This window comes from Telopea speciosissima, chromosome 10 (assembly GCF_018873765.1).
Source record: "Telopea speciosissima isolate NSW1024214 ecotype Mountain lineage chromosome 10, Tspe_v1, whole genome shotgun sequence".
Classification (NCBI taxonomy): domain Eukaryota; kingdom Viridiplantae; phylum Streptophyta; class Magnoliopsida; order Proteales; family Proteaceae; genus Telopea; species Telopea speciosissima.
The window spans coordinates 2,563,818-2,705,569 of NC_057925.1; the positions used below are offsets into that span (position 1 = coordinate 2,563,818).

The window sequence follows — 141,752 nt, forward strand, 5'->3', positions numbered from 1 at the left end:
GGGCAGTTTTGTAGCCATTTGGGAAACAAAGATTTATGGATCTTTGAGGGCAAAGGAAGGACTCTTATAGAACTACTTGAGTGATTCTGAAGGAACAATAAAGAAAGAGAACAGTGGAGCAATAATAACAGTATGGGTTGCTCTGTAAAGGACTAAAGGAAGGGTATCTAATTGATGGGTCCGCATTCTCTGTGAGTGTGAGTGAGCGTGGCCCTTGCGTAAGGACAAGCCAATGAGAGCTTGTGTTGGTATCATGAGAGTGGAATTTCTACTATTCATGGGGGGTGGGGCAGGTTCAGGACCTTACTCCTCTCATGTTCGCTGCCATGTCAAGTTCGTAGGTTCCTCTTATAGGGGGCCGGAAATGATGACCTCACGTCCTGCCCGAACACACTGTCCGAGTGGGATGAGATCATCATTTGCGCCTTCCCTATGAGAAAAATTCGTTCATTTCATCCCCTCTGTATCTGAGCGCACAGGACACGAGTTGGGATCACATTCTCGTCTGTGAACATACGACAATTGGAGTTAACCACACAAATGGCATCCACCTTGAGTAGGTCCCACATGGTGGATGTTATCTGTGCGGCTCACTCCCATTCCCATTCACTCACGTACGAGAATGGGATCCCGCCTCTACAATATGCATATTCCCCCCACAGGCCTAGTGTTTTGATCCCAAAATTATTTATGCATAGGTAGTTACCAAAGTGTTGATCATTCTATATACCCTATTATGTCTAATGGTTACCAAACAATTTTCATTTTTAGATGAAAATGAATTTTATTAATGACTTATTTTAAATAGTTTAAAAACAAACAGAAATAAAAATGATACTAAAAAGACCATTAAATTACATTTTTTTTTTTTTTTTTTTTTTGGGTATGTCTGTCTGTAACCAAGAAGGTTAATAAAATCTACTATATCAACCCTCCCATCATACACAATGTCGATGTTTCTTCTCCCTTCCTTTTTATGTTTGGATTTATAGGAAGAAATGGGAAGAACTTTGTAAGAGTATGCGGGAGAATGATCTTGGATTTAGGGATTTGAAATCCTTAAACCAAGCTCTTTTAGCTAGGCAGTCCTAGCGAGTCCTCCAAAACAATGGTGCTCTCTAGGTAAGGGTTCTAAAAAGGAAATATTTTGCCCAAGTCATCATTTATCGAGGCTCCCATCAAGCATAATTGTTCTTGGGATTGAAGAAGTCTACTGAAAGGTAGAGATCTTCTTTTAAAGGGGCTGCGAAGGAGGATTGGAGATGGTCGTTCCATTGCTACATTTTAAGATCATTGGATCCCCACCCGCCTCCGTGAAGGTTGTATTATTAGCCTAAGATCTCATCCTCAAGTCTCTTTAGTTTCCAATTTTATTACCCAACCTTTTAGGCAGTGGAATAAACCACTCCTTTCTTCTTCTGTTTTTCGCCCTAAAGTGGTTGCTATTGAATAGATCACTTTACGAATTATCCCTAAGGAAGACAGCTGGAGTTGGGGTTTCACAAAGAGATGGGAGGTTTTTTGTGCAATCTGCTTATTATGTTTCTTTATCTACTCTCCATCCTTCCTTTTCTTTGTTGACTGGATTGCTGATTGTATCGTTGATGATATTCTATCTCTATGTTCTGATTTTTCAATTGTTATGTTTTAGTCATATTTCACGAGATTCTAATAGGAAGACTCATTACTCAGCAAAAATTGCTTCTGGTTTTGGTATTTCTACGGTTTGGTGGTTGCATCCATCTCGTGGTCTCGTAAACTCTGCGTTTTTTACGAGTGAGTTTCTCCTTGTGTGACTTTTGTTAATAAAATTTTCACAATCTCTAATAAAAACAAAAGTTACAAACAGAAATTGTAACCAGACATTTTTATCCTTTATATAATGATATGGCATTAGGATATAATGTCTAATATTGTAATTTTACAACTTGGCCCTCTCCCTCTCCTTGCGAGTTCGGTTCCTCTGCATGTACCAACAGGTGAAGGTACATATGAGAGCCAACCATCTATCCTATTTTTATCATTTACAAGGGGACGAGGGGTCTTTATGGAAACAAAATTAAAATGTGATTGGCTCCGAGATGTACGTTCACCTGTTGGTACATGCAGATGATCCATTCTCCTCCTCGCCAGCCCTTAGTTAGTAAATATGCGTATTATACGCATATCCGAATTTTTAAACGTATAATACTCCCGTCTCCATATTTTCCTATATTTTTATTAAAAAAACATGTTTTTTAACCGATTAAGTATTATACTCATATAATACGCGTATTATATGTTTTTTTTTATTAAAAAAAATACCCAAAAGATTAGAATTTAGGGAAACGATTTCACTTTCCCTTTCGTCCCTTTCGATTTGCATTGAACATCCAGCTGTAGCAGGCAACAGTAGCCGTCCTCCATCTCCAATCATCCTCTCCATCTCTGTTCAACAAAGCGGCACTTAAGTCTTGTACTCTCCTCTTGTTTCTCTGGTCTTTGAACTTTGATGGTAGTAGTGAAGCAAATGAATCTGGTGTGATATTGGTGAGAACGGTTCATTCTCTATTCTATTTTATTCTTGTTTTTCTGTCTCTTGTAGCTAATGTGTACAGTGGAGATCCATATCTGGAACTCTCCTTCTTGTCTTGTGTTGGTTAATTAGTGGGAACTCATCCCCCTTCACAAGAACACATCTGGTTAAAAATATATGGCTATCTCATTGTAGATAGAAAGAAATGTAATGTTGGAAGAATGATTTAATGATAAGCTAATCAACTTGCTCATCTCATTTTCAGATAATCTACATTCATTTCTTGTAGATTATTGATATTTTGGTATGTTAAATGATAATCTTAGAGATGTTATATAACATATTATATTATTATGTTTATTTTAGTTCATAAAATCATGATATTATTTTATTTATTAGGTGGTGAATGCATGTTATATAATAAATATATGTCCGTTTTTTTAAAAATATTATTGCCGTCTATGCCGTATTAAACACGTACCATATTATTATCGTATGCGTTTTATGAAACCAAATTTTTGAAAAATATTATTACCGTCTAATCCGTTTAATTGCCGTACGTTTCCATTTTCGTTCAATTGTCATTCCCAAACTTACTAACTAAACGCCAGCCCCGACTCCGTCTCCGTCTCCCCTTCCCTCCCGTCCTCCCCGCAACTCCCCCAAATATTATGACTTCTTTTTCAAGGGTTTAACATTCTCCTTAAGAGGTAATTATCGAATTCATTTCCTGTTTGCTGATTGGAGGCGAGAAACTCTGTTTTTGGATCCAAATTAATTCTGAAGATCTTCCATGGCGCAAATACACAGATCCCTGAAACAAGGCTTGTCTGTTAGTGAGATTTGGGTTCGCGAAGAGGGCAGTGGAACTTAATTGATCTAGTGTAATCGCAGCCCGGTTACAATAAATAACAGAGAGTAGGTATGCGGCTCCCCTCTACAGAACACCAAGCTACCATTCTTCCCTACTTGCATCTTCTTCACATTCGCCTCCATTTTTTTCTATTTCTTACTGACACCAGACGCCAGGGAGTTGTAGGGGGGAGGGCGGAGGTCCAGGAGCAGTGAATTGCAAGGAAGAGAGAGGAGAGGCGGGAGGGCAGAGTGGCAGCAGGGAGCTGCTGGAATGGATGGATGAGGGAGATGATGGGGCAGGGTTGGGGCAGCGGGCCGTAGAGGTAGGACTGAGGAGAAAGGAAAGGAGGGGAAGAAAGACCTAGCCGGAGCCAGCGAGGGAGGCGAGAGAGTAGTCGGAGATAGAGAAGAAGGGGAGAGGAAGAAAAATTGGGGGTTGGTTACAAACAGCTTTAACCTTTATTTTTATTTTTTTATAAACTGAATCAACATGAGTTCTTATCAACAAAAAAGAAAGAAGAAAAGATCGAAATTCCCTGAAAGGAGATCGAAATTAAGCATCATGGATCAGTAATGGATGACATAAACATTATACTCCACCACAGCATCCTCAGATTTAGGATCGAACCAGTGAGTCTTGGCAAGAGCATAGCCTCGAGCGAACCGGAAAAGTCCACTCCCTCCGACCACCGGCATCTCTCTTACCTCCGACAACACTGTGTTTCTCCCAACTATGCTGAGTGTGCTCCCGTTATACTTCCCTTCAGTGAAAGCATAATTAAGTGTCATTAAGAGACCCAATTCACTCTGTGATGCAAATCCATAGATCCCTTGAGCTCTTCCCACGATTTTCGATGTATTCTCTGGACTCTCCGTTAATGGATCGTCGATCATCCTCATCCTACCGAACGTTGTTGGTGATGTCTTTGAGGATTCTGCTTGAGCAACCGTTATGGCAGTTGGGTTACGGCCACTAACAGTATCATGGAAGTAGAAGTGAAGGTGACTTACCTTCTCACGCTTAAGCTTCATGGATCCCGGTGGTAGAGTCTTAGAAAAGCTGTGAGATTCGCCGTCGACGGCAACCGTCGAGAAGGTGATGAAGATGGCTAAGAAAACGATGAGTTTAGGGAGAATTTTGGCCATTGGAGGCTTGATGGATTGTGAAGTCATCTTAGTGGTGTCTTGTGTTGATTGGGAAAGAGTGAATAAATTATTGGGTTGGGCTTGTGTTTGGATTTTATAAAGAAAAGGTGAGAAAGCAGAAAGGAGAAAGGAGACAGATTGATTTGATTCCAAAGAGAGAGACATGGAAAAGAAAGAAAACGTAGCTGTTGTTGTGAATTGTGATGGTCTAAGGTGGTGGAGTGGAGGTTAGGGTTCACATGACCCACAGGTCTCTAATGGGATTGAAAGGTTGTCTAGGCTCCAAGAACGGGTCAGACTCAACCTTAAGTAGTAGTTTATCTGTATTTGAGTTGTTGTTTAGCTCTATAGTAAAATTATCTCATCTTCTTGTATGTAAGAAGACTTAGAGAGAATTTGGGGATCAAGACCAATCGCAAGGCATGAGACGACCCAAAAAGCACTTGAACATGATCAACTTTGGAAGCCTACTTGGGTATTGAGTAATTACCTGTACGAATGAGCAATTCAGATCTTCTACGGTGCGCTGTCTTGTCCTGTCTGTGTTGTGCAGACACAGGATCACGCACAATGATCATCTTACCCCTGCTTGGACGGGGGTAAGGCAGTCAATGTGCATCATCTTGTGACTACATAGCACCGTAGGACGGGCAGCTTGTGCCATAGAAAATCTGGATCCACAAATGAGAAAATCTGGATCCACAAATGAGTGTAGAGGCATATTTCGACCTCGTTTAATCGACTTCATACGCCTCATTTGAAAGGTGTCACTTCTTTGCTAGGGAAATGGAGGTTTCTATCACAACTTTTGTCCCTTTCTGGGCAAGAAGATGGACTCTTCATACTTTTGTGTTTATACTATAATGCCCCCCCCCCCCCTCTCTCTCTCTCTCTCTCTCTCTCTCTCCAACTAGTAATTCTTTGATAATATCATTGATACAACAAATTGTACATTCTTTCTTTGGCAGGTAATGATTGAAGAACTGAACCACTAGGCGTGGCAATTGAATAAAAGACATCGCTCACCTCTATCTCACATTGGAATAAGTCCTAACATGGCCTAGTGCCTCTTAAGGCCCGTCGAAATCAACCCGGCCATTTATACAAGTGAGTGACGGAATACAAGACATCAATCATTCCCCAACATGTATAAAGCAAGCTTACCATTTTACAATGACACCCTTGGCCCCTTCCCGTTGAATATTGGGGTAAAAGTTAGTTGGTGTGGGTGGCAGGGTCTAGGGAATGAATTCTATCTCCAAGTCTAATACTAATAGTCCATACTTACCCTCTCTCATTGTTACAGAGAGACTAATCCGATTGCGGATTATTTATCAAATCTGCAACAAAAAGTGGTGTGATTCTTTTGTTTTACAATATTTTCCTCCTTCTATTGTCGGTGAGATGGAGGCTGATGCTTCGAGAAGATCCTGTTTTCGGATTAGTTTTTAGTTTTTATTATCCGGAATGTCATTATCTTTTTGTTGATTGTCATGCCATTGGTGAGAATCTCAACCTTATGTCTTGCAGCAGTTTTTGGTTCCCTAGTTATTTTTCCAGGGTTTATATTCTTTATTTTAATACAAAAGATCTTTTAGCCAAAAAAGTCATGTTGTTAGGTTGATCAACTTTATGAAGGTTTTGTCAAGACTCATATGATCATGTTGAATTTTGAAGGAAACAGTAGTGTGTGATGAATGGTCATAATTCTCCAAGCATGTTAGAATAGGAAGTCAAATTCTACAGATCCCTCCACAGTTTTGAATGAATTTTCCACAACAGAAGAAAATTGATGATATGGAAATAACTCAGCTCTTTCTAGGAAATAATCCATCCCGTGTAACTTGGGTTGGTTGATCATATGTCATGGTTTGTTTTTTGGAAAAGCTTGAGCTTCTATTGTGTGACCTCTGTCTACTATATGGATGGCTGATTTTATAATTGTTATTTTTGGCCAAATAGCTAAATTGGCGAATCGAGTTATTAGAATTTATTTATTCTAAATAGGAAATTTATTTTTTTTTTTTCTTATTCATTTTAAGAGATTACTATTCTCAACTATGTTTCAAAATTAAACTCTATTCTTCCAAGTGGTCAGGTTTAATTGGATTAGAAAGGAAAGCCCTGTCACTCTGTCAGTAGCGTGTAAAACATTATGTTCAAATTTCATTCCATGGTTGGTGGAGCCTTTGTTATTGGTGAAGCCTAATTTTGGTTTAGAAAGTGCATTCGGTATTCTCGGAGGGTTGTTTCGGCCTCGAAATGACCTCGGATTTTCACACATCACTGCCAAGGGCGGTGTGTTGCGTCGGGCTCGTCGAGATCTTCGAAACAATATATTTTGGGATATATGTTATATTTTGGTCTGACCCTGTCTAGTTTGGCATTTTTAGGTCTCGAGGCAATTCTGTACTTTCTCGGGTTAGGGCTTCTCTATTTAATATTCTTATCTTTGGGAGGGCTGTATGAGAGGTTTTGTAACATTTCCAAAGGATAGTGAAATCTGTTCTATTGCTCGGCCATGGATGTAGCTTCCCATCTTAGGGGTGAATCACGTAAATTTCTGGTATTGTGTGTCTTCTCTGTTTTTCGTTTTTCTTCTGCAAATCGTCATTCTGGATGTTGTTTTCTTAATAGCCTTCTAGCTCAACAACTCTGCATTCTTCACATACCCCCCCCCCCCCCCCAAAAAAAAAAGGTTAATTGGATTGAAAATTGACGAAAATGAAGTTTCCTCTATCACCTTGGAAGAAAAAGTCCACTTTTCCCGGTGTCCTTGGTGCGATTCAAAATAATATCACTAGGGTAAAAATGGTTTATGTATGTCAATTGTAGACTTTATGGTCTCAATTAGTACTGTATCAAAATTTGAAACCTAATGGAAGAACATACTGTTTCGTGCATTTGCATGCATCCCTATGTATATGCAAGTGAATTTTTATCCTAAGTAGTACTGCACCGTGCGGTGGCTGCAGAGGCCATGTGCAACATGTGGGGCCCGCTGTGCCACATGGCTTCTGTTGTGCCGCACGATGCAGTACTACACCGTGCAGTTACAGGAGAAGATAACGATTCATATGCAAGTATGCTTTCAGTATTTCAACCATTATTGTGCATTCTTTCGCAGTCTTGGATTTTCAAAGCTCTGTAAATGTAATTTACAAAAATTTGACTTATATAATTTACCACATGACAGTTGTTAGCACCTAAAGTCGTTGTGTACGTAATACCCCATTTATAGTTAGGCTGGTTTTAGGCAGACTAAAGTAGCAGGTTGGGCTAGGAATTGCCACCCTCGTTAGAAAACCCCAGGAAACACCACCAGAGGGACTATAATTTCCTAGTTCTTGTGTACCCATGGTGAAGGTCAAAGTCAAATGCAACAAGTGCTCGTTAACCAACCACGGTTACCACCAATTTGGATCCTCTACTACCGAGAGGCCCGGCAGAATTGTGCTGCCAAGACACGGTGAGGTGCATAATGATCGCCATACCCTTGCCCAAGCACCTTACTCAAGTGGAGGTAAGGTAGTCATTACGCGCCTCACGGTCCTGCCATGCAGTTCGACAATAGAGGATCTTGATCCAGCTACCACTCACAATAGAACCACAACCACACCACCCCAATGGACTCGACTGAAAATACTTCAACATTGCCAACTTTTCCACATAAAGCCAATAGGAGGGAGGCACTCCTCCAACTTTTAAGAAACCCCACCTCGGGCTCTTCTACGGCGTAGGGAGCGCCACAAATCTTGTGGTGTGGCACCTACTTCCACCTGCCCGGTACTGCCATGTGTGCCCCACACACAAGCAAGGCAGAAAATACCGCCTTACCCCTGTCCAAGCGCCTTACCTAAGTGGGGGTAAAATGGTAATTTCTGCCTTGCTTGTGTGTGGGGTGCACTGTAATACCGGACAGGTGGAAGTAGAGGATCAGGACTCCTTTTGGACGACCTAGATCAAGTTGAAAATCCAGATTTCAAAATCCAAAAATCCTCTTGTACATAGCATGTGCACAATGCTCAGCTTTCCTAGTTGATCCAAGCCGTCCAAAGGGGAGCTCGTCCACGTGGCGAGCTGCGGTACCGTGCCACAAGATGTGCAACGCACTCGTGCGCCGTAAAGGAATAATAGTAAGTAACACTACAAAAAAGTTTGAGATGGGAACTTAAATAACACTCTGTTTTAAAAAAAAAACTGAATCAACATTAGTTCTAATCAATCAAAAACAAAGAAGAAAAGATCGAAATTTCCAACAATTCAAAGGAGATCGAAATTAAGCAGCAGGGATCAGTAATGGATGACATAAACATTATACTCCACAACAGCATCACCAGTATTAGGATCGAACCAGTGAGTCTTGGCATGAGCATAGCCTCGAGCAAACCTGAAAAGCCCACTCCCTCCGACCACCGGCAGTTCTCTCACCTCCGACATCACTGTATTTCTTCCAAGTATGCTTAATGTGCTCCCGTTATACTTCCCTTCAATGAAAGCATAATTAAGTGTCATTAACAGACCCACTTCACTCTGTGAAGCAGATGCATAGATCCCTTGAGCTCTTCCAACGATTTTCGATGTATTCTCTGGACTCTCCGTTAATGGATCGTCTATCATCACCATCATACCAAACCCTGTTGGTGATGTCTTTGAGGATTCTGCTTCAGCAACCTTAATGGCAGTTGGGTTACGACCACTAACAATATCATGGAAGTAGAAGTGAAGGTGGCTTACCTTCTCACGCTTAAGCTTCATGGACCCCGGTGGTAGAGTCCTAGAGAAGCTGTGAGACTCGCCGCCGACGGCGATAGTCGAGAAGGTGATGAAAATGGCTAAGAAAACCATGAGTTTAGAGAGAATTCCAGCCATCGGAAGCTTGATGGGTTGTGAAGTCATCTTAGAGTTTGGCTTTTATAAAGAAAAGGTTAAAGGGAGAAAATTTGATTCCAAAGAGAAAGAGTAGCTCTTATTGAGATGGTCAAGGCGTGGAAGTGGGGTTAGGGTTCACATGACCCACAGGACTAGACTAGAAGGGTCTGATTGACCCAAATAAAGTAGGTCTATGACATTATGGAGTGTGCCACAGGAGACATTGTTAGCAATTAGTGGTGAACCTTTTTGTCCTAATTGGAGGTTTTAATTGGCCCACTTGACAAAGGAGTACTATAGCTTGGAAGTGGCAATGTGTCATGGTCATTCAATTCCAAACATTTTAGAATCTAAACTAAAAGTTTAAATTATTAGCTGGTTGATGGAATTGGCATATGAAGACACTTAAAGGTTCCAAACTTAATCGATGTGTGATTATTTGAACTTCATAAGTTATAATGTTAATTTTTAGGGTAAATTACACGTCACCTCCTAGTTTTCAAACGAAACTCAGATCGTTCCTTGGTTTTTGAAAAAACTCAAATCACCTCTTCTACAGTAACGGTGTTAGTATGTTATTAGTTATTGGTGTGAAAGGACTGTTTTACCCTTGTACTAAAACATTAGAATTAAATTTATAATACTACCCTTCCTTCATCTTCAACATTGGTCAAGGGTAGTTTAGGGATTAAATTTATTTAACTGGCCGACATCATCACTTAATAGCATAAAATTAATGGTAGGGACTAATTTATCATATTGGGGTCTAAACCAGGGGGTGATTTAAGTTTTTTCAAAAATCAGGGGGTGATCTGAGTTTCGTTTGAAAATCAGGGGTGATGTGTAATTTACCCTAATTTTTATGGTCATGGATCTTTTCGGGGGTATGATGTTTTATATTCGATTGTTTGGATTTGTGGGTTGATTTTAAAAGACCATTAAGAAGCCATAAGTTTCGAGGTCCGAAGGACTATATGAGTATTTCGATAAAATTCTTGTATAACTCTGTAATTCTATCTTAAGCTATATAATGTGTACTTCCATCTCTACCAACCAATAAAAAAAAACCCGGCCCCTACTGTCTAAAAAACTTTACCATATAAGTCACATGCTTTTCATTTTTATTTGGGAAAGTGGCAAACTTTAGGCTGAAACTTAATACATGAATATCCTACTCCCTACCTCCATCAAAAAAATAAAATAAAATAATTTGTGTACATGAATCAAAGAATGATGGGCAAGTTTCAAGATTGCAGTGAGGTGCACCAGTACCTCTACCGGCCTATTATTTTAGTATAAGACATTAGTCCTACCTCTTAATATGTATTTATTTATAAACATAAAAGTTGATAATATATATCTACATGCCCACTATTTCCCAATATGCTTTCCACACCATCCGATATCATTAAAAAAATATGGACAAGATATCGCTCTCTAGTCGGTAGCACCATGCATGAGATTTTTTTTTTGTTTTTCTCATGAGGGTGGGAATGTAATTTCACATGCTCCTTGTTGGGATACAATGTCTTGTATTCCATCGTTTGCATAATTGGTCTGATTTCAAAGGATCGTTAAAAAGTTGTAAGACTAGAAGAATCAACCCACCTTGTGTGTTTTCTTCGTTATTAACAGGGCCAGCTCGACAAACTGGCGGGTCCATACAGGGGTCTAAGGTTAGCAGTCCTTGGGAAAAAAACTTTGTCCTATGGGTATTTTAGTAAATTACCTGTACAGGTTTTTACTATAAATTTGCAGTAAAGGTTCTTTCTAACTCTGTAACACACACACAGCCGAAGGACTGGTTTGAGTCGTTTGGATAACTCAAAGGGTTTTGTTAAGGTCGTGAAAACTTTATTGATACCATAAACACGATTGGAAGTATGTCTATCAAATCCATAGATAAAGTGTTTATCTTTGCTTAAGTTGCATGATTATAATGGGGCGAATGTTGTCTACAAGTTTTAACCTAAAAGTTATTCACAATTAGGGGGACAGAATTAGGCGGTCTATTCATATAATTGTCATATTGTGCTATCAAGATTTGAGATTTTGAGACACAAGTGTGAACGTACATATTGTTTGTATATTAAACCTCGTTTCCCATGTTTAATTCAGATCGACAAATATGTGCCTCATATCAAAAAGACATAGATTCACAACAATCATTTTGAGTTCCAGTAATTTATCTGTTGTTATCAGAGACTTAACTTGGGCATTGGAGAATCCCCGCCAAAACAAACTGGTTCTCCCTTACTCACCTGATTCTTTTTGTAGGTTTCATCGAGGAAGGATCTATCAACGATTTTTTGACACAACATTTACAAATTTAAAAGAATTCAGTTTTAATCCCATCCAATAATAATCCTTTTAGAAAACTTGGCACCATGGTTTTAGGTATCAATATCATATCAATCGATACATATCAATATCTCCGTTATGGATCAGAAATATCAGCAAATTTACATACGATACCACTCGTTAAGAGCAAGGTTCTAAAACTCGGGTTTCGACCAACCAGAAAATGAGTTCGTCTCGGTTTCGACCATATCTTGGTCGAAACCTAGGACTTTCTCTAGGCTAACTCGAACCTTGGTTTCGATGCCCAAAAATTGTTCTTTTGCCCTGATTCTTATTTAGTTGCCTATTCTTGACATTTTAAACTCAATCCATGATTAGTTTCACATAGAGAACACTAAAAATATTACTTGTGATTTTGATCCAAGTTTGATACTGTATATTGTTCTTGGACATGGTATCCAATAAGGTTTGACTGGAACATAACTCCTTCAATACAAATGAGATTTAAGCAATCCTGGATTTGTTAGAAAGCTTTGTTTTGATAGCTTTCCAACAAGTCCAAGATTGCTTAAATCTGATTTATATTAAAGGAGTTATGTATCGGTCAAACTTAATTTGGTGTGCATGAATGCTATCAAAATCACTCTGAATGAAAATATTTTTTTAGACATCGAAACAAATGAATATTTTGTCATACTTTTGATTTTTAGCAATGTTTTACCATATTAAAATTTATGGAATTTTTAGATTTGAGAAAAACCCCAGCACTAGAAAGTTGAAAATTGCATCTACCATCGAGAATTCAGTTTTTGTTCTTGAACTGGAGGATTGACTTTTTTTTCCTTTTGGAACTAGAGGTTATTTTCTTATTTATGAATAATATCTTAAGTAAATGAAAATATTTACTTAAATGATATTAGGTATAAATAAGTGTCTGTCCTGATTTCTGGCCTGGTAACTGGCATATTTAAGTATCTGTACTGGTTTCGAGCCAGGTTTCCCCAAGTTTCGATGGGCACAAGTGTCGAAGCTTGCAAAATTACCAACATCTTGGTCGAAACTAGTCGAAACCATTGAACTTCGATCGAAACCCTAGATTTTTTAAAATCACCCTTCAACTCGTCTCGAAAACCTGCGAAACCGAGTTAACTCGGTGGTTTCAACAGGTTTCGATCGAATTCTTCTTCCATGGTTAAGAGTCAAGACTCAAGACTCAATATTCAACACCCAACCAATCCATATTGTATCGGTATCAATGTCGGCGGTGACCAGTACAGGCACCAACACCTAAAACCTTGCTTGGTACAGCCATGGCTCGTGCCTAGAATTCTAAAAAAGTAATTATGGTCTTCAAGCTTCAACCATATATTTAACTCTAAAGTCAAGTCGTCACCTTGCACTTTCGAAGTCTAGTGGGTATCCCCACCGGATGCAGATCCTCTATGGCGTAGCTGCCCGTTCTGCCTGTGCTATGCAGATACAAGATCGTACACAAAGACTATCTTACCCCCACTCGGACAAAACGCTTGGATAGAGGTAAGGTGATCTTTGCATGTAGCTCTGTGTCGATATAACACAGGCAAGACGAGCAGCCGCACAGTAGAAGATCCAAATCCATCTCCACCTTTCTTTCCTTCTTTTTTTTTCCCATGAACCCACTTTCGTTAAGATTGAGGAGGAAGATTTAAAGGTCAAAGTTGAGGTAGGTAACCAACCCACTTACTGACTTTAATTTCAGTCTCTTATGTATTAGAATGAAAAAGCCTTAAGATATGGATCTCAGTTTATGGGTTCATTGGATGCCTAATGGCAGACGTGAAAATCTATGAGATTCGAAGAGAGTCGGTGTAGTGGAATTTTAATAAAGGAGACTTACTTTGGCTTTTATATATGTATAGAGTTGGGTCTATGGTCCATGGTCTATGGCCCATTGGACCGGCCTTCTTGAATCAGAAAGATCTGTCTCTCTGCCTCTCTTTTTCTTCTGTCTATTTCTTTTCTTACTTTCTCTGTGATTTCGTACACCATGGACCCTTTTATGTAAGTGGAAGAAGATGGGGTAATTTGCCCATTCCCAATACTTTGTGGAAAAATTGGTATATAATGCTGGGTGTTCTAGAAGTTGGGATAGAAGGACAATGCCAATATGCCATGAGGCCCATGACTCCATGACCTCGTCACTGTGACTTAGGCCTCAAATGATATATGGGTGCTCTGGTCGGTCATCTCAATGGGACAAAGATCTAACCCAAAAGGTCTTGATTCGTGTTTGAAAAGGTGTAAGCGACAGAAGAATTGGCTAACACTCAACATTTGGGAGATGAGGGTGAGGGTAGGTGTCCTTTATGGAACACTTGACTTGTCCCCCAACCATAGAATAATTATCAGCGTAGGCAGCTTCAATTCCTCTAATAGGGGCAGTGGATCCTACCTTGGATAGTTGTTATGGGCAGGAGGTAGGGTGGTTATTTTCACTCCATGTGAGGAATTGGAAGGGACAACGTCTCCTCACCATATGGTGCTCTCATAAGCTCTAAGCATGGTTCGTAATCTCGCATTGGATTGGTATCAGTTGAGGCTGATCTCGATATTAGATCGATCCTTTCTAAGTCACATGGAGCAGCTACATGATCGAAAAATACGATTGGATCAGGCAATATGATCCAATTCGATCCGGTTTGACTGAAGTGTTTTTTTGGATTTTTTTCAAAGCTTTTAAGTTTTTTTAATATTTTATATTATTTTGATTGATGCTAACCGATCCGATCCAATATCACAATACCTATCGATCTTGGCCGATATATGACCTGATCCATAAAAAAACAACTTTTGGGGTTTTTTGACCAATCCAAGGATTCTGATCCTCTACGACCGGGCAGCCTAGCGGCCAGCATGCGTCCTCACATAAGTAAGGCGAAATGACCGCCCTACCCACTGCCCGAGCACCCTATCCGGATGGGATCCACTCCCTGCTTGTGTGAGGCTGCATGCCAGCCGCTCGGTTGCTCTGCCGTAGAGGATCCAAATTGCCGATCCAGACCAATTTCTATCGATCCGGATCAGTATCACCCATGACCGATCCCTGGATTTTGAACCTTGGGTATCTAAGACAATGATCTAACCAAAAAAACTGTAATAAGGGAGCAATGCTTCTAAAATGGGGAAATGCTTCAAAAAAAGAAGATAAAATTGTCCAAATGTTACAAAAAAATTTCTAATAGTTTGAAATGAGATTCTTGTAATTTTAGAAAAATTTAAACATGGTTTTTTTGGCAAAAGGTCAATGTCAAGTTGCAAGGTCTATGTACAAGTGCGAGGACCAATGAAAGTACGTGCATGGGCATCAATAGGGGTGGGATCTTTTCAATTTAGGGGTTTAGGGAAACGGGTCATTTTGTGTGATCCTGTATCTGGGCTGAGGCTGCCCGCAACTTGGCATGAATCTTTTTATCATATTTGTTTCTGGGTAAATAAGTGTAAAATCTTCTTTTCAATTTTGATTAAATTCTTTATGGCACAAAAGAGATATGTTGGGACTCTCCAAAGATTGGCTATTATCCTTTTGGAGGAGATTAATCCCTCTTGGTGTAATTCGATTCTTCCCTTTTATCCTAATAAACGATACTTTATTGGTTTAAAACAAAAAAAAGCTTCGATGTATAATAGGATGAAATCATATACAGATTAAATCAAGACTTAAAATCACTTTTCATTTACCCCCCAAAACAAAAACAAAAAATCACTTTTCGGTTTTTTCATAAAAAATTTAGAGGAGAAATAGAAATGGAGGTTGGGAAGGGCTTTCAGTTACATCCTTTTGTGCCATTCACATGACATGATTTTTAAACCAGTAAGGCCTTGATTAGGCCTGATCAGCCCAGCCCACTATAGGCTGGAATGGATTATGGACCAGTCCAGTCCAATGGCAAGGCCCAACCCATACGCAAACTCCATATCTAAAACTGGCCTGGTATATTATGTAAAATGTACCTAATGACCTTCTTTTATTAGTCATATATTTATTTGTAAAATTTTATTTTTAAGACGAAGTTCCCTAGGTATAATTTTTTTATGTTTTTTGGTAAGAAGTATAACTTTTTGTTGATGATATTGTTATGGTGGATGAGACAAAGACAAAGATTAATGTCAAGCTAAAATTATAGATATCTACCTTGGAATCAAAAGGTCTTAAGGTAAGCAGAACAAAGATGGAGATAGTGAATATTGCTGAGAAGGAAATCTCACAAAATTATTATTTTAGATATTTGGGTTCAATCGTACATAAAGAATGTGATATAAATGATGATGTTGTCTAGATGATTAAAATAGGGTGGATGAAGTGGCGAGATGCGTTTAGAGTGCTATATAATCGACATATTCTTAAAGAAAAATTTTATAGGATTGTCATATGATCGGCTATGATGTATGGTGCAGAATGTTGGGCAGTTAAGATACATCACATAGATAAACTAAGTGTTGTGGAATTGCAGATGTTTTGATGAATGTGTGGCAAAATTAAGAAGGATAATAAGAAATGATTGTAATAGAGCTTATTTGAGAGTTGCCCAGATTCAAGATAAGCTTTGAGAGTGTTGTATGAGGTGGTATGGTCATGTTCAACAGAGGCTTTCAGATGCTATAGTTTAGAGAAGTGACTTGATTCAGGTTGAAGGCACTAAAAGAGTTAGGAATAGACCTAAAATGACCCTGGGAAAAGACATGCTTAGCTTAAGTCTTATCTCAACTCTAAAGTATGATCTCAAATCGAATTGATTGGAGGGCAAGGATCCATGTAGCTAATCACATTTAGTTAGATTTATGGTGAGTTGTGTAATTATTGTGGTTATGTTCTTTTCTTTTTTCACTTTTATCAATCTTTTGTCATTGCAAGGTTCCATGTGACCAACTCTATTTAGTTGGGATAATGTTGAGTTGTTGTAATAATTAGATTAAGAGTTATTGAGTGTATTGCCCACAAACAGACACATAAAGGGGTGAAATGAACCCCAACCCCCCCCCCCTCCTCCTATGATGCCAACACATGTGCTCTCATTGGTCCCCTAAAACATGCAGAGGCCATGCTCCCGTAGAGAACACAGTATAAGGGGTATACAGTGGATACACCCGGTCAGAGAGGAAAGAGTGTACAATCAGAAGGATACCCTCATGGCGGTTCAACCTTTTAAAACGTCCCGCAGACCAGGTGGTCCCATGGACCGGTTCAAAATAATCAGATTAACTCCAAAAGGCAAAACCCAGTTAAACCCTCCGGCGCCGGGTGCCACTATCCTCCGCCCTCTTGTTGCTCTGTGCTATGATTTCTGCAACGCAACCATCACTCCTGCCGGAAAATGAGAATCTACAGAGCTTTCAATTTCCGAACTCTCAAACAGCGCAGACTCACGAACCTCGGTTCCACAAACCAAGGTCAGATTTCTGCTCATATTTGTTCAATCTCTCACCTAGAGGCTTCGTCACAAACCCTAGATCAGCTCTCAATCCCTCCTCCAGCCGTTGATAGGAACGTCGAAGAATACTTAGAAAAAGCAATCTTAGATTCTGAGTGGCATTCAATCGAACGGCTCTCTCCAAATCTCACTCCGTCTGTGATCTCTAATGCCCTTTCTAAGCTCCGCGGATCGCCTGACACTGTTCTAGCGTTAATTGAGAAATTAGGTTTTGAATCCCTTGATGTCAGATGCCTTTGCCTCGCAGTGGGTGTAGTCTCTCGCCTTCCATCGCCACAACCCGCTTTACAGCTCTTGAAGAGAGCATTGGAAGGCGGTGTTGCAACGAACCAGGAACTTTTCGACGAGTTAGTGCGTGTTCGCGAGAACTTGAGCTTGTCCAGTTCAATTGTTCTGGATTTGCTGATTCGGGCGTGTTGTGGATTGAGGAGAGCAGAGCAAGCTCTCGAATGTTTCTACTTGATGAAGGATCAGGGGATTCTTCCCAAGATTGAAACTTGTAATGAGTTATTGAGTTTGCTTTTGAAACTGAATAAGACCGTCACGGCTTGGGCTCTGTATGCTGAAATGTTCAGGTTGAGGATCCCTTCCACAGTCATCACGTTCAACATTATGATTAATGTATTGTGTAAGGAAGGAAAACTGAAGAAGGCTAAGGCTTTCATTGGACACATGAAAGGTCTGGGATTTAAACCAACTGTTGTCACTTACAACACGATAATTCATGGGTACTGTTCGAGAGGCAAACTCGAAAGCGCTCAAGAGATGTTTGATTCTATGAGAAATATGGGTATACAACCAGACTCTTACACTTATGGTTCTCTCATCAGTGGGTTGTGCAAGGAGAGAAAACTTGAAGAAGCAACAGCTCTTTTTGGCAAAATGGTGTATGAAAGGCTACTACCTACTGCTGTGACATACAACACATTAATTGATGGATACTGCAACAAGGGGAACTTGGCAATGGCCTTTAAGTACAGGGATGAAATGGTTACTAAAGGAATAAAGCCAACTGTCTCCACATACAATTTGCTGGTTCATGCCCTGTTTATGGAAGGTAGGGCAGCCGAAGCAGATGGCTTGATCAAGGAAATGGCTGAAAGGGGCTTGGCTCCTGATGCAATCACATATAACATCTTAATAAATGGGCACTGCAAGGAAGGGAATGCAAAGAAAGCCTTTGACCTGCAAGTGGAAATGTTAAGTAGAGGGATTCATCCTTCTACAGTGACGTACACACCCCTAATCTATGTTTTGAGCAAGCAGAAAAGAATGCAAGAGGCTGATAACTTATTCAAGCAGATTGTCTGTAAAGGAATTTGCCCTGATGTCATAATGTTCAATGCGCTGATTGATGGCCATTGCATCAATGGGAACATGGAGCGGGCTTTTATGCTCTTGAAGGAGATGGATACTAAGAAGGTTGCTCCTGATGAGGTGACCTACAATACACTAATGCAAGGGCTCTGTAGGGAGGGGAAAATTGAGGAAGCTCGTGGACTTCTCAATGAAATGAAGATTAGGGGCATCAAACCTGATCACATCAGTTACAACACGCTCATTAGTGGGTATAGTAGGAAAGGTGAAATGAAAGATGCCTTTAAAGTTCACGATGAGATGTTGAGCAAAGGTTTCAATCCCACTCTTCTCACTTACAATGCTCTTATCCAAGGGCTATGCAGAAACAAGGAAGGAGATCATGCTGAAAAACTCTTCAAAGAGATGGTAAGCAAAGGTATTACTCCTGATGACAGCACCTACTTCTCATTGATTGAGGGGCTTGGGGAAAATGAAGGCTTGTTAGAGAACACTGGGATGTAATCCATTGTTGACCAGCAGACTTTCAAATTTCTTGTGATGCCTTAAAAAAGAAACCAATGCTTGTTTATCGGGCATGAATTCTTCCTACATGTTTTCGTTTGCCAGTGACAGCATCTATGCACCACTGCTCACTCTCATATTTTGCCACCAGAGTTCAGCATTGTCAATAAATGCTGTCAATAATTTGTGAATATATCCTAAGCATGAAAAGGGACAAGGAAGAACTTTCAGGTACTCATACTTGCATTTCTTCAATTTTATTCAGAGAATGATTTCATTGTTTTTCTTCAATTGAGCTAGTTCTATTATTGTTTGCAATTTAATTTGTCCTGAATTATATTAGCCTCTATGTGACCACACCAAGTCCAGCTCTCCTTGGAAAATTAAATAAAAAATAATGCAGCTTAAATTCTTACGCTTATGATAAGGCCGGTTTCAAGGCGTTAGGAGTATTCATGTTATTTGAAAAGAGGACCACAGGATGATCACAGTCACAAAATCAGTATCACCTTAAAAATCTATCCCAACTTTATGAAATCTGCAATATATTGAAATATTTACTTGAACCTGCCATAAAAGATCTGCCTTGGAGTATAGTCATAAAAAAAATGCAGGTATCTGGTTAGCCTTGCAATGACAGAAGAATCCTAATTGAAGGGGAGTAGTGATAAATGGTTGTTTGGTAGATATGAGGTAGAGCAGTCCTTGGTATTTGTCCCTTAGCATTGGATGTGTCTTTTGTTGGAATTTCTTTAACTTAGTGGAGGCACATATCAGTAAATATTATGACTCATAATTAAATGAGTGATGGACCTAATTTCTTCACCACTTTTCCTATGGTTATCTTAGGCCTGCCTCTAGCTCTCGTGGTTCCCTCAATCTGAATGAGGTCACTCCTTGTATGACTTCAAATAGAGCTGATTGGAGAGCAAAGATCCATGTGGCCGATCCCATTTAGTTGGGCTTTGATTGTTGTGACGCTGTTGTTGTAATACACTCCATTCTTGAGGTCTGGGGCTCGTTGTTGAGCAGTTCAGATACGGTTCGTAGCTAAGTTGGGTCGATGCCCTAGAGTTTGTGTCACTGTTGTGTGCTCTTTCCCTTTACTTTTATATTATTAATATTATGTTTCTTCTGGGATCCATGTAGCCATCCCCATTTATTTGGGATAAGGCTGAGTTGTTGTTGTGGACCTAGTTTTGTCTGGTAGGTCCAAGCTTCTATTAGTAGCATACTTCTGTTTTTGTCTAGGTTTTAGGAATTGGGATTCGGGTACTAGTCAACCCTGTCCGATTCCGATTCAAATCGGGGTTAAGTGCAGGTATTGGGTCAACTGTCATGCATCCCCTTGTATATCTATGAACGCCTACAGTACTTCACCACTATTATGCACTGTCCGGCAACCCAGATTTTCGAATCTCAGCCACGTGGCAAACTCCGTTATGATTGAAAATTGACATGTGACTAGAGTACCTAGTGTTCTACCACTCTAGATGTCTGCAAAATTTGATTTACTATCTGATCTATCACGTGCAGTTGTGCATGTTGGAAAGGTTCCTACCACGGGCATGTAGAAACCAGGTTCCCAAAGATTTACAATGGAACCTCATATTTTATGCCCAAAAATCATTAAAAAAAAAAAAAAATGGATAGATCAAAATTTACGCTTACGTAAATCTTCTAGGCATTTTACGTCAAAATAGAGTTTCTATGGTAAAAAGTGAATCAAGTATGCGCACTGGGATGGGAAATCAAACAGGTTAATTGCTTCAGGCTAGTGCTCTTTCTTCTTGTACCCAGTACTCACATTCGTAAAGTGTGATGCAGAGTTAAGCAGTGGAAGAAGTGTACAGACTATAGACTACAGAGTTCCCAAACTGAATGTGGAGTTGGGTCTCATCTAAGTACTAAAAAACTGACTGTTGTGTCCGGAACTCCATTCAGGCCATGTTAACCCAGATAAAAATCATCTATTAGTTGGACCGGTTTCAGTCGGACTAGGAATTGCTTGGCACTGTAGATACTAAAGCCTGTGAACCAGCACCCAAGAGACTTTCTAGTTCTTGTCTACCCATAGTGAAGGTCAAAGTCAAAGAAAACCATTGCTCGTTAACCAACCACAGCTACCAGTCATAGCAGAACCACACGCACAGGCACACAGTTAGAATACTTCAACACTTCCATCTGTTTTTTTTCTTTTTTTTTTATGGTACACTTCCATCTTTTTTCACATAAAGCCAATAGGAGGGAGGCCCTTCAACTTTTAAGAAGCAACAAAGCAAACCAAAGTACCACAAACTAGATGGTTTCGACAAATTTTGAATTTTAAGATAGGAAATTATTGAGACTTTGTTCAATGGAATTAACATGAGTTGTAATGAATCAAAAGAAAGGCGGAGCAAAACTCCAAACAATTGAAAGGAGAAGATTCATGGATCAGTAATGGATGACATAGACATTATATTCAGAGCATCCCCGGTTGTAAGGTTGATTGATTGAGTCTTTGCCTAAGCGTAGCCACGAGCCAACTGGAAAATCCTGGTCCCTCCCATCACCTGAATCTCGCTCATGGTTGATCGAATCTGATTCCTCCCCAATAAGCTAAGGGTGCTCCCGTTGTACTTCCCTGCTGTAAAAACAAAGGTGAAGGTCATCAACAAGACTAACTCATTTTGTGACGCCATTGTGTATATCCCCTGAGCTCTTCCGACAATCATAGAATTCATCTCCAGTGTTTCCGTCAGCTGGTCATCCATCACGGCCATTGTACCAAAAAAAGTTGGTGAATTTCTTGTGCTGCTTGCTTGAGCAACCCTAACTGCAGTTGGGTTACTACCACTAACAATGTCATGGAAGAACAAGTGAAGGTATGTCATCTTCTCACGCTTAAACCACAAAGACTCCAGCAATAGACTGTCGGACTTGCCATTCACTGCAATATTGGAGAACATGAACAGGATGGTTAAGCAAATAACAGATGAAGAAAAGAAACTGAGGTGAATTCCGGCCATGGGGGCGAGCCGTTGAAAGATATAATAATTAAAAGGGTAAAGGTTCTATGAGCCATTGGGGCAGGGTACACTAGCACCTTTCTGTCTATCTCTCTCCTCACATGAAATCACCTCACTTTCCTCCAATGTACATACTGTTTTGTCGCACCTCAGTGGTGCATTCCTCTGTGCTGCCCTAATTAAAAAGATAAGTGTGGAGCATACAATTCATTCTCATTGTTGTAATAACAACCAATGAACAAAAACATATTTTTTTACAAAAAAAAAAAAGAACAAAAATCCTACATCGCCTAGGGATGTGTCATGGAATGCGTATATATGTTATGACCTTTCTTACTTGATATGACGCATTTTAGTCAAAGCAAACAGTATGGTGCCATCGATGGAGCTGGTTTTGTGACACTTTATTTTAGATCCAGAATCTATTACAAGATTGCATACCAAACACAGCCTATTTAGAGCAAGTGTTTGCCTAAAAATGGTTCTGGGATATGGGTTCCGAGCATTTGTGGGCCTGACCAAAGGTCCAACCCGGAAAAAAAAAAGAATTTGTTCCCAATCTTTAACCATATCGAAACATATGAGCCTTTAGTTTGGTTCCATGCCTCCCTCATCCCAGATTGAACCTGCAAGTAGGCTGGGAAATGGCCAGCCTGTGCCCATCCAAACCCAATTTATTCTTTTTTTCAACACTAAACCTTGCTAATATATGTGGGGAAGATAAATGAAATTAAAAGAAACCAAACACCTCCCTTGAGCTGTGCCTTGCATGCATGAACAAGAAAGCAATTGATGTCCAAGACTTCCCACCTTCTTCTATATATACAAGAACCAGAAAATAACAGGTTCAGAAAAGAACAAGAAAGTAACTAGGATCCACACAATGATCTCTAATGAACGGCTATAATTTATCATTGTTCCACTAAATTACGGCTCTATTATTGATCGATAAGAACATTTTGAATTGACAAACTGAAATGATTATCAAGTATAATAATATACTTAATCTTTTATTTAATTTTTAAATGGTTTAAGAATTCCACTAACTTCACTTTGCCTTGTTTTCTCTTTTTTTTTTTCCATTGGGAAAAAGAACTTTGCCCTACGCCAGCACTCTCATGAGTCCATCTCTCTCCTCCCATATGAAAAGATACTTCTGCCCCCTTGTTCTGATTTTTTAGGAGGAGAGAGATAGACACATGGGAGTGCTGGTGTAGGAGATACCTCTGCCCCCTTGTTTTAATTTTTGAAGAGGAGAGAGATAGACACATGAAAGTGATGGCGTAGGAGATACCTCTGCCCCTTTGTTTTGATTTTTGATGAGGAGAGAGATAGACACATGGGAGTGCTGACGTAGGGGATACCTTTGCCCCCTTGTTTTGATTTTTGAGGAGAGAGATAAACACATGGGAGTGCTGGCGTAGGAGATATCTTTGCCCCCTTGTTTTGACTTTTGATGATGAGAGAGATAGACGCATGGGAGTGTTGGCGTAGGCCACACTTCCGTATAGAAAACTACTTCCCTTTTTCTTTTTAACTACACTTTTGACAAAAAGGTAAGACATTAGATAGGAAAATGAATGCAAGTCAACATCTAAGTCTGCTTTATTTATGCATGACTACTAACATGAATACTTGCTAACTTATAATTATTTTTAGAATTGAGGGTTTAAATTATTTTTTTTTAGTGATTAAAAAACTAATTTAATTGGAAATTTTTAAAGGATACACAGTTACACACATGTATCTGTTTTCTTATACATGTATTTTCTATTCTTATTCTAAAACTTGCCTTCTCACAAAACTAGTAACTGGTAAACTCAACATTTTTGTTATCAAGATTTGTTTTAAATGATGATAAATAAAAGGGCATAGTTTTCCAATGAGAGGCTTCTCTACTACTTGTGGCTTTCTTGAGCCATTTGGAGAGTCTTTTAGGCAAACCAATTGTTTGATGAAAATGTCCCCCTTTTGACTTAACCACATCCACATGTGAAGTTTTGGGGTCCCATCTCTACAGTATGGGTCACTATGTTAAGACTTTTATGTGGTTTGCATCATTATTATAAGTTTGGAAAATCTCAATCTAATCTAATCTAATCTTTTCATATGGAGATGTGGAAGTTTAAAAATTGATTGATAATTCATCTTTAGTTTTTGGGAAGTAGTTTTTTGTCCGGGAGAGTGGCCTATGACAGCGCTCCCATGTGTCTGTCTCTCTCCTTCTCAAAACAAGGGGTAGAGGTGTATTTTCAAATGGGGAGGAGAGAGAGACTCATGGGAGTGCAAGCATAGGCCACACTCCCGGACAGAGAACTTTCTCCCTTAGTTTTTTTAGAGCAATTTCAAATTTGGTTTTACTTTAGCTCGTTAATGGTGTTAGTAAAAATCCCATTGTGATCAAAATGTTGTTACTCATAAAGTAGCAACATCAACGCACCCTTTCCCTTTCTCTTCTTCCTCCTGTAAACCCACCTGCTCCCACCCCTCTGCAACTCTATCCACGAAGGCCGCAACCCCTCAGCAAACCTCTCAACTCAATGAAAATTGCAACTGATGTGGATATAAACTGTGTAAACTTTTCTTTTTTGTTCATCTTCTTCCTTTTCTGTTTGATTATATGATAGTTGATGAAGGGCGAGTCTGTTTACCTCCGGAGAATCTAGTGGAGATGGCAAAGAGGTTCGTCGAGTCGTCCCGAGTTCGAAAACAAGAAAACTATGAAAACCCATTTGAGGTTCCAATACCAAAAACTAGATCTCTCTATCGGAAACTCAAAAACCCTATTACGATGCTCGCTAATTGTAGAGGGGTTGCGGCCTGCGTGGATGGGGTTGCAGAGGGGTGGTAGCATATGGATTTGCAGGAAGAAGAAGAAGAAGAAAGGGAAAGGGTGTAAGGGCAATAAGGTAAATTTTTAAAGAGAAAATAGGTATAATTGTTAGGTTTCTTAGGTTTTTCAAATTTATCCATTAACTAGGAGAGGTCTGAGTAATTGTCAGAAACGCAAGAAAGTTTCCTAAATTGTCAGAAAGGTCAGGGGGAGGTCTAAGTAATTTATTCTTTGTTTTAATATTTTGGGTTTTTGACAAATGCCTCTCTGAAAATGCCCATTTGTCCAAATGCCCCCTATAACTTTTCTAATGGCAAATTCCCCCTTACTTTCAAAACTTTGTAGCACTTTGGTCCTTGTCGTTAATTTGGAACGTTAAATGTTAGTTTTGGGGTATCTAATGATCAAAATGCCCTTCTGATAAAAACCCACCAGAATTTAAAAATAAAATGTCCAAAATGCCCTCATCTTCTGCAAATGGTTTAGGGTTTGAAACTGAAAATCAAACCCTAAACCATTTGGGGAAGATGAACCCTAAAATCAAACCTTCAAAACTGAAAATCAAACCTCCAAAACTGAAGTTGTAGTGAAGAAATTTGTGGTTTAGGGCGTATTGATCGACATGGTCCTTTCAGACTTCCACTCTTCTCTGTTCCTTTAGGGGCTTCTTTGGTTCCATTTCGTAACTTTTCAGTACCATGAACCATTTTTAATTTAACCATCTCGAAGTATGGCAACTATGTATGAAGCAGGAAAACAATTATCTTTCTGAAATAAGTTCTCATACATGTGTGGTTCTGCCAATTTGCCCTTTCATCGTTGACACCTATCATCGTCTGAACATTGAGGGGATGAAATTGTTTCCTTCAGTTGTTGTTTGAGCTGTTGTTGCTATTAATCCAAATGTAATGAGTCATTCAGACTCTACCTTCTCAGTTTGTTCGGGGCAACATTTAATGAGTTTTTGTTCTTTACCTCTGTAACTTTGAGCATTGCTCTTGCACTTAGGAAAAGTATGCATTGATCCTGAAATTAACACGATATGGTGCCACATAATGAATTTTTTTTTTTTTTTTTTTTGGTAAATCACATAATGAATTTTAGATCTTAAATATGTTACATTGGCTTTGTATGGTTTCATGAAATGAATTTTTAAACATTTTTTTATTTTAGTTTTTCATCATGTTTTCCATCTAAATAATTGGAAACTATAAACCCCGATATAAATCTCGATATATAGCTGTCAAAATTGGAGTGTTCTTCAACTAATGATAGTGTAAGCAACCGAAACCTTTTTGCTTCAAATTTGTGATCGCCGTCAGTCACTTTTTGTTGAAAACAAAGAGAGAGAGAGAGAGAGAGAGTGGAGGTCTGAAAGGACCATGTCGATCAATACGCCCTAATCCACAAAATCCTTCACTGCAACTTCAATTTTGGAGGTTTGAGTTTAGGGTTCATCTTCTCCAAATGATTTAGGGTTTGATTTTCAGTTTCAAACCCTAAACTATTTGGAGAAGATGAGGGTATTTTGATCATTTTATTTTTAAATTTTAGTGGATTTTTATCAGAAGGGCATTTTGATCATTAGATACTCTGAAACTAACATCTAACGTTCCAAATTAACGGCATGAACCAAAGTGCTACAAAGTTTTGAAAGTAAAGAGAAATTTACAATTAAAAAAATTGTAAGGGGCATTTGAACAAATGAGCATTTTTAGAAGAGCATTTGTCAAGAACCCTAATAGTTGTACGCGAGTTGACGAAAGCACATGAGACATGTGATTCCCAATATGAGAAGTTGCCGAGCAGGAAAAGCAGACCTTCCTTCAGAGCATACTGAAGTCAGCAAAAACTCCATGACGCATCCAATCGTTGTCCACGTGGCACCGTGGGCCGTGGAGTTAGTAAAAAGAAGGGACGTGTAAATAACCTTTTCGCTCTTAAACGGATAAAGAATGGAACCTGGAAAAGACATGGTTGGTTGACTTGAATTACTTCGCTTGCTTACGTTTGATTTTGAACTTTGGAACGCCATCAGCCTCCAGACTCAAGGCGTGGAAAACACGCCTTCTTATGGAAAAATGTACTTTTCTTACTTATCAAAATTACGAAAGTACTCTTTCATTGCTGAAAAACTGAAAAATCAAGAATAATGGTTTTTTTTTTTATTTCGTTGTGCCTACCTATCAAACATGCTTCAAATTTTAACTATAATCATAGGAAGTAAAGAATGGAAACTAGATCTGATTAAATAAAAAGAAAAAATAAATGGATACTAGACCGATACGAATGTGTTAAGTATCAATATCGTTGGAAACTTGTATGGACTCCAATACCTCTATCGAGAACCTCGTAGTGAAAGTAGGGGAAGGAGGGATGCCTTAAGTCATGAAGTGAAGATGTGAGAGTTGAACATTTTAACCATGACCTCTTGGGAGCTTTCATTCTACTATCAAGACATCAACCAATGGTATCAGTACTCAAACAAAGGGATTGACATAAATATTCCAAAAAATAAAGTTCAATTTTTCCCTAACAATCCTCTCCTCTGACATATGGGAATGGTGGAGCATAAAAAATCACCTCATGGGTTAGCCATGACAATTTGCTGTTACATCTCTACTAAATGCTTGTCATATTCTAAGCTTTCAAGTATATATGGGATTTTACTCAAAAAAAATATATATATGAGATTGAGTTATCTGTCCAATTGTGTAGCATACACTAGCATCTCTTTATGTCTATCTCTCTCCTACCTCCTATGAAATGATGTATTTGCTTCCTATTGAAGGAGTGAGACAAATATAGAGAGGCGCAAGCGTATGTTATGCAGCCTGACACTGTTCTTTCACCAACCATTTTCAAAGGCTTATATTTTTATATGAAAAATGGGTTGAGATCAAAATTGAATGGTCGTGTAGATAATACATCCATAAGAAACTTCTTTTACTAAGGCTATATGAAAGATATTGAGCCACAACTCACAAGGTAAGCAAACTCATCCATAAGGAACATAATGGGACTCTATGTTCCTACTATTCATCATTTTCACTCATGTGCCAAGCTTGGTCATAATAAACCGACCATTGAATGGTAATACACTCCTTGGATAGGGAACACTTTTAGTTGAAGGTCTTATCTTAACCGTATAGTCTATCATATTTTAGAAAATAAGCATTATTTTTTTTTTTTTTCCCTCATGGGTAAACTTCATTTGGTATTTTACCAAAAACAAAAAGCTTCATTTGATGCATGTGTGTACCTTAGAATCTGTTGGGTAATGATTACCAATATTTTAAGTCACAACTCACAAGTCAAGCAAACTCATCCATGTGTACGGTCGAATCTGTTACGTAATGACATGACTACCAAGATTTTAACTAAGTCACAATTCACAAGGCAAGCAAACTCATCCATAAGGACTATAAAGGTACCTTTTGTACCCAGTATCCATCATTTTAACTGATGTGCCAAGCTTCGTCACAATACCGAAAATCGGATGGTAATATAACCCCTTGAATATGGAACATTTCCAGTAGAGATTGTTATCTTAACTTTATGGTCTATCATCTTTTGAAAAAAAATCGTTATTTTTTTTTTATTATTAGTAAACCATTTGGTGCAAGTTTGTGTGCATGTTACAATCATATTAGATAATGATTACAAAAAACATTAGCTAATTGTTCACATGAACACAATTTGGTGGACTATACACGTAGAAATGGCAAATGTCAGGCTCACAAGAATCCAGATCCTTTTCAACGACATTTAATCATCTGAGTCGATCTCACACCATCCATGGGATGTGGGCACTATACACGTAGAAATGGCAAGCGGTAGGCTCACGGGAATCCAAATCCTCTCCAATGACATTTAACCATCTGGGCTTGGCTCACGGAAATATCATACTATCAATTATCCAAATTAACACGATTAGGCTGTTCAAAATTGGTGACTGGATACCATACACATGGGTTGTAATGGGCAATTGGGCAACCTGAACTGGTCTCAAACAGATGTCAAGGATGGGCATACTTGGCCCAATAACCCAGCCGTATTAATGTACTGGTTGGGGTCAGAGGTTCTCATTTTGGTTAAACCTTTGAGAGAAAAAAAGGGAAAAGAATGCTAACTAGTCGCGTGGTTCATGCACCCACACACAGGACCGTGTGAAACTATCATTCAATACTCAATGAAAATCCCATTCAGGCAGATTCCCCTGCACATCCGCTCATTGGCCCCCATGCTTGTGTAGACGCTACACGACCATTCATAATTTCAATTAGGTGCTGGGTCATGTGGTACAGGTCCATAAATTCCTTTTGTGGAAGGATAATTGGCTGACAGTAATTAGCCCAAAAGGCACAACTACAGAACAAGGGCCCAAGAAGTTAATCACACCACCCACAGATATTTGTAATTGTGAATGGGATAATAAAAGGAAATGAACAGAAGGGTATTTCAGTAATTTCAAATAAAGTAGGTCCTCATATTCAATACGTCCTCTTATTTCTAGAAAACCCAGTATCACAGCATTTCTGTTTCTCAGGGCTTCTGTTAATGGTCAACCTTAGCTAATCTTATAATCTCCAAGCCACCAACTGACCAAGGATCCAACCTCACAGTTGGCTTTGACACTTACAAACTTCAAATTTGAAATGCCTCATCGAAGCATCTGGAGTGTTAAGAATCCTATGAATTTCCACACCTCAATCCCTTCATAAGACCCCTCAGCCTCCTCCTTTCCTTCCCCATCCTTGTCTTCTCTCTCTCTCTCTCTCTGCCCTTTGCTCTGTTCTGGTCTTTTCACAAAACAAACCCAAATGGGTACCTTGGTAGGCCATGTAGCTCCAGGTTTTGGGTTCCTTCTGATCGGGCTATGGCATCTCTTCAATCACACAAAGCTCTATGCCCTCAACCCAAACTCATACTCTGCTTCTCCATGGTTCCCATCCTCAAAAATAAGGTACTTGGAGCTCTACTTGATCATGGTGGGCAGTTGGGCATCCATAGCCATGGAGCTTGTCATAGGCCCTCAGAAACACCAACCATTTGATGATGATGGCACCATACCATCAAACCATCTCCACAACTTCGAGCATGCTACCATCTCCTTGTCCTTCTTCATCTACTCAGCCTTTGCAATCTTGCTCGATCGAATTAAACCAAAAGCCCATTACGAGTTCCTGCAATTGCTTGGAGCTTATGCCTTCACCCAACAGTTCCTCCTCTTCCACCTCCACTCGGCAGATCACATAGGTATAGAGGGTCAGTACCATTTGCTTCTGCAAGTCATCATTTTGGTGTCTCTGTTTACAACCCTTATGGGTATCACCCACCCCAAGAGCTTTTTAGTGAGTTTCATCAGGTCTCTCAGTATTTGCTTCCAAGGTGTTTGGTTTGTGTTCATGGGGTTCATGCTCTGGACTCCTGGGTTAATCCCAAAAGGGTGTTTCTTGAATTTGGAAGAAGGTCACTTGGTGGTGAGATGCAAGACTGATGAGTCCCTCCATAGAGCTAAATCACTTGTGAATCTTCAGTTCAGCTGGTTCTTTGCCATGTTTGTGGTGTTTGCCATGGTTTTCTACTTGGGTCTGCTTAGAAATTATCCAGAGAAAGTGGAGTATTGGCCTCTGGAGAAGGTAGATGAAGATGGGTCAGAGGACTTGGAGTCTCAGAAGAGGAACAACAGTAACTTTGAGGAGTCCAAGAGTTTCTTCCCTATGGGAAAGGACAGGACTGCTTTGGAAATGGAAAGGTAGAAGAAGAAGAAGAAGATGACTGGTTCAGCTGCTTAGGAAAAGGGGTGATTTGATTAGGTATGTGTCACTTTAATTAATCTTGTTTAATTAAAAACATGATAAGTGATGGGTACAGACCTATGGGAGAAAGATGCACATAGTAAAGGGAAGAAGGTTTGAATTTTTTTTCTTTTTTCTGGTTTGTTGGTGGTGTTGTTGGATGTACATATAAAACGTGAGGAGGGGTGGGGCAGGTTTTGAAGAGCCAGTTACAATCTGATTCAGTGTGTTTAAAATACATGCGATTCTGGGGAGTTATTTTGATTACAAATGTATTAAAGCCACCAAATTGTAAAGTTATCTACTTGATTTGCTTTTTAATTAAACTTGTAACCAGGTTTAAGGGTGTCCAGCTCACTTCTCTAGGCACTGCTTTGGAGCTTGATTCTTGATTTTTGAATAAAGAGAGTTTTAGGGGTGCAATTGGGCCAATATGATAAGAATGTTTTTTTTTTTAATGAAAGTGTAATCACACAAACCACACACCAATTCCAAAAGGTTAATCGACTTTTAGGACCGTAGAATGGCGGATATACACAACGCCCAATATGATAAGAAGGTTTTTTTTTATTTTATGAAAGTGTAATCACACAAACCACACACCAATCCCAAAAGGTTAATCGACTTTTAGGACCGTAGAATGGCGGATATACACAACGCACACCCGATATGGGACTAAACCCGCACACCCTTTCTTCTTTTTTTTTATGAAAATATAATCACACAAACCATACACCAATCCCAAAAGGTTAATCGACTTTTCTGGTGAGGAATGAGGGTTGTAGGAAGAAAACCCCTAACCCATGTTTTCAAAAAAATTTGGTTTATTAAAAAAGAGTCTGTCATCTAGATTAGAATTTAAGACCCATAAAAATATAGTCGATTCTATTTGAGCAAGAGATCGATACCTAGTCACGTAGCTCCTACACCAGTGCGGAGACCAATGAAAACGCATAAAGGTATCAACATGGACGAGATTTTTTATTTCACTTGGGACGAGATTTTTTATTTCACTTGGGATCGGATGGTAATTTTGCATGTTCTTGTGTCAAGATGTGGGAACCACACTATTAGACAGCGTTTTTTTTTTTTCAAATAAAATATTAAAGAAAATTAAGATAAGTATACTATAGCAAACCAAAGAAAGGAAGAAAAAAGGATCAGAATCAAGGCTTTTTTTTAGGTAATTATCAGAATCAAGGCCAGAGACGAATATGACACAACAATTCTAATCTGTCAATGAAAAATGATCTTTGAAAGCAAAAGCGAATATAAACCTAACAAATCCGACGTAAGACAACAGTAACCTAGTCAAATCAGAAGCAAAGACATCGAAACTCCAAATTTTAACAAGTGAAACAAAATTACCAAAATACCATTATATTGATGGTCCTAAAATGCAAAAAATATCTATTTTGGGCTAATGATCTCTGCGCTACAGCACAGCCTGCGCTCCCAGACACATGGATTTGCCATTCAAGGGGGAAGAGTGGTCATTTTGCCCACCCTCATGTGTCTGGGCGCAGCCTGTGCCCCAGGTACAAAGAACATTGGCCATCTATTTTATGCAAATTCCACGAAATGTTAACCTTACCAAACCATAAGCCACAAAACATTAAAATACAGCATTAAATATGTATGAAAATCAGTGTTCAAAAGCATTTAAATTGAAACCGTGAAACCATTTAATAACCGGTTCAAGGTTTTAAAATTGAAACCGTTTAATTAAATGGTTGAAATCGAATTGGACCATTGAACGTTCTTAGATGTACATAAATGTGCCAAAATCAGGCAATAATTGTTTATCAAAATCGAAACGAACCGTTTAATAAATGGTTTGGTTATAGTTTCAAAATTGAGACATTTTAATAAAATGGTTTAACAAAAATCAAACCGTTTAACACCCTTATATACACATATGAAACTCTAAATGTATGTGAAACTAAGTAAACATCACCTTAACAATAACAACAACTCAGCCTTATCCCAATTAAATGGGGTCACCCACATGTAGACATCACCTAGTTAGTCCTAACAATAAAATATTAAAGAAAGTTATTTTAAAAATGCTCAAGAAACTCATACATAAATCTTGAAATTTCTTTTAAAAATTTAATCTGCAAACTTTTATTCTACTCTTACATGTCAAATTTAATCTTAAATGCAAAATATGCATGCAAAAGTAATTTGGGAAAATTACATGATTAGCTAATTTTGGGTTTTCATTTACAAAACTGTCCACCCTATGTTTGAGTTAACAAAAATAGACAAAAACAAGTTTAGTTTTACAAAACTAGACAAAACAGTGACTCTCCTTCCTTCCTCGGTAGTTCCCCTCTGAAAAAAAGATTTTTTTTTTCTCTGTTACTTGGGGTAGCAGAGAATGGCAGTGGCTGGGACAAGGGTAGGGTTGCAGGGAACGGAGAATGCCTAGGCGAGAAGGCAATGATAGGGGTTAAAATGTCTAAAAAAGTAAGTGTGGGAGGGAGAGACACTATTTTGTCCAGTTTTGTAAACCTTAACTTGTTTTTGTCTATTTTTATTAATTCAAACATAGGGTGGACAGTTTTGTAAATGAAAACCCAAAAGTGGCTAATCATGTAATTTTCCTAAGTAATTTTATGCAAAATAACTCCAAATCAGCATGATGTCATGATTTAGAATTAAATAAGCAAACAAACAAACAACTTGGCCTTATCGAACTGAATGGGATAGGCTACATGGATCCTTACCCTCCAATTAGTTCAATTCGAGGTCATACTTGATAGCTATGCATGTCTTTCCTCAATATGTCTCCTAAGATCATTTTAGGTCTACGTTTGGCTCTTTTTGTTCTTTCGATATAAATCAAATCATTCATGCATGTTAGGGCATCTGATCATGTCATTTCAAATGATTTTCTCGTAACTTATCATGTATCCAGATCCTTTTCAATGAAGGCATCGCCCAATGAGCATCCAATGGTTGGACTGCCTTGGCACGTTGATTGGGCACACACCAAGATGTGTTCCAAGCAACCCAGCCGTTAGATGTCTCATTCTCATTGGACACTCATTGGAGAAGATCCCAATTCCCTTCGGGAAGCTTGTCCGGATTCAACCCGATTTGTTCCCCATATCACCCATGACAACCCGGTTCATTATAGTGTGTGATTACGTCATTAGAGTTCATGTAATACGACGATAGCGTACGGTTGTTGCTTGGCGGTTGGCCCATGTAGTATATAAGTTTTTCCCTGCTTTCTTGTTTCATTTTTGTTTGCTTTCCAACGCTCTTTCTCCAGAACTCACTTCCACTTCCAGATGGCATAAGCTTTTGGGGAAGCACGGAGCTCGTCACAGCGATGGCTTTGGAGATCAAGCAACTAGACAACTGTAAATTTAGCATGGCAGGGTTCTTCTTCTGCCTCGGAAAATTAGGGTTCTTCGGACCTTCAAGTTTCCACCTTTAATGGGTGGCATTTGCGTTTGTTTTGGAGGCTTTTAATGGAGAATCCCGAGGCCGATGAGCCTGATAAAAAGAAGCGTCATCTTAACTCTGTGTCTTCCGCCATGGCCAGGAACACACCTTCTTCGCCCGAGAACAGGACTGTAAGCTCTCACCCTTTCTTCTTAACTCTTTGATTAGAACTTCTTTTTGGCAATTATCTATTGGCTATCATATCTGCTAATTATTTGATTATTCTGGCCAGTTTAATTTTTGATTCTCTGTATACATGATTGATCTTCTCGATTCTGTTCCATTCCTCGGTTAATATGGTATTGGATTTGGGTATAAGTCAGTAAACAATGATACTGAACTCATAGGATATGTTCATAAACAATGGAAGAAATGAGGAAACTTAGTTATGGAAGAAGTATTACTGATTTGGAAACCCTAATCCCCGACACATATTGTAAGAGGCCACTGCATTTATCTCAGACTTAATTGTCAAAAGTGGTGAATTTCATTTTCTGTCCTTAAATTTCCAATTAAACGTGACAAATTTCGAATTAGATGTTAGTATAAGAGATAGGTCCTTATATTCCTGATAGGGTTCAAAAGTTACCTTGAAGATGTTTTATTGGGCTTCTCCCACAGGAAACCCTTGTTAGCAGTTATTTTTGTCAGATTAATAGTGCATATGCTTTACCCTTTTGAAGAACCATAGCATTCTGTTGGTGAGGAATGACATGCACAAAATAAAGAAGTGTCAGTTTATCTTCCATATTGAAGAAAGCAAATTGAAAATTTGGAGGGAATATTATAACATTTGCAACTTTTGAATAGCTGTGCTTCTGTCTAGTCCACTCCCTATTGTTTTTTTAGAAGTTAGAAACATCCAAACTAACAAAAGGATATTAGTGATTCCCCTAAATTTTCCTGTTTATACACACCCTTCACTGCCAAATTTGATCAGTGGAATTGCTGTGGGCATGCTGCAGGCATCATGAAAAAAAAAAAAAAGAACCCTTGCTATTGTGGAAAAAACTACTCTGTTGACAAGCCCTCTGGGCATATCTGGTCCTCTCTCTTATGTGGATGAGAGCCACTGACACCCAAACTAATAGGGGGTATTGGTTATAGTTGTTCACATTACTCCCTTCCCTGCAAACTTGGATCATTGAAGTTATGTACAGTTGTACACACAGTGCAGGCACAATGGTCATCATCAACGTTAGAGCCTTATGCGAGTTATTCCACCACTGTGGTCCATCTAGGGCTGCATGTTTTTACTTGTAATAGCAAATGTTCCAAGATCGGGATGTGATGGGTTGTTAGACGGGTCCTTCAGGGAACTGTACTCCTCAACTGGTTGTCTGGTTGACTTGATTGTTGGCCTCCATTAATCCAAACTCCTGGTTGAACTAGGATCTAGATGGTTAACATGCAAACTGCCTGACTTGGATGAATAGATTGAAGCTATTGCCATAGCTGGGAGGTCTCTGTAATGCTCTTGACTTTTCTCTTGGTAACATATTGCATAATACCATCAAATAAGAAATAAAAATTCAATCTTTCATCTGCATTTGTAGGTTGATGCAGCAGTTCTCCAGTATCAGAATCAAAAGCTTGTTCAGCAGCTGGATGCCCAGAAACATGAATTTCATGTTCTGGAAGGAAGTTTCAAAGAATTGAAAGACAAGCAGACTTCTTATGATGACACTTTAATTACAGTGAACAGACTCTGGGATCAGGTAAACTCAATTCTACTCAACTAAGCCTTTTTCCCAGCAAACTATGGAATCAAGTTCAACCAAGAAATAAAAAAAAGGTCAATTTTGGAAGTATTGTTGATACATGCACCCACCGTAGTTCTCCTCTTTTTGTCCCCCCCCCTCCCTTTCCTTATTAGATCTTTATTAATTAATTTCCTTCCCCAATTGTAGTTGGTTGACGATTTGATTCTGCTTGGAGTACGAGCTGGGGGTGATGGTAATGGCTTGCAAGTTCTGGATCAAGCTGATCGCTCTCAAGGTTTTTTCCCCCTCTCTAAACTGTTGTTGATCTGTTGATAAAATGTGTGGAAGTCAGCTCATAGTTCTTTCGAAGCATAGATATTAACTTATTTTCTCAATTTCTTTTGCTCTAGGTTCAATCCCCTCCTGTCCCTGGGAGGAGATGTTTCTCTGTAGACTTCTAGAAGCTGATCCTGTCGATAGGAATGGAGCTAAGGAAGCTACCAACTATGTTGAAGAAGCTCTTGCTGCTCGCCATTCCTCTACTTTGAATTTGATGAAATACTTAGAGGATACTATTGATGCTCAAAGAGATAAAACAGATAGAATTGCATCAAATTTTCATGGAAAGCTCTCTGCTGAAGGTCAGAAAGGATCTTGGTGCGGGGATCTACCGGTTGATAATTTGTTGTTTTTATTTACTACCCTAATTTTATTGGCAGAGTTGTGATTTTAAAATTGTACCAGGAATTTTTTTGGTGATAAATTATCTTCTCATGTTTGGATCTTTCAGATGCTATCATCCAACAGCATAAGATTGATGAATTAATGAGTGAGGAAGCTGACAATCTACGAAAGGTGATTGATATTCTTCACTCGAAGCATAGAGAATATGCGCTTGAGATCCAAACTTACGTGCACAACCTTTCTATGGATCAATCTGAGATAAAACGCCTTGCAGGTCTTGAGAAACAATTCCACTTATTCATCTTTGGATTGTATATTCATGTATTTGTTGTATAGATGTATTCAATTATGCAGCAATATTTAGTTTTAATTCTTTTGGAAAATAGAGACATGTTAACTTGCACAGTTGGGATAGCACACTGGCTGATAGGTAATCACAGTATGCTCACTAAGGGCATATTACATCTTTGTTGTCTATTTGAGCTGGTCTGCCTTTCCTTTATGTTGACAGGTGAGCTGGAGGAAAGCATGACAGAACTAGAGGAGAGTAGGAGAAAATTAGTTAATCTGAAAATGCAGAAGGGTGGCACATCTGTAGTGCATGTTCCGGTTCAGAATGCCGTAAATGGGAGGATGTCACCTGAAAAGCCCATGGACAGGACCATGCGGTTGCGTGAGATGAAGGATTCCATTGAGGAAGCTAAGGTATTCTGCTCCTGCTAGGGGCCTGTCTAGTAGGAAACCGTCTTGAGAACTGCCGTGTGGAACTTGTCCTTCTTGTGCAAAGCTTTATTCCCCCTCCCCCAGCACTTGGTCCCCCTCTGTTTTTTTGTTTTTTTTCTTTAATAAAAGATGGGAAACTTACTTCTGATTGATTGGCATTGTTGCACCAATCACACAGATACTAGCAGCAAGCCGTCTGTCTGAGCTTCAGGAGGCACAAGAAGATAATCTAAACTTGTCCAAGCAAATGCAAGCTATTCAGGTTGGCTTCAAGCTCAATTTGTTGATTCAACTCGCTTACTATGGTAGTCTTGATCTGAATTGTGACATGTTGACTGCTTACATATTGTAGGATGAGCTGAAGGATGACAAATTTGTAATCTCATCTAGACCTTACTCTATACTGAGTGATTGTCTCCAACATTGGAACACTGAACTGGAGCGGTACAAAGGGTTAACAGATTCGCTGCAGGTATATTTTCTGCACACATTTGCATGTGCTTAGACTGCTGTGTTGGTTTGTGATTGCTTCTTTTAAAAGTTTAACTTCAGGTTGACAGGACTAATGTTCTGCGAAAGGAAAAGGAACTGAACGCAAAGGCAGAGTCAGCAGAGACTGCAACAAGTGCTATTGGCACAGGTGGGGTTTGCGTTGAAGAGTTAGAACTTCAGCTGCAAAAGTGTGTGATTGAAAGAAACGACCTTGAAATTAAATTGGAAGAAGCTGAGCAGGATTCAGGTGAAAGCCAGATTCTTTTTTGAAATTTAATACTAGGCTTGTGCCATATCACTCTTGTGATTATCGGTTGTCTAAGCCTGCTAACTGCTTCAGGTAGAAAGGACATTAAAGCAGAGTTCCATGTAATGGCTTCCGCTTTATCTAAGGAAATGGGGATGATGGAAGCACAGTTGAATCGATGCAAGGAGACAGCTTGCGAAGCCATCTCTTTACGTGAAGAAGCCCATTCTCTCAAAGCTTTATTAAGTAGAAAGGTTTTGCCTGATCTCTATGCCTTTATGGTCTTTGGCAGCCCCTTTGGTTGAATTTCTTTTTGTCATTATATTTTGATCTTGAAAGTAAAATGCAGTATGATGATTATTCATCTAAAGAAAAAATTGTTACATGAGTTAAACTTGGTGATAAAGATATCGATTGGTGTGCAGTGTTGTGTCAAATGTCAAACAGACACTCATATGCATACCCAGAGTAATGATGCATTGCATCTGTAATGACATCCTAACAATCAAATTGGATCCATTTCTGTTAGTCAAATTCTTCATGTGCTTCATTTTAATTAATGATAGTGCATTTTCTGTCATTTATGTTTCTGAAATAGTTTTTGCTATGTTTATTCAAATTGCTAGATCATTATTTGTTTAACTAGTCATTATCCCCCTCTTCACCCTTATGAGTTTGATTTTTCTCTTATTGGTCTCTGATCTATAGTGACTTGAGTTACATATTCCTAGCATAATAGTTCATCATTCAACTTGAAAGAAAGAAATTTCTTAATAGGGAGGGGAAAACGAAGCTTAATGTGTGTGTGTGTGTGTGCACTTTGTTGGGAGAGAATGTTTTCATGTAAGTATTAACAATGATAATTAATCCAAGGAGCAATTTTTTCAACACAATCTGGATGCTTGGACATGTTATGTGGGATGTAAAGGTGTTAATGCTTGTGATGAATTGATGGTCTTGAATACATCTATTATGTTATCGTTGTTTTCTATTGCACTTCTCTTATCTGGATGTAATATAGCCTCTTTTTTTCAGATGAATGAAATGAAGAGCCTAGCAGATAGATGCACTGAACAAGCTGCAAAGATAAAATCCCTTAAAGTATTGGTATGTTCATTGTTATCTCTCATCTAAGTTGTGTATCTATTTTTTTGACTTGTGATAACCTGACCCTTATGGGGTAAAGCAACAGATGGCAGGGGATATGAAAAACAACCATGCAGCTTTTTCAAACTAGTTGTTTCATTTTTCGAATTATGATTGCCATCATTTCTTCCTACCTTGGTTATAGCTTATCTTTTGTTTTCTTTTTTTAACCATGAATTGTATACATTTGCCTTAGAACAGGATTGAAATTCAGCCTTTTTTGATAAAATTTCAGAGATCACTATAATATAAAGCTAGATAGGAACTATCGAACCCCAGTTAGGATCACAAATAACATAGGTACTGGTTTCAGATTTGAAACAATGATTCAATCTGGAACTCAGGTCTGAAACAGTAGAATAAATAGGTTTCCTAACCCTCAACAATAGCCCACAATATGGCCTTATATTCCAAACACGATAGGTAAAAAACCAGCAGTCTATTCAGCACTGCCACAGGTCTGTATAGACGATAACAATCAGAAAATCGACTCAACCAGAAATAGCAGCTAGAAAACTCAAATGGGACTTATATTCATATTGAGATTAGGCCTCCATAGGGTGAATAAACACTGAAAATTTCAGGTCCAAATTATGAGGATTGGCTGAGATAACACAGGGTCTCAGAATTAGAAATTAGAATATGAAAATAGAAGCTTAGTGAATATAGACCAAACCAGCCAGCGAAAGAGGACCAAATTAGGATCGAAGGTAGCTCTTATGGTGCAAGGATAACCCTCAAATCTGGGCTGTCCAAGCAGCAGTTGTTGAGATATGGCTCCTTCAAGTTGCAGCAGCAGTAACCTTCAGAACAGACCAGCCGATAGCACAGATCAAAGGGATACTGTAGCTTGCTGATCTGAAGTCAAACCTGGCTCAAACTCAGATTGAGTGGACCTCTTTGAAGGGTGGTATGATCCCCAGAATTGCAGCAGCAGGGTCTCCTTATTTGCAGAGAAAACCCAGGAAATTAGAAACTAACTCAACCGCAAGGTGTGATTGGTGCCCACAGATCAGTGATCAAACTCCAGTAGGCGTGCAGCTATGTGGTGATTTCCAGAAGAGACTAACAGCTTCAGTAATGGGTCAGTTACTTAGTTGCAGACGAAGGAAACAAAATAGAGACAAGGAGGAGAAGGGAGATTGGGTAGGGAAGGAAGATAGGGAATAGGGATAGGAGGGGTTGGCTATCTCAGCCTGGGTATCTCATCGGCAATGCATTGCAAAACAGCAACATAACTTCATTCATTATATTGTGTGGAAGGCTTCTAAGGGCCATGTCATTATATAGACTCAAAGGTTGAGCCCAAAATAGAAACAATAAAAATAGAAAGTCTCTAGAAGAGCTGAGACTTGAGTTACAAGTAATTGAACTTTGTTAAGAAACAAAATTAGAAGGTAACTATAATAGAAATGCTAACTCAGCTAAGCAACTAAAATAGAAACTCAAATTTAGCTAAGACTAATAAGGACTGAAATAACAAAAAAGGAAACAAATTCTTCTAGAAGCTGTCCCATCGATCCTTGAGTGTCTTGCTGTCCAAGGCTTCTAGAATATTGAAAAATAGAAGCACACAAAATCTAAGCTGGGCCCATAACACTGTTCACATGAACGGTAACTCAGGTACTGTTCATTTGAACAGTAACTTCTTGTGACTTCTATTTTGGTCCTTCTCTTCTTCATGCTTCGATCTACATCAAACTACCTTGAAATAAGCTTATATTTACTTCCTTGCAGATTGAGAAATTGCAGAAGGAAAAAGGGGAACTGGAAATCTTCTTGAAAATGCACGGACAGGAGTGTTTTGACAACAGGTACTTTGCTAACTAAACATATTCTAGGCACACTAATGCAGTGGTAATCCCGAACCAGGGAATTCCAGTGGAAGATTTGCTTGCGACTGGAACATCGATCAAAACAAATTTGATATGCATAAAATTCTGACAGATTGCTCTAATCAGTCAGTATAACAGGTTTGCAAAAGATTATCTAAATTTGATGGACAGATTCGAAGATATGGGGTTATCTAATTGAGAGTTGGAAAATTGGAAAGCTGCAGAGTTTGATGGACAGATTAGGGATCTAAAACAAAATTCAGTTAAAGTTGTTAAGCAGCTATTCAGTCAAGAAATCAGAACCAGAAATCACAAACAGAAAACAGATTAAAGAAAAAATCTTAGATTTGAAGACGTTTAGTTGCAATTGGATTTCAGAATTCGATTGGAAATATTAGGTTTGAATCAGAACTCGAATTAGATATCAAGAGAGAAGAAGAGAGAGAAAAGACCACACCTGTTCTTAGAGGAGAAAAAAAACTAGGAGGATGGAGATCAGAGCTGGGAGACTGGGACTCCCATCTTGTTTGCACAGTTCAACAGCACCAAACTCTTGAAAAAAAGCTTAAATTTCTTTGCTCAAAACATCTCCGATTGATGGGGTTATATATATATATATCCTTCTAAAATTCCTAAACTAACTCATAAAAGGACTCTTAATTACTCTCATATACTGACTTGAAGTAAAAATACTCAAAACAGAACACTCAAAAGCTATTAAGTATCCCAATCTAACTCAAACACTTAGCTTTAGACACTAATTCCGTGTATTGTGTCTTTTTTGTGTTGTCCTCATTTTTTTTTGAAATGTGGTAGTGATGCTTTCATGGCTGAAGCACTTTATCCATGTCGTAAACTAAATATGTGCCATCAATGAATGAGCCTTTCATTTAAAAAGAAATAGTTCTCTTTGTTGGACCATCAATATATCTGGAGAAGATATCTGAAACATAATTGTCAAGGTGTCGCCTAGGCAAAAGTTAGGCATCTATTCGCCTTGGTCTCCTAGGTGGGCACCTATGCACCTTGTAAGTGTCGCCTTGTGCCCAGGACCCCTCCAATGTCTTGGGTCGCCCAGATGCCATGAAAATTATGATTTGAAACCATATAGAAAGCCCGTACATCTAGATAGAGGTGGCCTTTTCAAATCCATTGATTTATTTTTGATTTGGGCTACTGTGTACAGCAAAGCATACTGGTTGACTATTGTGGGTTTCTCTGCACAAGGGTATCTCTTTTTATATTTATAATTGACTCCCTATTGTGATCCAGAGATGTGATGGAAATCAAAGAATCAGAACGTAGAGCTCATGTACAGGCTGAAGTCTTGCGAAATGCTCTGGAAGAGCATAGTCTAGAATTACGAGTTAAAGCTGCCAATGAAGCTGAGGCAGCTTGCCAACAAAGACTTGCTGCTGCTGAAGCTGAAATAACTGATTTGAGGGGCAAATTAGATGCTTCTGAGAGGTGAGAGATTTTATCCTTTTCATTTGAATGGTTTTTGTTGTTTCTTCTCCTGCTAATTAGAATTTAAAAAACAAAGAAATTGTGAATTGGAAACTACATGGACGTGTGAGCATATCTGATTATTGTTTCTCTCATGTTTGTTATTATATTGAACCTTTTAAATGACCTTCTATCTATACGTGTGTATTCCTTAAATCAGGGAGATCATATTCCTATTAGCAATCTGCTGGATTGCTGTAAATTGCTGTAAATCTGTAACGTTGGACAATTGTGAGTACCTATGTAATCCTGCAGGTTATGGGACAAGGATGTAACCCTTTTGAATTTAAGGTTTGCAAGAATGCTTTAATATTCAAGAATCAGTACCAAGAAAGTATTCAGCTGCTTAAAGTAACACAAAGCAGCACAAAAATCTTGACTGTAGCCAAAAACCTTCTGCTAAAAACAAATAATTTTTCTTCTATAATCAGAAACCCTGAATTACAATGGCTCCCACAGCATATACTTACAGACTCCTGAGTCCTTACTATTCCTACTTTGATAATTCTGAGTTTCTTAGTTCCTAATAAAACGAGGACTCAGGACTCCTAACATGATTTTAATTACAATTTTGCAACTCTCATAAGTGCTGACCCCTCCCAAAGTAATAAAAATATCAATTAAGAAACAGCCTCGGAATAAAATTGCTAACCAAATTAAACTTTCTAAAGTAGCAATGCTATTAAAGACTGACACCCTATCCATAAATTGGTAATTACTTTCTTGGTACAGATATGTCTTACAAGATGTTTTTCTTGTTCACAATGTAACTAATAAGCTTTAAACCTGCAGAAAATCACTCTAATTAGATTATTTTTTTACCTCAAAATCCGCTTTTCTTTTTAAGACAGCAAGGGGGCAATTGACTTTTTAAGGCTATTCACTGCCTTGTGTCCTTTCTCTCCACATTTAAATTCTGCTTTATTTAAGGCCTCATAAAGCACTTTCCAGGAGTCCTTTTCTCCATTCAATTAAATTGACTGAAATTCCGAAGTGAAAGGTGGAAGAGCCACACCCGAATAATCTAGGCTTTTGCTCACTCAAAACATTTCCGAAGAAAGTTACAGAAATAATCCATTTAATGCCTCAAAATTCAACAAAAATTGTGCATGTTGTTTGAACCAGTGCTCAATTAGTAGGGATTGGATGTGTATTCGTGTGAAGTCCTGTGAGTATCTCCGAACAGATTCAGGCAACACAAGACAACATCAGATCTGTTTTTGCTTTTTTTTTTGTATCTGGTTTGTGGTATTGATAAGTTCTTTACTGCACTGGCATTCATTTTGGTTCTCCAATTTGCAGGGATGTTTTGGAGCTTTCAGAGGCAGTAAAAATCAAGGATGGAGAAGCTGAGGCTTATATTTCTGAAATTGAGGTGTCCTGTTTGATTCTTTTCCCATACTGTTCCTGTCATTAATCATTATGCAACACTTTTGACTGCCCAGCATTCTTAAAATTTCATTTGGTATTGTTTTCTTTCTCTTTTCTTCAGACCATTGGTCAAGCATATGAAGATATGCAGACACAGAACCAACATTTGTTGCAACAGGTTACTGACAGAGACGATTACAATATCAAGGTCTGCATTGTAGCTAGCTGCTTTGCTAGCTCAATCCTGTTTATTCATCAGCTTCAAGCTTCATGTTTGTTTTTGTAATGCTTGTTTGCTCTGATGCACTGATGTGTAGTTGATCTTTTCTGATTATATTGGATTATGGACTGCAGCTAGTATCTGAGAGTGTGAAAACAAAGCAGGCACAGAGCTTTCTGCTTTCTGAGAAGCAGATGTTAGCAAAGCAGCTCCAGCAAGTTAATGCAGCATTAGAATCCTTAAAACTAAAGATTTCCAACAGTGAAGAACAGGTAGGTTTTTCTTACTCTAAAATCATGCCCCTCCAACTCCCCGAAGGTTTTAAAACCCGGATTGGTCCCGGTTGATTTTGATTCAGGTTGGATCAGAATCGGCCTGATTTTAAATCACTGCTCCCCCCTCCCCAAAAAAAAAAAAAAAGTTCACCTCTCTGTCCAACCATAATTTGTTCTTGCAGATAAAAGCATATCTGACTGAAGCAGGAACAGCTTCTCTGGAAAACAGACACCTTACCATCAACATCGAGAGTGCAAAATGGGAATTGGCAGATGCTGAGAAAGAGTTGAAATGGTTGAAGGCTGCTGTTTCTTCTTCGGAAAAGGAATTTGAGCATAACCAGCGAAAGGCGGTGGAAATCCAATTAGAATTGGAGAGTGAAAGGTTAGTTTTTTTTTTTTTTTTTTTTGGTTTCATGTATCCCATCTAGAAGATTGCATGTAGACCAGGTGGACCTGTAATGGCACTAAGTTAGCATTGATGATGTTAAAGGTGGTCCACTTCTCGAATGGTTGTGTGGGACAGGACAGGTGCCTCAGTTTGCATTAGCCTGGTTGTCAATGTTTAGCTCAAGTGTATTTCTAAAATTTGAATGAGTGCTTTCTGATCCAGAGCCGAGAAGACGAGACTTGAAGAAGAGCTCAAGGAGCTGAACAACAAGGTGGTGGAGATGAGTTCTGAAAGTGGGGAGGCTGCAATACAGAAACTCCATGATGAGATCAAGGAGTGCAAGGCAATACTGAAGTGTGGTGTATGTTTTGACCGGCCTAAAGAGGTAAGATGTGTAGCTTTTCTTGTCAGAACAACTGCATGAAACCTTCTGATTTCTGAGCACCATTAAGATTAACCGTCGCACTACTTAAAACCAAAGAGAATACTTTAGTTCATGCTTGTATGGATACCATGAATGCATGGATATAAGTAAAGTGAGTGGTTTTATACTCGTACCCTGGATGAATGTTGGTGATGGACTTGGTTTGTTGACTTGCAGGTTGTAATTACAAAGTGCTACCACCTGTTCTGCAATCCATGCATCCAACGGAATCTAGGGATCCGCCATAGGAAGTGCCCTGGGTGTGGAACTGCATTTGGGCAGAACGATGTTCGATTTGTGAATATCTGAGTTAGCTGTCATTTTTTTTCTTAGGTAAATAGCTGTGTATATTTCCAATCTGAACTTTTTCTTAAGTTCGAAGCAATAGTTTTCTTTCCGATCTTCAATCACATAATTTGTTGCAGTTGTAAGGACATATATATTATTTGATTCTTAATGATTCTTGCTTCTGAATGTTTTTGTTAATGCAAATTTACAAAACCATATGAGAGGGTGTGGGTTACACTGCCAAGCCTTTACCTTTTTCATAATACTCCTGAACCTCAAATGTACAATGGTCAAGAGTCTCAGTGAGGTTTTGTTGGTAGTTGTTAGTTGGTGAAGATGTGTTTTGAATCAGGGTTACTTGATAAGAAGTGCCTCAAACACACAAAATTTAGTCAAGTTGGCATTTTTGAAAACTTCCTGTATTCTTGTGCTATTTCATTTTGCCCCAAGGGGTTGGTATAATCATTGGTTAACCGGACATCAACAATGCTCGAATAGGAATCGGCTGATTCGACTCAGAATCGATCAGGTTTTATTCCAATAAGCCTTATTTTACTCCTTCGAATTTGGCCGAGTTTTGCTGATTACAGGCTGAAAAGAATCAGAATAGATGGAGACCGTTCCTGTTCTTGATTCCTCATTTCTAAAACCTTGCCAACAAGAGAGCGAACTCAGTAGCCTAGTGCCGAAGTTAGAGAAAGTAGTTAGGTACATAACCTTACCTCTGTTTTAAAGGAGAGATTGTTTCCCGACTCGAACTTGCAATCACAAGATCACAATAGAACACCTTAGCATTACACCGAAGGTCGTCCTCTAGTGTACTTGAAATTGAAAACTCCATCCATAGTATGAATAGATGTCTCTTTATATCTAAATTCAACTTAAAATTAGAATTTAGAATTCAAAGTAAGCTATAAAGAAAATAGATTAAAAAAATGCGGCCAAAACCTTCGAAATTGAAAATCGAAAAGAGAAGGCAAACATTTCCAAAATTTTTTTTTAATGGAAATTCCAAAATTGATTAAAACAACCAAACCCTTGGAAATCGGAATGAAAAATAAATAAGGCATTCAATAATCCAGAACATAATCTATCATATTCGAATAGATATCAATCTAATAATTAAAATTAAGTAGCTAATGATCTAGAGGATTTTTGAAGATTCGTCGGGTGCTAGAGAATGAGGGAAAGAGCTAAGACGACTGTGAGACATGAGCTAAGAGTGAATTGTAGCTGCTGAGAGAGGAAGGTTTGGTTTCACATGTCAAGATGTAAACGGATAATCGAAAATCTAGATTTGATTCACATCCGTTTAAGGGTATCTGTATCTGATCAAGAAACGATTCATATTCCATCTGTTACATCCCTACTACCAAACTTCTTTGCCTTCAAAAATGCAATCTAGTGTATCGTATCCGGTCAGGAGTTGAATCGGATTGGACACTGAATGGTGATTTTCGATTTGTTTCAATTCAAGGTTTTAGTAATAATCAATATCGGTATCGGACTGGATCGGACATATTTACCTCTACATTCTTCAAAAAAAATTTAGACTTTCTACATTCTTACCCTTGTTCAATACCGATTGACTTATACGAATCGATCAAGCATCGATATCGATCTCCACCGATTCAATACCGATTCCTCAAACCATTTCTCAATCTCGGCTGCTCTGGCTGAAACTCGTGCCGACGCTCAAGGTGGTCTACTCCTGCCAATATCATTGATCTTACGTGTGATGCATCATCACAAGCGTGTGAGAACGGCCAACTGGACCGGGCATCCCAAAACCAAAATCAAGCAAGCCCGGTCTAAGTATAGGCGGTCAACCCTAATCCCGTGACTGATTGTGATCGTACCATTGAACGGTGGATCTCACTCATAAGCGTAACTTTAACAACCATCACCGAGGAAATCAACTATAAAGAAAGGAAAGGATTCTAGGGTTTGCTATTAGAAGAGAAACCTAGAGAAGTTTTCTTCTCTGATTTCCAGTTGTGCCTGCTGAGAAGTGAAGTGAGAAGGACAACATGCCGGCCGGCCATGGTGTTAGATCACGAACGAGAGATCTGTTCGCTCGTCCGTTTAGGAAGAAGGGTTACATTCCATTGACGACTTACCTGAGGACATTCCGAGTCGGAGACTTCGTTGATATCAAGGTTAACGGAGCCATTCACAAGGGTATGCCGCACAAGTTTTATCATGGCCGTACCGGTAAGGTTTGGAATGTCACCAAACGAGCCATCGGTGTCGAAGTCAACAAGCAGGTATCTCTCCTCTTCTACCTTATCGTCTTCTCCCATCGTGTATTTCTCTGTTTCTGTATTGTAGAAAATGGATTCTTATGATGTTTGAATCTGAATCTGTTTTTGATTCGTAATTTTCACATTTGTTGTTGAAGAAATAGCTGTTTAGGTTCAGTTTAATGGAATCACTGTTGCATTTTGATTTATAAAGGAATAATTTTCTACTACTTGCTATGCTGTAGGATCTATAGAAAGCGATTTCACAAAGAAAGAATAAACATTGATTAGTATCCTTTAATATTGTTTAGAACTTTTATGATGACAAGCAGTTTATAGACGCAGTATTCAATAGCTACAAATACAAAGGAAATGATAATTTTTATAATGAGAGGAATAATCTTCAACGCATGGCCTTCCAAGATTAATTAGTACAACTACCTATGCTGCACTTGAAAGTATAGTCATTGCATTATGGGTTGTGTGGAATCTTTTTATTAGGTCTAGTAACCTTGTTGTTTAATTCGGTGCAGAGTCATTTTGGTTTACTGAGCGTTTCAATTTGGTTTGTGGTATTTGATTCTTCATTGGGAAAATTCTATGTGGTTGTTAAGCTCATTATTCCGTGATGGGTCGTCCATATTACACGCTAATGTGGTGTTTTGGACACAATGAGTTCTCTCCCCCCCCCCCCCCTTGTATTTTAGTGTACAATACGCTGGAAGTATTTTTCTCTTACTGAAGTGTCCTCTGATCTGCATTTACTTTGTCACTGCATGATGTACTGGTATATTCGTTGACAGATTTTTAATTTATCTGTTTTATATTCAATGTCCTTTTTGAGGTAGTAATATTCTGCCATTAGGAATAGGATCTGACCGAAAATCAGTGCACCTAGTGCAATGGTAAGTGACGGTTGTTACAAAGATGGTTTCAAATTCCATTAGTTTCACAAGTCAGTCCCAATCTAATCACTTCTTAATGGTCCTTTACATAAATGGTTGCCAATGGATTTATCTTTTTTGGATGATTTGGCTGGCTGTATCCTGTGTCATCCTCTACAGTACAGACACTTTGCTCACAACGGATAATGGAGAGGAAGTTGTATGTAATACTTGTTAAATTTTATTTTTGGATGCATTCTGGTTTTTAATTTATATGAAGCTGAAGAAAGGTTCTCATTTATGACACCATGCACAATTTAACAACTCTTTTGCATCTTCAATTCCTAATTACCCTTGTAAAGGAGTTCCAGACTTTATCTAATTCGAATTTTTGGAGTTTGACGTTATAAGAGATCAGTCCTTTGCCTATTATTAAATATGGTTTATGTATTGGTTTTGTGTTACAGTGATTAGAATTGATGTCTTTTCATATTTTTTCTTATTTTTGGGGAAAGGAAGGTTCTAAGTTATATATAGTTTACCTTTCTTGGCAAATATTTTGACATTAATGTTAATGGTTCAGGTGCGAAACAAAATACTCAAGAAACGAATTCATGTGCGTGTGGAGCATGTCCTGCCTTCGAGGTGCAATGAGGAAATTCGACAACGCAAGATAAAGAACGACCAACTGAAGGCAGAGGCTAAAGCCCGAGGTGAGGTGATTAGTACCAAGAGACAGCCAGAAGGCCCTAAACCAGGTTTCATGGTGGAAGGTGCCACTTTGGAGACTGTGACCCCTATCCCCTATGATGTTGTTAATGACCTCAAAGGTGGATACTAGGTTAGCAGTTCCTTCTTGGTGTTCAGTTTTTGTCTGGTCATTATGGACGGTTGATGGGATTTAGAATCTTGAGATATTTATTTTCTTGAGATTTCTTTTTGTTTGTTATGAGTCTAAAAGAACATCTAGTTTGTTTAACTATCAATTTTAGATACAAGTGAAGTTATTTTGTCAGAGATCTTGAATGGTGTTTAATATTATAGGTGGATTTCTATTATGATTTTTCTGTTGAATGTTTATCAGCAACTCAGTTTGGTCTACCTGAATCTCCTTCTCCCTGTGTGCTCCTGTGTGTGTGTGAGAGAGGAGTGTTCTAGTTTTTGGGGTAATATTTGGCATAAACCTTCAGGCTAATATTTACTGGCAATGGTTGTCTATTGGTTGTTGGCCACCCTCTTGTAGCTTGTGGAGCCAAGTGGAGCATGGGGAGGTGAATTACAATTCCTCCCTATGCTTGCTTCTTTTATCTGCAACAACTTTCTAATTAATTTTATGATATTTTTGGATGTTATGACTTTCTCCCTTATATATATGTTTTATTGTTATTTGGTCGCACATAGTTCTTCTTGGAAAACAATTGGTGATTTCCAGGATTTTATCTGTGCGTAAATCAAATCAGTGGCAAAGCATTCTCTTGTTGAGGCTTCACCTAATGGGGATGTGCTCCAATGCTAATGGCTGACATTTTATGTGCTCTATTGTTTACATAAAGGCTAGTTTTTCTAGACCGGTTTATAATGTTTTTCCTAGTGACAACTAGTCTTGCCATGTTTGTGGAAATTGATGGGGGGCAATGTTAACCTTGTGGATGTCTGTGAAGTGGTTTAGATTTGGTAAAAAATGTTGAGATTCAAATCAATCATATGCCCTTACCACACCCTTGTATTTTCAGCATTCCATTTTTTCTTTTTAGAGAAACTTGGAAGTTTTCACTGCATTTTTAACCTTATTTTTGCAGTAGAAGAAATCTGTTTTAGTTAAAACCTCTCATATTTGTTTGGTTTTACCCAAAAAAAAAAACATATTTGCAAAGAACATAGGGTGTATCATGTGTCCTAACTTCTAATCCATCCACTATTTTTAAAACTCTAACAAATAAATATTGGTGCCATAAATGAGAAGCCCCCAAATTCTGAATATTTTAATAGATTTCCATTAGTGTATTTCTGAAACCCTAAATATAATCAATCAAGAGTTAGAGAACTTCTCTGTTATCACTGTAGCACACCCATTGTCCCATTTTGTCTTTCCGTCTAATGACAGTATCAAAACCCTTACTTAGTAGAAGACTGTGAGAATAACATTAGAGCACATCCAAAGTCTCATTGTTCTCTATAATGAATGTGAGGCATAACACATCGATTGTAACTGGTCTCCAGGGAGCCTAGCACGCCCAGGGTGCATCTAGCTGGTGGGTTGTGCTGCACACTTCCCTATGTGTGTGCCGAGATGTGTGTAGCACAGCTCAACTGCTGGATCTTGATCCAGGCAAACTCTTAATTCACCGGGAGCCCATCTTATTGAAGTGTAATTTGTTGCCCACGTGCCATCTATTGGACATAGATGGTTTCTTGTGCCTTATGAATCTTGAGCTCATCTCATTGGTCAATGGTTTGCTTCTTTGCAAGCATGGAAGTGATTCAATAATTCAAGCCTCACTGTTAGGCTTTTATAAGAGGCATTTAGGAGAATGAAATACAATAATTGACAGAATGAGGTCCTAGGCATCGATAGTGAAAGGGGTTGTCTCCCCATCTATTCCCATTGGTAATATATATTAGGGAGGGATAATAACCCAAAAGTTTAATCAAATATGATCTAATGATCCTATCATCCAGAAGGGATTTTTCTACTTTAATGGTTAGGATGGCCACCGTAATCGTCTGAAATAGCTATCCTATATGCAGCTTCATTGATTGGTGTCCCATGAAACATTACTTTTATATAACTACAAGGCATGTGAAGGTATGGAGGGCAAAACATGGATTGGTTTGGTATTGGACCAATAATTGGGGCTGATTGTGAACCTATGAATAGATTCATCCGGAGCCATACAAGTTAGGCATGGCTTCAATGACCTATGATGAATGTGAACCTGGGCACACTGTAAGCCTGGACTTCATGATGATATAGTGAGTAGCATTGTCTTCAAAATTGGACAAGGCTGGATGGTCAGATTGGTCAACTCATCATTTGAGTATGTTTTGAAGTTGATCCTCATATTGACCAAGTCTATTTGGGAGCTAGACTGAACCACAATTGAATTATTCAACCCGGATGATTAGCAAAGAGAACTGAGAGGAAGATAAATTAATTTAAGGGAAAAAGAAAGCTAATCAGTCTCGTGGTTAGCATGGTTCCTACACCTACACATAAATCAATGCTTTTGTGCACGAGAAGACCATTCATCCCCTAGTGAAATCGAATATCGCATCCAAGCCAATGCCTCATAGGGGGAGGGGGGGTAGAGAGGTTATTTCATAGATGGGAGGAGAGAGACAGAGGGGTTGCTAACTTCAGGCTAATATTTTTTTGCTAGACCAGATAAAAAATATTCTCTTAATTTAAAAATGAATATAGAAACTTTTGTAATCATGATTACGCGATTGAGATAAGATCTTAGCAAATATTGTAACTAAATTCTTCAAATGGAATTTTTATACACCAAATCCAAAAATCAGAACAAGAAGTAAAATAACCTTTAATTACGTTAGAAAGTTATTAAGTTGTTATGCAACCAGTCACGGATTGAGGAGTACTGGAATTTAGAGATAAGTACACCCTGATGTTTCCAATTCACGTGTCAAGTTTCAATCGACATGTGTTAATCAAGTGACAAAATAAAGCTTTGAAAATCCATTGAAAATTTAAACCCTTAAGTAAGAAATATATGAAGAAAAAAAATACAAGAAAATCCGTTAATGCATAGTAGGATTATGTATGAATCTGAGTATAAAACTTGTCATGCCATCAATCTAAACCATTTTCCCACCCAAAAAAAAAAAAAAATTCTAAACCATTTTCTGGATATCCATATCCTTTACATGTGACAAAACTTTGTCTTGAATTAGAGATACCCCTAGTTTTGCTAGACTAGACTGTCTTTTTCCAAATTTTAATTTTGTTTCTCTTCCCTTCATCACCCTTCTATATCAAGTAGAGCTAAAAAGACAAGTAAAATGCTTAAAACTTAATCTCGAATTAGAGATACCCCATAGTTTTGCTAGACTAGGTTGTCTTTTGCCATATTTTAATTTTGTTTCCCTTACCTTCATCTCCCTTGCTACCAAATAGAGCTAAAAAGGTGAAATACTTTTGACTACTTGACTGGTGGCTATTATACTCTATTAGTCGATGCCTTGGATGATGGTATTAGTTAGCTTCTTTTCTTGTATTAGTTGTTTCTTCCATAGAGGAAATATAGCTAATTAGATCCCTTGATTTTTTTTTTAATCTCCAATTTCAATGGAAAAATATATCTAACTTCTATTGATTTGATATTAATTTTAGCTTATTTTTAGAATTAATTTATTCTCTTAAGGAAATATAGTCAATTAAATCCCTTAATCCTCTTTTTTTGGAATCTTCTATTATTAGAAAAATACTCGACTTATTTATTAAATGGTGGGTATAAATTAACTTATTTTGGCACTACTTAACTCCTTATTGGTAGAGAAATTTAAAAAAATAAATAAATTAAATACTCTCATGTTTTTTGGTAAGTTTATTATTTTCTAATATGATGAAGTGTATTTTAAAAAATAAAAAAATATTGGGACAGTTAAAAATGCATTTGATGATAAATAATTGGTAAGTAGGTTGTGTTTTCAATAGAGATAAGATATTCCTCAAATGGTTTCTTAACTAACATGAAGTACACTTCTTGTTGTTGCTTTTTACCTCATTTGAAACATTGTAAACTCTCTTTTTCCTTCTTTCAATTAAACTCCCTTTGCTTTCATTTATTTCAATGGAAAAAAATATTTCATAGGAATTGCTTATAAGGAAAAAATTTGTACTCATTTAAAAGGCTAGAAATCATTTTGTTGATATACAATACAATCTTCTAGAAGAATGAGTTCCATGTTGAATTTCTAAATATGTTTTGTAGAAAAAAGTGGATGTGTCTTGGTTAATGATAATTATTACCCAGTGAGAATACTAGCATTATCATATAGCTAAATTATTTTCCTCACTCTGTCATTCTCTAATATGCTTCTTTATTATGTGTAGTCAAACAAATGATAAATATCAAACAAATACAAAAAAATATTTACAACCAAAGTACTACAATTCTTTTCTTACAATTTGGACAAACAATGCCATAGACTCCGTTGGTTTAAGGGGAAATAAACTCTTGTTTATAAAAATTATTTTGAATTTTATTTACTATTTATCAATCTTCTAATTGTACATAACAATGAAGAATATCTATGTTGTTAAGGAATATGATGATAGTGGTACCCTTCATAGGTGGCAATTGTAACATAACACAAGACGTCCCTACTTTTTTTTGCACGGGGTGTGTGTGAAGGGAGTAAAGAGCATTTGAAATGAAATTCCTCGTTTTTAAAACAAATTCAAAAAAAAACTTAAAATATCTAGAGCCGCAGTTTTTCATATATAGAAATCTACAGATGGATTCTGGATACAAAATGATGGTTACGTAAGTGGTGAAGAGAGGCAGCCAGTAAATGTGATGGTCAATATTCCTTAGAAGGATTCAGAAGCTTTCGCGGGACGTCCTTGTTCGATATCCAAATCTCAACTATTGGCAAATGGCAATTAAAAGCTTGATTGAGTCCTGCAAAAATACCAGCTATCTCCACATCCGCCTTGTTCCTCAAAATATAAAAATCTGTAGCTATCAACATAATTTTTCCTTGAAACAAAATGCAAAAAGTCTAGGCCGAGAATACTAAAGCTTGGTTAGCAACTCCTGCGCAGACTAATATGCAATAGTCATAAGAGGATAAAATGAGATTAATACAGATTGAGAGAAACTAAAATCCAGAGTATCAGACGAGAGATGGTGAATGTTCAAATTACACAACCAAAGAAAGACTTGCAAGGTGGGGATCAGGTTTTACTAATTCTCGAGAGACCTTGTTCCGAGTATCCCAAATAAAATAGCAATTTAGTACAACCACCGAAAAGAACCAAATCAACATAAGTTTAGAAAAGGAACCATTAGACATAAAAGAGACACAAAAGTAAGAATGACTTTCAAAACACAACTGATAGGAGAAAAATGATTCATGCAGCCAACCCTATTTATTTAGGAAAAGACTGAATTAAGTTGGGTTGTGTTGAGTATATGAGTGAATTTTAACTATAGTACTTACAAATGCATTCGATAGCATCTAAGGTTTAAAGACAGATTAGATACCACCAAAGAACCAACAAAATGAGTTTTTTGCACTACTATAAGTTATCCAAACATTTATAGTGTTTGCAAAAAAAAAAAAAGGTTACTTTTGTTTTGTTGTTTTTCAAAATTTAACAGTTTTTTTATTTTATATATGGGGTCAAACTTTTCATATATTTTGAGTTGTCACTAAGTATTTGGTTACCTATATTGGTTTTATTATTAAATTGCAATATTTTAACATGTTACTCTTATATTTACTTTATGGTATTAGCTACTTAGTTGTATTATTTGTGTGAATATAGACTTCTCTTTATATTTCATTGTTATATTTCCTTCTCCATTCTTTTATTTGGTATGTATTTTACTTAGATTTAACCTTTTTTACAAATTTGTAGTATAAAAGGTTTATAATTTACCATTAACTGCTATTCATAGATCTCATGCAATTTTTAGTTTTTTTTTTTCATGTCTCTTTCATTTACTTATTGGGGTTTTTATATCTGTAAGTCTTTATTATGTTTAAACTACTAATTTATCATGCATTTTTTGTATAATTCATTTACATTTCATTATCATCTTTCTTTTTTATTTAGTAGAACTTATTAAAATTTAAAAGTTAAATCTCTTTAGAAAACAATATTGATAACAATATACAACTCCCATTATGTGTGATTATCACTAAAAATTTTCTTTTCGTTTTAGTTTTAGATTAAAATATTTTTAATACCATTTTTACAATTGAACGTTCAATTAATTGTTTTCTATTTTTGAAAAAATATGTTTCGATGAATTATTAAATGAAAAGTTAGAATTTACCCATTCATCTATTTGCTCATATCAAATCAGATGTATATTTGTTTAACTGTTATTTTATGGCAAAATGTAACACAATAGATGTTTTGCTTGGCTTAGTGCAATGATCCACCCCAGTTTTGACCATGTGGTATGTGCTATAGCAATTTCCAAATGTATGGAAAGGAAAGGTCCATCTTGGATTAACTATAGGTAAAAATTGATGGTCAAACTTAATTTTTGATTGATTTATATTGGATTTTTCTTGTGCATCATCTTCAACGGTTCCTTTTTTATTTTTTATTTTATCTTAGTTTTTTCCTTATGTATAATTGCAGTTTGAGTTGATATTTTACAAATAGATGTGACCTGTGGTACTCAAAAAATCTTCGAAGACAATGAAAACTTTTGATAATAATATATTGATATGTCACTTTTACCCTTGGCTTAAAGAAATTTTAGGAATAAGATAAAAAGCAATCGAAAGAAAGTTACAAGTTCTAAATACACCTATAGAAGTGTCATTTCAACAGTCCCTTACTTTTATCATTATATAAATATTTCTCTTTTTTTTTCTTTCCATTTATATGTTCCAAACATAGCCTTGAACAAAGATCTATTAAGTAAGTTTTTCAGGTCTTCTCACTATGATGCAGCGAGTGACCCTGTGGAGCAGAAGTCAAATGTTATCGATGTTCAAAATTACCATCCGAAAATATTGAGACGTTCAATCCGTATTAAGGAAAGAACAGGTTATTAGAGACTTACCAAGATCAGCACTAGCCGTTGGAGATGAGTCATTGGAGATAAAGATCATTGAGAATAATAAGAAAACCTTCATTCCTTACTAGGACAGTCCATGCGTGGAGGACCTTGGAAGGAAGGTAGGACCAAGATTTTATTCTATAATAAAGGAAGATTGTGATTGTAGATCTGATTTTTTGTCCTTAATTATCTAATTAGGATAATAAGTTAATCTCGGCCATAGGGAACCGAGGTTGGGTTATGGGAATCAATTCAAGCCTATACAAGGTTGTAGTTTGCTGCATTGGAGAGACAGAAGATTATTTAAGATACAACTGATCTTTTAAGACTCTTTCCTTGCAATCTTGAATAATTGTTGTTTCATTTATTTTTCTCTTCTTTGTTTGATTCACTATTGATATTAATTCTCCTTGAAGAGTGAATTAATTCAAATCTTCGATTCGGTCCGCTCGTTGTGCTGCATCACACTATGTTTGTTTATCATTCTTATCAAGGGTCCATTGACCACTAAGGATGGGAGTCCGAGTGGGCGGCCAGGGGTTGAGCGTGTGCAAGGGTACAAGGTGGGATTTATAGGATATTATCCAATGGGGGTAGAGTCGAACAAGTGATCTCTCCAAAGGACTTAGACCAGTGCTCTATTGCAACCGATAGCCATCTGATGCGGCCCTAGGCCACTAAGTTGACAAGGTGGAGGTTGCACTCGGTCATCCAAAGGCTCTGCGAAGGTTGGCCCGGATCGAAGAGAGGCGTGCTAATCATGGCCAGCCTTCACAAGGATAAATTATCCACATAAGCTCTTATCCTATCAGCATTCTAAGAAGATTTGATTGCAGGTTAATAAGGGATGATTGGATTTCTAAATAAACAGCCTTAAATAATCAATAGATTGGAGTAATTAGTGGGGGGATTAGAATCTTTGCCTTCAATCAATTATCCATGTGATTGAGGGATTTGATTTTCTTTTCCATTTCTCTATGCAATCGTAGCCTATATGCAAGGCAAGACTATAAAAGGAAAAAAGGAGAATTGAAATATTGGTAAAAGATAGCTCTTTGAGCCTGGCTCCATTGGAGTTCTTGCAAGTCACATCCTCTCTTTGTTTGATTGATCAACTCTTGGTCACGTAGAGAACGTGATTTTGACTCTCCCGATCCGTAGCTTCCAATGAGGCTGCATTATTTGGTTATCAAAGCCTAGGATTGCGAGAGTGGAAGACTGTAATGGCGTCTTGACGAGCTACTTGTACAGTCCCTATCGAGGATATCAATGCAAGGGAAGAAAACTTGCGCCTGCAGCAAGAAATTGCTGCCCTGCGACATGAGAATGAAGCTTTGGGAAAAGAATCGAGAAGTCCGAATCCGAATGAGGAAACGACCAATCCTGATTCACCTTCATCAGACGACACACAACCTGTCCCAGAGAGGAGGCCTCACCGGAACGGGAACCAACATGGTGGAGAGCGAGTAGTTGTGATGACGCCCAGGAATAGAGGTGGTTGGTAATACAACTCCCGTGGAGGACATCAACACAAGTGAAATTCATACGACAACGGATGATAATGTAGACGAACGAATCATTGTTCAACTTGATTTCAGTAAACCCCCAATTTTTTATGAGTACCAGGATGAATACATCGATGAACACGGTGGTTTCGAAAGTCTTGAACCATATCATGTTTCGAAAGTGCAACACTTCTGCCTGCATCACAGTGAGGTCATGACCCATGATCCCCTCTCATTTCAGTGATTCGACATTGCCAGTATGTATGATGATCCATATTTGACATTTATCAATTTCACATCCGTATCTCAATTTGTTCAAATATGAGCATTACCAAAAATCCATATTTGAACACATCATTCATTCAAGACGTGAGCACCTCATTTGGTATCACTGTCAAATCTGAAGTTGATATGCAAATTTCGTTTAATTCAATTGCAGACTACAATAATGAATTTACTCGGTTTCAATTTGACCCCGGTGGACGACGAATATCATTGATTGGGGTAAGAGTTCGAGGACGAACTCTTTTTCAACCTAGAGGGAATGATGCAGCCCTAGGCCACGAAATTGACAAGGTGGAGGTTGCACTCGGCCATCCAAAGGCTCTGCGAAGGTCGGCTCGGATCAAAGAGAGGCGTGCTAATCATGGTTAGCCTTCATAAGGATAAATTATCCACATAGCTCTTATCCTATCAGCATTCTAAGGAGATTTGATTACAGCTTAATAAGGGATGATTGGATTTCTAAATAAGCAGTCTTAAATAATCAATAGATTGGAGTAATTAGTGGGGGGATTAGAATCTTTGCCTTCAATCAATTATCCATGTGATTGAGGGATTTGATTTTCTTTTCCATTTCTGTATGCAATCGTAGCCTATATGTAAGGCAAGACTATGAAAGGAAAAATGGAGAATTGAAAGATTGGTAAAAGATAGCTTTTGGAGCTTGCCTCCATTGGAGTTCTTACAAGTCACAATCTCTCTTTGTTCGATTGATCAACTCCTGGTCACGTAGGGAACATGATTTTGACTTTCTCGATCCATAGCTTCCAATGAGGCTGCATTACCATCACAACACCAAGAGGCGCTTTCCCTATTCAACGACACTTCAGTTATAACCCTCGATGAGTACCGAGGATTGAGACCATGAAAGTAGTGGGCTCCCTCCTTCCCAATGCTTTGTTAAAGCAATCATGGTTGGTTCAATTGGAATTTCTATAGCTGCGGCATTGCTGGTTGTTGTCAATACTCTAAGGAGGATTTCATGGAAGTAAAACTAAAGGTAGAAAATGTGTGTTCTGATGATGTTATTGAAGCTAGTAGTTTTCAAAGAGTTGATAGATTGTGATTTTGAGTTTCAATTAGAGGGAGATGCTTATATGAAGAGCATCAAATCATGATTGCCAAGAGACCACTTTGAGACGGGTTATTAGTTATACTCTCAAATCCTTAAATGGATGTGCTCATGGTTTGGTTGGCTTGTTTCCAATTTTGTGGATGTTTGGTACATGTTTCTCTTAGAGGAAACAAGCAAGACCCTCAAATCAGGTTTTGATGTAACCTCGATTGAAATCTAATCAAGTTTTAAAAAATTAAGTGATACGTTTTTGTCTATACTATATATTTAATAAAGGATCAAAATTTCCTTCACTCATGGTGAAAAGAGAATCTCTTTAATCCATTGGTTCTATTGATCGGATGAGTTTCCTGGAATAGTGTCAAGGGCATTTCGGGCTTCTACAATAGGTGCAATGAGAATAATTACATTGAAATAGCTAGATTCTCTTCACCTACGGTGCTGGAAGAAAAAACTTTTGTCTTTTAAGGGGTCACTTTGCTTTAGGACAACCCTAAGTAAGATTTTTTTTGCATATAACATAATTTATTAAAGAAGTAACTTTTGCTCCTTAAACCATAGCTAATCCCAACTACGATATACAATTTGGATATTGGATTTTTTTTAGATATGACCAATCTTACCTATAAAAGATTTTCTTTTGCAAAAATCTCATTTCTGGGCGTTGTTTATCTAACATTATCTTTCCTAAAACTATAATAATCTAATCAATATAGCTAGACTAAAAAATAATAAAAACAGTAGGGGTATCAAAATTAAGCCCAATAAACCCCAAATCGGACCAATTGTTTAATAAATGGTTCTAAGTTTTAAGATTTATGCCTTTTGAATTACTCGGTCGATTGTTGGTCTAACCCAATAAAATTAAAACCCGATTATAAACTAAGATATACAAACCCTTTCTCTCTCACTTTCCCTCTATTGCGGCTCTGCCCAATGCCCTAACCTCTCTCCTGCGTTGATCACCAATGATTAACCCTCTGAGGAAGCAACACAACCCAAGCCCTAAGTTGTGCAGTCCTACACTCCCGCTTTAGCTTCAATAGTTCTATCAAAATTTCACCAAATAAAAAAAAAAAATCCAATTCAAAACACCCATAGCCCCATGGAATGTAAGTACCGATATAACCACAGGGGTAGTGGATCCTTGCCAGGTCACGGTCACGTGCCCCCTATGTCTAGACACAGGGAGGATGAAATGACCACCCTACTCTTATGAGCCCATCACTATTAGATGCTTGTGTGAGTGCTTCCATTGGTCCCCGTGTTGGCGCCAGGGCCACACAACCTAACATCCTTCTTTTACCCTGATCACAAATACCAAATGCCTTATATAAATGGAGAAATGTTTCCTACCCCGGAGCATTTCATTCCACCCTTATGAAATGACATATCTATCCCTTATTGGGGGAGGAGAGATAAAGACACAAGGAACATTGGCATAGGCCATTTTCATAGGCAGAGAGCACTTTCCCATACTTTATTTTAGACTATGTTTGGATGCCAAGAAAAAAAAATACAATGATATAATAAAGCAATGATTGATTCAGGTGTTTATCTCTCATCAATTTTAATTTTGGGAAGTAATTCTCTGTCCAGGAGTGTGGCCTACGCCAGCACTCCCATGTGTTTATTTCTCTCTTCCTCAAAACAATGGGGTAGAAATGTCATTTCACATGAAGAGGAGAGAGATAGACTCATGGGAGTATTGACATAAGCCACACTCTGGACAAAGAATTTTTTCTCTTTAATTTTTTTGAATTCTTTCTTTTCTTGGCATCCAAACATAGCTTTAGGGAAAGAGTTTCCCACGAGCATTTTGGACTATCACCTTTTAACTAGGCTGTTTTTTTAGATAGTTTTCTCTCTCCTACCGTTACCATGTGGGTCCCATATTAACCATTGCCTATATTTCCATTGGTGTGTGTCACGGGAAATTGACCCTACCATGAGACTCTCTTATTATTTTATTATTTTTGATCAGTGGGGTAGGGTGTCAATTGTCAATCTGACTCGGTTAGATTGACTAAAACACTTGAAAACCAGACCAAATCGAACCCTTTCGGTTCGATTTCGATCTGTGTTTTTCATGAAATTTGTAAAATATTGAATCGAGAACCAAATCAAAATAAAAAACCATGATACAAACCGATAAAAAATGGAAAAAAACATTACACATAGGGTGTTAGTTTATGTTATATCATTTATATACCCAATCTTCTCCCTTTTATAAATAAAAAGGAAGAGAACGCAACTAGGTAGCGCAACAGGGGCATGCCCTTGTGCCCTAACACAGGAGCATGCAAAATGACCAACACACGCCCCTAGAAAGATAGGCACAAGGACACGTCGCGCTACTTGATAACAAAAGACCAAACCAAATCAAAAGCGATAGCAATTGATAAGAGGTTGATTCCAAACCAAATCAAACAAGATCTCCATTTGGTTTCGATGTGGCCTAATACCCGGTCCAAACTTGACCGAACCGACCGGTTGACACCCTGGTGGGGTGAGAGGCGTGAAGCCTGGAGGGAGCATTAAAACATTACTCAGATGGAGTGAGGGGGAACACATTTTATATAAGAAAACGGAAAAAAAAATCGTCGATAGATATTAAAGGAAAGGAGGGAGAGAGAGAGAGAGAGAGAGAGAGAGAGAGCCGTGGAAGAATCAAAAGGGCAAAAATACAGAAAGAAACGGAGCAGGAATATATATATAGAGAGAGAGAGGCTTCTCTGTTTTGCTTCCTAAGAAAATGGAGAGACGACCAAGGCAGGGGTTCTTCACTTTTCTTTAGCGCTCTTTATAAAACCATCACATCTTTCTCTTCTTCTTGTTCTTCTTCTTCTGCTTCTTTCAATTCTCACTCAAATGAACCAACTGCTCCCTTGTTTTGTAATTCGATTTCGATAGTGATTCAGCGTAAAGATTATTTTTTTTTGTCAATCACCTTCTTTAAATTCAAATCGAACTACTATTCGATTTCTGAAGAGAAGAACCTTCGCGTTTTCCTTTAGGGTTTTAGAATCCCTCGCTGTGATACGTTGCATTTGAAAAATATTGATATCTAGGGTTAAGTTGGATTTATCAAGGCTGGCGGATTTCAAGGTCCAGTGATGGCGGATCCGCCTGGTTTCCGCCTCTCTCTGGAATTCAGTTTTAGTTTCCGAGCGAACGAGGTTTTAGTGTCTGGTTTAGGGTTTGCTTCTGAGGATTGTGGAGCGGAACTGTTGGAGTGGGAAGCATGCTGAGCGTGCTGCGGGTGCACCTTCCATCCGACATTCCGATCGTAGGATGTGAGCTTACGCCGTATGTGCTGTTGCGGCGACCTGATAACTCCATTACTACCGATGATGTTCCTGAATCATCCCCACTCGATGGCTTCTACTTGAGGTACAAGTGGTAAGTGCTGCTTTGCCTCTCCCTGCACTGGTTCGATATCTGTTTTCTGCTGTTTAACTGCTTATTGCTCCTTTTTTTGTATCTTTGCCACCTTGGCAACATTTGGTGTTGTTGTTGTTTGTGAAATTTTCAACCTTATAGTCTCCTCCACTTGAAGATACCTTGTTACGTATCCCATTGGTTATCATGGGCCACCATAAGGTTAATTGAGTGGTTAACTTATTCGTTTCATGTACATGGTTTAAGCTTTGTTAATACGACTTGTTGGATTTGTCAGTCCAATGATTATAAATTGACAAAGATTGATAAAGATTGATAGCTTCTTTCTTAATTTGCTGTTAAGGATGCATTTTTGTAGCATATTATCAGCCAGCCATATATCTCTGAAAGATTACAATCTCCTTATGTTCCTCTGGGGTTGTTGATTTCGCCATGTTAGTTAAGTTAGGACATTCTCTGGTTTGAGGGTGGCCACTTTGTGCAAAAAATGGCTAGGATTGTTCGCCTCTCCTGTACCCTGCGAAGGCAGTACCAGGTTACAACCTTTTTTCATTTATAGTTGGGACACTTTGAGAACCCCTTCTGATTATGAATTTCCTTATAACATTTAGGCTGTTCTTTAAGAATTGTTATGCAGGATTCTCCTTTCCCACCTCCCAAACTGAAAACCAAAGAACAATTTACTGATTGCCCACTTAAGAATGCGTGCCTATATGGCACTCATATCTTCCCCATGGCAGGTTTGTTACCCAAATTTTGTGGTTGGATAAGGATCATTGTCCCCTTCTGACATGTTATACTTCAGCCCAAATAGAGTATGCCATGTGGTAAAACAGTGCTTTGAAAATCCACTCAGAAAATGAAACTTCTGAAAAACTTTTGAAGACAAATGGACAGCTGAAAATACAGCAGAAAATGCCAAAACATGGAGGGAGTATATGATCAAACTGCATGGTGAAATTTGATACATGCCCAATCCTCAACATTCTGTTCTATGCATATTTACCTTTATTGGTGTGGTGATGGTGACATTTTCGGTATGGTTTTGATGGTTGGTGGTTTGGATCAAGAGTGATTTTGTTGCTTTCTTGAAACTAAAGATTGATGAATGCTATCAGGCATGCATGTGATGGATCCCCCCCCCCCCCATTGAGTTGTGTACAGAGTTAAGGAACTCATTATTTTGTGTGGTTCATTTTGTATGGAATATGCATATACCAGGATCCTTTTTGTGCATGATGAGTGGAACTTAATAAGTAACTAATTGCTTTTGCTTAGCTTGGGCCTTATACGGTGTACTAAGACCGGCTTTTCATTATCTTTTATACATTGTTATATTTGGGCCTTTTTATTGCCAAAAAATTATTTACTTATTAAAAAAATAGAAGGATGCCTTGGCTGGATGGTGGGATGTATTTCTTGGTATGATCAAATTCAAGGGAACACGAACCCAAGGGATGTGGGAGTCTTTGTTTTGGAGGGGAAACTCAGTGTAAAGTATAAACTGAGCTTGGTAGTCACTTTTATGGTTTGCATAGAATCAGATGTGTAACACATTGCTGAAGAATAGAAGGAAATAATAGAACAATGAGTTAAAGAAAGACAAGGGAAAGAACAAACAATCATGAGCATAAAGTATAAAAGGAAAATACATAACTGGTTGCAAAATAGTCCATTTTTAGAGGAAAAGAGTAGTTCAAATTTCATAATCATGGAGGACAAAAAAGCTCTGTTACCATATATGATATGTTCTATTTAGATCTGGACTGAAAAATCAGAACATTAAGCAATCCAATTGACCAAAATACCCATCTTGTGGCGGGAGCCTTGTGCACTGGGTATGCCCTTTTTTACCCATCTTGTGTAATGAACTAAATCTATTTATTCATAACATTCTCAAAGTACACCTGGGGCCCATAATTTTCTAGATTGCCCCCTGAAGTTTACTCAACTAGCATTTCTTAACTGCTAGACTGAAAGAAGAAACTCCTAGTTGGTCCAGAAACCACTCACACTTTGTAACCACTGTTTCTTTCATTTTGGCCCTAAAATTAATTTCTTGTCTATTCAATTTACGGAAAATGTATCAATTATCATAAAGAAGGTGATTATATGTATGGTAAACATATTCATATGCTTATCTCTGGTGTTACAAGGGGATATGGTAAAGTAGGTCAAACTTATTTCTTGAGAAATCTGCTGGCTTTGATGTAGTCTTTCCAGGAGCTATGTTTTTTCATGAATTTCTTCTGGTTAGTATTTCTCTGCTTTGTCAGTTGAACATTATGCCTTTAAACATTCCAAAAAAGGAATTGGATATGCATATGAGGTTATTTGATTATTTGGAATAACCTTATGAGTTATGAGAAACTATTTTGTGTTCGAAGCACATAGATGCTAGTATCAACAGATTGACCAAAACCTTTTATAGTGTCCTACCGTCTGGTGTCAGCATCAGTGTGTTTTGAATGTTGGCACTAGCTCCAAATAAATGCTGCTTTTGTTATTTTCTTTTGCAGATATCAGTTTGTTATAATTTCTCAAGTCCATCTTGGGCTTCTGATTTTCATTAATCTTTTTGTCGTGGTAAGGATCTTATCCTTTATTGGTGTTGCAAAATACTCTTGTTGCTGGTGGCCATTTGAGATAGTCCATTCACAAAAGTCCATTAGCTATGCCTTGTTCGTGGTCCTTAAATTTTTTTTTCTCTTCTGTACTCCTGTAATGTTTTGGATTCTAAATTTGGCATTTGTCACACAATATTTTGTGATTTTACATTTTTCTTATTCATCTGTTCCTTGTTGCAGGTATCGCATACAAAGTGACAGAAAAATTGCTGTGTGTAGTATACATCCATCTGAACAGGCTACCTTGCAGTGCTTAGGTTGTGTTAAGGCAAAGATACCTGTTGCAAAAAGTTATCACTGCTCACCTAGGTGCTTTTCAGATGCATGGCAACATCATCGTGCTCTTCATGATCGTGCGGCTAGTGCTGAAAATGAAAATGGAACTGAGGAGGAAGAGTTATTTGGGCGCTTCAATAGCTCGGGATCTGGTGTAATCAATACAAGCTTATCTAGTTCAACATCAAGTATAGGGCATAATTCTAGCTTGAACAATGGTTCTGCACCTTTATATCCAACAGCTGTTACAGAAAGGCCCAGTGGTGAAATATGGTTTGAAGTTGGACGTTCCAAAACATATACTCCGACTGCTGATGATATTGGCCATGTTCTTAAGTTTGAATGCGTAGGTGTAGATGCAGAGTCTAAATTACCTGTGGGACATGTTAACACTATATTGACTTCCCGCGTAATCCCAGCTCCCTCCCCTAGTCCCCGTCGTTTGATTCCAGTCAGTGGAGTTGATGTTATGGGGCATTTGGATTCAAATGGCCGTACTGTGTCCTTGGAATCCTTTACCGTGCTATCGTACAATATTCTCTCTGATGCATATGCTTCAAGTGAACTATACAGTTACTGCCCTTCTTGGGCACTTTCTTGGCCCTATCGGAGACAGAATTTGTTGCGTGAAATTGTTGGCTACCGTGCAGATATCATTTGTCTTCAAGAGGTACATTGGCTTTGATGAATGGTAAATTATTCTGTGTTTCTGCTTCTTGCTTGACTCCTATTGGATAAGCTCTGATAATTACAAATAGTTAGCATAATAGACAGGCATCTGTTCATCCCTGAAAAATCAGATAACTGATATTATTAGTGAGCTTTATGATCATTTTTTGTTTTTAGTCCCATCCCCTTACTGGCTAGTTTAGCTTAAAACATTTCCTGGATGAAATAGTAACCTTGTCCTTTTGGCTGGAAGGTTAGATACCTATTTCCATTTCTAGGGCAGCTACCCTATATAAAAATGTCTTGGGGCATTTTCTTTCAATTTGGTCAAGGTGAGCCGGGAGGTGTAAGCTCCCCTTTTAATCACTGATTTTAACCTACACAATAGTGTAGGAATTGCGTAATTCTTGTTCATTTTTTAGCATTATGAAAGCTTCTAAGCATATGGATGTATCTTATTTTTTGGGTTCTATGCATATTAAGGGTGTCTGGTGTCTTCTTTTCAGGTTCAAAGTGATCATTTTGAAGGATTTTTCACTCCTGAGCTGGATAAACATGGTTATCAAGCTCTTTACAAGAAGAGGACAACTGAGGTTGGCTTTAAATTTTCTTCTCATGGTTCCATTTAAGAGAATTTGATGTTCTTTTCAACTTTTCACAACTAAGCCTTGTCCCAGTTATTTGGGATGAGCTACATGAATACAGTTCTGCTGCTCAAGTGCTCATCCTACGACGGTAAATTTATATTTTAACTCATACTTGTCATTTTCTATGTTTATTTATATTTTTCTCTTTCCCCCTTATGGTTGGCAGGTTTACGGTGGAAGTGCCTATGCAATTGATGGTTGCGCCATATTTTTCCGCCGAGACAGATTTACTCATGTCAAAAAATATGAGGTTTGTAGTTATTTTGTGGTAGATTGTTTCACATGGGTTTTAATTTATTTCACATTATTATGAGAGGTTTCTTCTTGTATGCAGGTGGAATTTAATAAGGCTGCGCAATCTTTGACTGATGCAGTAATACCAAGTACTCAGAAAAAAGTTGCTTTAAATAGATTGCTTAAGGTGGCTTGATTGCACTGGTTTTAATGGTTTGGGTCCCCTTTTGTTCCCAGTTTTTCTGCTTCTAATCATTTGAGTTGTGTGTGTAGGATAATGTTGCACTAATAGCGGTTCTGGAAGCAAAGTTTATTACTGACAGGCGACAGCTTCTTTGTGTGGTGAGAATTGACTGAAGCTGTTACCTTTGTTGTCTACTCCCTGTTGCTATTAATCTAGGCGTTTATGAATGAAACTTTCTCCATTTAGAGGTTTTGCCTCTTATTTCATCATAGCATCCATCAAATATGAAGCTTTGGCTTAAATACAATTCTCTTTTGGGCAACATTGCTTTCCCATATATTGCAAGAGTAACTTTCTTTTTGTGTATCGGTAACCTTATTTGAACGAAATGGTGTTTGATATCTATAATTAGGCTTCGGTTTATACTGCCTGGACATCTTTGGTCCTATGACTACACTTTGTATTCAATGTGTATGTTTGCTTATCTTTCTGCTTTAACCGATTCTATGAATGCAATGTAGTCTTAATCGAAATAAGGGACACCGTTATTGAATCTAATGATGAGTGTGCCTCGAGGAAGCATTCTCCTCAAATTATATGCCAACTTCCTTGGTCAAAACCGTTTAATGCAGTTTTAAGCCATATGTTCTCTGCTTCATTCTTTTCCTTTGAGGAAGAAGGGGGTGCTAGAGAACATGGTGAAGGGAAGATGAGAGAACTATAAGTCAAGCCATCTACTGGATGGAATCTGGAAATGGAAAGAACAATTTCAGTGGCGGAACAAGTTCGTGTTTAATTGTGGGTGTGCAATTCTATACAAAGAGTCATTGTGATCCCACTGTTTGTGAGCTGGTTGGCAATGTCAGCTGCTGGCGAGGTCTTGTGTGGGATAAGATATTCGACATAGAGGGTGAAGCTTGGTGCCTGATCAGGACCCAGCCTGGCTAACATCATGGTGCCTGAAGGCCAACCTCAGACAGATTCTGTCACCACTAGAGCAGTGATTTGTTCAATACTCCCCAACGTTGTAAGGATGCACACTGGTTTAACCCAGGGATCTATTCCATCACTGGTTAATCTTGTCTGTGCACCCTTAATTGCTTCAACATATAACGTCTATGCGGTCCACACAACTGTATTGGGGGTTAAAATTTGCTTACCACCCTGCTAATTTGTAAATGTGACCATTTAAGCCTCTGCCTAGTTAGTGCCTTTGAACCTTCAAGTGGGTACTGACCAACCATCTAGTGGGAGTGGCAGATTGCATTAGATCATCTAACATTTGACCTTAGCACTCTTTTATGTGACAAATAATGGTACAGACAACTATTATCTGCAGAAGCTCCTTATGCCACAAGTATGTCACCCTGATCTTTGCAATAAAAGGTGGCATGCAAAAGTAGTCAATGGGTAGAAATTTCCCCCAAGTAGGTTGCTTAGCCTTTTTATTTTTATAAAGCAACATGGGAATAATAAAATCTTGGTTGTAGAATCATACTCGCCTAGATATAATTGAATGTGTGGGTGGCAGGCACGTGTTACCACATAGCTCACATGCCGTGTGTCAGACCTAGGATAGCATGTGCATTGTCCATTCGCCCTTGTGCATCTGATACCTGGAAGATTCAGCAACAATGTAGGGCATCTAAGTGCCTTTTCAAGTCCTAATCTTATGTTATGCTTCCTTAGAAATGGCTCGGGTGGAGATTTAACTACTGTGCGATCTTTATGTGACCAGAGGGATTGAGTGCCTTTTGGGGTCCACTTGTGTCTCATAGGCCAATGGTGAAGGGGTACTTTAGCTAGGTATTTTGGTAATCTAGTCGAGCATGGAGCTGGGTTAGGTTGGTTTAGAACTGCCTTATTTATCTTTCAGTTTGATTTGGTTTAATTGGCTTAGTTTAAGTTTGCTGACGCTGTTAGCTGTGTTTGGTTTGACTTTTCACACTTATTATGTCCTATCTTGGTCTTAGCAGAATGGGATAATGCAACCCTAACCCTATAATGGGCCCATGAACTGCTCCACATAATAACCATGATGCAGCTTCTATGGAAATATAGAATTCTGCCATGTCTTACTGTCCAGCTACAATTTAAGTCGCCTCTAAACTATCAACCTCCCTTCAGAATTGATGTCTTCTATTTTTGGTGAAAATCTCTCCAGATGAACGAAGTAAGCCATAACTCATTCAAAAATGGAGCACGTTAGGTAGGTCAGTAAATTCATAGTCCTGTTTTGAAAGAGCGGGGCGGGGGATCGGTTAATTTTGAAGAGTAAAGGTATAACAGAGATATCCTTTTAGCGTTATATTTCACGACTTACCAAGGTACTAAAACTCGGGTCTCGGTACCAACTCGGCCCTTGGAAAAACCGAGTCAAGTCAAGATTTCCCCAAGTTGGTGCATTTTTTTTTCCGACTCGAAGCCTCAACTCGGTGGTTTTAGACCTAGTTTGGGTCTGAAACTTGGTATTCAGCCTATTTTAGGCTATTCAAACACAATGGCACTATCAGATTTTGCAAAAACAAAGTCCAAGTCTGAGTTTCAATTCGGAGCATAGGTTGGTAGGCGATGACGTACTAAAATACCCTACTCTACACATAATTTAGTAATAGAAAGCAAACAAAAGATTCAATTAATAGTTAAACAACTTAAATAAGAATTAGAAATGTTAAATTGATACATCAAACTGTTTAACAGTGTTACAAGTATCATCACATAAAATAACTTTGAATCAAGTATTCAGTCCCCACTAGTGTCACATAGTCTTCCCATAATATAGTGTTGTTGTAATGTTGCATATAGTGCTCCACAGCAAGCATATAATAATTCTGTCGAGTTAGGTAAGTAAATACATAGTAGATGGGTCAACTCGAGATCTTGACCCGAGATCTGAGATCTCGCCGAGATATGTCGAGTTAGGTAAGTAAATACATAGTAGAAGGGTCATTTCCATGGATCAACCTGAGATCTCGACTCGAGATCCGAGATCTCGCCGAGATAGTGCATTTTTATGTACCGTATGCCATCTCGTCTCGGTTTCTTAGAAAACCGAGACGAGAGCCGAGATCTCGCTGAGTCGAGAGAAGTTTTAGAACTATGCGACTTACCAGGGGAATTATAGAGCTACTTTTCCACCGAATGTGATCCCTACTGGATGATTCTGAATATAGTTTCTTGGTTCCCACTCTGTTTGAAAATAGGGGTCTTAAAACCTGTTTAATGTCTTGCCATCTTGGATTGGTAATATTTTATGTTTCATCAAGACTCAATCAAGTCGCTGAATCTGAAATATCTGATTACCCAAGTCATAGTTAGTCATCCTAATTGAATCCAGAAGAGCAGGAAAATCAAAACAGAAGATTTGATTTCTTATACATGACACCTTAGGGAAGAAAATATGCCACAAATCCAAACTTCTATAGCAACACTTGTGGCAGCAATTTGATAGCAATCTGACAGCATAAAAGCTTGAGTACAGCTGGGGAAAGAGAGATCCTCTGAAAATCTAATGATTTATTCATTTGATAACCAAAATTCCTGTTAAAAACATCCCCTTGAGGTGTTTATATAGGTTCTCTCCAGTTCCTACCTACAGATGTAAACAGATTGAACTTTAAGCAAATGCACTAGTGTTTTGATATCCTCATCATGCAGAAGCAATCCATGTTCCATATCGTGCGGCTGGGGTGCGGCTGGGATTAATTTCGACTAGTATAGGTTCATTATTGTATGAGGGTGGACCTTGGTGCAACAGTTAGGTTGCTCCATTGTGACCAAGTGGTAGTGGTCACGGGTTTGAGTCTCTGGAAACAGCCTCTCTGCGAAGCAGGGGTAAGGCTGCGTACATTATGACCCCTCCCCAGACCCCGCAGTGGCGGGAGCCTCGTGCACTGGGTACGCCCTTTTTTTATAAGTTCAATATTGTATGTTAGGGCAGGATAGTCTTTTAACTAAGGTTGGGGGGGAGGTGTGTAGTTTTTTCTTATTTTTAAAGTAGAGTTTTAAGGCAGGTCGTGGGGTTCTCGTTCTTTTTTAGCTATTGATTAGGAGTTTTTGATGTTTTAAATACCCTAATTTATTAAAAATTGATTTGCTCGTTATTCGGAAACTAGAGTCCTTACCTTGAGAAATTAATTAGCTGTCCAAGAGTCTTAGATTCAGATGATTTCCTTAGGTTTTTTTTTTTTATATAAATATATGTAACCCCCACAATTATTTGTTAGTGGATTAATCTTGTTTGATTTGTTGATGGCCTAGCTGGCACTTCTCTTTCCTCTTTCTCTCCTTATTTCTCTATCTTTGGAAAGAACTCAACAGTATTCTCTCTCCTCCTTTGCTCTCCATTGGTCTCATCTACTAGATAAAGTGCCTGTCTTATTGCCTCATTACCCATTAACAGATTTCTCATCCTTCCATTTTCCTCCCATTGATTAATAGTTCCAGATAATAAATCTTAGGATCCAACTTCCCTATTTTGTCTCCCATAGTTATAAAGGCGGGAAGGCGACCATGGCGTTTTAGAGGGGAAAAAAGAAAGGCGACACCGCCATGGCGTCCAAGGCGACCAAGGAGTCTGGACACCATGGCATCGGCGACGCCTTGATAACTCTGTTGTCTCCACAATTTCCTTTGAATCTCCTATATTTAATTAGTTTATCCACCCCCTTTTAAATCTGGAATATTATTCTTAAGATTCTGTTTCTACCTTCCACCAATTCTGACCATTAGATCTGAGATCAAATCTGAGTAATATTAGCCATCAGATCTGATGGATAAACTGGACAATATCAGCCCTTGAAACAGAATCTTGGAGATTGGCCCATCACCTGTAGATCCATCTTTATCGATCTGCAACACTGCATCCACTTAAAGTGTCTGATATGTGAATTTCGGTCCATTATCTGGTGGATATTTCATTTAATTGGAGGTGGCATTGGACCTATTTTGTCAAGACACATGTTCTACGCTAAATGACTCAACCTGAACATGATTCAAACATTTAAAATGGTTGACATGGATATGGAAAGATAAAAGTAACCCCTATCCGAACACAATATGTCATTTACATGTTTGATTTATGGGTTGTAATTAGCGTAGCACTACATGAAATTAGATGACGCAAAATTACACGAAAGAACATGAAATGACATAAAAATGATATAAACTAATGGGGAGAATCATAGTAGAAGGTAGTAAGTCGCACACAAGTCAATTTCAGGTTGTTGGTTTTCTGCCAATGAATTCATTTATCTCAGTCTCCAACTGTCTCCAGTGGAATTAAATATTTTTTGATAAATCCATGTAATGAATGTCTGACAAGATGAGAGAAGCTCCACGGATAGTAACCATCCTATGACAATAGCTGAGTAACCCTCGATCATGATATTGTTGAATTTTCCCTTAATAGCAAAGGTCCAAACATGTGGAGATAAAATTCAGACCTAACAATCTTGCTGATCTATCTATTCCTTAACTGTCTCTTCACCCACCACCAACTGCGGACAGGCCTGGATTCTCCATAAAGAACCACCAAAGTTCAATTCAACCATTCCAAGGGGAGGAGGTTCTGCTCATTAACAATCCTTAATTTTGGGGGGTGGGCCGGTGGGGTGGGGGCATGAAATCATTGCAACCCAACAACAACAACAAATTCAGCATCCCAACTTAATGGGGCCGGCTACATGGATCCAAACAAAACAAAGTAGGGGGGAAACTGAAGTCTAAACAAAAATGGGTAAAGAAGAGATGGGGAAAAGAGGGATGGGAAATGAGATGAGAAATGAAAAAAAAAAAAAAAGGGAAAATGACAAATGAAAGGTGGAAGCTAAAGAGAGGGAAAAAAAAAGAAAGTTGAAAGTTGAAAGTAAGAGGAAAGAGGCACAGCCCAACAAGTCAGGAGAAACTCAGCTAAATGGGATTTGCTACATGGATCCTTGCCCTCCAAAAGGCTCTGTCCGAGGTCATATTTGTTACGAGACCTAGACTATACATGTCCTTCCTCACAACTTCTCCTATGACCATTATAGGCCTGCCCTTTGCCCTTTTAGCTCCTTCAATTAGGGTCACATCACTCCTCCTTATTGGGGCATCCCTTGGCCTCCGTTGAACATGACCATACTACCTCAAACAACTCTCTTGAAGCTTGTCATTGATCGGGGGCAACTCCGAAGTCAACTCTAATACGCTCATTCCTTATTTTATCCTTATTAGTTTTTTCGCACATCCATCTTAACATCCTCATCTCTACTACACATATCTTCTCAATATGGTACTTCTTAACTGCCCAACATTCTGCCCCATACATCATAGCCGGTTGTACAACAGTCCTATAGAACTTTCCTTTCAGCTTTAAAGTGATACGTCGGTCACACAATATTCCGGATGCGCCTCTCCATTTCAGCCATCCCTCTTTAATTCTCTGTGAAACATCATCCTCTATGTCCCCTTCTTTATTTATGATTGACCCTAGATATCGAAAAAGTCACTTTGCAGTATCTCTCTTTCCCTAATTCGCACTATGTCAGTATGTATCATAGTACAACTAAAATTACACATAATATACTCCGTCCTCGATCTATTAATCTTAAAGCCTCTTGTTTCCATGGTAGATCTCCATAGCTCTAACTTAGCAATAATCCTTGCTTCTGTCTCATCTATCAAAACAATATCATCGGCAAAGAGCATACACCATAGGACCTTGTCTTAAATGCTCTTGGTTAGGTCGTCCATAATAAATGCAAATAGATATGGGCTTAAGACTGATCCTTGATGTAACCCAATCATAATTGGGAATTCCCTGCTCTGACCTCCCACAGATTTCAGACTAGTCACTATGCCCTCATACATATCTTTAATTACATCCACATATTTACTCAACATCACACTTTACTGGGACATGCTGGATTAGATCTCGAGGGACTTGGTCATAGGCTTTTTGTAGGTTAATAAAGACCATATGGAGATCCTTCTTGCTATCTCTATATCTTTCCATGAGCCTCCGCAACAAATAGATAGCTTATGTCGTGGATCTACCTAGCTTAAAGCCAAATTGGTTTACTCAGATATGAGTCTCTCTTCTGAAACATGCTTTAATAACCTTCTCCCAAAGTTTCATAGTTTGATTCATTAGCTTTATGCTTCTATATTTATTATAGCATTGGATATCACCTTTATTTTTTTAGATTGGGACTACAATGCTTCTTCGCCATTCATCTGACATCTTCCTTGTGCTCATAATCCTGTTAAACAAATTGGTTAACCAATATACCCCACAACCTCCTAGGGTCTTCCACGCTTCTATTGGAATCTCATATGGTCTCGGTGTTTTGTTTGCTTTCATATTTTTTCAGGCTTCTTTAACTTCCACCACACTAACCTTTCCTGCATATCTATGGTGTACAGTGTCTTGCTGAACAATGTAAACTTCCGGGTCATTTCTACTCGACCTATCTCCATCTAGTAAGTCATAAATATACTCACTCCTCTTTATAATGTCTTCATCCCTTACCAACACTCTTCCACTATCCCCCTTGATACACCTCACCCTATCAAAATTTCTACTCTTCTTATCTCTCATCTTAGCTATCTTATAAATAGTCTTTTCCCCTTTGTTTGTGTTTAGATTGATATAGAGATCTTCATATTTCTTCACCCTAGCCATCCCCACCATAGTTATCAAGTTGGTAAGACGACCATGGTGTTGTAGAGGGTCCAAAATAAAGGCGACAATGTTAAGGTGGCAAGGCGCCCGCCTAGGTGTCCAAGGCGACCAAGGAGACTGGACGGCTAGGCGACGCCTTGATAACTATGATCCCCACAATCTTCCTAGCTTCGTTTCTGGCATCATTATACCTCTTCTTATCCTCTATTTCCATACCTCCTCTTGTCCTCTATTTCCTTAGTCCTTTGCCACATCTTAAAACAATCTTTCTTGGACCTCAACATTCCACCACCAAGTCTCCTTAGGGCCTAACGGCTACCCTTTGCTTCCCCTAGCACATTTTTGGCAACCCTCTTAATACAAGTCAACATTTCGTTCCACATCGCATTGATGTCTCCCTCAAATTCCCACTTTCCTTGTTTGACCACCTTATTAGTAAATGTCCTTAGGGACTCTCTTTTTAATATCCACCACCTTATCTTAGGGTACATAGGTTCCCTCCTACACTTTTGTGCACTGAGTCTCAAATCTAGGACTACCAGTCTATGTTGGGTGGTTAGGCACTCTCCAGGGATAACCTTACAGTCCTTGCACCAATTTGTCTGCTCTTCTTGTTAAGAAGACGTCGATTTTGTTGGTATGATTCCCATTTTTATAGGTAACTAAGTGCTCCTCTCTTTTTTCAAAGAAAGTCTTCATAATGGAAGATCATTAGCTACCGCAAAGTCTAGGATAGAAGTCCCCTGCTCGTTCCTCTCCCCAACCCCGTTACCACCATGTACACCTTCATAACCTCTACGATCACTCCCAACATGTCCGTTCAGATCACCTCCAATAATAATCGATTCCTCCTGGCTAAAACTCTTTATTAAATCGTCCAAATGTTCCCAACATTGACGCTTGCTACTTTCATCCAATCCTACTTGGGGTGCATAGGCACAAACAATATTGACGACCCTTTTTCCAATAGCAGTTTGATGGATATAATCCTGTTTCCCAGTTGTTTGACCTCTACTACATCAGTACATCATTTTTTAGGTCTTTGTCCACAATTATGCCCACTCCGTTTCTATTACTATGCTCTCCCTAATACCAAATTTTGAAGTCATCTACCTCCTTAGCTTTGTTACCCTTCCATCTTGTCTCTTGGATACATGCGATATCTATCTTTTGTCTCCTCATAATATCTACCAACTCTAGGCTCTTACCTGTTAAGGACCCAATGTTACAGGAAGCAAATATGTGAGCTCTGTGGTCATTTTGCAGCTCTAAGCAAATGAAATCACTGCAACACAATCCTGAAAAAGATGGACACAAGGAATGCCCTTGAAGAGTGCATTTACTGTGGTCATTTTGCAGCTCTAAGAGTTACCCTTCCTTTCATCCCACGATGGGAAGAAAATGAGTCTTTAAACAGACTAACATTTCTTGCTTCCAATATTTCATGCCACGGCCAATAAAGTACATCTCCAAATAAATTTACTTCTATTTCTGAAGGGGGATGATGCTTAAACTACATCAGGATGACCATGTCCTTGGGAAAGATCCAATCTGCATGAAATGTGGCCAGGAAATGGCACTTCACTTTCACAGAAAAGAGAACAAAATAAAATCTGATTAATGGATTCATCATTCTCCTTGCAAATTAGTCAAACATGAGGAAATGAAGACCTCTCCATGCTGTCTCTTTTGAAGCACTTCAGCGGTGAGGATTTTCTTGTTGATAATCTCCCTCCCCAAAGTCTTCAACTAATGATGCAGTTATACGTATGAATATTTTGGTTATTTTATTTTGGGGATTATTTTGTAATTTCTTTTTTATTATTGTATTTATGTTGATAGAGTTGTAGGATTGTGGAGTTGGATTCAAACTCTACTTCGGTCATTGAGTTTGAATAGGTTTAGTTTTTCTTAGAAGTCTTTAAATAGCCATGTAATCCCAATCTACCTAGGGATTTGGGAATTAACTTACCCCCTTTGGGCAACCCAAACACCAGGTGAATGTCGCCAAATCCCCCTTTGCTATAAGTTGCAAACTAGCAACTAAGGTTGATTGCTACTGAACCGACTGAGTCAATTTCAGAGTTTTTCAATCAGTTCTTTAGTGGTTCTCTTGGATTCTTGTTGGTTGGATTGAAGAGAGCTTTTGAGTTGGGAACTTAATCTCAGAATTTCAGCTCGATTCATCTTCATAGGAGGTAGTTTTTTCCAACAAAGTAGGTTTGGTTTACCGCTGGTTCGATTCTATCAAAGGAAGAAGAAAGCCCGTTTTCAGTGTTTACACATATGAGCCAAGTTCATTTTATTACACTATAGCCCTTCCTGCCTATCTATTGTTTCTACTTAATTCCATCTTTCTGAAACCCCAATTTTCATGGAAACAGCCTCTCCACAAAGCGGGGGGTTAAGGCTGCATACATTTGCCCCTCCCAGACCCTGCAGTAGGGGTAGCCTCATGCACTGCAGCACTGGGATGCTCTTTTCTTTCTGAAATACCAAATTTATCCTTTTCGCTTTTACTTAGTTACTATTCTAAGTGTCTGTTTGCCTTACTCAAAGAGGTCCCAAATAGTTCTGAATGTTTATGAAATTGCCACTGTTCATTGAAATTGAATTTTCCATTATTTTGGTGCGCCTATAGCCACCAAATTTATGGTTTCGGAACCCTAGGTTGCATCGCTGAAGGTGGGAAATGAGGTTTCCAAATGACCTTATAATGGTGTGGTTCCCGATCTGTTCGGGGCCTCGGGCGGGATACTAAGGGTTAAACAACCTCCACAACTTCTTAAAGGGGTTTAAGAAGAAAAACAGCCGTTAAAAGCTCAAGTGCATATCCTTTTGTTCTGCGCATCCTCAGAAATAAATAAATTAACAAGACACTCAATGGTGGAATGAACACTAGATACCTCCTGATCTCTAGAGCCCCTCCTGAAACTTAATCTCAAGCTCACACTCTCTTCAGCCATAGCCGCTTCATAATAGGTTTCTCCTTATGGTTAGATATTGCCACTCCTATATTTGAGTATCCAAATCCAAGTCCAAGTCCAAGTCCAAAAGAATTTGGATATCCAAATTTGGACTTGATAGAATCTAATTCTTTTTTAAATAAGTAATAAAATAAGGGTCTGTTCTCTCGGTCCATATATAATATTAAATAGCCGGTAGAAGCTCAAGTGCATATCCTTTTGTTCTCCTCATCCTCAGAAATAAATAAATTAACAAGACATTCAATGGTGGAATGAACACTAGATCTCTCCTGATCTCTAGAGCCCCTCCAAGCTCACACCCTTTTCAGCCATAGCCGCTTCACAATAGGTTTGTCCTTATGGTTAGATATTGCCACTCCTATATTTGAGTATCCAAGTCCAAAAGAATTTGGATATCCAAATTTGGACTTGATAGAATCTAATTCTTTTTTATATAAGGAATAAAATAAGGGTCTGTTCTCTCAGTCCATACATAATATTATATGAGTTCATTTTAAAATGGAGTTAACTTGCTTCTCACCATTTGCTAGTTTAAATTGGAAGAACCATGCATGTTTGCATTTAAAATTTATTTTCCTCTTTTCCCATTCTCCTTCTCACTCATAAATGCATTTATAAGGAGCATCTTGTTACATCTTGACTATTTGCTTTTTACCTTGTGGGATTGGAGTACAGGCAAATACACATTTAAATGTTCACCAAGATCTCAAAGATGTTAAGCTTTGGCAGGTTCTAATCCAACATTCCCTGCTTCTTTCAAATTTATTCATTTATGCCTCTATTTATTGATGTTTAACCTAAATCGTTCATGGAACGCTTTCTTGCTCATTGTTTCAGGTCCATACTCTATTAAAAGGACTGGAGAAGATCGCAAACAGCGCAGAGATCCCAATGTTGGTTTGTGGAGATTTTAATTCAGTTCCTGGAAGGTTGGTCTCAAATGTAGTTTCAATTTCAGTTGTTCAGTATGATTCATATTGAACATAATCAGTAGTATATTTTTATTTTAAACTCTTAACAAGGATGTTTGGTTTATTGTAGTGCTCCTCATGCACTGCTTGCAATGGGAAAGGTTGAACCAATGCATCGAGATTTAGAAGTGGATCCCCTTGGAATTTTCCACTCTGGCAGGAAGTTAACGCATGAGCTACCTCTGGTATATATGCTGTGCTAGTTTTCCGAATATGTTACGATAATATGTTGCTCTAAGAACTTGTGCTGATTATAAAATTATTCCTGTTTCAGGTCAGTGCTTACTCATCATTTGCAAGACTGGGTGTTGGTCTTGGTTTTGAGCAACAACGAAGGAGAATGGACCCCACAACAAATGAACCTTTATTTACACACTGCACTAGAGATTTTATAGGCACTCTTGATTACATATTTTATACGGGTAGGTTTGTAAGATCCTTTATCTAAGCTGTCTCTGTGAAGGATCCTTCTTCTAAGCTGTCCCAGTTGAAATATTTTATAAGCACTTTTCATTACCTATTTTATATGTAGTCTTTCATCATATTTTATAGGCACTAGAGATTTTTAAGGATCTCAATGGGATATTTTTTTATACTTTATTGCGTAGTTATTTAAGGGAGAACCATCCTGATATAGAATCATTTGATTTTTTTTCTCAGCGGACTCTTTAACTGTTGAAGCTTTATTGGAGCTTTTGGATGAGGAGACCGTACGGAAAGATACAGCGCTTCCTTCTCCAGAGTGGTCTTCTGATCATATAGCACTTTTAGCTGAATTCCGCTGTAAGCCACCTAGAACAAGACGTTGACGCTACAAGGTAAGCAGTTTATTTAGTTCTTCTATGCTTATTACATTCTGAAGTTATTTCTTCATTTTTTGTCTTTAATTATATTTAGTGATTCAAGAATTTACACAAAGTAGGATGCAGCAAAGGTTGATGTGGTATTCTGCTTCTGACAGTGTTTATAGGCATATTTAATTCTCTACTACCTACTAGAAGCATTCTTCAGGCTTGTCTCATATAACTACATATATGAGCAAACATTTGGAGTCATATACACTTGCAAATTCTGAATGTTAATGTTTTATTTGGATATGCAAATATCCTCTTTTCCCCTCTATTAATAATGAATGAGTTGTGCAAATTCTGAATGCGATGCTTTATTTGGAAATGCAAAATATCTCCCCCATATTAATAATTGTTGAGATAGGCTAGGGGTAATTTAGTCCTTTGGTTTTATTAGTTTTGTCTTTTATTTTTTATTTCCTTTTCTGTATTGTTTCCCCTTAACCGATCTCTATTTGGGATTCCTAGTTGTAATGGGAATTCCTAATAGGAATAGGCAAGGGGGGCATTCCTATTTTGATTAGGAATCATTCGTACTTTGATTAGGAATAAGTTGCATTCCTACTTTGAGTAGGAATAAGGTGTAATTCTGGTTATTATAAATAAAGGGGCTGGGTGGTCGATTAAGGCACTCAAGCATTACAAATTTACAATCAATTCTTCTTCCATCTTCTCTTCTCTCTCAAGTTACTGGTTACAGGTCCTAGGTTTTCTACATGGTATCAGAGCTAGGCAACTAGTGATTGATTCTCTCCAAGATTGCCGTTTTGAGAGTCGTTTAGGGTTTCTTGTTTTTAGAAAGAAACCCTAGTTCATCGAAGAAGAAGAAGAAGAAGAACTAGGGTTTCGTACATTGAGTTGCTGATTTGATTTGCTCAGGTTCTGATCTGCCTTTTTGGAGATCTATTTTCTGCAGTGTGTTTTTTTGGAATCGATTGCTGTTCTGTTTGAAGATTCCTTGGAGATCGATCAAGGTTATTATTGGGAACAACTCTTTTTCCTGGCCAGTTTCAGATCTGGTTCTTGTTTGCCGCTGTTTTTATTCGAGGAGTTTTATTCCTTGTTGGGTATATAATACGTTGTCGCTACTACGATAGCATTGCTACTGCCAGATTCAGTTGCAGTTTTTTTTTCTTCTCCATCTTGCAGGGGTTTCCAATCTTGTTTTTTGAAGAACAGACATCGATTTGCTGAATTGATCTGTTGGAACTTTTGTTTTTGCTGCTTCCCCAACTCTTCCCTACTTTACCGTACCGTCGGTTCGAAGACGAAGATTTCTCGGTTCGACTAGATCCTCTCCTTCTGAGAAGCAAGTGAACAGAGAAGAAGTTGTTCTTCGATTTCTGGTGTCCAGGGTTGATTATTGCTGTGGGAAATTTTATTTTGATCGATTCATCGATTGTTGCTGCTGTTGTTTACTTCGATTGCTATCGAAGGTTTGGTTGTGGAATTAAATTCTGGACTTTTTCTAATGCTGAGACTCCCCTACTGCAACTATTTGATTTTTGGGATTTACTCCTCTGCTGGCTTTATTTTATCTTTGTTGCAACTATTTGATTGAAGACGAAGATATGCAGTTCCACCATATTGCTGATTTTATTGCTGTTTTCGTACATGGAACCATCTTGACTGCCATTTTAGTTACCGCTGCCTGGCTTTTCCCCTGAATTTCATGGTGTCGAATGCTGTATTCTTCGCTTCATCCTTGCAAGTTGCTACTGCCTTTCTCTGGTTTCTGCCTAAAAAATTTCTTTCTCAACTGCCACTGTTTGCACCCTCTGGTTGTGTTTCAAGGAAGGAACTGATGGAGTCATCTTTTTACCCTCTACCACTCTCAACTCCTTACTGCTAAGAATCGTGGTTGAAGATGATGGTATTGAGGTTGCGTGACTCACAAGTCCTCCTCACTACTTTTCAAATCAGCCTTCCTTTTTACCCTTCTTTTTCTTTATTTTTCTTACCCATATCACGTTTCCTTTTCTTTTTCCTTTTAAGTTTTAACTTATTAGGTAATTAATACCCTACCCTTTAATTATTACCCATCCTTCTCATGGTTATTTACATCTTGCTATTAAGAGTTTGCTCCTTCCAAGTATGTCCCCCATCTATAAATCTAATTCCCTACATGACCCATTACTTTCTTATTTACCAAGGGCCCCTTGCAAAATTCTGGTTATTTACGGAACTGCCATTACCTTTTAATGCATTTCCCTATTTGACTACCCAATTGATCCTTGAAAATTTTGGTTTATTACCAGTTTGTATTTCAAAATGAATTTCCACCAAATTACAGCCATGCCATCTTTTTTTCCAACACCGTTCCCTTTCAATAATTCTAATTCCCTTCATATCCCATACCTTTGGCATATACCCATAACCCCTTTGGAACTTAATGGTATTCTCTAATTTGCCATTTCTTCCTGTTTTTCCATTGCCCTTATCACCTCTTGGAAAATTCCGGAATATTATGTTTTTGCCATATCTTTTACATCATCTCTGTTATGTCCACGTGTACTACACGTGAGGGGGGGATTATGTACAATACACCTACAGACATTGCAGAACGCAGAACTTGCAGGAACATTGGTGCAAAACATAGAAGATCAGTTTTCTCTACCATTGCCATTGGGTATCCTTCGTTATTGGGTTGAGTTTGCCGTAAGGGGGAGATTGAAGTATTGAAGAGTATTGAAGATATTTGGTTGTTGCCTATTTGAGGACTTTTAGTTGGGTTAATACAGTTTTTTATTCGCTGCCTGATTCAGTTTGTTTTCGTTGCTTGCTGCTCTAGTTATTTCACTTCAAGATTTTATGTCACTATGACAATCTGAGATTCGTCACTGGATAGCTATTGAAGATTGTTGAAAATTGTCTTTTTTGGAAGACATTCCAGTCCCAGTTTGCTGATCATGTCTGTCCAAGTTTTGAAGATCTATTTTTTCAAGTTCTTGACGGTTTATTTGGGAGCTGCATTCATTTGTCAAGCTGGATTCTACTGCAACTTAGTTTTTTCCCATTTTGTTCAAGATGGGCATTAGTACCTTGTATGCGCCAACTTGAGGGGGAGTGTTAGCATTATTAGGAGTTCTTTTTTCTTTAGTTCAAGCTGAATCTTCTTTCTTTACTTATTTGTATAATCCAACTTGAGGGGGAGTGTTGAGATAGGCTAGGGGTAATTTAGTCCTTTGGTTTTATTAGTTTTGTGTTTTATTTTTATTTCCTTTTCTGTATTGTTTCCCCTTAACCGATCTCTATTTGGGATTCCTAGTTGTAATGGGAATTCCTAATAGGAATAGGCAAGGGGGGGCATTCCTATTTTGATTAGGAATCATTCCTACTTTGGTTAGGAATAAGTTGCATTGCATTCCTACTTTGAGTAGGAATAAGGTGTAATTCTGGTTATTATAAATAAAGGGGTTGGGTGGTCGATTAAGGCACTCAAGCATTACAATCAATTCTTCTTCCATCTTCTCTTCTCTCTCAGGTTACTAGTTACAGGTCCTAGGTTTTCTACAATAAAGAATGAGATGTGCAAATGCTGAGTGTTAGTGCTTTATTTGGATATGTAAAATATCTTCTCCTATTCCCCCTATTAATAATAAATGAGACGTGTCGTACAACACAGTCACCATTGTTAAGCTTAGTAAGGGTTGCAGCTAGTTCTGCCAAATGGCTGCTTAACTGGCACCCAAATTTGGCATATAGGTACTCATCATACATTATTTGCTCAAGAAGTTTCAGCCCAAAAGGATTGTGAAAGGTCAATCATAGCTCAGAAAACTCGTTGAAAGTCATTTTCTCGGTAAATTTAACAGGTGGCTCACAATATATATAATGCAGTGCTAATCCTGAACCAGTGAAATCCAGTGGGATGTCAGCTTGCGACATGATCACAGGAAGAGAAGGACCACCAAAAAAAAAAGAAAAGGATTTGGCCAATTAGTATAACAGAATAACAGTAGGCCTGTTTTAGCCAATTAGTATATAAGAATTACTGCAATGTGTGATCAAATTCTGTTTGTCAGATTCACGCTTGTGAAGTAATCCTACTTGGGGAAGGATAGCGCCACAATTGCAGAATCAATGGATATAATGGGGGTTCAAACCAGTGATTAATTAGGCTCTAACAGGTTAATAACTGGCAATAGAAAATAGGAACAGAGCAGCCAAAACAGATTAAAAAAATATGAAGATGTAACAAATCCTAATTGAACTAGGAAACAAGAATTTGATGGGAATTATGGGATTTTTTGGGTATTCAAAACTGAAATAATAAAGGAAACAGACTGCAATAAGGCTGAACTCTTGGAGGCCTATTCCAGCCTAACTAAAACACTTGATAAAAATAAAATAATAGGACTTCAACTAGAGTTACTAATAATGTAACTCTCGTATTCAGTGGTTGGTTGGCCTAAAATAACTATCTGTTTGGCAAAAATGGAGTCACCTGTGTTTTCAAGGCTTTAAAAAGTCAGAAAATGAAGTACCAATCCCTAATATATGGACCTGCAAATATACTAGTCAATCAAAAACTGGCGAGGGAATCTTCATTCACCATAATGAAGCAAGACAATCACTGTGGGGATAAAAGTGTTTTTTGTAGTTTAGACCCATAACCAGTGGATGTATCTGCCATTATTAGCAAACTCATACGGTTCCTGTATTACAAATGTTGTTGATAGGTCATTATGATTGCCTATAGACTATGGCAGATGGGGCTCCAATGAGTGGTTTCACATAATGGTGAATGGCTTCATGGTCATCAATGGACTCGGTCGCAAATAATCTTTTCCAAAGATATGTTAGTGATATGTGCTCTGCATATCTGCAAGTATGAAGACTCCTTTTGCTGCAATGCTTAGGCTTCTCTAGGGTTTTAGTTCACGCTATTGGATCGGGTATCGGCTGGTCCTGAAATCGATACCGGATACTATCAGCCGTATCGGTCTGATATGCTGAGTCAGCATATAGTTTAGGAATCGGTATTGGATCAGCCGTACAGCTGATACTGATACCTGATCGATGCTGGTGCAGTTTCACTGATTGGGCAAGGTATCGGATCCCGATCCGTATCGGCCGATCTGACCGATACTACCCTTTTAACCCGTAAAAGCTGCAAATCTCCCATTTAAGATTTCTGAATTTTCTCCCCCCATCTCTCATTTTTGGTTTTATTTTTAACCAAACTTGAAGTGTCTTACCCTTTTTTGCTGTTCTTCAAATCCAACAGTCCAGGATGGTAGTTAAATGGATGGATTTTGTAGAACTGAGCACACCTGTGGCGGTTTCTCCAAATTTCAAATTTTCAGGCATTTTTCATCATTCAAGTCCATTTTTATGGTTCTTTTGCATACGCTCAAGTTTATTATGAAATCATACTAGTATGACATGTTTCAATTTATTGTTTGCATTTATTTGTAAAAAATGTCACTATTCATGTATTTTTGGTTTTTTTTGTTTTTTAAAATAGGTAATAATATGAAAATTAAAAAATATGTTGAATTTGTTCGTTATGATAACTTTAATAGTATCTCACTGAGATCTACAATATTCATGTTATAATTTTTTAATCTAAAAAATGCATTATAAAAAGTCAGAAATAATTAAAAATATAAAAAAATGTTGACTTTTTTCATGATTTGACCACCTGAAATCTACAACATTCATGGTTTGAGTTTTGAATTTTGTTTTTTGTTTTTTGGTTTTTGTAAACAATCCACAAAATAATGCACTATATTGGATTTTTTAAATATTTTTTATGGGAAAAGGCTGGGCACAGTGCCTGCTGTGTCTGTAAACTGTCTGTCTTTCTCTTCTCCCCTTTGAAATTGAACCCCCTGCCCCTCTGGTATGATGCGTCGTCCCACTTCCCATTAGCTGTCTCTCTCTCTTCCCCCCCCCCTTTTGAAATGACCCCCCTGTGCCTCATCTATGATGCCCTGTCCCGCACCCAAATTAGTGTAGCCCGCTAGGTTGCAGCACTGGCGGCGTGCCTATCCCCTCCTTTTTGTATATGGGAATAATATAACAATTAGAATGCCATTGTTGGTGTAACGAAATCAGTGGAGAACACCAGCAGAGAAAACCAAGTGGGGAGACAGCCAGAGAGAATAAGAATCGATGGCTGGCTCCCCCTCTTAAATCATATTTATATTGTAAAATCAGTACAAATAGTTGAGAAATAGAATCCGGACCTGTATTGCTCTGCTGTATGGAGTAATAGAAAGATCTGCTTCCAATGTTTTCTTACCTTTTTGTTTGCTTAGTTTTATCGGAATGTTTTCTGCTGCACATGTGGTGCAGATACCCTTTTTTTGGTTTTTGGAATAAATTTTTTGCAATTTTTAAGTACTTGATATCCTCCGTGTGTTTTTGTTTTTGAATAAAAGATGCTGCAACTTTATGATGTTTCTATGTGCTCCTGTATTTGTTTGCTCTATTTAGTAATAGTGGGATGCTCCCAAGTTGGGTTTCCTAGGTCAAAGATCTTTTTTTTAAATGCTTGGGTTTGTATGTTCCATCAAGATTTAGATTCATCTACATTTTTTTTGGGGGGGGGGGTGTTCAATCAAGATTTGCGTTGGATAGCCTTTGTTTATGTCCTTCAGCAGTTGTTTGCAGGTCATTTACTTGGTAAAACTCTCCTTTATCCAGTGCTTTCATTTTCTGAACTGCCAATAACTTTGTTTTTCTAGTGTCCATAGATTTCCAATACACACATAATTCATTGTGTTGAATTGCTGCGGAAGGTGCTTAGATGGTTTTTCATTTTCGGATGTCTGTTTTATGTAGGCCTCAGGACAGATCTCCAAGTAAAGCAGTTCAGTGAGGATATTGATTCAATCAGTTAAGTTATTTCAATGGAGGATTGTGCCGTCTGGTCATCCGCAGGTGTTTTGTTATGATATCCCATTGTGATCTACTTGTATCATGCCATCCTTTTTCCCCCTTTTGGGTAAAATCATGCCAACCTTTTTCCCCCTTTTGGGTAAAAATCATGCCATCCATGTCTCATGTAAAAATTGTCTTATTCAAAATTTTCGGGCCCCTTTGTTGGCCACCCAATCATAAATTTCATCTAGAAAGGTCCCTCAGTGCAAAATAGTGTACTTGTCTATTCTGATAATGTGATCGAGGTAATGAGAAAGAAATATCCTATACATCTTTCTGGTGCATGGTTTCCAATTGCTTGATCACACCCTTAAAGCTTTTCATTAACAATCCGCATGGTTCATAATCTTCAACAGGGGGTGAGATATTTTGCGGTTCTTAGGGCCTGTGAGCTGGACAAGTTAACTATTTTAGCTTTCCAATGTCTGCTGGAAACCCGAATGTTCTGTTACTATAATATTTTTCTTTAAAGAATGATGCATTGATTATGTACGAATGGTTGGTGACCTCATTGCATTAATTTGGGTATAGGGGTATCGTGTGCTTGTAATTTGCCATGCGCCCCATATGGAATGAGCAGAGCGAGTTCCAGAGTTGATCAACAAGGCTGTGTTTGGTATGCATTCTTGGTCTATTTTTGCATTCTGGGATGATAAAAATAGTTGGGTTTTTTTAGTCTGAGAATGGGAAATGGACCTAGAATGCATACCAAACACAGGTTTGGTTTTTAGGGGGCTCTGGCGGAATTTGGTTGCATCTGGGTGATCATCAGTCTTATTGAATCGTCGGCTAGACTTGAATCAGCCACTGATCCTGTTATAAAACCGTGGACCAGCTTGAACAAATGCACTTAACTGTGTGATTGTGACGTACTTTTGCTGCTTCTGTTCTATTAATGGCTGCTATAAACGACGACATTAAAACCCAAGGAACGTGATTAAGCCGTTGGTCACCAATTTAGATCCTTACAGGTGGTAACTCTATTACGCAGTGGTGTCTGCAGGAGAACCCTTGTTTGATACCACCTGCAATGGTTCTTTGTACGTGCCCAGTAATCTCTTTTTATATATATGGATGGACCACTATTGTGATTGGAACTTTACTTGAAGTTACCTCGTGTTCACGCTTTGGCTTTGAAACAAACAGCGTCCATGACTTTTGCTTTATTACTCTCTTGATCTGCTCAGTCCTTCTGCAAAGTCTATTAATTTTGGAACTGGAAAGTCTCTTTCTCCTTCACAGACTGGGAACTGGAAAGTCTCTTTCTCTCTTTCTGTTGCTGACGCGTCAGATGGCTTGCAGCCATCGGATGTGCCGCTGGAGAGGATCTGGTTCTGAAAACCCCACATGCCCAGTGAGTCTGGATGATACGCACTTCAACACAGTGCATTACTTATATCAGGATCAGGCCGTCGGCTTCTGACCCAAAAGTCCATAACAGTTGATTCCTTTGGTCGCTTTCGCCCTTGCTTGCTCCCATATGACCATTTTAGAATTTTTATTTTTGCCCTTGGAGGTAGAACTTGAATTGTTAATTAAACGTGAACGGAAAAAAAAAAAAAAAAAAAAAAAAACGATTTAATCCACAAACAGAATTTGTATTCGGACTTCATATGCCTTTTGGCATAATTAATATAAACTTGGATAGATAAATATATATATATATATATGGCAAATTCACGTCAAATTTGGATTCCCCACCTTAAAAGATTAAACTTAATAAGCTTTCTCAAAATTGGCACTGGTCGAAGGAAAGATTCCAACAAGTTTAGTTGAAGAAGTAATGTTCTGGCGATTAGGAATTCCTTCACGAAAGGATCAGGAGGACTTCCCAATCTGGTAAGAGAATGGAGATGGTATAGGGAACGGTAACAGATGATGACTCATGACAGTGGGCAACATTAGGTGGTGCTGGTGGTATGTCTTCTTCAGTAGAGACGATGAGAGGTGTATGTGGAGATTCTTGTGGTTTCTGAGGATTGCTTAGGTTTGATGGATTTCTTGAGAATCAGAGTTTGATTTGATGGAGACCTCTTCCTCAATGTCACAATCGATGGCTTCCTGAAGATTGGAACACTAAATTTTCATTGTCTCTCCTTGTCTTTCTCCTTGCATTATATATTTTTAGTAAATTCTAAGTATAGGCAAGGATTTTAAACTCAAGTCTATAATAATTCTGAACTGAATAGAATCAAAATTGGCCAGAATCAATCCCCCCCTCCCAGTTTTGAAAAGCCAAATCTACCGCTCTAAAATGTCTAGAATCAGGAATGATTTACAAATGATTCGATTCCAATGGAATCAATTGTAATCGTAATCGAATTTTATACCGATTCCGATTCGATTCTAGACTAATCTTTTTCAATGTTGTTATAATACTGAGAATTATTTAGAAAAATAAAGAGAAAACAATATTATCATACATAGTTGGCTGTACTGAAAAAATTACCAAATTTGACATGTGAGATTATTCAAGGAATTACCTATTTATCAAACACAAAATGCGAATTCATCTTCTCTACGTTGCAAAATATAGTGGATATTTGGGAAAGAATTCCTATAAAAGAGGTGTGAGCGGCAACGTTTCAAAACACGGAATTGAGAATCGAATTGGCCAGTGCTGATTCCGATCCAAATCATCTGGAAAATAATTAGAATCGGCTGGATCAGTCAAGGGATTTCGATCGATCTGATTTCAAATTTTGAAACCTTGGTTAGATCGATAAAAAAACTGAACCAAATCAAATGCCTGATCGATCATGTTCACTTTTGGGTTTTTAAGAATCCACACAAAATCAAAACAGACCGGACCGATCAAAACCTTTTATATATGGATAAACCATAATCGAATCGGTAACAAACCAATAGGGACCGATAAGAAATTGAAACTGACCAAAACAAACAACACCTTAATGGTTCAGTTTCTGCTTAGTTCGGTACATGCATAAAACTGAATTGAACCAACCAAAATCAGACCAAACTGATCGTTTGACACCTCTATGTGTGGTTTTCATAAATACATGATTTCTTGGTTACCTTTTAGTCCATTGGGAAACAACTTTCACTCTAAATCTTCTCTAGTCTTTCTTTTTTAATCCAATGGTTTAGCTTTCAATTTACCCAATTATAATCCCAGAGTTTAGTACAGACTTTCAATTAAATTGCAGAAAAAAAAGGCTGTTCTGCAGGAGTGAAGCTACTGAGCTCCAATCCAATTGTCTGGTAGAGCTGTGCATAAAGCATTCACTCTCCCAACACTTGATAGTCTGACATCTTATCTCAGTCCAAGTAGAAAACTTAAATGCCCACCAATGTGATAGTGATAAGTCCCAAGCTGTTTTAAACTTTAATGGGGGGGTGGAAAGAGAGGCACCAAAATAGTAGATGTTATGTCTCATATCCAGAGGCTTTAATCAAATTTTAGTCCTTTAATACAATAGTGCAGTGACACAACATGATCTGCCTTTATACCTAAATACTTCATTGGGCAGGCTAGAAGATCGTGCTTGGCGCCTTGGTTGGTCAAGTGCTCACTTGTTGAACGCTTGGTCACGGGTTCAAGTCCTGAAAACAGGGGTAAGACTACGTACATCTGACCCTCCCCATACCCTACTAAACGTTGGAGCCTTGTGCACTAGGTACGGCATTTTACTTCATTGGGCAGGTTGAGAAGTTTATGATCCATTTCTGTTCACATTTCTAAACAGTATAGTTTGAGTTGGGTCAACCCCAGGGTTCCAAAACAAGGAATCGGTATCTGAATCGGGTCTAATCGATTCCAATCTGATTTTGTCCTGGATCGTTGGAATTGGCCAGATTCTGCCTGAACCGTTGAGACCCAGTGGCGATTTGCCGCTTTAGAATGACAGGCTCGGCCGATTCACCCGATTGGAAGAACCTGATTAGGTTTAACCCTGTTGGGCTGCTGGCTGGTCCAGTTGGGTTCTTCAAGGCTTAAACCCATCTGGGTTAATGGGTTCACCTCAATGTTTTGATTCATTGAACCAATTCTCCACCTTTCTATTGGATCAGATGATATGTATTCCACACGAATTGGCCTTCTGCATTCAATTTCAGAATGCTTTGATCACATTATGATGGAATTTGATAATCACAAAGTTATTATCTACCTACAGACCATCGAGAAACCACCACCTCTTATTAAAAGTATTTGTTATCATTCCAGACATCTTGCACTTAGCCTCTTAATTTGTGGAGTGTTCCTTCAGTTTTATTCAAATGAGATAAAAGCGAAAAGGATCGTTTCCCATCAATTAAGAAGGGATGGAAGATCGAATCGACCACTTGGAGGTTTTAATGAGGAGAGAATGTACGAGATTTATGAATAGAATGTGAGAGAGCTTGTGGAAGTATATACACACCAGCGTTGTAGCAATCTTTTCTCCATACATTATATTCCTAAAAGGAAAAAGATTATCTGAGTTACTGGGGTAGGGTCCAGTAATATCTCTACGTTTATGTCTTTCTTCTTTACATGAAATGTCCTCACTACCCTTCAATATATGATACCATTTTATCGCATCTCATAGCTTGACTTCTCTATGATGCTTGCATAGAGAAACTCTCTATCAAATTCCATCACTTTTGCAAACCTTAAAATAGACCCTCGTATGCATTTAAACTATTAAATAGTGATTGAGATGGAACGAATTTTTAGTTGGACAACATTTTCAAGGTTTTAAAAGTTGGTCCATTGGTTACGTGAAACTTAAATGGAAGAACCATATCCGCAACCCACTTATTAAAAGTTCCCAACTACACTCATCTCATGACTCATCACAAAAAAAATTTCTAAGGTGAAGTACAAAAGAAAAAAAAGAGAAATCTTTTCTGGGGAAAATTATCGTCTCCAGTACTGGGGGCGCTGCTGTGCACATCGTGTGACGCAGCAGCGCCACTGATAAAGATCCCCTTTTCTGGTTCTCTCAAACTATCGTCCTCTGGTAGTGGTCCCTAGGTGATTTTCGTTTTCTTTAGACTGGGCCACCATGATCATTGTGGATGAAGTTTTATTTCATTCTTTTACCTATGTTTCCTTTGCTTTAATTTCTCATTCCGTTGTAGATGAAGTCCACCTTTTAGCTACAGGTGCCTCCTGTTTCTTTTTGTCCTGTTTTTGGTGGTTTTCTCCCCACCCCCCTTCATCACCTCTTGTAATCCTTTAGTCTGGGATTTACCCCATGACAGTGATTCATAATAAAATTTCAGATTCTGAAAAAAAAAAAAAATTGATGATGATGGGAGGGTGGAGCAGGGTTTCAGGAATCAGTATCGATTTCAATCGATACTGGTCTAGATCGGCCCGTATTGATTCGGATCAGACAATTTTACCTTTGATTTTCAATAAAAATTGGTTTTTAATGACCTTTTCGCCCTTGATCCATACAGTAGATCCGTTTGGGTCTCCACTAATATTTGATACGAATCCATGGGATGGAGACATCATTGGTATAAAAAATTCTGTGATGCCCATCAAATAGGTATCAATCAAATCGATCAATAATGAAGGAAGTTAAATAGTGAAAGTCTAAATCACTATATCATTTCTTTATGTAAGATAAGACCATATTTTTTTTTTTTTATGGGAAAACCAAGTGAAGATGAGTAACTAAGGTTATAGGTATCGGTATCGTTAATCGTATCAGTCACTTTTTTTTTTTTTTTAAATGAAAAAATACAAATGATGTTTTGATCTAAATCGAGTTGATACAGTCTGATACATATCGATATTGAAATCGGCAACAACCGATAGCATCTCGGATACCGTGAACTAAATCAATGGGATTAAACCATTAAGAGTAGTGATTACAACTATGATAACAGATTCGGCTCCTATACTGCGAGCCCAACGCCCAGTGGGTGCCCAGTGAGGCATCCAAGGCTGGGCTGCTGGGCATGCGTGGGAGGAGTTGAGCTCGTCTCCAGGGAGGCGTGTGCCCAGGGTGCTGCCAGGGGCATCTAACCGTTGAGCTGTGCCGCACACATCTCGGCGCACGCCTAGGGATGTGTGCAGCACAACCAAATGGCTAGCAACACCCTGGCAATTCCCTGCTCCCTAGAGACGATCCATTCCTGCGTGGGAGTATATACCTATGTGGGGCCCGATGCGCATCCTGGCACATGCCCAGTAGCCCAGCCGTTGGATGCCTCACTGGGCACCTGCTGGGAGCCTGATCCTATGATAATGTTTAGTAAAAAAAAAAACAGAAGGACTGATCTAGTGGCCAAACTCCCACCACTGCGGGATCTGGGGAGAATCATAATGTATGCAGTCTTACTTCCACTTTCGTAGAGACACTGTTTCCAGACTCGAACCCGTGACCACTTAGTCATAATGCTTAGTAAAATCAAAATCTAAACTCTTTCAAATACTCAAATTGTTCTCTGCCGTAAACTCTGGAATGGATCTAAGTCTCAACAAAAAACATAAAAGTTACTTTATCATTGATGATCAGACCAAAGTTGAATCATTGGTCTGGTCCCCTTGATATATATTTTTTCTTTGGTAGAATCCCCTTCATATTCCACTGTTCCACTACACAACCAGACGAAACTTCCCCCACATGATCTTGGTAACATTTAGGATGATTTACAATCACGGATCAAACCTCAATGCCATCACGGGTTACCAAACCAAACAAATAATGGGTGGGTATTATTTGATGCTTCCCATCTATGAATGTGCTTGGAATGACATCATCTTGATTGAATAATCCTACCCATCCATCAACTTGTCACTGATTCCACTTACAGTAATAAAATGGACCCCACAAGATGGATGGATGGATGTTTTGGATCAGATGGGATGGTTTAGTTTCTTAATGTACTTAAAAGAAGCATCAAATACTTCCTCAGTAGCAAATGAAGCTTCCATCAAAAAACACTGTTTTTTGCTTCACATGTGTAGTCTCTAGAGTCTAGACTGAAACTTTTTCAAGTTCTAACAACCAACACAATTATTTCAACACCACCAAGTGGCCACCACCACCTCCAAGCCCACACGATACTCTTTTCATCTTCTTTTCTATTTATATAAAGCTAGAGCCAAATCCTAAAGAAAGAAGTCTCTCTCTCTCTCTCTCTCTCTCTCTTGCTCTGTTCTTTGAGTTCAGACATGGCAAGAGGTTCAAACTATGGAGCTTGGGGACTCTCATACATGTTATTGTTGATGATGGTAAGCTGTGTCAGTTCAGATACGGCCAAAGATAGGGAAGAATGTGCAAATTCATTGGTGGGTTTGGCTACATGTCTACCTTATGTGAGTGAAACAGCCAAGGCACCAACTCTAGATTGTTGTACTGGTCTCAAACAAGTTCTAGACAAGAACAAGAAGTGTCTCTGTATTCTCATTAAAGATAGAAATGATCCCTCACTTGGTATCAAGATGAATGCAACACTTGCAATGAGTCTTCCTGATACTTGCCATGCCCCAGCTAATATTTCCAAGTGCCCAGGTATGTATACTTCAATTAACTTTTCTATGACTAATTAGTTACTATTGGTCTCTCTCTCTCTCTCTCTCTCTCCCTAATATGAACTTATGATTGGTTTCCAGAACTTCTACATTTGTCTCCAAACTCACCAGATGCACAAATTTTTGAGCAATTTGCAAACAGCAGTAAAGGGAGTGGCACAGTTGCTAGTGGTAATGCATGTGGCTTTAATTTGGATTTTAAATTTAAGTAGTTTCTAGTTCAGTTTTCTAATATTTCAAATTGGGTAACTGGGTTTTTTCTTTTTTTGTGGTTTCAGTGCCAGGGAATTCCAGCAGTTCTAACATTAGTGGACAAGGAAAGAGTGATGGTGGGAGGGGAGAGAAGAGGAAAATGGTAGTGGAGATGATAAGTGGAGTTTGGCTATGGTGTTTGGGTTTGGTTTTGTTCTTGACAACTGTTGTTTAGAAATAGAAAAGGTTAATTTCTGTGCCACTCAATTATATATTGGATTCCTTTCCACCAACATTTCTCATCTTTGTCAATAATAGATATGATGGTGATTTCTTTCTATATGCACTAGATTTCAAGTAGCAACCAGAAGCAAGGTTCAACTAAACGAGTTGATTCTGATTCGGCCGGAATCAAACAATATTGGTCTGAACCTTGAAAATCTGAATAGGTAGGAATTAGGATTGGGCTCAGTAGATTCTGATTTAATAAACCCTGAGCTGATGGGAATCATAGAGAATCACTTGTGTTCATAGTTTCATACTTCATAGCCTAGTAAATATTTTCCTTTTGACAGTTGAAGGGACAACTAATTACTAAAGGCCGAGAATCTTCCTCTTATTATTGGTTTAACTTCTTATAACTATGTTGATGACATTTTATTTTTATAACCATATATCATTTTAGTCATAAAACAACTTAAATGGGTTTGAAATGTTTTGGAGAAGATATCATGATTCCTTATTCAGATGTTAAACTACCAGTCTAATTTGAATTGGAGTCATGGTTTTAAGAATTGGGAATCAGATCAATAAATCAGTCTGTTCAGATTGAAATTGGCCATAATTGATCCAGCCGATTCTATTCTATTTTTGGTTGATTCAGGTCGATTCCAACACGCTCGTGTGAATATACGACATTACATGGACTAAAAATGATTGAATACGAGACTGAAATTTGACATATGGTTAAACCAAATTATTTTCTGCATAACCAATGATTAAATTTACCATATCATTTTTCTATTCTATTTTTGGTTGATTCAGGTCATTCCAACACGCTCGTGTGAATATACGACATTACATGGACTAAAAATGATTGAACACGAGACGAAATTGACTATATGGTTAAACCAAATTATTTTCTCGCATAACCATTGATTATATTTACCATATCATTTTTTCAAATAACAAAACAATTGCCATGGTTACAATGCGTTATTATTATAATTATTTTAAACCGTTGGGGTAGGGTAAATTAGTACGACTATCTATCTCTCTCCTCACATGAATGACCTTACTACCCTCCAATGTAAATTACCATTTTGCTATACCTCATTGGTGCACTCCGCTACGTCATTATTCATTTTCACTTAGAGTGGAGAGAGTGCACAGTAATGCCTAAAATATTGGACTCTTATATTCCCTGTGATATTTTATAAAAAAATTACAGATCACAATAATCATTCACCTATTATTTTTTAATTTTCAAAAAATTGGCTCACAGTAGAGAGTGACAGAAAACTTCAGATTGAGTAAGTCTCTTGCTGTCTGGTGATTAAACATGATTTTATCAAGTCAGATTGAAAACCCTTATCCAAATTCAGATCCACTGAATGAAGCACATATTTACTTTTTATAATCTGTCATTCCCTCCACCCATCCATGTGGTGAAGCCGACAGAATTGACATTGTTTATTGGCTTTAATCGGATATTTATGAAGCTCTATGATGTGATGAGTTGTGGGTAAATGCACAACCACCAAAATGCCTCCTTAGAAATCACCCTCATATATATGTATACTCATAGAATCTCCCAATCTCCACACCCACAGGGAAGAGGAGAAAAAACAAAAGATCTGTAAAAGGAGCTCCCCCACTGGAAAAAGCTTTCACCATCAATACAACTTTGGCCTGCCTGTGAGGAAACAAGTACAATTCAGTGTTAGCCATACAAATGGCAAAGAAATGGGTAGCCACACAACTTTAAAGTCTTTAGAACTGGAAAAGTAATGGGAAGCCATACAAATGGTAAAACAACTTTGTTTGATGATTCAACCACTAGTGTGAAAAAGAAGAAAAAAAAAGTCATATACAGACAGCTCAATGCTTGTCCATTGGAGTGAATGAGTTCTGGCAATGCTATATGGTGGCACCTGCAAGTAAACAAAACAAAACATAAAAGAAGGGTCTTTATCCAACTCAAAGATTGCACTAAACATTAATGACTTCAACAACCAGAGAGCACTCAAAAAAGTCTTTGAAGGAAAGAAAATGACATAAGCATAACGCTGCAATGATTTAAACAGAACACTTACTAGTGTCACTGTAAATGGCAAGAGAGAATTTTTAGTAAACAAACTATGCAGGAAGTGGAGTAAAATAATTAAAGATTGTCTATCAAGCCATTAAATACTGTTTGTTCCACTCCTTTACACAGTAGTGCTAATATTTAGTATTAAATTCTCACTAAATTCATCTTCTCAACAAATAAGTGAGAAAGTGTAAAAGAACAGATTTTATGATAGACCAATGACAACATGCAATTCATTTTGGGCCATGTAACCAATCTAGACCATTGGTTGGATAGACCACCTCCCCCACCCACCCCCAAAAAAAAAAAAAAAAAAAAAAAAAAACATTGGCCACAAGTTAAACTTGATGGTTCAACTCAACCATATAGTAACCATTAAAACTGTTTTGCTGCTGCCTGGGCTTTCTGAACAATTTTTTCCCTTTTTAACCTCCCCGTAATTATTCATCTGGATTTGAGCATTAGATAAGATATTTGCTACGCCAGCGAAGATTTCAACAGCCACTGCAGCTGCCACTAACTATTTCATGGATTTCAGTATAATTGATTCTGGGCATCAACCCATCTTGTTCAATTGGTTGGTACTTCAGACAAAAAAAAAAAAACCAAAGAGGCATTACAATAGGCTAGGCCACAGTTGAAAGATCATGTAAATGAGATACAAATATCATCATTAAACCACAAAATTAGGCCCATCCAAATGATGCAGCAATTTCTTTCTCCATCCAGGTAAGTGACCCATACATGACATTGAATGGATCTTCAGATTTTCCTTTTTTGATTGACATAGGCTATGTTTCACCAACAGTTGTGCAAGGATGACTAGCTCAGTAGTCACAAATATGTCATCTGTACAAATAGCAAGAAGTAAACTAATCCGCCATGAATATCTCACATTCACTCCAAATTCTATTAAGCTGTTATTTTGCTAATACAATTCACTCAATCAGGAAATAGGTAAACTCACGGGAGATAAAAGGAATATGTCAGTAGCTCCTTGAACAAAAGCATTAGCTATGCACTTTGAAGCATCTCAGATGTGGGAACAATTGAAGTAATTCGTCACGACTTCTCCTCTAGAATAGAAATTTCACAAGTTAGGACGAGTCAATATTGTCAGGGCAAAGCATTAGCAACTAACCAAATACTGGCGGGATGTATATGTACCTTAATTTCAATACACCCATTCACATCTAAGGTTGTCAGCGTGCTTGAGCAGAACCTTGAGAGCACCTCCAGGCACTTATCAGTCACTCCAGTGATGCCAAATAAGCTAGAATATCCACTTTGAATCATCAGTTAATAGGCTATGATCAGGTAAAAAGACTAGCCAAACCAGAGCTAACATTATTGTATAATTGGTGTTCCCTACTGTGAGTGCAGTATGAGAGACGAGGAGAGCTGTGCTCAGTAGGCCAACAGTAAAGATTTGGGCCGTCTCAGGCAGAATACAACTTGCTATGACTTTACATCTGAAGCCACTAGAGGAAGAAGATGATGCATTGCAATTTGCAAGTAGTAAAGTGGTCAAATGAGGATGCTCACTACATTCTATCTTGTTTGATCTGACAACTACAAGTATCGTGGATTAAACACACATCACTTGAATAATCTCAAGACATAACTAAATTGAGGCACATGGACTGGCTAGGTGGCCATCACATGCCAACCATGTAGGGAATGCCACGGGAAACTAACCAGCATGGTTGGATAGGTAACCAAATTACATAGGAACAATATTTCCTTTAATCATGGTTCTGCTCAAAACGAATAACAAGCTTTTAACCAAACGAAAAGAGAGCTGGAGTTTTCACCTCAGAAGTTCAAGATATGGGCAACCTTGTCCAATGGCTATGACCCCAACATCAGTAACACGTACGCACCTATAAAATTTCACACAATCAGCTACATAAATACAGGTCCCTGTTCTCCTAATTATTTCTGCCTACAAACTTCAACTTACCAAGTCAAATTCAGAGATACCAGATTCTTGCATTTGGCTATACGGGAAAGACCTTCATCAGACAGATTCTGCAACAAACATTCCCACAGTTAAAATTGTCATGTAGTTGCAAAAAATAACAGGCGTGAATTTCCTAGCTGCTTGAAATTTACCTGTGCACCGCAGAGATCTAAGAATTTAAGATGAGTAAGAAGCTCTATCTTCTCATATGATTCATCCGTTAAACTGCAATAACACAGAAGACAACCCCATAAACCAAATATTACAAAGAAGTCCTGATAAGTGCTCCACATCCATAGCCAAATTATATAGGATACCTTGAGAGTGCATAAAGGTTTAGATAATGCAGGGAGCGACACTTCAATAATATTTGTTGCAGTCCACGATCTGATATCTTGATGCACCTATAATCAATCAAAGGCTCTGACATGTTCAGTACTCCAGACCAACTGGTCAATCTTTTCTCTTTTAAGAGGAAACTAGTACAACAACAGAAGGAGGCCGCATCCACAAGGGAACTACAACAAAGGATACAGTCCCTATACAAAGGCTGCCTATCCACAGCTCCACGCCAGCCCTAACCAATGCATCTGCAATTCAATTGGTGGACTTCGGTCTCCAAGAGGAGCATGACGTTGACCTACAAGGGCCCTAGCCTTTCAAATGAAAAACAGATACTGCAAGGGTACCCCACACGAGTCTGAACCCATACGGTAACTTACAAGGACTCCCTTTCCACTTTCATATATGTCTAATCATTAGCCAACACAACTCAAGCCCCAGGGAGATTTCTTTTAGCTCTGCTATGCCAATAAGTCCCAAAAATACCACACCACTAAGCCCTCATGGTTTCTAAAGGCCACCACCGACACCCAACTGACCAGGATTCCCAACTGAGCTTTCATCTGCATAGAGTTTAAGGGACTGTTTTCTTGTCCATACCTCTGCTCTAGGATGATTTTATTTTAGGAGGAACAAGCAGGTAAGTCAAAATTTACGGAATGATATTTCTAGTACATACAGGCAAACTAGACCAACCAAGAGGAGGCCACCTATTAGATGGTGATCAAACCTCTAGTTGACACTAACACAATGATCCTGATTATCCAATACACAGAGTGGACACTTAAGCGAATAATTACCATGGCCTTGCTCACTATCGAAATTAAGCCAACTTATTGGATGGATGACCAGGATCAGCACAATTTTATTTATTTATTTTTTTAACAGAAAAATGCATGGTTTAAAATCACTGGTATCTTTTGAGTGGCTTATGATCCCTTTTAACTAGCCAAAAAGACTGAATTACATTATGCAGCAAAACTATCAAGATTACTGTAGCGAAACCAGGATTTGAAACCAGTAGTACCTGCATAGTAAGAGAGAGAGAGAGAGAGAGGGAGAGAGAGAACTTCCCCTAAGACAATGAAGGAAATAAATAAAAACCAAAACTATTCTAAGACTTGCCACATATATCACATTAGGGATACTCCAATCAAAATTAAGGACTAACAAAGTACTGCAGGGTCTGACAAAAATGCCCCTGCAGTACATATCTTAACACTCCCCCTCAAGCTGGAGTGTATATCAAAAGGCTCAAGTTTGGAACAACAAGAATATATATTAAAAAAGCAGAACCGATCTTGAACATATATAGCAGTTGTAGACGCCAGTGAGCACAGAAAGAACTTCATTATGGTAGCAATACCAACTCAAGCATACCAATCATCAGCAGCAACAACCAACAGTAGAGAAAAATCTTGGTGCCAAATTAAGTCAGCCAGCAACAAACAAAATAAACAGTAGAGAATACCAACCACAATCCAAAATATCAAACCATCCATAGCAACATCATAAACTCTTCTCAAGGAAGGCAAGTAATAACCTTCACAAAGAAGACGGATAAAAGTGAAGCATAGGTTGCTGCAAACCACTAATAATAGTGCAGTATAGGTTACCGCAGACTACTGATAAAAACTCAGTATAGTTTACTGTGAACCACAGATAAAAGTGCAGTATAGGTTACTGCAAACCACATAACACAGCATAAGTTTGCTGGGAACCACAACTAGCAGCATAAGGTTGTTGGGAACCACATAAAAGAATCTTATTGCTGAATACCACAAGTATAACCACCTTCATAGAAAATATTGTTGCTGAGGAGTGAGGACACAAGCAGATGACACGAACAAGCAAATAATAATAATCTTCATTTGATGACTAGAGAAAATAACAATTTATAATCTTCAAATACCATATGATAACTCCAATCTCCCCCGCACATGTAGCACTACACACGGACAAATAATGCGGAGGATGAAAGTAAGGATAACCCACTATCATATGGCAGCAATAACCAACATCACGAAAGATCAACTGTACTTAAACCCCATACCAAAAACAGTAGAAAATAAAATCCCAGATAGGCCAGATTTAAACAAATCTGAGCAAATAATCTTCAATAATTAACAGGAGCAATCATCCATGCAAGGAAAGGAACTAGCATCCAATATAATATAAACAATGTGTAGCATCCACATCCAATATACTATAAACAATGTGCAGCAACAACATCACTCCATGCAAGCACCCATCTTCAAAAATTGCAACCCCAAACTGATGCTCAAGAATTGAATGGCAGAACTGTAAAAATCTCAAAGTTGAAGGGGAGTTGTATGACCATAAATAACCAAAAAATGGGAGGGTAACAAGGTACTAAAACTCAGGTCTCGGTACCAACTCGGCCCTTGGAAAAACCGCTGAGATCTCGCCGAGTTGGTGCATTTTTTTTTTTTCCGACTCGAAGCCTCAACTCGGTGGGTTTTAGACCTAGTTTGGGTCTGAAACTTAGTATTCAGCTTATTTTAGGTCATTTAAACACAATGGCACTATCAGATTTTGCAAAAACAAAGTCCAAATATGAGTTTCAATTCGGACCATGGGTTGGTAGGCGATGACGTACTAAAATACCCTACTCTACACATTATTTAGTAATAGAAAGCAAAACATTCAATTAATAGCTAAACAACTTAAATAAGAATTAGAAATGTTAAAGTGATACATCAAACTATTTAACTGTGTTACTACTATCATCACATAAAATGACTTTGAATCAAATATTCAGTCCCCGCTAGTGTCACATAGTCTTCCCATGACATAGTGTTGCTGTAATGTTGCATATAGTGCTCCATAGCAAGCATATAAGATTTCTATCGAGTTAGGTAAGTAAATACATAGTAGATGGGTCATTTCCATGGGTCAACCCGAGATCCGAGATCTCGCCGAGATATGTCAAGTTAGGTAAGTAAATACATAGTAGAAGGGTCATTTCCATGGGTCAACCCGAGATCTCGCCGAGATCTCGGCAAGATATTGCACTTTTATGTACCGTATGCCATCTCGTCTCGGTTTCTCAGAAAACCGAGAAACTCGCCGAGTCGAAACGAATTTTAGAACCCCGGAGGGTAATTTGATAGACTAGAGGAAAGGACACAAATGGTATTACTATTTATTAACTAGGGACAAACTAGGAATAACAATAAATAAGAGGACAAAGCTTACTAAAGGAAAAAGTAGGGGATATTTTAGGAAAGTAAGAGCCAAGGCCTTTTAAAACAAAACCACGAATTGAGATTGATTGTCTTCAACGTCAAGACAGCAACTAGTGGCGGAAACTCCGACACGATGAAGCTAAGAGCGTCTTCAAGGGATCTCGGATCGACCTACAACTTCAGGTGGAGGATTGCATGTCCCTCCCTACCTTCTTGAATGCAACTGCTGGTCTTCCAAAGCAGCAAGCAAGGAGGAGCATCCAAACTAAAAGAAAACATTAAAGAGCAGCATAGTTGAAGAAAAGGTCAGCTGTTATTGCCTGGAAGAAAAGTTTGGTAAACGATAAAAGAACAGCATCGTTGAAGGAGCAGTTCTTCTTCAGCGGAAGGAACAGTAACCTTTGACTTGGTTCTCACAAGAAGGCAAGATTTTCTGGGAGAGATTGCAGGGATTAGGTCGCCCAGAGAAGGACTTACTTTGACCCTAATCTAAGAGGGAAAAGGGACAGTATTGATGGAATTCGATTCATAGTGATGGGACCTGCAACTAAGGGAGCTAAACGGTCCGGTGTCAGTTAAACCATTTAATTAAATGGTCTTAATTTTGAAACCATAAACGAACCATTTATTAAACGGTTTCACGGTTTCAGTTTAAACAGTTAAGTTTCGGTAAACGGTTTCTGTTTGATTTTGGCACATTTATGTGCATCTAAGAGTGTTAAACGGTCCGGTCCAGTTAAAACCATTTAATTAAACGGTCTCAGTTTCGAAACCATAACCGAAACATTTATTTTACGGTTTCACAGTTTTGGTTTCGGTAATATATTTTCTTCACATAAGATCTTCAGACAAACTTCAATCTTCATCAGTATACAACCCTAGTTCTTCATCTCATATCAACTAGGGTTTCACAAAGAGAAAAGTACAGCATAGGTGGCTGTAAACCACAAACCAAAAAACACTAGCACGACTCTCAAAACAGATATCAATGAGAAAGCAAGTACTGGTTACAGCTCTGATACCATGTAACGAAACTAGGGACTGAAACCAGTACTTGCGAAGTAGAAGAGAGAGAGAAAATGACAGAAGAGAAGAGAACCCAATATGCCATGATAGGATTCTGTGTGTCTTGCTATCATGGTTATCCCCCTTTATTTATAATATCAACTATGGACTCTTAGTAGGAAATTTACTAAAGAGTAGAAGTCTAATTACAATGAAGGAAAGAAACAAAAACCAAAAACAACTCTAAGACTTAACACATATATCATATTGTGATTTAAAGACTAACAACCAAACTACAGCAGGGTCTGACAATAATACCCCTGCAGTACATATCTTAACAATCAAAAACTCACAAGCATAGTTTTTAAGGCATCGCCTAGGTTCCAGGCGCTTTGGTCACCTTGCTTTCAGCCCCCTCCAGCGCCTTGAGTCGCCTGGATAACTATGCTCACAAGCTTACAGGGAAAAGTCATCACAGTGTCTCCTGAAGCCTAACAATAAAGATTGAGAGTGGGGCGGAAGCTGTATTTCTCCCACTTTAGACCAAGAACCTCAATGCCTCTTTGTACAAGATTCAGACCATTACCACAGTGACAATTGTGATAAAAGGTAAATCTCAATATCAACTTTTCAGCCTCTTTAAAGCTAACAAAATAACTTCATCCCTAAAAATAATGGATCGGGAATAGGCTGATCTGGAACAAGAAAAATAAATGAAAAATGGAGAACCAAATGAAGTGAAGTTGATTGGTGAGATTTTCCCAACAAACATTGTTGAGAATAGAAATATTCTGGGAATGAACCTATTTGGCAATAAAAAGACCATCAATAGCTTTGCTTACATACCTAGTCAAATTCAAAGACTCCAGCTCTCGGATAGTGTCAGCAATCAAATACATACTTCTGTCTGAAATGTTCTGTTATTGCCAAATTAACACATTTTAGTCAGAAAAAGAAAACCTCCTATCATAAGAATTTTAAGTTTCAATAGTTGGAGATGAATAAAGAACATGATAGCTGTTGACTAAAGAACGTGATTATAAATACTTGCAGAAGGTTTTGAAATTAAATAATATCATTTTTATGTATTATGCCGTTAAGGCTCCACTTATTTCAAGATAAAATGGGCAAAATTTAAAAGAAAAAAAAAAAATGTAAATTTTCAATTATAAAGATTGTTTCATCAGAAGTAGACATAACTGATGCTAGTTTTACAGTAAAGCCCACTATTTTATGACCTAAAAAAATTATTTAAGGAACTGAAATATTTCCGTTACTTTATTTTACTTCCAGGCATTTTACCCTTTGGTTTTGTTTGCTTCTAGTTAAAATCCACATAGAAGGAAAATTTTCAGACAAAATCAGTACAAAAAAGTGTGAAAAAAAAAAGGGTGTCCCAGTGCATGAGGCTCCCGCTACTGCAAGGTCTGGGAGAGGCAAATGTATGCAGCCTTACCCCCTGCTTTGCAGGAGAGGCTGTTTCCAAGTTTTGAACCGGTAACCAATATGTTGCAATAGCACAACTTAACTGTTGCACCAAGGCTCGTCCAGTACAAAAAAGTGAGCTCACTTGCAAATTTTCATTTTACATGGCTCTTACCTAGAGATAAATGAAGCCTTCATTTTACTTCCGGGCATTTTGCGAGAAAACAAACAAAGCCTGAGGAAAAATTAGAAAAAGGAAATGAAAAGAGGAGATAGAAAACTCTAATAAAGAGATTTCACATTTTAAAACTTGTAAAGCATTCCAGCTATTATGCTTAAAATCCAATACACCCACATATGTTCATCACTAATATGTTGATAATTGAGTGTAGCTCGGTTGAATAAATGGCAAGCATTTAGTAAAAATCTCGGCAAAAAAATCAGTTTCAAAATGAGTCGAATCAAAATCCTATGCAAAATACAAGGAAATCCAGATTTCGGCAAAATTTCGACTCATTTCAGCGAATTTCAGTAATTTCAACTCATTTGGCGAAATTTCGAACATGGGCCTATATATAAAAGCAAGATTTCGATGAAATTCTACATTTTCACCTGAGAGCTCCAAAACTACTAGAAAACCTCAATTTTTAAGCAAAATCCTTCATTTTACTGCTGAATCAAGGCTTGGTGGTCAACTGTGGAGCATCCACTTCAACATTTGGGTGGATTTGAAACATCATTTGGCCAGATTTTCCACCTATAGGGCTGCTATGATGGACTTTGAGAGATTCTTCAGGCAGATGATGACATAACCTTCATATGGCAGAGTTTGAAGCCAAACTACCACTCTGGTTTTTTTTCCCCCAAATCTAATGATCCAAACATGTGCAACATGCTTAAATAGGCAAATCCCTGAGTTTCGGGGTAAAATTCCAGGTTTTGGCCACCGAAGTGGCCATTTCGAAATTACCACCAAAATGGACAAAGTTTCAGTGGGATTTCGACCATTTCGGTTTTGAGCCAGGTCAAAATGACCTCCAAAATTGAAATCTTAAACCTCGATGGTAAGAGCAAAAGGATACAATTAGGAACAACTACAATTGAAGGGAATCCCCCCCCCCCCCAAAAAAAATAAAAGGTGACAAGATGAGGAAAATTTGAATGAGATAGCTTGATCACATGTAATAGAAAAAGAAAAAAAAAACGACTACATCAGAAAGAATTTTTTATTCAGTGACAAAATAATGCCAAAAAGGATGTCGACTCACATGGTGAACCCTTAACCACTTGCACTTCAACAAAAAGATATGCTCTGGTTAGATTACATCTTAGAATAAAGGAACTCGTGCAACCAATCTGGAAGAGTTAAGAACTACTTAAGGTACGAATTCAATGATAGATTCAGCACCACCACCATTCACACACACACAAAAAGGGAATTCAATGACAGATTGAAATAGATCAATGATGCAATACATGTGCATCCTCAAGACCTAAACAGTTTCCAAGAACCATACTTTTTTTTCGGGCTAATTACAAAAGAAATATATAGGGGAAGCCTAAATTGGGATAACTGATAGAAATATTTTGGAACCACTAAATTTCTGAAACCTTTAGTATTGCAAAAATATGCACGGCAAGCATTTAAATCCTACTGGTCTAATAGCTCAAGTCATTCAACCTGCTCATGGGAAGAGATATATTCACCTAAAAGCCGGTCATTGCTTCCAGTTCTATTTAGCTGCTCTGATGCATTGTAATAGTACAGCTCCTGATATCACAAATCCCCCACCGGACCAACTTGATACAGCAGGTGGAAAGTAAAATTAATGGTCAAGTACAGGCTTATGGATAACCAGATATAATTATTGTTCAACTCTTCTTACAAACTGTGCTTAGTGCACCATCAAAAGCCAATAGCTTTATGGGTTTTTGCAAGGTAAACATGGCTGTAGAGTGACCAAGGGTCATAAGCAATGCCACAGCCCAAAGATTAAACCAGTGATCTAGAGCTGGGTAGGCAATGCTTACGAGGGAAAATATCAAATAATATTATGTGGATCATGAGATGTTGGCCAAGGGGGTGAGTTGGAAATGCTCAGATATTGCGTGCTCATTCAGTCATTCAGAGGATGTTGTGCAAGCAGAAGATAAAATAAGCACGTGAGAAAAGACAGTATTTTTATAGTTTGGCATTTCCACTACTCAGACCGTTCCAAGTTTTACTGTGGTATAGCTTATCTTGGTGCTAACCAAACCATTATAGTCCTGCTTATCACAGGGTGGGGAAGCACCTGTCATTTCATCCAGGATCACAACCAACACAGTAGTTTCATGACCTCACTACCACAACACAGTCCCACTCACCCTGGTAGGGAATCACCAACTGTTTTCCGGAATCACAGCAACTCAGTTGTTTCCTAGGATCACAACGAAGCCTAGGTGTTTCCAAGCTTGCACCTAACCTTTTAACTCACACAAGAGTTCTTCTGAGTTTTGCATCTCAAGAATTACAAGCCCCTTGGCAGACAGAAATACAAATCAAATCACAATAAAATGCCTCTCTATAGGCTGATATACAAGATAAAGATCAACTCCCTCAACCTACAACAACAACAAAGCCTTATCCCAAATAAATGGGTTGGTCACATGGATCCTTGCTGTCCAATCAGTTCTCTTCGACGTCATTCCTGATACGAGGCCTAAGCTATGCATGTCTTTCCTCACCATTTCTCCGATGGTTAATTTAGGCCTGCCCCTGGCTCTTTTAACACCTTTAATCTGAATCAAATCACTCCTCCGTACTGGAGCGTCGCAAAGCCTTCATTGAACATGGCTGTGCCACCCAAACAACTCTCACGTAGCTTATCCTAAATCAGAGCTACCCCCAACTCAGTTCTAATGTGGTCATTCCTTACTTTATCCTTCCTAATCTTGCCACACATCCATCTCAACATCCTCAGCTCCTCTACACTTAGCTTATCTATATGACAGTTCTTAACTGCCCAACATTCCGCACCATACATCATAGTCGATCGAACAGTTCTATAAAAAATTTTCCTTTAAGTTTTAAAGGGATATGTCGACCACACAACACGCCGGACGCACTTCCCCACCTCATCCATAGTATTTTAATCCTTTGGGCAACATCATCACCCTCTTTATTTACGATTGAGCCCAGGTATCTAAAACAATCACTTTGTGGAATCCCCCTCCCGTTAATATTCACCACCTCATTAACTATCCTAGTGTGGCTGAAGTTACATACCATATATTCCATATTTGTTCTACTTAGTTGATCTCCATAACTCCAACTTGACGTTAATTGCTGCTTTAGTCTCATCCACCAAAATATATCATCAGAAAAAACATACAGCCGAGAACCTCATCTTGTATGCCTCTAGTTAAATCATCCATGATAAGAGCAAATAGATAAGGGCTTAAGGCCGATCCTTGGTGTAAACCCATTGTAATTGGGAATTCACTACCTTGACTCCTCACAGTCCTTACGCTAATCACCACACCATCATACATATCTTTAATTATGTCCACATTTTTACATGACACCCTGCTCTTCTCTAGAATATACCAAAATAATCCTCTAGGGACTTTGTCGTAGGCATTTTCTAGATCAACTCCCTCAACCTATAGGCTTTTATTAGATACTAAGATAATTTTAGTAATAAATGCTACCAAGAGTCATGGTGAGAGGAGTAACGAGGTCCCTTAAATAGGCAAATTTATAATGGTCAGAATAAAAACCGTTTGTGACTGTTCATCCCATTTATTGTCGAGTAGGTACGATAGACTGTCAAACTAGCTGTTATGTCATAACGGATATTTTGTCCAATCAACCTTACAGGCATCCAGTCAACATCTTGCAATCCTTGCACAAAAACTTTGCTCTTTGGAAGCTTCCTGACAAGAGCAAAGTGCTGTCCGATTGACCGCTTAGTGAGTCGATTGTCCCTCCAGTCAAAAAGACATCCGATTGATCATCTGTTTCAAGGAACTGCTTGGCTAGTTGATTTCTAACTATAGCAGGTCTATTGTCCTCTCTGTTAAGTCACAGATAATAGTCAATTTTAGGACTAAGAGATTGGTTGACCCTATTCTTTTTGGGTAACTTAATTTACACATTTGAAGGGCATCTAGGCTGTTGGAGTTGTTACATTGGATCACATGAGATGACAAATAAAGAGCCTAATCCTACAAATACTTGAAGCTTGGACCTATCACTTCAATCCTTTGTTGTGTGTAACTCCTTCCAAGTCATTGGCATTTGACGTCTCTTGTATAACCGTGATTTGGTGAAGCTTTGTATGATATGATCAACTGCTTCTCTATTGCTCTTCAAATAATGCTTGCTCGATACATCCAATTATATCAGGCTTGATGCTTGCTTCTTCAAAAGATGTCCACCATGAGCTTTTGGGGAATATATAATCCTTTCACACACAACAATTATGTTAATATTCCCAAGACTAGGGGTGCAACCAGGCCTGGCTCCGACCCGGCCCAAACCCAATCTTGGAAATTTCAGCCTTGGCCCACCCATGGGCTGAAAAGCACATCCCAGGCCCTGTCAGGCTCAAGGCAGGCTCGGGCTCGCTGGGCTAAACTAGCACTCCTACCCAAGACCATCCCTGGCCATCTTTTAGGTCATTACCAAGGTGTCCATGTTTGACATCACCAAAAGTTAAGTGAAGTATTTAGGCAGATTACAATCTCCCAACATATTACACATAAGATTAGTCATAAATGATCAAAAGCTTATCAAAAAGAAATATCAAAACTAAACAATTTCAAAAAGCATCACTTAGGATAGCAGTAAAGTAAGGCCTCTAAAAAGCCCTAATTGAAGGGATCCTTCAACTCTTAACATATTGGGGCATAACAATGTCATGGTGCCATGTCCTAGAAACACCTGAGATTGACAAATAGTAAATTCATCCAGCATGTAGCATAATGCATTGATATGGTCCTGGTCAGCAGAGTTCACTGACCATCATAGCCTTGGCAATGTTTTGACTACATTGGTTAGTCAAGAAAGAAAGGAGTCAGCTCTAGGTACATAAAAAATTAATTACTTTAGCATTGCACCAAAAAAATATATATTCTTGATAAATTCTTCAAGAAGCTTAAGTTCTATATTTTAGTATAAACTTTTACATTTTCCCTTTTTTCAATTTCCACAATTCTCAAATGATAAAGCCAGAGAGAACATAAAATATAATATTCCCAGGAATTTATCTAACCAAATAATTTCCGGAAAACCATAGGAACAAGAAGCTCAAGATAATGAAAAAAACAAGTAACTTATATATATATATATATATATATATATATATATATATATATAGCTAGATAGATAGATAGATAGATAGGGAGTGTCTAAATGACACCTCTATTGATGCATTTAGAACTTGACACCTTCATTTAATTGCAAATCATCTTACCTTGCAGCCACTCAAGTTCAGATCAACCATATGTTTGCAGTTCCTCACAATATGCTCAATACCCAAATCTGTCACCCTGTGTTCAGACCACATTCCACACTTTATTAGTAACAATAATTAACCTTTATCTCAACAACATATCAAGCATCAGGTAAAAATAAGACTACCTCACATTCCAATAGATAGATAATGCCTTGAGCTTAGGGCAAGCACTAGTTACAGCCTCAATTCCATTATCAGATATCTTCTGGCAGCCATTAAGATTTAGTGACTCCAAATCTTGAAGGGATTCCATATGCTGTGAAGTCGAAAAATCCACAACTCAATACAATAGCATAATACAGTGATTCTAATCGTAATGCATCCTTATAGGCTTATACCAACTGCAGAGAGGCAGTACAAGATTAAGAAGGATTTTTTTTTTAATATGTTATTAATGATTTCATGTAGACATTAACTGCAGTTTTGTCCTTAACTCAGATTTATGTAGTGTAGCTGAGCTCTTAGAGATGCATTAGTTTTGGCTAATAAATTTTCTTTACTTCTGCCCTCTTGCGACAGGTAAAGTTAGTATCGTCAGATCAGGCCACAAAAATATTTCAAAACAATATCAAAATAAAAATGGCAACAATATATTCCATTAGAACCTCACAAAGCAAAAATAAAAAAGAACATAAAGGGTAAAAGGGCGTACCCAGTGCACGAGGCTCCCGCCACTGTGGGGTCTGGGGAGGATCATAATGTACGCAGCCTTACCCCCGCTTCATGGAGAGGCTGTTTCCAGAGATTCAAACCCATGACCACTTGGCCACAATGGAGCAATCTTACCATTGCACCAAGATCCACCCTCAGCGAAAATAAAAAAGGACATAAACTCGTGTGAAAAGCTACCAGAGCAATATTACTTCATTGGATCCACTATTTTTTTTAACAAAAAACAAAAGGTCCTTTTCACAACAAACAGCAAAATCTTTCTGTAGGATGCACCCCTTTGCAGTGGGTGTTGTGATGACCCACTCTTCAGAACTTCTATAACAATAAATGTTTAGTAGCCCAGGACACATTAACAAAAACAAAGTAGTCAATGCATATGGCTCTCAAGGATTGAATGAAGAAGGTGGTCAACAGAGTTTCCTCCTTGAGTGAGGCATCTAGACACATTTCAGAATCATTTTCTAACCGATAATATTGTCCATGGTCATTATCTTATCCAAGGTTGTGCTCTGGATAAGGAAGGCTACCCTCGAAAAATCTTGAAAGCCCCAACCAAGTTACAGGAAAATAGAAAGCCTGCTTCCTGACTTGGAAGGGTTGAATAGTGAAGTTAATGCAGGGCCAGTTTAAATTTGGGCCAGGATTATAAGCCAAACACTAGGGGATTAAGGGAATACACAAAATTTTTATCTTATTTTAGTGGGTCCCATGTTGGTGATGGTTGGGTAAGGATTTATCTTATATTTTATTCCTAAGTTGTTAGTCTTTGAGTTAGTTTAAAAACTTTAGGGTCCTTAGCTATCTAGTTAGGAAAGTCTTAGTAGTTGAGTTAATCTAAGAAATTTTCTTCTATTTATTTCCTAATGAACATGTAACAACCCCCCCCCTCCAAAACGGTATGTGAGTTTGGAATGGAATACATAAGCTGTGCATGAGAATCCCCTTGCCCTCTCTTCCCCCATGGTTTCTCCTTTCTCCCTCATCTTTGTGATCTCTTTTTTCTCTCCTTTCTCCCTATGGCACCTTGCTGGCAGTTCTTTTCAGATCTGAATATTTACCCTTCCATCTATTAAGCAAAACCACCACCAGCATATCCATCAATCGATCTGCATCAACTTGGTAGTAGAGCCAAACCTGGCCATAGAAACCATGGATTCAACCTTCTTGTTCGCGGTCCGCCAACAACTTCAAGTAATGCAACAGAACTTAAGAAAGTTTAAAGCGAATCTTGAAGAAACCCGGCGACAATTTAAGAAATTTAAGAGTCAATCGCTGCTCACATTCGATCGTATGACAATTTGAATTCACTCATTGAGCAATGGGTCAGCTAGAAGATGAGTTGCCCGAGGGATCTCCTGAAATTGAAGGCTCTCAAGAGGAGCCCATGATCGGAATCAAAGACCCGATTGAAGATAAAGAGCCTCATAAGAAATATTACATTGAAGAGGAGCATAATCAGCAAATCGAGATCATCCCTATACAGACCGAAAGTGTGCAATTTGTTCTCCCACAATAGATTTTCAAAGTCAAAATTCTGACGGTCATTAATTTTGTCCATGTTATTTGAGAAAAGCATTGGACTGTTGAATCAAGGTGGCTGATCGTGGATGCTGATCAAGTGGTAATGATCCTCCCATTCTGTAAAACTCGAGGACAAGTATTTTTGAACCGCAAGGGAATAATGCAGGCCTAGTTTAAATTTTAGTTGAGGTATTTTAGGAACTTTAGAATCCTTGGTCGTCTAGTTAGGAAAATTTTAGTAGTTAAGTTAATGTAGGAGATTTCTTTTATTTATTTCCTTACATATCTGTAACCAACACCCCCCCCCCCTACACACACACGATATGTGATTTTGGAATGGAATAGATTTCGCTTTTTTTTTATAAGGCTGTGGGTGAGCCTCCCCTCCCCCCTCTGCTCTTTCGATCTCTCTCTCTCCTCTCTTCCTCCACAGTTTCTCCTTTCTCACTCATCTTTGCAATCTCCTTTTTATCCCCTTTTCCCTGCGGCACCTAGTTGGCAAGCTCTCTTCCAATCTGAATCATTCCCCTTCTATCTATTAAGCAAGCCCACAACTAGCAGATCCATCAATCAATCTGCATCAAAAGTCCTAAGTTATCTACCTCCATGTTGCTGATCCTACTCACTAGGGATCCATTTTTACCTACTAAGTTTCCCCAACAAGAGAGCTTAACCATGCAATATAGATTAATGGTCATAGATATGTGTTTTAAAATGTTGAATCGTAGGAATGTGAGATTATTTGCCCTAGGATAAGATGGTGGAACTTAAAAGGATAAACCTTGAAGACATTTACTGATAATTTAGTATAACAAGGAAGGTTGGATTTTGATGGAGACACTCAGACACTAATATGATGTGGAACGAATGTAGCGATAAAAGTCTAAGGCAAATCTAAAAGAAAACTTGGTGGTGAGATGATGAAGTTCAAGCAGCCATTAAGGCTAAGAAATCTAATTTTAAAACTTGGCAAAGAGGTAAGGATGAGGAGGATTTAAAAAGGTACAAATATGCTGGAAATGAAGCTAAAAAGATAATAGAACAAGCAAGGGCTAAGAAATATGACGATCTCTAAAACAATTTGAGCACAAAGAAAGGGTAAAAGGATATCTATAAACAAGCTAAAATAAGGGAAAGGATGATTAAAGATTTCAAGTTTAACTATGTTAGATGCATTAGAAGTGAAGATGATAAAGTATTAATAAGTGATACGGATATTAAAGAGAAATCGAAAAACTATTTCTACAACTTAATGAAAACAATAAAAGTAATTGTGTTTAAGAAGGTTGCAATAATCATCAACAAACCACAAGTCTTTTATATATATAAATATATATACATGAAAAATTACGGTGTCTGAAGTAAAGGAAGCTTTAACGAAGATGAAAATAGGTAAAACAATAAGTCCAGATGGTATTACAATAGAAATGTGGAACAGCTTCGGAATCTGTGGAATACATTGCCTCACTAAGTTGTTTAATAAGATAATGAGCATAAGAAAAATGCTAGATGAATAAAGGAGAAGCATTGTGCTTCTGTTAATAAAATAAAGGTGATATTCAAAGCTGTAAAAGCTAAAAAAGAATAAAACTTATGAGTCAAACTATGATTGTGGGAGAGAGTAATTGAAACTCGTCTAAGTCAAGGAACTAATATTTCGGATAACCAATTTCGTTTTATGTTAGGAAGATCAACTATAGAAGCTATTTATTTTCGTAAAATACTAATGGAGAGATTTCTTAAGAGTGATGTGGAGAGATGAAAGGTTCAAGGAAGCTGCTTCAACGGGTGATCCTTCGAAAAAGTAAGTACAACGAGGGTGATCAAAATGTCAATTCGCAGAGAGGAAGATCAACTAGCCAACAAAAGTGGTGGCTAGGCGAAAATGCAAGTAGGATCTCTATATGGTTTTTATTGGCTTAGAGTTAGAAAAAGTTTATTGATGGAGTCCCCATAGAGCAAATTTGGCAAGTATCAAAGAAGAAAAGCATTTTGAGTAAATACGTTGACACAGTTAACGATATATAAAATGGTGTAGTGGCTAATGTAAGAACTATGGTGGGGCGGTAGCGAATTTCAATTACAATTGGATTACATCAAGGACCAGCTTTAAGTCTATATTTGTTTGTGCTAATCATAGATAAGTTGACTAAAGAAATTCAAGGTTAGATACCTTGGAGTATGTTTTTTGTTGATGATGTTGTTTTATGAAACAAAAGCAAAGATAAATGCAAAGTTGAAATTATGGAGATCAACCTTGGAATCAAAAGGCTTTAAGATAGGGAGAAAGTATATGGTGTGCAACTTTAGTAACAATAGGACTGAAAGTGAGGTGGAGAAATTAATGATAAGGAGATATCGCAAAGTGAGAATTTTAGATACCTAGGTTCAATCATAAATAAAGGAGAAATATAGGATATTTTACACAAAGAATTAAAATTTGGATGGATGAAGTGAATGGGTGCATTCGGAGTGTTAAGTGATTGACATATTCCTTTAAAACTCAAAGAAAAATTTTATTAGACAATTATACAATCAGCAATGATGTATGTAGCTGAATGTTGGGCACTGAAGAAACAACATATAAATAAACTAAATTAGGATATTGAGATGGATGAGTGGTAAGACTAGAAAAGATAAAATAAGGAATGAACAAATTGAAGCTAATTTAAGAATAGTTCCGATACACGATAAGTTGCAAGAAAGTTGTTTGAGGTGGCATGGACATGTGCAACGGAGGCCTTTGAATGCTCTAGTACAAAGGGTTGATTTGATTCAGATTGAAGGAGCTAAAAGCGCCAGGGGTAGGCCTAAAATGACTAGAGGAGAAGTGGTGAGGAAAGGCATGCATAGCTTAGGACTAGTAACAAGTATGGCTTCGAATAGAGCTGATTGGAGAAAAAGGACTCATGTAGCCAACCTCATTTAGTTGGGATAAAGCTGAGTTGAGTTGAGAAGTTTCCCCAACAAGCATATCCCACAAAGAAGAGGGGAAAGGGGGAAGAAGAACAACAGCAAGAATGAAATCTCCGGAAAAAAAAGCTTGTGAAGCTTCCAAATCTCCAAATGATTGTTGTGGCTTTTGTATGATAGGTTCTAATGCAAGTTCCCAGCCAAAACACACGGACTTTATTTTCCTTCAGACTAAAGTTTCCATTCTTAGGATTGTTTGGGATGTCTCCAAATTGTCCTGTAATTATCAGTAACATACAAAAGATTTTGTAATGCCGCTCAGGTTCATTCTACAGGACTTCAATGTTCTTATGTTTACCATGCAGCAATACGTAATTGCAAAACATCCTATTTAGATTTAGACATGAACCTTCCAATGAGGTTCACTATATATTACGGAACATTCTTATTACAATCTGCAGCAGAATGCAGTTGGCAAACTTAATTACTCTATATCACTGGTAAAAACTTCACTACTGGCCTCAAGTTGTGAGTTGTGACTGGCAGATAGAAGGAAGAGGAGGATACAGAGAACCCTCTAATCTTCGATGACACTCGTTTAGTCCACACAGCAGTACTAAGTGGAAGATGGCAGAGAGAAAGCATCAAATTGTGACTGCACATGGAAGAAAACTGACCTCTCCAATCACCAAATTCTCCAGTCCTCCATACCCTATCTGGTCTGAGCTCATTGTAAAGCCCTCAGGATATCACCAAAAGCTGCAATGCCAAATCAAGAGTATCTTCTCTGGAAGGCACCCAAACAAGAGTGTCTTGGCTTTACTCCATATAATCAACAACCAAAGCATTTTTATCAACAGATCTCTTGTACATGACCATAACAATTGACTGCAGTAGATGTTGCCACAAATGATACAAAAACCAACTTCCATCTGGATTTCTTCTGACCTATAGAGTTTCATTCCAAAGACCAGTGCCATAGCTACCAGCAAATGGCTGGCTTTACCAGTTGTTTAGTAATCCAAACTTGGTAAACCACACTTCTTTACAGACTTATACAATATTTTCTTGTTGTGTTTATGTAGCTTGGATTTATGACACAGAATTACCCATCTGCTGGTATTTTTTATTACCTTAATATCAAAAAATATGTTCAGTTGCAGCTAAAATATATACTACAGAGCTGTTGCATGGTTTGAAAATATCCAATCCCGAATTTGTTTTAAAATCACCAAAGAGAATCATAATTGGTGATTAGACTGGAAAGGGGAAAAGACAACAACTTTAAGATGGGTTAATCATAAATGATGATTAGACTGGAAAGGGGAAAAGGTAACAAATTGAGATGGGTTACTCTCTTTACGTGTCCAACTTTTTCCACCTAGTGAATATGAAATGTTCAAACAATCTATAACTAACTTTTATGCTTTCTCAGATAGGAAGACCCTTAGAAAGCAACTTTTGATGCTTTCTCAGATAGAATGACCCTTAGAAAGCAAAAAATATCAAACGTCCTCCAATTGCTAAAGATGGCACAACTGAAATAAGGAAGTAAGGAACAAACAAAAACTAAAATCACAACTAAAAACGCACCTTGCATTTAAGTACTGTGAGATGTTTGTCTTCAATATCTTGTGCAAATTCAAGGTTGATCAGTCTCACATGGTGGTATCTGGACTGAAAAAGTATTAAAAAGAAAAAAAAAACATGGGATTGCTATCCATAAGGAGTGCTCAATCATTTAAACCAAGTCTAATCTCAATCATTTTGGGAAAGAGAAACTTGTCAAGTGCCTTAAACGAAAACAAAATTGCAGAAGCATATCTCTTGTTTCAGTAAATAGAAATATAAAAATAAGTACTAACCAACGAGATAGCAGAAATCAATCGATCACCAGCATTATTCATTTCGTGCAAATCGAGGACCTACACACAAAAGTAGCTATGAAATCAAACAGTATGATCCTCAAGAATAAATAAAACAGAAGGGACTGTGTGACCGAATGGGTACGCAGAGAATTAAGTAGCAAAAAACAAGACCCGAACACAAACTATAAATCTACCCAAAATCTGAAATCGCATTACAACATGACTCCGGGGTCCCAGTCCCTGTCTTCCCATTGTGCATTTAGCCTATTTTCGCATAAACCATTGAAAGCATGAAATTGAACATTCAATGACAAATCACAAGGTTTCTTCATTATCTGAATTGTTAATGACCAATGAAGGAAGCAAGGAGGTACCTGCCAAAGGGATGGGTTGGAGACGAGAGTACGGTACAACCATGGACTGACCAGAAGGAGAGAGATAAGGTCTTTCTGAGGGAGTCTTGCGCTTACTATCTGCAGAACACGAGGCACGATCTCTCTGCTCCAAAGCAACTCTTCTTCTATTTTCCCGTGCGGAGCATCTTCCATGGCGGTTATTTCTTTTCAGCTTTTTCCTTTTTTGGGAGGGAGGGAGAGAGAGAGATGAAAGCGCAGTCTACTGCTCGAGAATGAAGAAGATAGTAGTAAGAAGCAGACAAGGGCTTACTCATACGGAATGGTAGATTCGTCAGAAATGATAGACCGAATGCAGTATCTATTGAAACCCGAATGCAGTATCTATTGAAACGAGTCCGAGTCCAAACTCCAAACTCAGCTACTCCACCTTCTTAACCACGCAAGAGAAGAGAGGATCTAGATCGTCTCCAGGGAGCAGGGAACGTCCAGGGTGCTGCCAGCCGTTGGGTTGTGCCACACACATCTCTAGGCATGCGCCGAGATGTGTGCGGCACAGCTCAACCGTTGGATGCCCCCTGACAGCACCCTGGGCGCATGCCTGCCTGGTGACGAGCTAATTGCAGAGAAGATGACCATTGTGACAAAAAAAGATGGGAGACGTTCTCCAACTAGAATGGAGGCTAGAGAACATACCAATGAATAACGACAAAACAGTATCGTATATAAGAGGGCAGTGCAGCCATTTCATATGAGGAGGAGAAAGATAAATACAAAGATGCTAGTGTACCCTCCCCTGGCAGCTGAAAGATTGTAGAAAGTTTTCTTTCACCCGCATGGTGAAGGAAATAGTTGTCAATTATATTGGGCCTTTATTATACAAAGTCGTTTGTACTGTGTACTCCTTGGTCTGATTCAAAAATAATTAAGGTAGCGAACACAGTCCAAAAAAGTTTAGAGAAGTTTAGCTAAGTGATTAGGTTATACCGAGAATGGATTATCTGCACGTATGTGTAGGTGGACGTACATATGAGAGGTAACCACTTATCCTTTTTGTTTTCATTAATACCCCTCATTCCTGTTGAAATGAAACCACCAACTAACCTCATTTCAATAGGCTTGGCCCGTTGCTAAAGGTGCACAACACTCTGTATCATGCTTTGGTTTTTTCTTCTTGACGAGAATAGAAAGACCTCAACTTGCTTACCAAGAAAACAGGCTTGGCCCGTTGCTAAAGGTGCGCATCACTCTATATCATGCTTTGGTTTTTTCTTCTTGATGAGAATAGAAAGACCTCAGCTTGCTTACCAGGAAAACAATCTTCCTCGTTAATCAAAACGTACCTTGAACTTGAAAGACTACTTCCTTTGCCCTCTAAGCTCTCTCCTTCATTTCTAGTGTGAGGCAATGATTTTTACCATTTACAAGGGAGGGAGGGGTATTAATAGAAACAAAAAGGACAGGTGGTTACCTCTCACATGTACATGCACCTACATGTATGTGCAGAGGAACTGGACTCGTTATAACTATCGAAGGCAGTATATATAGTACTCAAATTTTAGCCTTAGGTAGGAATGTATGACTCATTAGTCTTTATCAATGTGTAAAATTTTAGTTTAAATACTCTTACATGTGGTAAAAAGCATAATCAAAGCTTGTGTAAAAAATAAAAATATAAATGAAAAGAAACATAATTTTTAGGAGAAAGTTTTCCTCCACAACGAGTGAAGGAAAAGTACATTCATCTAGTGTCATAATTACTTTGCTCATGGATTAGTGAATCATCACCAATTCTTGTCGATTCTACTCTGTTTCCGTCCAATTCTAGTCAATATTGTCCTATTCAGTTTGGAATAATCATTGACTAATTCGATCTTGATTCTATTTTTTGAAATCTTGCTCTGCTCCCTCTTGTATGAAGTCAATAATACCCTCCCCACTATTCCTGATGCCCATCCAAGACAGCCAAACCATTCCTTCCCTATAGGTGAAAGGAAACGGCCTCATAATAGTTAAACAATTCAAATACTTTAGGAAGACTAATAAAAAGGTGGCTTATATGGTTGAGTTTGTATTGTGAAATTTGACATGTGACCATATAAAGTCAACAGAAAATGATGTACATGCTGGTACATTGTTCTCACACTCTCTCTCCTTTGTAATCACACTAGTCCCTCTATATACGAATCTTGAGGCACCCCTTTTGTGCCCCCTATTGGCCTGGCATAAGAGATGCCCTTACATGCAAGGGTGTGTAGATCCCATGGCCAATACTTTTTAAGTACAATTATGTTCTTGTAGAAACCGATTGCTTTGAACCATGAATGCATCCCCACAACCACCAAAGAGAGGAAGGTAAAAAAGAAAAAAGGTAAATCAAGTTGTAGGTACTCTTATATGACAATATAAGATAAGGTAATGTAATTAAGTTTTACCCAAAAAAAAATGTAATTAAGTTTTTTTAACTGTAAAAATAAATTGATAAATCTTCCACTTCAAAGAGAGAGGGTCCAAACTTGGAATTTTTTTTCCTGAGTAAATTGCCCTTCTTTCCCCCATACTTTGCTTCAACAACACTCCCCTCCCCTGCATATTGACTAAAGACAACTGTCTCCCATAAGATTTAAAGATTCTATCAACTGTACCCAGTCCGTGAGAAGAATACCGTTAAATGTTGACCTCAGCCTTAAAATATTCATTTAAATCTCAAACTATCCTATATAGGTGATATTCCAAGATTGCCCTCCCTAATAATAAGAGAACTAAGTGAGATAAGGAAAAAATACTCTTCTTCTTCTTCTCTAGTCGAACACTCTCCAGCGATCATCTTCTTCGTTGAAGCTCCTTGAGAGAGATAGATTGGATTCGATAGTGAAAGTTGCAAGGTTAAGTTTTTCTCTAATAACAGCAAACAGCCCAAAGTAGTGCTCACTGTGTACAACGCCAATTCCTACCAAAACCTAGTCTCTGATCGTCACCAATTCCGTGAACTAAATCCATTGGCAGGACCCAAAGGTTTTCTTACTTTGATGGGATTTATGTATATTAAACGGTCAACATTTAAGTCATTTGATAAGGTAATTATAATCGAATATTCCTATTGAACAGCTGAAGCATTGGTTGTTCAAGATACATGATCGCGTTTGAAAACTGACCCTAAAAGATTATTAGAAAATCACTTCTTTCAGATGGATGGGTTAAGTTGAATAATTCTCATTAGAAAGTCAAGATGAAATAAGCAATACATGGTGAGCCCAATTTGACATAAGTTCTTATGGTTGGATGGAACTACTGGAACAGTATCAAAGACATGTCGAGACTTCAAACAATTAAAGAATAGAAAGTTGAAATCACCTTTTTTTTTATTTTTTTTTATTTTATGAAAGGTGGTCCTTGGGCGGTAGACAGTTGAAACTACTACATCTTACTTTGTTTCCATGGTTACCTACATTTCTTAAGCCAACCCGTGCATAAATAATGATGATAAGGACAATAAAACTACAACAATAATAATAACATTACAACAGTTCCAATTGGATTGGTTTATAGTTTTGACTCATTTTATTTAAGTACATACATCACGGATTAATCAAATGAGACAAAGGATAAAAGGGTCAGGAAAAAAAAAAGTTATAATTATTTTGAAAAACATCCTAAATAATACTTAAAAGGCCTAATTAAACTCAACTAAGGGTCCTCTCAACTCAACTATATTTTTTCCCCCTTAGATCTTCTCAACTCGACTTGAAACCCACTTTTCATAAAATGGACTAATGGAGTGAAAGCCAAGCAAAAAAAAAAAAGAATCTAACTTTTTTTTTTTTTTTTTTTTTTGATACAGAGAATTTACAAACAAAGGAATGGAAATACAAGGAGGCGGGCAGTTGTGCCAAACATTAGCATCTTGGGATATTGCTCCTAAATTAGGCAGAAAGTTTGTAGTGCTATTTGCTTCCCTAAAAGTGTGCTTAAATACCACTGCACCAAATAGATGACTGAGGTTCCAACATCTATCTACAATCCAAAACATTGGAATTTGGTCACACCTAGTAGTATCTAACTTGTTGCATCACCAAAAACAATGGAATTAGGATCCAGATCGGTCCTGACTCCGAATCAATCCCGATATTGGTGTGTAGATTCGTAATCCTTGTTTTCATATAGGGATTGATCTGTTCTAAATCAGCCTCGATCAATTCTAACCCAAATTGATAAATCAATCCGATTTTGAAATCCCTAGGAGTTCTCCTATATTATCAAAAAAATCTAACCATGAGTCATTGACCTAACACAGACTACCTAAGATACTATTAATGAGAATAAACCTTTCAACTTTATTTCAGAGCGTTGAAATCCCTAGGAGTTCTCCTGTATTATTAAAAAAATCTAACCATGAGTCATTGACCTAACACAAACTACCTAAGATACTATTAATGAGAATAAACCTTTCAACGTTTTTGGTGATATGAGAGCGTTATCTAGCTCTTTCAACTTTATTTCTTTTCACTATGTACCACGGGCTGTCAACCATATTGCAGACACCCTGGCCAGGAAGGCCCTATCTATCATGTGTTTGACAGATTGGTCGCATTCCACTCAGTGGCTTCAGGACCTGTGTAGGTCTGATGTCACTGGTTGTACACATGTTCCCATTCAGTAAAATCCTCTTTCACCAAAAAAATAAATAAAATGAGAATAAACCTTACTTTATTTATTCAGCTTACCTACTACTTTGAGTTTTGATTGTTGAAGATTTTCTCAAAACTTAATGCCCTGGGCTCCTCTTGGGAAAAGAGTAAGATAGATTCTAACTAGGTGGAAATCATACCACCCCATAAAACAGCGGAAAAGGATTCTATCCAGCCTTGGCGGGAGCTGGACCGGCCAACCCCACTAAACCACAGCAAAAATAGGAGTGGGCTGGTCATTTCATAGATGGGTCCCACCTGGCCCCACATGTGAAATGACCACCCTCTATTTTTTAGATGGTTTCCAAGCGTTGGACTGTCTAGCTCCCGCCACGGCTGGACAGGAGCCAGGTCCATAAAAAGCTGACCAATTTGGTTAAAAGGCCAACTAGTAGACATCCCTGAATCCTGACCAATTTTATAAGACGGGTGAGTCTGATCACCCTACCGTATCCATTAAAATGTGATGTGGATCTAGGGATTCCCTTGAGTTATGGTAAGTAATTGTGGTCTCCATCTAGGGTTTGAAGAATTAGGCTCAGATCGATCAAGGCCTAGGTTGATCTTGATTCTGGTCAATCTGGAGCAGCTGATCTCGATTCTAGTTGATTCATAAGCCATTTCTAGGGTTAGGGCGGATTCTGACCTATTATGGCCGATGCCAATCCTAGTTCCGGCTGAGTTAGATGATAGAGTGACCAATTCTGATCCCAATCGATCCACAAGCCATTTCTAGGGTTAGGGTAGAATTTGTTTAATTTTGATTGAATAATGTCATATTGATCGATTCTAATTGGAATAGGAACAAAATCAAGTACAACCGATCGAGATCCCTACCTAATGCAGGTCTTGAAATTGTAAAACCGTTCAATTGATGGGTTGGTTATGGTTTTAAAATTGAAGACGTTTAATTAAAGGTTAATTTACTCATACCACCCTTGAGGTTTGATGAAAGGATAATTTTACCCCCCAGTTTTGAAAAATTCTGCGTACCCCCCTGAGGTTTGCAAATAGTAACAAATAAGCTCATTCCGTCAGTTCATGACTAACAGTGTTAAAAATAAGAGGTGAACTGACAAAATTACCCTTGTAAAAAAAATTAAAAAATAAAAAAACCCTGCAATTTGGGGAAGATGAGTTGTAGGTATCCCAGATAACCCAGATGCCAAAAGCCCTGAAATCCATAACGCCTTTCATGGCTTTGAAGTAAAAGAACCTCAAGAGAAATTCCCAGAATTTCTTTCATCCAAAGGGCAAAACCACCCAAATGACCACATCTCAGGCAAAACAGCACCCTTGGCTCTCTGCTACTAAACCGAATGTATCAATTGATTCTAGTGGTGCCGGAATTTGAAAAGAAAAAGCAAATATTGACCGAAGAAAGGGTCGATATTGAGCAACTTGAGCTCTTCCAAAGATATTCCACCGACCTACTTAAACTATCCAAGTCTATTGGTATTCTCTCAGAACCAAGGTTTTAAGAATCGGTGAATCGGCTGATTCCGTGAGCAATCCCGGTTTCCACCAATCCGACAAGGCCCAAAACCCTAGGGTTCTTGAGCACTGGTTCTAAAGCCAAGTAAGCTTCTCGCAATTTCACTTTCTCCTCAACTGAAATTAGCCCATTAGAATTTCTTTGAAAATGAAAACAGGGTTTTAAGCAGTAAATTCTGAGATTCTTTCTCATCTACTTTTCTTTTTTTCATATTTCAGGTAACAGGAAGTGTGTTTTTCCGTCAAGGTGAGTCTTAATTGATCGATGATTTCTTAAATTTATGGGTTAGTTCTTGTTGCGCTAATAGATGATAATCTATGGTTTACTTGGATGAATGATGATGATGCAGCTCAGTGCTACAGGCAGGGCCTTGGGCATGGCTATGGAGTATATCGGTTCTACACTGGTGATGTTTATGTAGGAATGATGTTGAACGAAGGTAGGTCTTCCGATGTCCACGGGCGACATCACCATCATTCCCTTGCTCTGAGTCAGTGAGTAAATTACAAGAGTTTCAGGCTGCAACTCATCGATTGGGGAAGATGAGTTGCAGGTTTTTTCTTTTTTTCTTTTTTTTTCTCGCAAGGGTAATTTTGTCAGTTCACCTCTTATTTTTAACACTGATAGTCATGAATTGACGGAATGGGCTTATTTGTTACTGTATGCAAACCTCAGGGGGGTACGTAGAATTTTTCAAAACTGCGGGGTAAAATTATCCTTTCGTCAAACCTCAGGGGTGGTATGTGTAAATTACTCTTAATTAAATGATTTAAACCCAATGAGATTGTTTAATCGAATGAACCGTTTAACACTCTTAAATGTACATAAATGTGTCAAAATAAATAAAAAAAAAACCCATTTATTGAAACGAATCGAACCATTTAAAATGAAACAACAAAACCGTTTAATTAAATAGTTTAAACCGAACAGAACCATTTAAAACCCTTAGGATACTGTTTACAAAAATTAGAATCATATCGGCTGAATTGACCAATTTTAATCGAAATTGTCATGACTGATCCTGATTTTGGACATTTTGGAGAAGTTGATTCTAGGGGTTTTAAGGCCGAATCGTTGGATTTTCAGATATGAGAAGCCGATTCTAGTGTTTTTTGGAACCGATTCTAATTGATTCTGAGACGTTCCGGATTGAAACCGTTCGATCCAAACTCCGAGTTTAAAATCGGGGTCAAATCTTGTTCCACTAACGATAATGGCATTGTCTAATCGAACCGAAAATATGGAGCTTGGAGCCCTTGATTTTTAAATAGTCATCTTCCATTCTTCCCCAGAAGGCCATATCATATGGATCCTCTCTCTGTTTCCAAAATCTTGATTCCATCTCTCTCTCTCTCCCTCTCTACTTTGAGCTCTGAAGCCTTTTATTCGGTTTCTTCTTCTTCGACACTGAAACCCATCCTCTATTACCAGTAAAACCAATTGTGCAATGGATCCCTATTCGAAACTGCATATGGGTTCCTTTCTCCTCTTCTTGTTCTTCGCTTCTGCCCTCGCAATCTCATCCGTTTCGGCCTCTAATGGCATAACAGTCTACGAAATCTTGACCCAATATGGGCTACCGCGTGGCCTCTTACCTGACTCGGTGAAAAAATTTTCTCATACCGAAGATGGGAACTTCGTCGTTGAATTGGAGAAGCCCTGTTACATTCAATTCGAAAACATGGTCTCCTATGATCAGAAGATCACTGGTACGATTAAGTATGGTTCGATTACGAATCTAGACGGGATTAAAGTGAAGCGGTTCTTCTTGTGGCTCGACGTCCAGGAGATCAGGGTGGATTTGCCGCCTTCCGGTTTCGTATATTTTCAGGTCGGTTTAATCAACAAGAAGCTTGATGCTGGTCAGTTCCAGACTGTGCAGTCTTGCAAGGATGGTCTCTCCTGTCAAGGTTTTTGGAAGGATATTCTCAAGGTATGAGCTCTCCAATCTTGTTTGGCTTGAGAAGACTTGATAAGCTCAATATCCCTGGAACTCAATTGGAGATTTGTTAGGGTTTGATATTTGTATACTTCAGGGTGGAACACCAACGAAACTGGATAAATTTTTTAGTGCATAAAATCACTAAGAACTTATCGCAATTGGCATGAATTGAAAACTGAATACTTTGTTCATTAAAGTTCAACCTTTTTTCTTGTCTGACTGTTTCTTTGAATCAAAACGGTTAAGAAACCTGAAAACATGAGATATTCCGGTCCTTAAAAGGCTCTTTTAGCAGCAGAAATATGCTTGTGATTCTTTTTACAGTTTATCTTGAAATTGTTGGAGCGATATGGGGGTCAAATTGCTGGGACAAGTATCCCATAAATACACAATCAACACCATATAAATAGAATGTCTTGAAGCTGAACTTAGGTATTTTATACAGTCATATCAGAATAGGACATCTATTTCCTGATATCTGTTCTATGGGTCCTGTATGTCTTGTTCTGTGTACCACTCTCTTTTTCTTCTTGAGAAGCATTAGTTGGTTGATAAGGTCTCCATCGAACGGCCAAAATTTTTACAGTAATGGTGTGACTCTTTCATTGTTCTAAACATTTATAAGCTTAATTTTTCTCATTAAAAGATTGGGTATCAGTTCACTAGGGAACGGTTCTTGGGGGGATTGAATCAGGTCTTTGTTGATAGCGAGGAATTTGAGTCATTATACAAAGTTTATAGTTGGATGCAAGCTTGTTAGTTGCAAGCTATAATGATTTTATATAATTGCAGTAGGGGAAGTATTGATAATATATTGTCTATTTTTTTATTTTGGGTAAATTACCTAGATTCACTAGATAAGAAAAAGTATTACAACAACAGAAGAAGAAGTATTAGGGACTGCAAAATATTCAGAAGCTCATTTATTGTCTATATTATTATTATTTTTTTTTGGGGGGGGGGAATGGTCCATCTAGTTGTGTTTATAGCTTATTGAGAAGAAGTATTAGGGACTGCAAAACATTCAGAAGCTCATATCCAATTCTTAATGATCTTGAATCTTCAATTTCCATGTAGTTGCTACCCTGGAAAGCATGGATATATTTTTCTCAACGAGTGATCAACTCAATTACTTTTTGTATACATGCCAGGTTGTTTTGGTTGGCCCATTTATGGATCAGAAGAATGTATTATTCTCAAGTTCATTACTGTAGTGACTTTCATTATTTGATATCAATTTTACTCGTTATGTTGTATGTTTGTTGCATAGTTATAACATGCTTAATTTCTATGCAATATGACTAGAGATAGAAATGCAGAAACATATGAAGTGTGGAAAATTGGTCCTGTTAAATGTGAGTTTTTGGCCCAACATATCATGTGGTATATATAAGAAATGACATTATATTATTGGTAGATTCTCCTTAAAACAGTAACATGGTTGTCATTGGAAGCTGTTGATATGACTAGCCTAGAGGTTATCTGGTAACAACAACATTGAACCATGTATTGGAGATCGGTAACTGGTGTACCTATTTGAAGACTAATTGAGAAATAAAATAGTTAATGTTGACCAGTTACTTTTTACTGTTGTTTTATAATATGTTCCCTTGGTCTTGTTTTGAGATTAAGGGATGGTATATGCAGAACTGAAAATGATGGATCGTGTCATGGAACCTGAAGTTTCAAAAAAAATTCAGAGTATTTGTGTGGTTCTATGTTGTGAAAGGTAAAGACGAGTTTTTTGTTAGTATTTGTGGTGAGGAGATATGTAAAAGCATCATAAAGAGATTTTGAGGAACTGTTGTCCATTAAATGAACTAGGTTGAAGCAGTATAAAGGATGGGGACTTTGCATTTGCCCATATGATCCACCTTTTTAATGACAAGCTGGGAATTTCTTATGAACATACCATCCAAAACAAATATGGTACTGGTGGTTGATGTTTTGAATGGTCCAGCCATCCATTCTGATATTCCATGAAAACCATGACTATTTATGAGGGAAAGTTATGCTTCACTCTCTGAAGAATGAGACAAAGGAATGGAAAATGATAGTATACTTGCCATACATTTTAGATGAATAGGTGTTCCTTTTTTCTTGGTATCAACATGAAAAAGTGTTGAATCGCTTATTACATGAATTTCATTCAATTAGATAGTTGATTTCTAATGTTATTTATCATCATCCAGTTGCGTTAAGTTCATGCGGTGGTATATAAATACACGTGTAGACACCTATCTCTGTATTTCACAAACTGTTAGTAGCAAAGCGTATCTGCATGTCCCATTTGCATTAGTTGTGTGATCAGACTCTTATTTTGAAAAGATTGTTTGAGAAGTACAAGAAAAGACATCCTCCCTCTCTAGTCATTTTGGTCCTTCAAAATTCTGTTGTTTGATTATTCAGAGATTGAAAAGAGGAGATATGGATTATTATTATTATAATCTAAAGGTGTTTGGAAATATTTGCCTCCATGCCGATGTATCTTCTATGGCAAAATAGTCAAAACATGGAAAAAATACGTTCTTTACTCATTGGAGGCCTTTTTCACCTAACCCATGCTGTAGGTTCCCCTGCGGTGCTGTACAGGCATTACGTGACGTGACATGTCTAAATTTGTGTTCTTATTCATGGATGTATTTCTTATGCAAACCTGTTTATATATGTGGATTGTCTAACCAGGATAATAGAAATGAAACATAATTTTTGGCTAACTTGGTTTAAATGTTTGTGATTTTGTAGGTTCCCACTCCCATTAAGGAAGTCCCAATGCTACTAACAGAGTAAGGAAAGACAAACTCGACCTTTTTAAAAGTATATACAAAATATCCAGATCATTGGCATGAAAATGCTAATGCTCAGTGAAATGGGAAAACCAAGCATTCTTGTGATGGGTTTTGTTTTAGCGTCTTTTACCGGAAAAACCACCAGAAACAGTTGGACCGGTATATAGTTATACGAGAATATGTAAGTTCTACAATCTTAGTCCTTGTTATGTTTTTAGGCAGTCTTTGTTTTCTTGTTTTGGGACTTTATGTAATGTAACTACTACCAACGTAGATGTTGAAGAAATTTATACCCATTGAGGGCTTGATTTGCTTAAATGATGGACAACCTTGAAGGCCTGTAAATTTTTAAAGAAGTCATTTATATGCATCTATACTTCATCTTTTGTACAGGTAGACTCTAATATTATATGCCTTTCTATTGGTTAGAATGAGATATATCTCATTTTCTTTTAACATAAACATCAATAACCTATTAGATAACCCTCATTTGTAGTGAGCATATAAAACATTTAAATTCATGCATTGACTGGTGCTGAGTGAGAAGACTGGGAACTATCATATAAGGGGAACGTTTTCATCCACCCTAGGTTCCTCTGTACCCACCACTGTGATCTCATCATTACTCCCCCCTTATATTGGGATTGGGCTCCTCTGCAGTGCAGCACGGTGTGTAGTGCACATCCAACGGCTGGGCTGCCACGATGCACACGTCAGCACACACCGCAACATGCATTGTGGCAGCCCAGCCATTGGACGTGCGGCTGCACATTGTGTTATGCTGCAGAGGAGCCGAATCCTCTATATTGACGATAGGTTGAAATATCCTTTTCACTATTCCAGGAGCCCCAACCAAGCATCAGAACCCATGAGTGAAATGTTCTCTCTTCATCGTGGGTGACAAAGAACTTGGTCAATCATATAATTCTCAATGATGTTGGTGGAAAAACTCATTTCTACCGGATCAGAAGCTAACATCTATCAATGAATTTTTTTTTTTTTGGGGGGTGGGGGGGGAGGGGGGAGTTTTCTTTGATTGGGGTCCCTTAAGTGGATAAAGTAACCTGCCCATTGTTGACCGTTATTCTTATTTATTTCTTCACCCTAATCATTTTATTGAATAGAAGGTTGGTTGTTTAAACCATTTTTTAAACTCAAAACTTGAGACAACCACCCTTTACCGGTGCCTAATGCTTTTGATGTTCAAGAGGAGCCAGTACCATACTTGCTTGGATCCATCTTCCACAGATCCTGAAGATACATCTATTGTACTACCCAATCTTCAAAATTTGGTAGATCAGTCACTAGAGTTCCTCTGGATTAGCCATGTCTCAAATTTGATGGTGTAATTGAATGTTGTATTTGATTTTCCCCTAGTATTCCAAATGATCAATCTATTTAGCTCATTTCTTCCCCTCCTCTTACTTTTCTCACTTGGGTGGACCTCTCCATCTTACTGAGAGATCTCACACAATTTACCAATTTTGAACCCCACCCCCCTTTTTTGGCCATTTGGAAGACTATTTAAGGTAAAATTTAATAACAAGACACTGGAGTCTATTGTTTTCCTTCTTGGATGCCTACTTTCTTCCAGAGCTGCATTTAGAAAGAAAATTGAATAGAGTTTCTCATTAGCTTGATTGTAGAAGTTGGGAATACAAGTCTTTCATGATCAGTAACTAAAGAAAACAAAGGTTTTACCCAATGTCAAACATGTTATATGTTTTATCCCAATTATTTGCCTTCTTTTCCCCACCTTAAAACTTTAATCCTGCATCGGAGAGGAGCTGATAATCCGAAGAGAGAACCCAACTGAAGAAGCAATGAAGCATATATAGAAAATCCAATTTTGAGTGCTTAAACTAATCCTCGACATTTAAATTATCAATGTACTTGATTGAGAGAGGGAAGGGGAGGGGAAGAAGAGAACCACTTCTAATTTACTGTGACATTACTTCCCCATACATGGGAGACATGAGCCCTTGGCAAGTGAAATTATGTGATTAGTTGATGAAAGCAAAGAGAGAAAAAGTCAATATACATTGTGTAAAGGATCCTCTGAGCTAAATTGGGGGGCTTTTACAAGCTCTCTTCACAATAGCCTTGACGACATGCTCCAACATGCTGCAGAAGCTGGTTCTGCACGTGAGCTCTTTTGCCATTTTCACCAGTGAATCTAGAGGAGACCTGCAAAGAAAATTTTAAAGGGAGACCTAAAACGTAACGAGCATCTTCCTGTAAGAAATACCTAGGTACAATTTTTCTCTTTTGTTTCAACAAACATAAAACAGAAAGTATCACATTTCCTTAGAGCCCCAACTCTTTTTTCAACTGAGCAAGAGTGGCTTCAATCTCAAAGATATGGTTTTCAATGCTATTCTTGTTGCCTGCTCTGCTTTGGTCATCTCCCTTACTATCTGACCCAGATTTTGAATATGGGATACCACTGGGAGGCGTTTCATTGTTTCCAGCTTCAACATTGGGATCTGTGATGTTCAGCTCATTCTCTAGAAATTCCATAAATTCTTCGCCAATGTCCTGCAAAATGAACTTTTGAGTAGTTTTCTCTACAAACAGTCCTTACTTATGGTCTACACCATGTTACTTCTTCATTTCTGTATGTTGAGTAAACATGCATGCCTAAAAGGTTATATTTACTTGGCCAATCCAAGAAAGTAGAGATGAGAGATTTATTCAAGAGGTAAATACTGAATGTAATAATGTCTTACTGCCAACTCCTCCCATAAGCTCTTTGGCTTCCCTTGTGAACCAACATTAGCTTCCCAGTTACGGAATTCTACTTGGAGGTCTCTAAAGAAGTCCCCTGTCAAATAAGCAACATGAAGATTTATGAACTGCCAAATACAAGGTTTCTTCATAATAGTGAAAATTCTGGGGGAAAAAAAAGAGAGACACAATGCAAGACAAATTCAGTCTCCATTTTGTCCCATGAAAAGGATGATTCTACCTATTGTTATTTGAACATCCCTCAAAAAATTACCTGCAGAAATAAACGGATTTAAGTATATGAATTTAAGGAAAAGATGCCCATCTGAAGACAAGAAACTACAAGGTGAGGTCATGAGGTCAGAAAATGTTTTCTTCGACATTTCTCCCCCCCCCCCAAAAAAAAATCTCTTAGATAGCTTCAAGGACAACATTACACCATACTATAAATCTAAGATACAGATCTGGTGGCAATTATAGTCTACGAAGGCAATCACAATAAGTGTGGCTCATAAACAAAGCAACAGAACTAACCACTAGATGGATTCCACATGGGAGCCCTCTTACAAAAGACAACAAAAGAGGGACAGAGGGCAGGCCGGAGTGAGGGGGATCAGCGGGTAAGATGGTTATGATTATCTAATTGATCGATTTTCACTTCAAGAGATCCCAAATATGAGATCCATCTTATGGGATGAGATCCAGTTGTAGCGTTATTGCACCTGAAATACCAAAAAGGGGTGGGGGGTGGGGTGGTGGGGGGTGGGGTGGCAAAAGATATGTACGGATCTCCAAGGGCATATGATTCAGTACCAAAACCATAGAACTCCTCCTCATCTTGATTTATTTGAACTGAGTTGGAATAACCGGATCCACTATTTCCAAAGTCATATCTCTGCCAAGATCCTGAGGTCAATAATGTATTGTACGCATGTTTTATCATCATAAATTTCTCCTGAGCATTTGCCTGTACAAGTGAAAGCCAGGAACTTTTTAAGGAAATTATACCTAAGCAGTACATGCTACTGTGAAATACAGCAAAAAAACCCATAGTGCTTTTAGATTTTAAATTTTATTTCATTCAGTAACTACAAGCAGTTCTCCTCACTCCCCATGCAGGATGTGCATGTGTGAGAAAGAAGCACATAAATTGAATCCGGGTATATAAATGAAATATACACAGCACATGCATTTAGTTTCCAACACTTCATGGATCCCTGAGACTCCAGGAGATTTCCTTCAAGAAGGAAACAAGGCAATCCTTGGCATTGCTATGCTTATTCCTTCACCATTAACTATGTGATACTCCATGAGGATGCAAGGAGAAACAAGTGCATCTGACATAACATAGGCTTATGTCTGAGGCACAGAACTTTGGAGAAAATATGAGAAGGTTTGAAACAAAAAAGGGCTTTTGCTAACAAATATAAACACATTTAGCTAAGTTTCTGTAAGCCTCTAACTGAGAGGCAAAGATGTAACCTATGACCCAATGCAAAGAACCTGCTCCAATTCACAGCATTGGGAAGCCTTAAAATAGTGACACAAATCCTCCTCGGCAAAGAGATATTCTTTGATGTGAAAGATACTCTTCCCAAAAGGTCAGAGGTGTTGGGTGGTCTTTTTCATCAGACATCAACTCCACTTTTAGACATTGTCTGAGATTGGGATACCCAACATACAAGAACATCAAATGCACTTTTAAAGGCCTAATTACTACTCCGGAAAAAGTTCTCTGTCCGGGAGTGTGGCCTACGCTAGCACTCCCATGAGTCTATCTCTCTCCTCCCCATGTGAAAAGACACCTCTGTCACCTTGTTTTAAAGAGGAGAGAGATAGACAAATGGGAGTGCTGGCATAGGCCACACTCCCTTACAGAAAACTGCTTTCCCTTACTACTCAGTCTCAATATATATTGACTGAGCTTGACTGGAGTTGTAGCGGGCTGTGGGGTTATGTCCATCCATGGTTTCAAATATCGGGATCGGATTGGGCGTATCAGTTGGATGGGATTGGGATTGTCGGTCACTGATCCAGTCAAGTGCTGCGGAAGTCAGTTAGAGATCAGGCTGGGTTGGAATGGGATTCGCGACCACCAATCTGGTCTCTGATACCCGTCTTTAAATCCTTTTGACAATCATGAGTCCTCAAGGAAAAGCTCCCCTCTATTAGGGAGTAGTTTTCACGAAGAATACATCAAGAATGATCTGATCCATTGTTCTGCAACAACTTTCTCCCCCTTACTATTTATTTCACTGGAAATTCTCCAAAAAAGTACATCTACCTCTTAGTTACTAGCATTGTTTGAAGTCTATCATGTCCACAACAAACACCAAGCGGTTGGGTAAACAACTTAGGTGGTTTTCTGGATTTGTCTCAGCTATCAAACACCCTCTAATTCAAAATTGCCTGGACACAGAGGATCTCTTAGACGACAACTCAGCCCCCATATTCACATTAGTGGTGTTCTAGAAACCGCATCAAAAGTGTATGATAATCATCACTGCTCACCCAGACACCAAAGCAATAAGAAAGGGAAATCACCCAATTCTTACTTACAAACATGTATATATCAGAAAAATATTTTAACATACATTGGAATGGGGAACTGTTCAAAAGGAAAGGGAAAAAAAGAGTAAGAGAGAAAACAATATCATTGTCATGTGAATGAGGAACAATGAATGCCCACTTCAATTTTTTATTTTTTATTTTTTTGAAATGTCTCCAAATTTCAAACCTTGAAATGGGATTCATATACCCACAGACCACTTCAATTTTTTATTTTTTATTTTTTTGAAATGTCTCCAAATTTCAAACCTTGAAATGGGATTCATATACCCACAGAAGGAAAATTGAAAATAAAAACAGATAAACTTAAATTTCTGGTTGAATACATCAAAATCCAATAGAGAAGACAATTGAAGAAAAACGTACTAACCTCCTTGTTAACATCAGGATGGAACCTGAGAGCAAGCTTTCTGTAAGCTCTCTTGATCTCTTCAGGCGTTGCAGTAGGCGAGACGCCCAACACTTCGTATGGGGACTCTCTACGACTTGCTCTCAAAAGAGTAAAACAGTTTCGCTGGGCCCTCTTCTTGGAACTGTGCAAGAAAGACTGGGGAGCGAACAGAAGAAGATTGAAATTACTTGCACGGCCATATCTGTGATTGGGTATCGAAGGTTTTGCTTGGCTCCGCAGGTAGTGAACACAACGGTGGTGAAGAGGTTGTGAGTACCAACAGGAACGGAAAGAGTCGAATGTTGTCGTCGTTGTTTCTCGATATTTAGTGATTCCATGCATATTCATGAGAATCCACTGGTTCTTCTCTCACCTCATTCGTTCTAAGCAATTGGACGAGACGCCATTCTTAGAGATATGATCCCCACTCTCTGGAGCGGTGGAATCAAGACCGAATTCTCATCCAAAAATTAATAAAAAAAGGGTAAAGCACACGTACCCCCTATAATGCACTTAATATTCCTCGTACCCCTAAGCATCTGATAAGTCCACATATCACCCCTCAATATTCCACATACCACCCCTATTGTACCCCCTAATGCCAGATAAGTCCAAACTATTAAGTACCACCATTAAGTGTTAAAAACTTGACCATTTTACCCTTTGTTCCATTCTTATAAATTTGAAAAGATTTAATTACCCTCACTTAGGTATTGCCCTAACCTAATTGAAAAAGACCATTTTACCTTTTGTTCTATTTTTATAAATATGAAAAGATCTAATTGCCCTCACTTATATATTGCCCTAACCTAATTGAAAAAGACCATTTTACCCCCCAACTATTTGTTCTTAAAAACCAACCCAACCTAATATTACCGGTGCATACCCAGTGGAGAGAGCAACAAAAAGCTTGGGAGGAGAACCTGCTGCTCCAGCGAGGCGTCCAGCTCCCTGCTCCCTGCTCCGTCCACTTCCTTCCTTCTCCCGCGACGATTTAGGCCTGCAAGTAACTTCTTCTCAGCTTCTCCTTCATCTACTTCTTCTATGCTCTTTCTTCTTTGCTCCTTCTCTGTCTCTTCTTCTGCTTCGACTCACATTCCCTTCTCTGTTTCTACGTCTGCTTCGTCTATGTTCCTTCTTTTGGTTCTTATCTGCTCCATCGTTCTCTGCTCCTTCTTCTCCTTCTGATTTCCTTCTTATATTAAAGGGACATAATTTAAGGGAAAGAGACGATAGAATCTTCCAAGAGAAAGAAAATAAAAAAGAATTAAAAAAAAAAAAAAAGAATAAAATCAAAGAGAAAAAAGAAAATTTGAACCTAAAACAAGTGATTGATCCTAGCTACTCTATCGAATTAAAACGATTGATTCTGTAGCCTGAATTGAATCGAACCCTAATCATTTTGGTTTTTGAATTAGGGTTTTATGTAACTGACAGATCCTAAAACAAGCTGGACCTTTCAAAACCATCAAAACCAGAAGAAAACCCAAAAAAAATCGATTCAAACTATTAGTTTCAGTATTTTTTTTTTTAAAATATATATGGGTAAAATAAAAACTTAACCGATAACAACACGATAAGAGTCCGTTAACAGTTTGATTTGGACTTTACCCAATTTCACTCCAAAACTGATTCAGAACCTTATCATAACCTGACCAAACTGAGTGGCACCCACCCCCAATGATCAAGTTTCCATAGCCTCAATTCTCAAACATCTCACGGTTTCACGAGGCTACCACTTCCCTAGCTGTTTGCTCACTTTGACTTACTCCATTTCGGTGAGAGTATCGATCTTAGCTAGAAGAAGCATGATACAGGTTGTTGATACTTGATATATATATTTTTAATCTGAATGTAATTTGGTCTCTAAATAAAAATAAAACCCTTATTTTCCTTCTACTCAAGATCTCCCGGGTTGTATTAGGGTACCCTGCAGGCATAGATCGTCGCCAGAGAAGGAAGGAAGTGGACGGAGCAGGGAGCAGGGAGCTGGACGCCTCGCTGGAGTAGCAAGTTCTCCTCCCAAGCTTTTCGTTTCTCTCTCCATTGGGTATGCAGCGGTAATATTAGGTTGGGTTGATTTTTAAGAACAAATAGTTGGGGGTAAAATGGTCTTTTTCAATTAGGTTAGGGCAATAGGTCTTTTCATATTTATAAAAGTAGAACAAAGGGTAAACTGGTCTTTTCCAATTAGGTTAGGGCAATACCTAAGTGAGGGTAATTAAGTCTTTTCAAATTTATAAAAATGGAACAAAGGGTAAAATGGTCAAGTTTTTAGCACTTAATGGTGGTACTTAACAGTTTGGACTTATCTGGCATTAGGGGGGTAAAACAGGGGTGGTACGTGGAATATTGAGGGGTGGTACGTGGACTTATCAGACACTCAGGGGGGTATGAGGAATATTGGATGCATCATAGGGGGGTACGTGTACTTTACCCAAAAAAAAAGTATATAAAAACCGAATCGGGGTCAGCCGATTATGATTCCGATTCAATTGAGATTGATGGGAATCCGCCTGAATCCTAGAAACCCAACATCGATCGGCTGCTCTGGAGTGGTCAGAATCGACTTTTGGCTCAGCTGAAGGCCAAATCGATCAATCCAATTCCGATTTTTAAAACCAAGGATAAAATCCGATAACCTGATAATTGCATTGAAGGCTACATGGTCCTTTCAAAAATCGGATTCATCGGTAGGGCGATTGAACCTTCATTCCGAGTTTAAAATCCTTGGGTTATTACTTGGTTTACCCCTTGGGGCTTTGATACTGTTAGAACATGGGCATAAATGACAACCTTGCTTCTCCCCTAACCCCATGTACTACACCAAAAGAAAAGAAAAAGGCATACCCAATGCACGAGGCTCCCACCATTGTGGGGTCTGGGGAGGGTCATTGTTTACACCCTAATTTACAAAATTTACACTGTACTTTTGGTCATTGATCGAAAGACCATGCATGCTTTAAGGCCGTGCAATGCATATGCCATGCAAGTGGTTCTTTTGGAATTTGAACAACAAAACGGGAAGGTAGTGTAGAAGGTTGTGGAGAGTTACTTAACCACTTAGAGATGTTCAATTTTAAAATTAAAAAAAAAAAGAGTGGAAGTTGATGAAAGCAGAAACTACGCACAACTATCAAGGGAGTAACTATAAAAGAAGAGAATGTGAAGAAGAACTCGGCCCGACCAACACAAGCATATATTTACATTACAATTTATCTTTTGTTTTTATTTTTCTTAGTGTAATCTTTACCTTGACCATTTGGTCTTCCTATCGATCAAGCCTTTCTTTTGATTAATTTCTCTTAATGGTATGTTCTTTGAATGTACTAGTATTCAATTCAATAGAATACTTGTTTCTTTCCAATCTAGAGTTGAAATCATTAATGGTTGCAATCTACAACTAGCCATGTTGTCAACAACAACAGTACAATTCTACATCAAGTTGAGAAACTTCAACAGTTCATTGCTAGGCAAGATGCGGGCACTTCAACAGATGCACTACTGGCAACAAAAGATTTGGTGTGATTAGTGTAGTTTAGTGTAGTTTAACACCAAATTGTATGTGTTCAACAGTCCGTAGACGACCAGGTGTACGTGTTTTCAACGGATATGTTACTGACAAGTTATGAATTTGATTTTCAATATTCTTCATCTTCTTCTTTCATTGTGATTTTCTTTTCCTTAAAAGTTCTTGGAGCAATCGAGGCATTGGAAAAATCTCATTTTCGTCATGGTTAGAAGTTGGATTTTATTCCATCACATTTCATTGAGTCGTACAACTCTGGCATGCCCGAGCACGATAATCTGCCGCGTTGTTACTGTTACAAAAAACAACGCCCAGAATGGCGATTTGCAGAAAGAAAAAAGAAAATAGAGAGAGAGCACACAACGCACAACACAGAGATTTATGTGGTTCACCTCCAAAATGGACGCTACGTCCACGGCCGAGCAGTAGAACAGGTTTCACTATTCCTCTGAAATGTTACAAAACCCTCATAACCCTATCTCAAAAGAGATAAGAACAATATATAAGAAAACCCTAACCTCAGAAAGTACACAAATGCCCCTAACCCAAAAAATGCCAAAAAACCTAGGCCAGACCAAAACATAACACATGACTCAAAAGTACTCATTTCGAAGATCTCGACGAGCCCGACACAACACCAACCTTTGGCATGGAGCCCCGCCATTTTTCAGCATTCTGAGATAGTTTTGAGGCCGAAACGGCCCTCCGAAGGTCTCAACCGCACTTTCTGGGCCAAATCAGGCTTCAGCAACAACAGTTATAGAATTTGTGGGTAAATAGTCATAATGTACGCACCCTTACCCCTTCTTCGCGAAGAGGCTATTTCCAAAGACTCGAACCCATGACCACTTGGTCACAATGGAGCAACCTAACCGTTGCACCAAGGTCCACCCTCAAACCCATGTACTGCACAATGGAGAAGAAATCATCCAAAGAAAGATATAGACCTTTAGCTTGGGATCTTCTAGATTATTCTGATTGATGCTGATCAGATTTGAATTCAAATCAAAGGAAGCCGATCTGATGTCAAATTATGGGATTTTAAACCTTACTAAGAGGAGGTCAAACATTTTTGTTTTGTGGCAAACACAAGTGGATTCAATGTGAAAAATTGTGAACACACATCTCACTGCTTGTTTAAACAGGAAAACAAGAAATTCGTTTGAAGCTCTTTGGGTTGTTTTGGTATGATTTCTATTTTAAATTTTGCGTGATCATAAATTGAAATCTTGGTGTTTGGTATGATTTTTTCACCTTATTTATAAGAAATTGAAACCAATTTTATCTGAAATAGTGAAATAACTGAGGATAGGTTTAGCATCAGGATCGTGATCCTCTATAGCGCATTGCCCGTAGCGGCTTGAGCGGCACACAAATAAGGGGAGGTCCAATGACCACCTTACCCCCGCTCAGGCAAGGTACTCGGGCAGGGGTAAAGCGGTTATTGCGCCTCGTCTTATTTGTGTGCCACTTAGATCGCTACGGGCCGGCACGCCGTAAAAGATCTAGATTGTTAGCATCAACAAGAGAATAGGAAGCATCGTAAGAGAGCCAACACAGTGGAAGCAACCAGAAGGAGCAATAAAACCAGGAGCAGAGGCAGTAGAATTGGCCTTGGTTTCTTGTGAAGAAAATTGAACCATATACTCCATTTATTCTTATATTTACTTGCTTTTGCTTATCTTCATTTATTTATACTTTTTCCCTTTTTCTCGAAACTTTATTTTGTAACAAGGAAAACTCTATTTCGATTGAAACTGACATGTGATTTGTGCCCTCACAATAACAAAATTTAGATCATCTCACCCGCAAGGTGGCACATGTCATGCTTTTCACATGGGCTATATAAGAAAATTTTTAAATATAATTAAAAAATATTTTCTCATGATGAATATAGGGATGCTATTCATATTGTCTATATAAGAAATTGTTAAAATATAATTGAAGGCAAGAGATCAATTTTTGGTCAAGTAGCCCTGCACCAACATGAGGGCAGTGAGAGTGTGCGTAGGGGCATCGACATAGATGGATTTTATGATTTCATATTGGGCAGAGTGGTAAATTCACACACTCCAATGTTTGGGTTCAAGAACTATGTGACCAAACAACGTTTTTTTTTTCTATAATTAAATAATATTTTTTCATTATAAATCTAGGAATCGACATATGAGACTTGATTACACAAGTAATATTTTTTTGTTTTAGGGGGGTGGGGGGAAGGGGATAAGCTCCCAAGCCTCGAGGAAGAGTTGAACTCATGAATTCTTAATTGTAAGTGTTGGCCTTTGAGCTAAGTTACCTTTTGAGGTACCTATGAGGCCATGACTTGATTTCTTGATAACTTATATAAAAGTCAAGGGAGAGGATTCTCTAGCAAGGGGCATAGAGAACCACACATATGAGAGAGTTAGACATAAAGGGGACTTGGATCTTGTGCAGCTGTGGCGGGAGCTGCACTTTGCAGCACCAAAACCCACCCTGAATATAGGGGGGAGGTGGTCATTTCACACGTGAGGCCTAGGTGGGACCCACCTATGAAATGACTATCTTACCCCTATTTTTCTTGTTGTTTAGTGTGCAGCTCCCGCCACTACGGGATAAGATCCTTTTCCACATAAAGGTGCTATTGTACCCTACCTCAGTGGTTTGAAGAACCTTTTCCTAAAATTCAATTATGGGAGAGTGTTCTTTGTGGGGGAGCACAGGGGCCATGCGTGCACTGCAACCAATGAGCGTGCACACTAGCATCTCGGGGGGTAGAATTTCTGCCTTTCATGGGGTCGGGGCAGTCATTTTGCCTCTATTGTGTCTGGGTGCAACCTACGTCCTCCCACAGAGAATATTTTTCCTTCAATAATTGTTTTATTTTTTTTGGCATTATTATAATTTGGGAAAGAGAATGTTACTTGAGCGTGTGCGGTGCGTTGCTCCTGTGGCAAGACCCAGGGAGACACAAAAATGGTAAAATGATCACCACGCCTCCATGGAAAAGTAGAATTTCCTAGGGTGCGGTGGTCATTTTGTGCCTCTTATGTCTAGGCATAAGTGCAACGCACTTCACATGGCCATATATTTTTTTCTCTCCCTTATAATTTTGGACAAAATTTTTCTCCACCTATAAAGAACGGGTCACCCACCTTCCTAGGATTCACAAAGCTGTGGTTCACTTTTTCTTTTTCTTTTCTTTTTTTGTCCTCTTTTATTCTTTTCACGATAAGTTTCTTGGTTGCTTCTAAAACATAATATTAGGTGAGTGGATGGTGGCCACAAGGACAGATGATTGATTATTCTAATTGTTGAATTTCTAGGGAATTGTCAGCATCCTCTCAAATCTCATACTTTATGTTCAATCATATTCCAGTGTATATTTTGGTATACCCTCTTATGTATGCCTATCCACAATGTTGTAGCTTATGTATTTTCTATGCTATCTTGAATTAGGGTAAGAGATCTTTATTTGGTTGCATGGACTCTACATAAGCGTGTCTGGACCAATGGATGAGCACATCTGAGTATCTATCCTAGGGGGTAAAGGAATCATCTTACGATGCCCTGTGAGAGGGCGTAGAAACACCACCAAATAGAAATCTTTTTCTCCTTGAATAATGGGAGAATGTTCTCTGTGCCGTAGCGCAGGCTACGCCCAGGCACATGGGCAGTCTTTGCAGGGGGCAGGGTGATCATTATGCTCACCCCCATGTGCCTGGGCGCAGCCTGCGTTGCGACACAGAGAACAATGGCCCTTGAATTTTTGTGGTGTGATAGACTTTTGTTTTGAGTGATACTCAGACATATATAAATATAAACTAAATTTCCCTTCACCCGAAAAAAGATCCTTTTAATCCACGAGTTTTGGTGGTTAGATGAGACTTCAAAAATAGTATCATGAGCAATTCAGACTTTCTGCAATAGGGGTAGAGGGAATAATGATCCGCCAAAGTAAGCGTGTCAATTAGTCGGTTTAGTCTTGTTTCAGTCGGGTTGAATCAATTTTTTATATGCTACTAGACCAATCCAAAACCAAACCGTTAAATTTTTTTTCGATTTCTGTCCATTTTCTAATCGGATTTTTGTTTGATTTGTAATCGAGTTACTATTGGGTTTGATCCAGTCTGATTTTGTATGCAAAAGAAAATTAATGAGAAAATTTGTTTTGTGTTTCTGGTTATTTTAGATTTGTTGTTCGATCAGTGCATTCCATCAGTCCGATTAGTCAGAAACCGAACCGATAAGCATTTAGTCCAATAAGACGTGGATCTGAGTCAAATTAGATGTGATTCAGAGTTACGATGTAGGTATTATGGTACAT

The 141,752-nt window shown here is 38.2% G+C and overlaps 13 protein-coding genes and 1 long non-coding RNA gene across 20 annotated transcripts in view; 7 read left to right on the forward strand and 7 right to left on the reverse strand.

The window, feature by feature from the left end:
• LOC122643096 (dirigent protein 22-like) overlaps positions 1–44 on the reverse strand; it is a 670-nt gene extending 626 nt beyond the window's left edge. Inside the window, exon 1 of the mRNA XM_043836729.1 lies at positions 1–44. This exon is cut by the window's left edge and continues 626 nt beyond it. Within this exon, the coding sequence (XP_043692664.1) occupies positions 1–18 (18 nt within the window). The 5' untranslated portion in view covers positions 19–44.
• A 3,863-nt stretch (positions 45–3,907) lies between these two features.
• LOC122643094 (dirigent protein 22-like) lies at positions 3,908–4,545 on the reverse strand. Its single transcript, XM_043836728.1, has one exon. It carries the CDS (start codon positions 4,541–4,543, stop codon positions 3,938–3,940), a length of 606 nt encoding a protein of 201 aa, XP_043692663.1. The 5' UTR covers positions 4,544–4,545; the 3' UTR covers positions 3,908–3,937.
• A 4,262-nt stretch (positions 4,546–8,807) lies between these two features.
• LOC122641599 (dirigent protein 22-like) lies at positions 8,808–9,415 on the reverse strand. The gene has a single exon (XM_043834888.1). It carries the CDS (start codon positions 9,413–9,415, stop codon positions 8,810–8,812), a length of 606 nt encoding a protein of 201 aa, XP_043690823.1. The 3' UTR covers positions 8,808–8,809.
• Positions 9,416–16,902: 7,487 nt separating this feature from the next.
• Positions 16,903–27,240, forward strand: LOC122643892 (pentatricopeptide repeat-containing protein At2g15630, mitochondrial-like). Its single transcript, XM_043837464.1, has 2 exons — positions 16,903–19,011; positions 27,231–27,240. The coding sequence occupies exon 1, from the start codon at positions 17,041–17,043 to the stop codon at positions 18,976–18,978; it is 1,938 nt and encodes a 645-aa protein (XP_043693399.1). The 5' UTR covers positions 16,903–17,040; the 3' UTR covers positions 18,979–19,011; positions 27,231–27,240.
• Positions 21,388–21,991, reverse strand: LOC122643893 (dirigent protein 21-like). Its single transcript, XM_043837465.1, has one exon. The coding sequence runs from the start codon at positions 21,987–21,989 to the stop codon at positions 21,486–21,488; it is 504 nt and encodes a 167-aa protein (XP_043693400.1). The 5' UTR covers positions 21,990–21,991; the 3' UTR covers positions 21,388–21,485.
• Positions 27,241–29,584: 2,344 nt separating the features above from the next.
• On the forward strand, positions 29,585–30,681 carry LOC122642832 (transmembrane protein 45B-like). The gene has a single exon (XM_043836436.1). The coding sequence runs from the start codon at positions 29,646–29,648 to the stop codon at positions 30,582–30,584; it is 939 nt and encodes a 312-aa protein (XP_043692371.1). The 5' UTR covers positions 29,585–29,645; the 3' UTR covers positions 30,585–30,681.
• Positions 30,682–33,880: 3,199 nt separating this feature from the next.
• LOC122643922 (E3 ubiquitin-protein ligase BRE1-like 2) lies at positions 33,881–45,573 on the forward strand. 2 transcript variants are annotated; one of them, XM_043837498.1, is made up of 19 exons: positions 33,881–34,213; positions 35,639–35,800; positions 35,993–36,080; positions 36,196–36,426; positions 36,576–36,743; positions 36,981–37,174; positions 37,371–37,454; positions 37,545–37,664; positions 37,745–37,931; positions 38,025–38,185; positions 38,967–39,038; positions 40,815–40,891; positions 42,185–42,379; positions 43,721–43,793; positions 43,911–43,997; positions 44,144–44,281; positions 44,467–44,669; positions 44,898–45,060; positions 45,277–45,573. In XM_043837498.1, exons 1-19 carry the CDS (start codon positions 34,109–34,111, stop codon positions 45,406–45,408), a joined length of 2,640 nt encoding a protein of 879 aa, XP_043693433.1. In that variant the 5' UTR covers positions 33,881–34,108; the 3' UTR covers positions 45,409–45,573. The 2 variants fall into 2 exon arrangements, with proteins under 2 accessions (XP_043693433.1, XP_043693434.1); XM_043837499.1 differs by having other exon boundaries at positions 37,778–37,931.
• Positions 45,574–47,334: 1,761 nt separating this feature from the next.
• LOC122644099 (60S ribosomal protein L21-1-like) lies at positions 47,335–49,542 on the forward strand. The gene is made up of 2 exons (XM_043837698.1): positions 47,335–47,654; positions 49,098–49,542. The coding sequence occupies exons 1-2, from the start codon at positions 47,418–47,420 to the stop codon at positions 49,353–49,355; spliced, it is 495 nt and encodes a 164-aa protein (XP_043693633.1). The 5' UTR covers positions 47,335–47,417; the 3' UTR covers positions 49,356–49,542.
• Positions 49,543–62,079: 12,537 nt separating this feature from the next.
• LOC122642374 (carbon catabolite repressor protein 4 homolog 1) lies at positions 62,080–86,617 on the forward strand. 4 transcript variants are annotated; one of them, XM_043835824.1, is made up of 13 exons: positions 62,080–62,547; positions 65,355–66,120; positions 66,626–66,712; positions 66,933–67,016; positions 67,101–67,187; positions 67,274–67,342; positions 78,510–78,563; positions 78,672–78,763; positions 78,876–78,990; positions 79,080–79,227; positions 79,466–79,623; positions 86,411–86,413; positions 86,458–86,617. In XM_043835824.1, exons 1-11 carry the CDS (start codon positions 62,390–62,392, stop codon positions 79,612–79,614), a joined length of 1,809 nt encoding a protein of 602 aa, XP_043691759.1. In that variant the 5' UTR covers positions 62,080–62,389; the 3' UTR covers positions 79,615–79,623; positions 86,411–86,413; positions 86,458–86,617. The 4 variants fall into 4 exon arrangements, with proteins under 4 accessions (XP_043691759.1, XP_043691760.1, XP_043691761.1 ...); XM_043835826.1 differs by lacking the exon at positions 86,411–86,413 and having other exon boundaries at positions 62,081–62,547; positions 65,355–65,626; positions 65,669–66,120; positions 86,446–86,576; XM_043835825.1 differs by lacking the exon at positions 86,411–86,413.
• LOC122642376 lies at positions 86,423–86,807 on the reverse strand. Its single transcript, XR_006330032.1, has 2 exons — positions 86,625–86,807; positions 86,423–86,591 (listed from the first exon to the last, which is right to left on the reverse strand). It is a non-coding gene; the product is annotated as an uncharacterized LOC122642376 (long non-coding RNA).
• Positions 86,808–93,606: 6,799 nt separating this feature from the next.
• On the forward strand, positions 93,607–94,524 carry LOC122641465 (non-specific lipid transfer protein GPI-anchored 14-like). 2 transcript variants are annotated; one of them, XM_043834705.1, is made up of 3 exons: positions 93,607–94,019; positions 94,121–94,210; positions 94,318–94,524. In XM_043834705.1, the coding sequence occupies exons 1-3, from the start codon at positions 93,680–93,682 to the stop codon at positions 94,464–94,466; spliced, it is 579 nt and encodes a 192-aa protein (XP_043690640.1). In that variant the 5' UTR covers positions 93,607–93,679; the 3' UTR covers positions 94,467–94,524. The 2 variants fall into 2 exon arrangements, with proteins under 2 accessions (XP_043690640.1, XP_043690641.1); XM_043834706.1 differs by having other exon boundaries at positions 94,324–94,524.
• Positions 94,525–97,231: 2,707 nt separating this feature from the next.
• LOC122642234 (F-box protein At3g58530) lies at positions 97,232–117,509 on the reverse strand. The gene is made up of 13 exons (XM_043835670.1): positions 117,336–117,509; positions 116,959–117,018; positions 116,687–116,770; positions 110,113–110,243; positions 109,946–110,021; positions 103,908–103,978; positions 98,823–98,909; positions 98,658–98,730; positions 98,506–98,573; positions 98,357–98,425; positions 97,710–97,815; positions 97,510–97,618; positions 97,232–97,368 (listed from the first exon to the last, which is right to left on the reverse strand). Exons 1-12 carry the CDS (start codon positions 117,507–117,509, stop codon positions 97,553–97,555), a joined length of 1,065 nt encoding a protein of 354 aa, XP_043691605.1. The 3' UTR covers positions 97,232–97,368; positions 97,510–97,552.
• A 7,336-nt stretch (positions 117,510–124,845) lies between these two features.
• LOC122641511 lies at positions 124,846–128,240 on the forward strand. The gene is made up of 2 exons (XM_043834767.1): positions 124,846–125,430; positions 128,185–128,240. Exons 1-2 carry the CDS (start codon positions 124,945–124,947, stop codon positions 128,227–128,229), a joined length of 531 nt encoding a protein of 176 aa, XP_043690702.1. The 5' UTR covers positions 124,846–124,944; the 3' UTR covers positions 128,230–128,240.
• Positions 128,241–130,340: 2,100 nt separating this feature from the next.
• Positions 130,341–134,297, reverse strand: LOC122641614 (dnaJ homolog subfamily B member 8-like). Of its 2 annotated transcripts, XM_043834897.1 has the most exons (6): positions 133,894–134,297; positions 131,769–131,922; positions 131,197–131,229; positions 130,958–131,052; positions 130,527–130,766; positions 130,341–130,415 (listed from the first exon to the last, which is right to left on the reverse strand). In XM_043834897.1, exons 1-5 carry the CDS (start codon positions 134,260–134,262, stop codon positions 130,536–130,538), a joined length of 882 nt encoding a protein of 293 aa, XP_043690832.1. In that variant the 5' UTR covers positions 134,263–134,297; the 3' UTR covers positions 130,341–130,415; positions 130,527–130,535. The 2 variants fall into 2 exon arrangements, with proteins under 2 accessions (XP_043690832.1, XP_043690833.1); XM_043834898.1 differs by lacking the exon at positions 131,197–131,229.
• Positions 134,298–141,752: the final 7,455 nt, after the last annotated feature.

What these genes read in the sequence shown, in the direction of transcription:
- LOC122642234 (XM_043835670.1), bottom strand. Translation starts at nt 117,509, where the DNA reads ATGGAAGATGCTCCGCACGGGAAAATAGAAGAAGAGTTGCTTTGGAGC. An exon ending in GTATCTCTGAATTTGACTTG is followed by an intron (nt 98,426 to 98,505) that starts GTAAGTTGAAGT and finishes GAAATTTTATAG; the next exon opens with GTGCGTACGTGTTACTGATG. An exon ending in ATGGGTGTATTGAAATTAAG is followed by an intron (nt 97,619 to 97,709) that starts GTACATATACAT and finishes TTTCTATTCTAG; the next exon opens with AGGAGAAGTCGTGACGAATT.
- LOC122643922 (XM_043837498.1), top strand. Translation starts at nt 34,109, where the DNA reads ATGGAGAATCCCGAGGCCGATGAGCCTGATAAAAAGAAGCGTCATCTT. An exon ending in TAAAATCCCTTAAAGTATTG is followed by an intron (nt 39,039 to 40,814) that starts GTATGTTCATTG and finishes ACTTCCTTGCAG; the next exon opens with ATTGAGAAATTGCAGAAGGA. An exon ending in CTTATATTTCTGAAATTGAG is followed by an intron (nt 43,794 to 43,910) that starts GTGTCCTGTTTG and finishes TCTTTTCTTCAG; the next exon opens with ACCATTGGTCAAGCATATGA.
- LOC122641465 (XM_043834705.1), top strand. Translation starts at nt 93,680, where the DNA reads ATGGCAAGAGGTTCAAACTATGGAGCTTGGGGACTCTCATACATGTTA. An exon ending in TAATATTTCCAAGTGCCCAG is followed by an intron (nt 94,020 to 94,120) that starts GTATGTATACTT and finishes ATTGGTTTCCAG; the next exon opens with AACTTCTACATTTGTCTCCA. An exon ending in GAGTGGCACAGTTGCTAGTG is followed by an intron (nt 94,211 to 94,317) that starts GTAATGCATGTG and finishes TTGTGGTTTCAG; the next exon opens with TGCCAGGGAATTCCAGCAGT.
- LOC122643094 (XM_043836728.1), bottom strand. Translation starts at nt 4,543, where the DNA reads ATGACTTCACAATCCATCAAGCCTCCAATGGCCAAAATTCTCCCTAAA.
- LOC122644099 (XM_043837698.1), top strand. Translation starts at nt 47,418, where the DNA reads ATGCCGGCCGGCCATGGTGTTAGATCACGAACGAGAGATCTGTTCGCT. An exon ending in GTGTCGAAGTCAACAAGCAG is followed by an intron (nt 47,655 to 49,097) that starts GTATCTCTCCTC and finishes TTAATGGTTCAG; the next exon opens with GTGCGAAACAAAATACTCAA.
- LOC122642832 (XM_043836436.1), top strand. Translation starts at nt 29,646, where the DNA reads ATGGGTACCTTGGTAGGCCATGTAGCTCCAGGTTTTGGGTTCCTTCTG.
- LOC122641599 (XM_043834888.1), bottom strand. Translation starts at nt 9,415, where the DNA reads ATGACTTCACAACCCATCAAGCTTCCGATGGCTGGAATTCTCTCTAAA.
- LOC122641614 (XM_043834897.1), bottom strand. Translation starts at nt 134,262, where the DNA reads ATGAATATGCATGGAATCACTAAATATCGAGAAACAACGACGACAACA. An exon ending in ATCCTGATGTTAACAAGGAG is followed by an intron (nt 131,923 to 133,893) that starts GTTAGTACGTTT and finishes TCACTTGTACAG; the next exon opens with GCAAATGCTCAGGAGAAATT. An exon ending in GCTTATGGGAGGAGTTGGCA is followed by an intron (nt 130,767 to 130,957) that starts GTAAGACATTAT and finishes TTCATTTTGCAG; the next exon opens with GACATTGGCGAAGAATTTAT.
- LOC122641511 (XM_043834767.1), top strand. Translation starts at nt 124,945, where the DNA reads ATGGATCCCTATTCGAAACTGCATATGGGTTCCTTTCTCCTCTTCTTG. An exon ending in TTTGGAAGGATATTCTCAAG is followed by an intron (nt 125,431 to 128,184) that starts GTATGAGCTCTC and finishes GTGATTTTGTAG; the next exon opens with GTTCCCACTCCCATTAAGGA.
- LOC122642374 (XM_043835824.1), top strand. Translation starts at nt 62,390, where the DNA reads ATGCTGAGCGTGCTGCGGGTGCACCTTCCATCCGACATTCCGATCGTA. An exon ending in ATATCATTTGTCTTCAAGAG is followed by an intron (nt 66,121 to 66,625) that starts GTACATTGGCTT and finishes TCTTCTTTTCAG; the next exon opens with GTTCAAAGTGATCATTTTGA. An exon ending in CTCATGTCAAAAAATATGAG is followed by an intron (nt 67,017 to 67,100) that starts GTTTGTAGTTAT and finishes TCTTGTATGCAG; the next exon opens with GTGGAATTTAATAAGGCTGC.
- LOC122643892 (XM_043837464.1), top strand. Translation starts at nt 17,041, where the DNA reads ATGAGAATCTACAGAGCTTTCAATTTCCGAACTCTCAAACAGCGCAGA.
- LOC122643893 (XM_043837465.1), bottom strand. Translation starts at nt 21,989, where the DNA reads ATGGCCGGAATTCACCTCAGTTTCTTTTCTTCATCTGTTATTTGCTTA.